The sequence below is a fragment of the Bicyclus anynana genome, chromosome 8, assembly GCF_947172395.1.
Source record: "Bicyclus anynana chromosome 8, ilBicAnyn1.1, whole genome shotgun sequence".
Lineage (NCBI taxonomy): Eukaryota > Metazoa > Arthropoda > Insecta > Lepidoptera > Nymphalidae > Bicyclus > Bicyclus anynana.
The window spans coordinates 4,603,626-4,727,006 of NC_069090.1; the positions used below are offsets into that span (position 1 = coordinate 4,603,626).

Sequence of the window (123,381 nt, forward strand, 5' to 3'; positions counted from 1 at the left end):
GGAGCCGTAGTCTAAGAGCAGGTTCTAAGCTTTATGTGTCAAAGATGGCAGATACACAAAGTAACACTATCAATCATCACCGAATCGATCACTTAACTTACAACTACAGTTCTACCCTTTAATTACACTTGATCAAGTATAGCGCTGATACTATCAGATGTAAACCAAGATTAAACTAGTGTACGGCAGTAAGGCAGCCAAGAGTGAAATCGCGGGCTGGTAACCGCTAGTAGCAAGGTTAAAGGATCCTTTTACAGTATACTAATACTCCCTTTCTCCACTCGTGTTGCCTTCCAGCTAAGTAACTAACTTACTTCTATTAACTCACCCACTAAAGTTCCGAAACACTATCACTATTTTAACACTGCACCATTAATATTAAACAAATGGAAGACGAGTATCCATTCCGAGATCGCGATTACAACTGACTTACTCAACTAGCAGGCTATAGTGGAGGAGGGCGCCCCACTCTTAAGCGTACCGGTCACCCGCCATATTGGACGCAATGCTATTGGACAAGAGTCACGTGATCATTTCCTATTGGTCGAACGCCGCACGTCCGGCATAGTGGATACCTTTTACAGTCTTATTTATTTAAACAGTAAATAATTAAAACCCAATTACATGAAAATCTGATTCTAATATTATCACAATAATTAACGTAGATTTTGCTAACCGATCAAATAACTCACTCGCCGGCACGGCCATTCTGACGATCGCACGTCCTCGGGCGATTTATCTGACTATTATCATTAACATTAAACCACAGTTAAAACCCTTCTACTACTGCTCGTCCATTCTGACATTGAGAGACTTTATTGATTTTACTGAATTATTTAACGTCATGTCTAATCATTGCATCAAGTCAGGTAAACTCCAGTTCTATCATAACACTAGCCTCAAATTTCCCCACGACCAGCCACCATCTCACTATGGTCAACATGGCCCAGAGACAAGCCAATCCTTGGCAGGATATGACCCGGACGACACGATTCGTCTACGTTACAGCGAGACAAGCCAATCCTTGTAGGATATGACCCGGACGACACGATTCGTCTTCGCTACAGCTAGACAAGCCAATCCTCAACAGGATATGACTCGGACGACACAGTTCGTCTCTCTTACAGCTAGCAACTGTCCAGGACAAGTCGGCCCATCCGAATGGACCCAACTTGGACGACAAGCTTTCGTCAGACAGATGCTAAATACATCACAGTGACAAGCGGACCCACTGCATGGGTGTGGCTCGGACGACATATTTCGTCTTTGTTACAGTGAGACAAGTCAATCCTCGGCAGGATGTGACTCGGACGACAGATTTCGTCTACCCTCTGGGACCAAGACGTGTGCCCACCACATAATCACTCTTGATTAGTTAGGACGACACTCTTCTCCCAGGATCAACCATTTAGCAACAAACTGATCATTTAAATCATTCACCACATAGTCGGACGCTCATTATTCCAAGGTTTAAAGATTGGAAGCGACACGTCCGGTGTCTGTAGCTACACCTTGCCAATGTTGGTATGTTCAGGCACTAATATCCTCACAGACATCCACATCACTGTCATTATCTAGTCCTACAATTAACAAGTCAATAATTTCCTCCTCTAGTCTTTAATATAATGTATGAACCCTACAGAATGGGTTTATCTTATTTTGTTCTGGAATTCTTATGTCCTATGTCGAACCCTGTAATTAGTAGTGCATCACACACGTAGAGAATCAAGAAAATTCTCAGGTATGCAGGTTTTCTCACGATTATTTCCTTCACCGTTTGAGACGCGTGATATTTATATTTCCGAATCAAAGGCAGAGGTTATATCCACTGGTCTAATCATTATAGACTAGCTGACGCCGCACGGTTTCACCCGCGTGGTTCCCGTTCCCGTAATAATACGGGGATAATATATAGCCTATAGCCTTCCTCGATAAATGGGCTATCTAACACTGAAAGAATTATGAATGTTATTTAAATGGGTACATACCACGATAAAAAGACGAGATTTTTAATGTCGATATTTCGACCCAGTTGCATGGATCGTGGTCACGACGTGAAAATCACGTCGTTTTATCGTGGTATGTACCCATTTAAATAACATTCATAATGAACCACCACTAAATAAGTTTAAAATCATTACTGAAAGAATTTTTCAAATCGGACCAGTAGTTCCTGAGATTAGCGCGTTCAATCAAACAAACAAACTCTTCAGCTTTATAATATTAGTATAGATACGGAACCCTTCGTGCGTGAGTCTGACTCACACTTGTCCAGTTTTTTAAGCATTGCATTAATTAATATTTTCGCGTCGATATCGCACTTCGGTTGGAACGACCTAAACTCATCCACACCGCGTTCCACATTTAACTTCTAGTTTACCTACGCACCGGTGGTTGACTTGGCTAATAAACTATTTAATTTCACTAACAGTTTTAGTTTTAAATTGTTCGATTATTGGTAAGTTTAGCTTGTATATTATATTGACTTTTCCTTGCACATTTTATAAAACTTACATCTCTCTTAGATAAGAGCGATGAAAGTTTAAAAATAGCGTTAAATTTTCAAATTTCTCTTCCTAATTCTAGTAATACTCATATGTGTATGAGTATTAAAAACCAATTTAAATAAATAAATTGGTCTAACAAAATCTCAAACCGATTAGGTACTGTGAGTACCTAATCGGTTTGAGATTTTTTTACTAGCGTAAGTTAAATATTTAGTTAAAATTAATAAAATCAATCAATAATTCATTTGTGTCACGATGTTTTTCCTTTACCTTTGACGATTGAGTGACGATGCAGTCTAAGATGGAAGTAGGCTAGCTCGGAAGAGGTACAAGTTTATTCTATCCATACCTCTCGATATAGTCAGTGATAGCCCAGTGGATATGACCTCTGCCTTCGCTTCCGGAGGGCGTAGGTTCGAAACTGGTCCGGGGCATGCACCTCACACTTTTCAGTTATGTGCATTTTAAGAAATTAAATATCATTTGTCTCAAACGATGAAGGACATCGTGAGGAAACCTGCATACCTGAGAATTTTCTTGATTCTCTGTGTGTGTGAAGTATGCTAGTCCGCATTGGGCTAGCGTGGCTAATGTCTCTCATTGTGAATGGAGACTCGAGCTCAGCAGTGAACCGAATATTGGTTGATAATGATGATGATGATTAAGAGAATCAAAACTCATAGCGTACCAGTTCCCGTAGTATAAGAACTAGTTTCAAATTCGAGGAAACCTCGGCAAAAAATGTTCAATCCCATTTCTGAACTGTTTATAATGATTCAGCGTACGGAACCGTCTGTAAGCGAGTTAGACTCGTACTTGTCCAGTTTTAAGTTTATATTTAAAATAGTAATTTATGTACAAAAATACTTAAAATAATATAATAAAAGAACTTTCAAAATTCTGCCCCTAGAGGATTAGAAAGGGGTTGAAGTTTCTTTTTATCCCGGAAAAATTCAGTTCCCGCGTAATAATTATAAGATATTAATTAACAATAACAATTAGGGGTATAAAAAATAGATGTTGGCCTATTCTCATAGATACCGGATAAGCACAAAAAAATTCATCAAAATCGGTCAAGCCGTTTCGGAGGAGTATGGCAACGAAAACTGTGACACGAGAATTTTATATATTAGATGATTGCCTTTATCAGGTGAGCAAATGTTGTATGATGACGTCACGTACATCGCGTACGTATCGCGACCGTTAGCGGGAGTCGATATTTATGCGAAAGGAGATGGTCCATTTCAGGTCCACTCTTGTGCCTTGTATCATTGCTAAAGATGATTGAAAATAAATGTAGAAAATCCTAGTGCCGTACTAAAATGGTGGTGCCGGAAGTCAGAACAAACTTTATAGGGATGATGACAGTTTTTTTAAATTGTATATAAATTAAGAGTACGCTAATAGTAAAGCAATTTTGTAAAAGGAACAGGGTATCTGCGATCATTGCTTTCGGAGCTACAGGGATTTAAAGGGTCAGATTTGCGGCGCTGCCGCGGATCCCTGAAAAACGCCTCATACAAAATGGCACGAACTAATGACGTCGTAGGTAATGTGATCGTTAATTTGTATGGGCGTTTAAACAAAATTACTAATATCTTTGTTATTTCTGAGTTCATGTTTATAGTTCATTTATTAAAAAATGTCACATTTAATGTAAGGAAGCTAAAACTGTATGAATTTTCATCTAATTACGATAAAAGATTTTTAATAGATTTTGAAATTTTATAATCTTATTTATTTTGCAAATATCCAATCAATCTTTGGTTTTTATGTATAAATTAGTTAACATTGACCTTATTTACCCGAATTTATTATAAAAATCAATATATTCAAACCTAGTCATCATCCCCATTGCAGAAGCGAAATAGGTCATTGATTACAGTACGGCATTTGTGCAATTACCCAAAAACGCCGTACATTTTTCCAGCGCAGGAGTCGAAATAAGATCGCAAGCCTTACTCTTTACTCGCGTACTCACCTGTACTGCTCAGAAATGACGGCATAGTGCTCAGAGTTACTTTCTGATATAGTAGTTATTCACGTGTAATTTTTGTTCAAGGCATCGCATCGCATCGTGTGTCCGCGCTCTAACGGTGAAATCTTTGCTATGCGACATTGCAACGCACCGTGTGCCCTCGCTCTTACTTTGACGGCCTCCGTGGCGCAGTGGTAAGCGCGGTGGATTTACAAGATGGAGGTCCTGGGTTCGATCCCCGGCTGGGCCGATTGAGGTTTTCTTAATTGGTCCAGGTCTGGCTGGTGGGAGGCTTCGGCCGTGGCTAGTTACCACCCTACCGACAAAGACGTACCGCCAAGCGATTTAGCGTTCCAGTACGATTTCGTGTAGAAACCGAAAGGGGTGTGGATTTTCATCCTCCCATGTTAGCCCGCTTCCATCTTAGACTGCATCATCACTTACCATCAGGTGAGATTGCAGTCAACGGTTAACTTGTAAAGAATAAAAAAAAAACTCGGGTTGTATACTAAACTAGTTCGAAACTCAAATACGAGCTCAGCCCGTGATTCGCTTATTAGAGAAAAATACGATCATGAGCTCAGCTCATGATCTGCTGCCAAAGTGTTAATTTTATCTGCATTTAACCAAATACTACGCAAAAATTTATGATAATAAAAGTGACTACAGTTGTATGGAGGAAAATTTTAAGACCTCCAGATGTGGCTGGACTACCAAACCAAAGATAAAAATTTGTCTCTTTTATATCTTTGGTTTGATAGCCTTAGATAGAAGACCATGCCAATTTAAAATCGAGGAGGCCATGCCCATCGCTAAATATTGTTTACCAACTTTTGTTAATTATGTATTTATCGGGGCATCGACTATATTCTACTTCTGATATCGACGGAGCCGTAGTCTAAGAGCAGGTTCTAAGCTTTATGTGTCAAAGATGGCAGATACACAAAGTAACACTATCAATCATCACCGAATCGATCACTTAACTTACAACTACAGTTCTACCCTTTAATTACACTTGATCAAGTATAGCGCTGATACTATCAGATGTAAACCAAGATTAAACTAGTGTACGGCAGTAAGGCAGCCAAGAGTGAAATCGCGGGCTGGTAACCGCTAGTAGCAAGGTTAAAGGATCCTTTTACAGTATACTAATACTCCCTTTCTCCACTCGTGTTGCCTTCCAGCTAAGTAACTAACTTACTTCTATTAACTCACCCACTAAAGTTCCGAAACACTATCACTATTTTAACACTGCACCATTAATATTAAACAAATGGAAGACGAGTATCCATTCCGAGATCGCGATTACAACTGACTTACTCAACTAGCAGGCTATAGTGGAGGAGGGCGCCCCACTCTTAAGCGTACCGGTCACCCGCCATATTGGACGCAATGCTATTGGACAAGAGTCACGTGATCATTTCCTATTGGTCGAACGCCGCACGTCCGGCATAGTGGATACCTTTTACAGTCTTATTTATTTAAACAGTAAATAATTAAAACCCAATTACATGAAAATCTGATTCTAATATTATCACAATAATTAACGTAGATTTTGCTAACCGATCAAATAACTCACTCGCCGGCACGGCCATTCTGACGATCGCACGTCCTCGGGCGATTTATCTGACTATTATCATTAACATTAAACCACAGTTAAAACCCTTCTACTACTGCTCGTCCATTCTGACATTGAGAGACTTTATTGATTTTACTGAATTATTTAACGTCATGTCTAATCATTGCATCAAGTCAGGTAAACTCCAGTTCTATCATAACACTAGCCTCAAATTTCCCCACGACCAGCCACCATCTCACTATGGTCAACATGGCCCAGAGACAAGCCAATCCTTGGCAGGATATGACCCGGACGACACGATTCGTCTACGTTACAGCGAGACAAGCCAATCCTTGTAGGATATGACCCGGACGACACGATTCGTCTTCGCTACAGCTAGACAAGCCAATCCTCAACAGGATATGACTCGGACGACACAGTTCGTCTCTCTTACAGCTAGCAACTGTCCAGGACAAGTCGGCCCATCCGAATGGACCCAACTTGGACGACAAGCTTTCGTCAGACAGATGCTAAATACATCACAGTGACAAGCGGACCCACTGCATGGGTGTGGCTCGGACGACATATTTCGTCTTTGTTACAGTGAGACAAGTCAATCCTCGGCAGGATGTGACTCGGACGACAGATTTCGTCTACCCTCTGGGACCAAGACGTGTGCCCACCACATAATCACTCTTGATTAGTTAGGACGACACTCTTCTCCCAGGATCAACCATTTAGCAACAAACTGATCATTTAAATCATTCACCACATAGTCGGACGCTCATTATTCCAAGGTTTAAAGATTGGAAGCGACACGTCCGGTGTCTGTAGCTACACCTTGCCAATGTTGGTATGTTCAGGCACTAATATCCTCACAGACATCCACATCACTGTCATTATCTAGTCCTACAATTAACAAGTCAATAATTTCCTCCTCTAGTCTTTAATATAATGTATGAACCCTACAGAATGGGTTTATCTTATTTTGTTCTGGAATTCTTATGTCCTATGTCGAACCCTGTAATTAGTAGTGCATCACACACGTAGAGAATCAAGAAAATTCTCAGGTATGCAGGTTTTCTCACGATTATTTCCTTCACCGTTTGAGACGCGTGATATTTATATTTCCGAATCAAAGGCAGAGGTTATATCCACTGGTCTAATCATTATAGACTAGCTGACGCCGCACGGTTTCACCCGCGTGGTTCCCGTTCCCGTAATAATACGGGGATAATATATAGCCTATAGCCTTCCTCGATAAATGGGCTATCTAACACTGAAAGAATTATGAATGTTATTTAAATGGGTACATACCACGATAAAAAGACGAGATTTTTAATGTCGATATTTCGACCCAGTTGCATGGATCGTGGTCACGACGTGAAAATCACGTCGTTTTATCGTGGTATGTACCCATTTAAATAACATTCATAATGAACCACCACTAAATAAGTTTAAAATCATTACTGAAAGAATTTTTCAAATCGGACCAGTAGTTCCTGAGATTAGCGCGTTCAATCAAACAAACAAACTCTTCAGCTTTATAATATTAGTATAGATACGGAACCCTTCGTGCGTGAGTCTGACTCACACTTGTCCAGTTTTTTAAGCATTGCATTAATTAATATTTTCGCGTCGATATCGCACTTCGGTTGGAACGACCTAAACTCATCCACACCGCGTTCCACATTTAACTTCTAGTTTACCTACGCACCGGTGGTTGACTTGGCTAATAAACTATTTAATTTCACTAACAGTTTTAGTTTTAAATTGTTCGATTATTGGTAAGTTTAGCTTGTATATTATATTGACTTTTCCTTGCACATTTTATAAAACTTACATCTCTCTTAGATAAGAGCGATGAAAGTTTAAAAATAGCGTTAAATTTTCAAATTTCTCTTCCTAATTCTAGTAATACTCATATGTGTATGAGTATTAAAAACCAATTTAAATAAATAAATTGGTCTAACAAAATCTGAGTTGAGAATCAATCTAAAAAAAATGAGATTTTTTTACTAGCGTAAGTTAAATATTTAGTTAAAATTAATAAAATCAATCAATAATTCATTTGTGTCACGATGTTTTTCCTTTACCTTTGACGATTGAGTGACGATGCAGTCTAAGATGGAAGTAGGCTAGCTCGGAAGAGGTACAAGTTTATTCTATCCATACCTCTCGATATAGTCAGTGATAGCCCAGTGGATATGACCTCTGCCTTCGCTTCCGGAGGGCGTAGGTTCGAAACTGGTCCGGGGCATGCACCTCACACTTTTCAGTTATGTGCATTTTAAGAAATTAAATATCATTTGTCTCAAACGATGAAGGACATCGTGAGGAAACCTGCATACCTGAGAATTTTCTTGATTCTCTGTGTGTGTGAAGTATGCTAGTCCGCATTGGGCTAGCGTGGCTAATGTCTCTCATTGTGAATGGAGACTCGAGCTCAGCAGTGAACCGAATATTGGTTGATAATGATGATGATGATTAAGAGAATCAAAACTCATAGCGTACCAGTTCCCGTAGTATAAGAACTAGTTTCAAATTCGAGGAAACCTCGGCAAAAAATGTTCAATCCCATTTCTGAACTGTTTATAATGATTCAGCGTACGGAACCGTCTGTAAGCGAGTTAGACTCGTACTTGTCCAGTTTTAAGTTTATATTTAAAATAGTAATTTATGTACAAAAATACTTAAAATAATATAATAAAAGAACTTTCAAAATTCTGCCCCTAGAGGATTAGAAAGGGGTTGAAGTTTCTTTTTATCCCGGAAAAATTCAGTTCCCGCGGGATTTGTAAAACAGAACTCGTGGGCGTTCTCTAAAGAGACAACGATATTTCAGATTTCGTAGCTATTTTTGACAATCGCTCTCTCGCCACGAGATGTTGTATACATATGAGGCATAAAAGGGATTGAACCCAGGACTTAGTAAGCTGTAACCACAGTAGTTGACCGCTGGATCAACGAAAATTAATTATTTTTTGACAATTTACTTACTCTAATCAAGGCTCAATGGTCAGGGACGTAATTAATTATTTTGTCAATGCATCTAGTTACAATATTTACGTTTGTACATAGGATGAGTACATAAGACAATACATGTTAACTGTTAACCTATTTCGTAATAGGTATGTATTCGTATAGACTGAAACAGGTCAAATTCGGTTCATTGAAGATAATTTGAAAGTTTTTGTTGGAGGCACAGAATAAAAATAATCCAGAATGAGTCTTTACAAAGCGTGGTGAAGCCGGTAAAACACATAAAAACCTGTCATGCGTCACCTTGACATCCGCATAACCAAACATTTTTCATAATTTGTAATTAAAAATTTAACAAATTACGTGAATTAATGTAATAATCAATAATTAACAATAAAAAATACTCCATCTTATTTCTTTAGATTTTGTTTTAAAAATATTTAAAAACAATATTGAACATTCTTGAATAATATTGAACATTCTGATGCGGCGCTTCATGTCATACTGACTCGAGAATGTATTCGTTTTTGAATTTTGTATCTGGAACGGCTACGACACCGTCGTGTTCCGTGCACTCTATCTGCCTATTATTCTTTAATCTGTGGTTGGAGGGCATTATATTATAATTAGTACAGAAGCAAAAAATATATTTTAGATTTTTTGTCTGTCTGTACGTTGAATGCGAAATTCGAAACTACGAGAATTCATGTTTTAACTAAGTATATTAATTTGATTCTCGTATATTTACGAGTAAACACTATTTTTGAGTTTTTAACAATCTGATACTAATTTTATAAAGCTGAAGAGTTTGTTTGTTTGTTTGAACGGCCTAATCTCAGGAACTACTGGTTCGAATTGAAAAAATATACATGTTTTTTTTCAAGCACGTTAAGCTGCTGGTTCCGCTCATTATTTACATATTCTGACAGTGGTCGTTAATTGAACATTATGACGAATCCGCATTGTAGCAGCGTGGTGGGTCTAAGCTCTATATCCCCTCTCCTATAAAGAGGGAGGCGTGGCCTTGTAGTGGGCTGTTAAAATAGGCTGATTATGATGATGTTCGCGAAACATAAAATAAGTAAATAAATATTAACGAATTTATTACGTCGGTAATGTAAAACAAAAATTTAAAAGAAATAAAATCTCAATATCTCATAGTCCGACCCAGGACTCGAACCCACGACCTTGTGATCTGAAAACACATAGGCTAACCAATAGACCAACGACCGCCAACATAGGCTATATTTTCTCTTTAAAATAATACACATGATAGGTATAATTATTAATGTAAATCACATTGTCATTGGGGGTTACAAAGTCAATATAATTTCATTGTTATAAGTCAGTGAACGCGAAGTAGCAATGACCATACAAATCTTTCACATTTTGCATAAAACCGACAACCGAATTAACGAAAGAACGCCTGTCATCCTACTAATCCTACTAATAATATAAACGCGAAAATTTGTATGGATGTTTGGATGTTTATTACTTTTTAACGCCGCTATACTGAAGCGATTTGGCTGAAATTTAGAATAGAAATAGATTTTACTCTGGATTAACACATATGCTTCTATTTATCTCGAAAAGATCCATGGTTTCCCGAGATTTGCAAAAACTGATGATTTTGATGATATGAATGCTCAGACCAATTATTGTATAGGACCTGGCTCGCTAGATGTTACTTTTCTGTCAAAGTATATGATCTAATGCGATTATAAAAAACTGTCTCTATATAATCGGTGTTAAATAGTTGTAATCATGTTCATCGGATAAAGAGCTCCGTAAAATACCTTTTTGTGTAATTGAAAGGTGTAAAAATTAGACAAAAACTTCTAGTTTAGTACAAGATATATACCAAATGTAAGCTCGATTTCCTTGGAAAATGACAGACAATTTTGTTCGTGACTATGAGTGCGATACAGGTCCTTCTATAATTGGTCTGAGTATGAATGTTTGTTACTCTTTCACGCCTCAACTACTGAACCGAATTAGCTGAAATTTAGTATTGAAATACATTATAGCATGGATTAACACATAGGCTACTTTTTATCCCGCAAAATACTTGGTTCCCGAGGGATTTGTGAAAAGCTAAATTCCACGCAGACGAAGTCGCGGGCGTCTGCTAGTAATCACATATTGTGACTTTCCTCGTGCAAGGCGACGAAAAAATGGCAGCGTGTCGATTATATTCAATGTTCTATCAGCTTTTCAACTGACGAAAAACAAAGAGAAGGTTAACAATTCGACGTGTATTTATTTTTTTATGTATGAACACTTGTAACTTTTATTGAGGAGTCCGATTGTGATTTTTTTTTTTAATTATTTTAATTAGAAGGAGTATATCTCGAATTAGGTCCCATATAAATTAGGAAAAAAAAACCAACTCTAAGGGTAGGAAAACAGGGGATGATGGATTAATTATTGTAAAGTATAACCACGCATAATTTTTTATAGTGTTGTCAGTAGTAGATTTTGATAATTCTTTTTTATTAGACACTTCAAAATATGTCCCATATTGGTTTGAAAAACAGTATCTACACTAAGGGTGGGAAAATAGGGGTGTATATTAATCACTAGCCGGCGCTTTGCAGTTTCACGCGTGTAGTTCCCGTTTCCGTAAGAATACGAGGATGAAATATCACTAGCAAATAACGGAGCTTTCTAGTAGTAAAAGATTTTTCATAATCGGTTAAGTAGATCCAGAGATTACAAAACCAAAATCTTCACCTCTTTATAAGAGTTTACTAGACGCCCCGCGGTTTTACTTGTGTAGTGCCCGTTTCCTTGAGAATGGAGATGATGACTAGGTTTGAATATATTAATAATTATTATGATACGTTTGGGTAAATAAATGTGAACTAATTTTTACATAAAAAGCAAAGATTGTCTGGATATTTGTAAAATAAATAAAATAATAAAATTTCAAAATCTATTAATTTTTTTTTATCGTAATTAACTGAATATTCATAGAGTTTTAGCTTCCTTACATTAAATGTGACATTTTTCAATACTTGAACTATAAACATAAACGCATAAATAACAAATATATTAGTAATTTTGTTTGAACGCCCATACAAATCTTACTATCATTAAGACCTACGACGTCATTAAATCGTACTATTTTGTATAGGGCGAAAACTGTCATCATCCCTATAAGGAGATATCCTTATATAGCTGAAAAAACCACATGAAAGATAACAAGCGTGTCTGAAAACAAAAATCTTTATGATAGGTAAGCCTTGAATTAATATATTGAATTAATAGGCTTGGCGCCTCCTTCAAAGTGATCAATAGGTGGAAAATACTATAATGTTATTTCTTCCCTTTTTAGGTTCGTTCATCGTACGTTATTGTTTCGAAGTCGGAAATTTTAACTTATTAAACTAGTCGCGGTTACACGCGAAGTTAGCTAATTCTGTCTGTTTTTGTACAAAGCGGACTTTGACCAACACCGGCACTCCGTTTGCCTGAAACGAGTGCCGCCGGTAGACATTACAGCCAATCATGTCGAAACTTACGCAACCACACACAATGGACCCGCATATTAATATATTACACCAACAATAGATATCTATCTATCTATCTATTCATCATCGTCAGCATTAACAACTCAATCACTCAATATCACTGGACGGTGGGGTCCCAAGGTGTTAGAATGGCGACCCTGCACCGGAAAGCGCGGTGTTAGTCGACCCCCCACTAGGTGGACCAAAGACATCTAGCGGTTTGCAGGGAGCCGCTGGATGCTGGCGGCTCGGCTTTGTTTGGAAGTCCATGCAAGAGGCCTATATCCATCGGCTGTTAATGATCATGATGAAGAGGCTCACTGTTGAGCAAGAGTTTCTTATCAGAATGAGTGGGGTTAGGCTAATAGTCCACCACGCTGACCTAACATGGATTACGCAAGCACGCACAATGGACCTGCATATTAATGATACACCGACAATTTACTTCATCGTCGTCATTTTTAACAACCCATAGGCTCACTGTTGTGTCGCTGGTGCGACGAGATGGACATTAGGGTCCCGAGTTGCTGAAAAGCGCAGTGTTAGTCGATCCCCCACTAGGTGGACCGAGGACATCAAGCGGGTTGCACTGTTTCGTTTGAAAATCCATGCTAGAGGCCTATTTCCAGCTGTGGACGTCCATCAGCTGTTAAAACTGTGACAATTGTGATTAAATAATGATTTATTTATTTTGCTATCTTCCGCGAAAAGTCGACGAACCCATGCGACAACGTCACCCAGGTCCGACAAAATACTCTCTACGTACGTGTCATCCTGAAACCAGAGCATCCTCAGGAGATGTTGACTCTACAACGTGCAATTAATTGCACGTTGTAGAGTCAACATCTCTGAATTGAAACGTACGTAGAGAGTACGCAAAGTAACGCCTGTTTCTATCCAATATTTAATTGTGATTAACATTAATAAGATAATATAGTTATGTCCATAATGGCTCACTGATGAGCACGGGTCTCTTCTTAGAATAAGAAGAATAGAATAAGAGGGATTATAATAAGCTAAGAGTCAACATCGCTGGCTCAATGCGGATTGGCAGACTTCAGACGCGTAGAGAAATAAGAAAATTCTAAGGTATGCAAGTTTTTTCATAATGTTTTTTCTTTTCCGTTCGAGACACGTGATATATAATATCTCAAATTGCACAAATCTGAGAAGTTAGAGGTGCCCCGGACCGGATAGAACCTACGATATAACCTATATACCTCCAAATCATATACACTGGGGTATAATGAATGGCATTGATTTGGAAGATTTTCATACTGTACCACCGCGGTCGTATTGTTTACATCAATCGCATAGATTAAAGAATAATAAGCAGATAGACCGCATGGAACACGACGGTGTCGTAGCCGTTACTACAAAATTAAAAATCGAATACGCTCTCGAGTCAGTACAACACGAAGCCTCGCATCGGTAATTTTCATTATTATTCAAGAAAAATGGCATCCTAAGTTTTTAAATATTTTAAAAACTGTTCACAAAAACTAAATGAAGTCGGTTAATAAATAAGATGGAGTATTTTTTTTATTGGCATTTATTGATTATTACATTAAATTACGTAATTGTTGATAGTGTTAAATTTTAAGTTAGTATATATGCGGATGTCAAAGAGACGCGTGACGTCTGTTTTTTTTGGATATCGCCGATTTTACCAAGCTGCTTGTAAAGACTCATTCTGGATCATCTTTATTCTGTGATCCATCGTAAACGGTAGATGCAATGATGTACGTACGAGTACTATAAATAATTCAACGCGCATATAACCACAGTTGCATCACCGTTCATTATTACTCAAACAGCTGATTAGTTGTAATGTTACTGCGAAACGCAAGCGGCACTCCATATTAGCGTAATACCTTCAACCCTACGCACTGCCACGCATTATTATTTACTCAATACATATAAATAAAGCTGAAGAGTTTGTTTATTTGTTTGTTTGATTAACACCATTTAGACTTTTGTAATGGAAATAATTTCTGACTTAAAATTTTCCGCAGTTAATTAGGTACGTATTTTGTTTTTATTTCAGAGAATAATCACTGAACAAAATGGCGCCCACAGTCGCCGAGTTCTACGAAGGAAAACATGTGTTCATAACAGGAGCCACCGGGTTTGTAGGAAAGGTAACGATTTTATAGTCACCTAATCATCGATATAAATCGTTAGATGGACCCCTCCATACTAAAGAACGCACAATTTTATGCCGAAGACGTGCTCGCACATCTTTTCTTAATACGTAACAAGCGTATGCTGTGAGTAAACGTGGACTTAAAAAATATTTACCTACTGTTTTTTTTTTTATTTTAATCCCTAAATTATGCCTTCGTGTTCATTTTGAAAATGTAAAAACATAAGCAACAATAAGTGATGACGGACTCAATGTGCGAAACAAATGACAATTCCGCGACGCTTTGAGGCCCTTCTAACGATCTACGATTGATGCACCTAATGAATTATTTGATTTTTATCATAGCTCACAAGCGAGTGCTGATCTTTAATAAATATAATACCTCAATACTCGAGATTAATATTGTAGGGAGCCTCAAGGATTATTAAGTTAAATAAATCGTCCATTGAAGTTGAGTTAATTAGATATCAATCCAATAAAAAAAAAACTCAATTAAATTTCGTAGATTCAATTCGCCCCTTGTACGTTGTCTGTACATAATTCATCCTTACTTACCATCCAGATTGTTGTCATGGAAAAATTATACGTAGTATATTTATGCAATTTTCTACAATAGAAATTTCTTTCTATATATCGATATATTTCGGACCCTTATTCCATGTACCAGTAGCGTAGCGTGCCTTTGATAAGTTTGAAATTTAAAGAATGTTTCCAACTTTAGGGCACACGCTTAACTGGGGAAGAAAAATAGTTTTTTTTTTTACTTTTTACTTTACTAAGTGAGAACTCTGTCACATGTTTGTCTGTCTGATTTTTTGTTAAATTTTTCCGGAAAGCATCAGATTGAGCGAGATTGTGAAGTACATTTTGCTTATTTTTGCTTTCACACATAAGGGGCCCTTGTAGTCCGGGGGCCCCGTATCATTAATACAGCGATAGCTACGCCTCTGCCATGTACATGCTACACGAAATTAATATTGTTTATATTAATATATTGTTTAATTTGATATGAGTCAACAACCCTATTTCAGGCTTTAGTAGAAAAACTGCTAAGATCATGTCCCGGTATTCAAACTATTTATCTCCTGATGAGACCGAAGAAAGGAATGTCTGGTGAAGACAGGTTGAAAGAACTTTGCAACAATTTGGTAGGTACAATATTCAGAATTCAGACATTACGCTTTACAAGCAAACATTTTGTATTAGAGATACGCACGAAAGTGTTTTTCAGATAGCTTGGGTTCGGTGACAGTTGCTTTATGACGTTCAAAATACCGGCAAACTTTCAAGAGTGAAACCAACTGTCACCGCACCCATGCTATTTAAAAATTGTTTAGCGCGTCAAAACTGAGGCGGACAAAAGCGGCTAATTGTCTTAATTTCATTGAGTCGATAACAACGAAAGTTATCTATACAAATAATACCTAAATATTGTTGGTATACAATGTCGAGTTGTGTGTTCAGTAACTGTAAATGTAAAAACTGCAGTTTCTAAAAAAATATTTGAAATTCGATATTCCTGATGACAATACGTAGATATTGAACTGCGTTTGTAAACAACCTATGAAGGCATATCTATTTGCCGAATAATCTGTGGATCTTACGACCCTAATAATAAGGTCTACCCTAACGCTTCATATATATCTAAGATGGTGACCATTACGATAATAAAACTCGGAACTACGATTAATAAAAATGTGAAAGTCACTAATTTTAAATTTCAGTTGTTGCTTAAAGTTATTTTGAAATTACAATACAATTAATCTCCATTTTTAGATATTTGACTACTTGAGAGACAAACAACCGGAATGTTTTATGAAAGTCAAACTGATCGCCGGCGATGTGTTGGAGGAAGAGCTGGGCATATCTAACGACGATCGACAAGAGTTGCAGAAGAATTGTAATATTGTCATTCATAGCGCTGCGTGTGTGAGGTATTTATGTCTAGAACGAGTCTTTACAAGCAGCGTAGTGAAGCTGGTGAAACCCATAAAAAATCGTCACGCGTCTCCTTGGCGCAAATGGAGCGCACGTAACACGACTGTGTCGTATCCTAGCCTAATACAAAATTCAAAAACGAATACATTCTCGAGTCAGTACGATACGAAGCGTCGCATCAGTAAGTTTCAATATTATTCAATGGCGTCTTATGTTTTTAAATATTTTAAAAACTGTTCACAAAAACTAAAGATATGAGATAGAGTATTTTTTTATTGGTTAGATTACCTATTGATTATTGTTTTAATTGTTTTTAGTGTTAAATTTTGAAATACTAATTGTGGAAAAAGTTTGTACCTATATGAGGATGTCAAGGCGACGTTTTTTTGAGTGAGTTGTTTCAGCGGCTTCACCACGCTGCTTGTAAAAAGTCACTCTGTATAATATTGTATTGTTGAGAATCCGAAAGCAGGTAATTTATCTATATATTTTTAAAAAATCTTGGTCAAAAAGGCCCTTTCCAAATATTCATAGCAAATTTAGAATTTCAAGATTTTGCTATTGTATTTTCTAATAACTAATTTAGTTTGCTAGTGTGTGCATTATTAAATCCTTCTTACAAAAATGTAATTTGGTTTTCTAAATAAGCTTATGGGATTTAATATGTAAACCAAATTTGATATTTTCATGTTAAATGGATTTTGAGTTATTAAGTAGATAAAAGTGGCCTCAAATGGCCTTGTCGCTTGATCAGCTGTTCTCTATATTTGACTGACGCACTGCCGTGCGTCTTGATCCCATAAAAACATACTCGTAGATATGAAAATGGAAGCAAAATTCAAACGATATACATTTTTGATGTTTATTGTTATCTCATGCTCTAAAATAGCATGCTAAAGACGTGCTATTAAGCATACTTATCATCAGTTTACTTGCTAGCAATAAGCATGCTATTTTGAAGTATGCTCCTAAATAAGCATGCTCAAAGCAAACATTCTAATTACACATGCTAATTTGTATCTATCGCTCTCTGTCTATAGTATCGTGTTAAACACGTAGAGATGAAGGTGAAGAGAATACAGAATAGCAATGCTGATAAACTAGCAGACTCAATAAGCAAACCTGTTCAGACGCACTAAAAGCACGCCCCCTTCCACCCTCGCAGCAAGTAGCATGCTCATAAATTGCACGACTGTTGATTCTTGAGCAAGCTCGAAATAAGCATGCTCATTATTAGCAATGTTGCGATACACATGCTAATAAGTAGCAACTGCTCAATAGTAGTATGCTTTCGTGCTTGAAATGAGCATGTGTAACAGTAGCTTTAATTATAGTGTTAAATATCAAAACAAACGAAGGCTGGCGTTCGCTCTAATTTAGCTGATACGCTGTCACGATCTCGATGTACGTGTGGATAATAATTTTATAAATGGAAACTCTTTTCTTTCAGATTTGACAAAAACTTGAAAGATGCAGTGCATATGAACACTAGAGGAACTCTTCGCGTTTTAAAATTAGCCGAGACAATGGAAAAGATTGAGGTGGGTTACATCAATGTCAAATTAATAGTGTTGTTACTAAGGTTGGACGCTTACATTTTTTCCGAATCCGTTTTCCTTGTTCGGAAAACCAAATGCATGAAATCAATATAAATAATCTCTGACGCACACGTACCTACGTGTTATTCCGAACGGAACAAATGAATGCGAGTCCTGCGAGCCTTAATATTCTTTCCGAATGGAAAAAACGTAAAGCCTGCGGTAGTGTCTCGGAATTCCAAATCGAAATAATCGATTCCAAATCGATTAGGAAAACGAATACGGAAAACAAGTTATATTATGTTATATTATATTATATTATACAATGTTATATTATTTTCCGCAGGCGTTCGTTCATCTATCAACAGCGTACTGTCGATGTCAGCTAGATGAGCTGGAGGAGAAGCTGTATCCAGCCGCTCACGACCCTGAGAAGCTCATGGACCTCTTAGAGTGGCTGGACGATGATACGCTGGCATACTTGGAACCAAAGTTTGTACCCCTGCACATTTTGTAATTTAAGCTCAAAACTCATCTATCACCACGTACAAGAACCGGCTACGTATCACCTCGCCGTTCTACTTTATGAAATTAATCTACGTAGTCTCATTATCATCATCATTAACAGCCGATGGGCATAGGTATCTTGCATATACTTCCAAACACTACGGGGTCGAACTATTTACCACCATTCAGAGGCTCCCAGCAAGCTGCTAAATACCCAATAAATGGCGGTATAACGATTTTAATTCGGCTAGACTTCATGAGTGTCACAAGTGCGAGAAGTCTAGGCCTGCTATAACCAAACCGCATGCCCAGCGTAATTATTTATGAACAAATAGCCGACGCCGCGCGGTTTCACCCGCGTAGTTCCCGTTTCCATAAGACTACGGAGATAATATATAGCATGTAGCCTTCCTCGATAAATGGGCTATCTAACACTGACAGCATTTTTCATATCGTACCAGTAGTTCCTGAGATTAGCGCGTTCAACCAAACAAACTCTTCAGCTTTTTAATGTTAGTATAGATAACCTTGCAAAGTATGCTAACTAGTCTAGTCGTGCCTAAATTATGAAATTAATAATTACTTTCAGGTTAATATCATCTGAACCTAATACTTATTCTTATACAAAAGCCATAACTGAAGACTTAGTGGCCAAATATAACGCCAAGTTTCCAATCGCAATTGGACGGCCTTCTATTGGTAAGTAGTAAATATAATTATATAAATAAACTTGAATTCGGTATTGTATTTTTTTAGATGAAAGTATAATTTAATTGTGTAAACATTATATTTGTAGTAACCGCTGCATGGAAAGAACCAATGCCTGGGTGGGTTGATAACTTGAATGGCCCGACTGGTCTTATAATAGGAAGTGGAAAAGGTAAATATTAAAATTAGTATAATCTTCAAACAATATAAAACATGTATAAAGTTACGTCACAACGGTTATTTTTAATATCCTCCTATCCTATCCAAAATCATTCCAATAGCCAAACAACAGGCATTGCCGATATAACAAACATTTATGGATTGGAAAAATGAAATTGAGCAGAATATGAAGCAAAAACGCACTAAAGGGCAAAAGTATAATTTGCAAGCCAAGTTTTAATAGACATTCATCATCATCATCATCATATCAGCCGATGGACGTCCACTGCAGGACATAGGCCTTTTGTAGGGACTTCCAAACATCACGACCCTGATTTGCCTGCATCCAGCGAATCCCTGCAACTCGCTTGATGTCGTCTGTCCTGCTTCACTCCTTATTTTAGCGTTAGATGTTCCTTAATAAATAAATAAATTTCTGATACTATCACGCAGAGTTATTCCAAGCATAGCTCGTTTCATCGCCCGCTGTGTGACTCTGAGCCTTCTTATGAGGCCCGTAGTTAGCGACCAAGTCTCGGAACCATAGGTCATCACCGTAAGTGTTGTTTAATGGTTTAAATTATTTGTATTCTCAGGTGTCATTAGAACGATGCACTGTGAACCATCTTATATGGCGGATGCCATACCCGTCGATATGGTCGTCAACGGATGCATACTGATAGCTTATGTCACGGCCCTTGACAAGTAAGTGGAGTTGGATGAATTGGTTCAAAGATTATAATAGTGATAATGATCTTAGTTAAAGCTTTAGCTTATCAAAGCTAACTTTCAATTACGTATTTCATCATCATCATCATCATTATCAACCCATATACGGCTCACTGCTGAACTCGAGTATCCTCTCAGAATGAGAGGGGTTAAGCCAATAATCCACCACGCTGGTGCAATGCGGATTGGCAGACTTCACACACGCAGGGAATTAAGAAAATTCTCTGGTATGCAGGTTTCCTTACGATTTTTTCCTTCACCGTTAGAGACACGTGATATTTAATTTCATAAAATGCATTCAACTGCAAAGTTGGAGGTGCATGCCCCGCACCGGATTCGAACCCACACACCCTCTGTAATCGGAGGCAGAGGTCATATTCACTGGGCTATCACAGCTCACATTACATATTTACTTCAATAGATCTTCCATTTACTTAAGATAATTTTCTTTATTATCTTCTATATTTCTAAAGTTATTGAAATCTTCTTTACTTGCAAATAACTAAGTAAGATCACCTCAAAATATTATTTTTCTCTATTAGTATTACTATGAAAATTGTTACTTTTTGTTGAATAATTATATAGTGTGTGTGTAGTGAAGTATATCGGGGCATCGACCATATTCCACTTCTGATATCGGAGCCGTACTAAATACTAATTCTGATAACGGAGAAGCCGTAGCCTCAGGGCAGGTTCAAAGCTTTATGTGTCAAGGATGGCAAGATACACAAAGTAACATTATCGGTCATTATTGGAACGACCATTTAACTTACAACTACAGTCCTACCCTCTATATTGATAGGGTTACTAGGGTTATCTATCATATGGCTAGGAGTCAGCCACCAGCTGATGTCAGACTTGAAACTTTAAATTTTTATTTTTGTAGGCCAAAAGATATGCGTATATTCAACATCACTCTTTCTGGTGTGCAAAAGATAAAGTGGAAAGAAGTGATTGAGTTGGGTGAAAAATGGGTGAACATATACCCATACACCGTAGCTTTATGGTATCCTGGTGGAACCATTAAATCTTATTGGTTTACGCATCAGCTTATGGTGATACTGACGCATATCATACCAGCATATTTCGTGGATTTGTTGCTATTTTTATTGGGAAAGAAGACATTGTAAGTAACTTTTCACTTGATGTACCTATATTTGTTGTAATAGGCTAGTTGACCCTTTTTTTAATAGTCTTAAATTTGTTAATGGTCTTAAAATTGTTCATTTTCGTTCTACTAGATTGAAAAAAAGTCATCATGTTTTTTTGAGAGGTGTTTATTTGAAAATTTCAATTTTTAAATTTTTTTTGACAATACGAGCTAAAACACTGTTGGCCATATTTCAACTGTTTCATGACGTCACATTGACAAATCCTTTACAAACGGAGCGTTTGACAAAAATTGTTAATTTTGTGTCGTCACAAAATTGACGACAGCGTTAATGACGTTTGGAAAATTTGAGAATGATTTTTAAATTTTTAATTATTGATTAATTTTTTTTATCTCGATGTATTTCGGACCCTTATTCTATGTACCACGCAAAATTTATATTTTTATATTAAAGATATGAATCAACTACCATATTACTAAGATGCATTGATAATAATTAATAAGAATTAACATACCTATTTATGGAATCACAAAGACTAAAGTCATTGCATGCAATGCGTACTAACCATTGATCCATGAAACGATATCTGCATAGACAATTATTATAGCAAAATATAACTCACTATAGCTTGGCAACTTCGTTCGTAACACTCCCGATGGTTGCGCGGACCGGGGGGCGTGTAGCGTTGAATGAAAAACCCATGATTAATGCATCTCAATTCCCCGCACGCACGTTTTCACAGTATTTCCCCCCTTTGCCCGCATATCATAGGAGTGTCACCAACGAACTTGCCAGACTTATATTACTTATTTCATCATTAACATTTGGAATCTTGTTTTCCAGCATGGTGAAAGTACAAAAACGTATAAGCCACGGTCTCAGCATTCTCCAGTACTACACAACAAAAGAGTGGCATTTTAGGAACACGAACTTCTTGTCCCTCCAAAAACGTATAAGTGAGAAAGAGAACGAAATATTCTTTACCGATGTATCCAAAATAGATAGAGATACATATTTGAGGGACTATGTGATCGGTACAAGAACATATGTTTTGAAGGAAGACGCTTCCAGTTTACCTAGAGCAAGAAAGTTGCACAGAATGTGAGTATATTGTTGGAAATAGTAGTCTGAGACGTATATGACGTCGATCTCGTGTTGGCTTGTGCCGAAGCTAGGTGGTGCGACTTGTTTCGTAAAGAGTAGGGATTTAGAGAGAGGTAGCGATCAGTTGGCAGGAACGACTTGTGATATAAGGCGCTCGTCGTCCGGTCGGCTTCAGTGTGTCCATATTACTTGTTGTGTAAATCTTTATAGGTCACTTGGGATAGGCAGGGAGAGTGACTTGAGTGTAAACGGGGAGTGTTAGTTAACTATTAAAGATGTCTTTAACCCTACACACAACGTTCACAAGTGCGTGACTCCACTCAAGGTCATTCTCCGCCATTCTAGGGTCTTATTTTGGTTACAGTTTGATTTGTGAATTAAATTGTCTTTATTTATCTTTGTTCGACATTGGTTTTCTTATTTTTGTAATCCACTTCTGAGTCTGCTGAAATATTGTCCTTTGATTAGTTATTCACTGTAGCAGAAGTATATTTATTATCGATCGACATGGTTTTGTTAACACTTTGCTCAGATTATCCTACTTATCCTATACTATATACAAATACCTTTTATATACCTACTTATAAAACGCGCATGCTTAAAAGATTAACTTGCCTATTCACTCTCTTCTTAAATATGTCGAGATTGTAGAAATTCGGAAACACTGACCGGTAGGTAAGTTAGGAAGTAGGTAGGTACCCGGGGCGATGGTTCCTAACAACCCGATTCCTATCGGGTTACCTTTTAAAAATCCATGAGTCTTACGGACGTAAATAATTTAATGTACTCAAGACATTGAGACTAAAAAAACACATGAACGGATTACCTATGAAATAATTTCAGTCTTCGCTACTGGTAGCCTCTACTTTCCTACCTACTTCCTAACTTACTAAAAGTAGTACCTACTACTGAAAAGAATCATACTAATTAGCATTCCAGATAGCCTTTAGGATGATGAATGTATCATGTATTCTGCTATTTCTGTGTTTGCGTTAAATAATTTGGATACAGGTTGTTTTTAGTTGAAAGCTGAAGTTTTGTATCAGATTATAACAAAATTTATGTTTTTTTTAAATATTAATGTATTTTTAATTTTGTTTGCAGACGTTATATCGTCGATATAATCACGAAGATAATCCTCTATTCTTTGTTCGCCTGGTTTTTGTATTCAAAATGCGGTATTTTCGAAATAATTAGTTCCGTAGATGATTCAATTAGAAGCTGGATGAACATAGAAAACGTTGATACTAAAGTCACAGAAGTAGTATGAAAATTTTTCATTTAATTCGAAATGTATAAATAATTTAGTTAAATTAATTAAGATTTATGGTGACATGATTTAAATAAAGTTACGCTAAGTTTAACGTTTATATAGTTTTCAATGATTAAGTGCATCTTAAAATAATATAGTGTATATTTTTAATATATATGATGTTCTAAAATGCTGCTACAGATTTAATGTTAATAATTAAGAACAGAAAAATATGTTTTACCTACTACCTATTATTACGTATTTATAAATGGAATTAGATATGTATTTTATAAGTCACTAGCGGACTCGGTCAAGCTTCGCTTTGACTTACCCCTACCCTACTCCTACCCTACCCCTACATTAACCTACTCCTACCCTACCCTACCACTTATTCTTTGCTATAAACCTCACGGAGCCCGAGACCTTTCCAACGAATGCAAAACCATGGAAATCGGTTGGTCCGTTCTGGAGTTATAGCGCCAGGAAGGAAAACCCGAGTTATTTTTATATAGTAGAAGATAATAATAAATGTCATGTGTAAGTTATGAGAACGAATTAAAGCCAAAGTTAATATTCCAAAAATTTTTTTATTGTTCTAAGTACGATTATTGAATACAAAAATTGAGTTTTGTTTTGTTTACTTTACAACTTGGATATTGGATATGGACACTAATAAAACTGGTAAAAAAAAAACTAATCATTAATAGGTGGCAAATAATGCAGCGCTACAAAATGTATACAATTTTCATGTAATTACTTAAAATTATATCTACAAGAGATTGAAAGTATAAAGTATTTAATACAAGAAATTGGTCAACTATTCACTTTAACATAAGTAACTAAGTAAATTTTATTATTTACTACCGATTAATACTCTTAAGCAAAAACACTTAATTATTCCATGTAAATACCTATATTATAATTACTCTACAATGGCTTTAGGAGTTATTTCTGTCGGCGAAGACAGAAAACTAAAGAACGAAGACAACCAGCCGCTCATCCAGTACAAAATCAGGGCCCAGAATATAAATCTCGTAATAATATCCACGAACCACATTCTGAAAATAATAATAATTTACTTTAGCACTTAAACAAACAAAAATATTTGAAAATAATATCTCAGCATTCCATGGATTCACTGTGCAAATGCCGGGTCCATCGTGTGGTAGAGAGAATATCCCGAGCAGAGTCCGGGACTTGTGACCAACGGGACTAAACTTAGGGCACCCTTTTTTCATTTAATTAATTTATATTTAATCAAATAACAGATTAAGATGCAGTGATTAAATTTAAATCAATGTGAACATGTAGAAAACAATAACAACTTTATGGAAATGAACCAATAAAGTAATGGAATGCAAACAAAAAGAAAAATTAAAATATATAAACACACAAGAAAGAAGTAGAAAGATGGCTTGGTATTAGTCAACATTCCAAATACAGAATAGCAGAGTACTAAGAATACATACATTTTCATGTGACGTCTGGCAGCAGGCAGAGTATCGTCATACTCTTTCAAAATGAATACTCGAGCAGCTCTAATGCAATCTTCAAAATATTTTGAAATGTCTAAACCTGCAAATAGATTGATAAAGCTGATCAACGAAATGTCTTAAATTAATCTCCGTGCATGTTATTCTTGTACAACACACACAATTTTCAAGTAATATGATTGATAAGATGATTGGAAACCCATTTCATCCAAATTTTGGATACAAGTAAAAAGAAATTGGATCAAAGGAATTGGTTTTCATTGTTGCGATGCTCTTCCCAAAAGTTTCTGACATTTCTAGATCTTTTGTTTTCAACCTATTCTTCTATAATATCTTTTTCTCTTAATTAATACTTAATTAATACAAAAAGGATCTTCTGTTTTGTATTGTACAAAACCAATGTTGTATACTACTTCTAATTTATCAACATAACCTGTCTTTTGAAAAGTTGTAGGTATTGTAAGCTAAGCCTAATTGTATGACTTTTGAATTCCAAATGAGTATTCAATTTAAATTTCCTTGTTGGTACAGTTTTTTTTTTATTCTTTACAAGTTAGCCCTTGACTACAATCACACCTGATGGTAAGTGATGATGGAGTCCAAGATGGAAGCGGGCTAACTTGTTAGGAGGAGGATGAAAATCCACACCCCTTTCGGTTTCTACACGACATCGTACCGGAACGCTAAATCGCTTGGCGGTAGGTCTTTGTCGGTAGGGTGGTAGCCACGGTCGAAGCCTCCCACCAGCCAGACCTGGACCAATTAAGAAAACCTCAATCGGCCCAGCCGGGGATCGAACCCAGGACCTCCGTCTTGTAAATCCACCGCGCATACCACTGCGCCAAGGAGGCCATAAAAAAAACAGTTTGAATAAAAAAAAAAACAGAATTGGCTAACCAAGTCACATAGGCCTAACCACAGCCTGGAGTTGGGAAGCTGGTGGCATCACACCCGGTTCCTCGGAGGTGACATCATATCATTAACATCCGATAGTGGCCGTTAATTTGAAACTATCGTCTTGATTCCGCCAACCCGCTTTAGAGCAACGTGGTAGCTCCATATCCCTTTAACTAAAATGAATGAAGATTGTTTTCTAAAGTCACACAAATTCTTACCAATAGCGTCAACTTTGTAATCCCGCCGTTCTCTAGGGTTCAGGTAATTGCGATACGTTTGAGCGATATCAGATTTGAAGTCCCACTGGTTATTTGTATAGTATTCAAATACTTCGAAACCTTTGCTAATACGACGGTGAACACGCATCAAACTGCAAAAGAGGAAAAGTACATTACATTTTTGCAAAAATTGGGAGTTTTTTTTTATTATTTTAGCATTCTATTCAGACTTCTTTTTGTATTAAGATTCCATAGCTTTAGAATTGTCTAATTAGACATTGTAAAATATCTACAATCAGATAAAAACATAATTGGTGGCACTTACACAGGTTTATATCCGAGACAGAACAGTAGTGTATCGACGAAGATAGCAGGAAGCCAATGGAAGAACAGCGCGCAGATGTTGTGGTATAGCCGAGAGTGTTTCATAGAACCACCTGGATACCTGGATTGACAAGTTGTTTTAAAAACTTGATAATATTAAAATAGTTTAAGTAACGATTTCTTAAAGATATTCCAGTGACGAAGCATTTAGGCAGTCTTGTCAGATTGGTGACGACTTACAATAAAATGCGGCGCATTTCGGTACAATTTTTAAAGTTATCTTGAAAACTAGTAACTCATGAATTTACAATACTGAGTTTTAACTCTTCTTGTTTATTAACTCACCACGCAACACCGTTCAATGGTACTCTATTCATAATTATCTCCCTTCCAGCCTCAATCATCTCCGACCAAGTCACCTTGATTTCTGCAGACGATGTGAAATTTACCACATTATGTTGTGTGTCTCTGAAAATAAAAAAAAAGTTCATATTCAAACAATGTTCTAATGATAAATATATGGTTTTCTAAATCGGAATATCTGTTCCGGTACGATGTGGTGTAGAAACCGAAAGGGGTAGTAAAGGATTTTCATTCTCTTCCTAACAAGTTAGTTAGTTATGGTGAGAATTGAGATTTATTACCCCAACAACCTCACAATAGTAGATTGCGCATTTTCGTAATAAATAATGTGATAATAGGAGAGTGAGGTTTGATAAAAAACTGGTGCACATCTAAAGCTTGACAGCTCTGTGTGGCGTGTTTTATTCTGTGTCTGCCCAAACCACCATATAGTTACCCATTTTTAAGGTAATGCCAAGCAACAATCATGATGCCGTTGATGAAAACATCCACAGGCAAGTAGTCAGCATAACTGTTTCCTTTGCAGTACATCGTTCTTATAACCCCTTTGCCAGCACCTGAAATTTAGACGCAGTAGTCAAAGACTAAACGAATAATGTACGTAGACATACCTATTACAATTCACACAAAACACAACTACACCCCAGATCCCAAAAGTCCCAAATTTTCGTTACGATCCTGACGACGATATAAAAACAACCGACAATGCTTCCTTGGCTAAGCTAACACAGGTACAGGGCGTTTTCGCCGACGAAGCGAGGTCTCCGATGTCTAACGTAGCTTTTTGAACGATACGGGGTCGCCCGGATTGATACACTCAGACCAAAACAACCTTCCAAAACGTATCTCTAAGCCGTGGCCTGAGTCTCAGACGACCTGACTGGAGACGTCCTTAGAGAGTCGTTCCGTCCACCTCTTCTGCTTCTTCCTTCGGGTCTCATCAGGCGATGCTTCTACGTTCGTCCAAACCCCCGGGTGATGCCGCTGAAGTCCCATTAAGGAGCCTACGGTACTTATGCAATCATTATTTTGAACCCACATTTGGCTCACTGTCACTGCTGAGCGGATCAACGCGGATTGGCAGACTTCAGAATTAAGAAAATTCTCAGGTAGATTCTTGAAATACACATGATTGAAAAGAGGTGGAAAACGCCCTCCTGAATCTTAAGCAGAGGTTATATCACGGTTTACACAATCAGAATAAAAAAACGAAACACAAATTCATACTTTAAAAACATGCTTACCAATAAGAAGACCAGTGGGACCGTTTATATTATCTGTCCATCCAGGTACTGGTTCTTGCCAAATGGGAATTACTGTAACAAAATGGGTACACGTTATTTGTTATTGGGTTCTTATGTGTGTCTTCTACCTTTTACCATTACCATACCATAAATAGTAACTTACCAATAGAAGGACGTAGAATTACTGCTGGTATATGCTCCATAGCTTCAACGGCTAACGCTTCCCCTAAGGCTTTTGTGAATGCATAAGAGTTAGGCAATTTGCTCAGTAATCTGAAAAAATCAATTGAAAAATGGATGATAGTTAATTATCACTTTTGCTTAATTTTAAATTTAGAATATTAATTTCGTATTAGCAACATCATGTAATTTGTAATTTATCGTTTAACTCACTTTGGGGTTATAGTGGCAATTGTATCATCATCCATCCATTCCATAGCATCTATGATCTTATGTGGATCAGCTGGTGGGGGATAAGGCCTTTCTTCCAGAAGTTTCTCGTGTAAGTGACAGTACGCTGTTGAAATGTGGATGAAAAGCTGAAAGAAATACCTATATTTGAAAGAGTCACATTACATACATTTTTGGTTCAAATTTGACAATCAATCATTCATATATATATCCCATAATCGGTTCAGTGTTGAGCAAGAGTCTCCTCTTAGAATGAGAGGGGTTAGGCTAACCACTACGCTAACCAATGCAGGTAGGCCGATTTCACACACGTAGAGAATTAAGAAAATTCTCAGGTATGCAGGTTTCCTTACGATGTTTTTCTTTTACCGTTTGAGACACGTGATATTTAATTATTTTTAATGCATGTAACTTAAAGATCACTATTAAATAATGACCGGGACGGCTTAACGTGCTCTCTAAGGCAAGGGGGGTGAAAGCAAAAAAATCTCAGTTCGGAGTTGGGATGTTTGTGGCGTACAAACTTGAAAGCTCAGAACTTTAACTGAAATTTTCTTAAAAGAAAGAAAAGCCGAGCCACGATTCGAACCCAAGGCCTCGTGAATGTGACGCCACGTAGGCTAACCACTGGACCAACGAGGCAATTATTTTTAGCTTTTAAGTATTTTAGATACCTAGCTACTTCTATAAGTTAAATAAATGAATTGAGACTGACCTTGAGATTTTTACATTTTTTTGCTATTTCCAGAATAAGTTTTGTACCCCGAACATTTAGTAAGACCGCTTTTTTTAATTCTTCGTCAAATCTGAAACAATATTATTTTATGAAAACCAAAAATACTTTATTTTTATTCAATAACAACTCCTTAACTGTGCTCTCATCATTATAAATATAAAAAATCTCAGGTATTTTCTGCCTTTCCTTTTCCTTTGTCTTTGATGATGAGACAAAACGTTAGTTTGCTTTTTAGAGTAGGTAAAGCATCTTTGAAGTCAGTAATTTTTTTTTCTTAAATGTTTTTTTTTTTTTTAGTATGTCCTAGCTTAGTGACCGTAAACGCCACAGTATGGGCAATTTCGTTCACTTATTTCAGTTATTTTGATTTTAACAAATAACTACTAAACCAATTTTCGTAAAAATTAAATGGGACTAATTTGGAAGTATACTCACTCAAACAAACAAAAAAATTTCAAAATTGGTTTATAAATGTCGAAGTTATGAGGTAACAAACATTAAAAAACACGCGTCGAATTGAGAACCTCCTCTTTTTTTTTGAAATTGGCTAAAAATTAATTTTGATTTTGAAACTTTTAGCAGATTCAGAGGTGATTACAAAAATAAGAAAACTAATGTCGATCAAAGGTTATTACAACATTTGTCAGGACAACTTAATTAACAAATCAAACTGTAACCAAAATAAGACCCTAGAATGGCAGAGAATGACCTTGAATGAAGTCACGCACTTGTGAACGTTGTGTGTAAGGTTAAAGGTACTTTTGACTGTTAACAAATACTCCCCTTTTCCACTCAAGTCACTCTCCCCGCCTATCCCAAGTAACCCATAAAGAATTACACAACAAGAGGTGTGGACGGCTCGAACGCCACGAGCATACTGTCCGTACCTCAAGTCGTTGCAACGCGGCGATAACAATACTGACCTGACTGTAGCTGCAGCGTGTATAATCATGTCCACTTCATCGTAGATCATCTGTCTGTTAGCTTCGCTGATGGCCAAGTCTGGGGCACTCATGTCTCCATCTATGATCTGCATCTTTTCCAATAAAGGCGCGATACTACCTCGGAGTGTACGGAGTTTCTCGAATAACTGGAATTAAAATCGACCGCTTAAAGTATGAACAATGAGAAGTATCACTTCTAACCCATATTCGGCTCACTGCTGAGCTCCAGTCTCCTCTCAGAAACCTGCATACCAGAGAATTAAGAAAATTCTCTGGTATGCAGGTTTCCTCTAAGACACGTGATACAGATTTAATTTCTTAAAATGCACATAACTAAAAAGTTGGAGATACATGCAATGAAGAGGACTGGATTCAAACCCACACCCTCCGAATCGAAGGCAGCGGTCAAATCCACTGGGCTGTCACGGCTTTTTATTGCTTTAGGCATGACTAATCCAGACGGTGTCAACGCCCTTTCAAAACATGTTTGCAAAATTTTAATAATTATGTTATGTGTTTGTTGTATGTTATTTAACATTTCTACATACATTAAATGCAAAAAATTAAAAGTCTTGGGAAGTTAAACAAATTGCAGAGATTAATCTTTCGAAACTAACAAAGTGGCTGAGAAAATTCGAAATTAATTTGCCTCAATAAAACGAAAGTCTCTCAAGTCTTAATAGGCACGACATACATGATTTCAACAGTTTTATAACATACAATTTTTTTTTATGTTTTGAAAATTAAAATGTACCTTTCTACCGAGTAAATCTGAATTTTAATTTATTTTGGAAAGGAATGCGGACATATACGACCGTTTAATAATCTGATGTTAAGAAACTAATCCTTACTAAATGTTGATTCATCATTAGCAACTCTTGAGAGAATAGAATAAGATAAATAATTGTTAAGTATTTCTTTTTATTTAGGTAGTTACAAAAACAAAATAACGTACCTACCTGCCAAATTACCCAGTACATATAACATATGTATGTATATATTATGTAGGTATACCAAACTATACATACCTATTAATTATATTCTAAATATCACGCTAATCTAAAAATCGCTATTCTAAAAATTGCTCGTTGTAGGTACACAGCCTTACACATTGCTGGGCTGCACAGGCATGATGCAACTCTTCGTTTGACTTAACCATATCTACTGTGACTTAACTCATGACGACATTTTACTTGTACCTATCGCTTGTGTTCACGTGAATCAGTGATATTTATCTAGAATGTACCTAAATGTTGAAAGCGTTTGGTTTTTAAATCTTGACTTGCGACTAAGGTTGCCAGGCCAGAAAATGCAAAGGCCGGACTTCGCACTATATAAGGCCGGACATTTTGCCCTAAAAGCCGGACATGCTTTTTTATTGCCAAACTTATTGTTTTTACAGCTGGGCTGTTGAAAAAAGTATTTATAAGTGATGTAAAGTGACGATGAGATCGAAGATGGAGTGTGCCAGATATATGCACATTCGATATTTATTAAAAGATGGACATAATATTATTATAATAAAAAAACTATATTTATAATAAAAAAACTCGTTTACGAATTTGAAATGTTTATTAAGTTAGCGAGAATCGCCACTCTGACAAAAAACTTGACAAAAGCCGGACAGGCCGAACATGTACATATTTGGCCGGACGCGACCGCAAAAAGCCGGACACCTGGCAAGCCTACTTGCGACCTGTGCTGGTATTTGAACGGGTGCGGGGTATAATGTGTTTTTTAACCCCAGCTAAGGGTGGTTTCAAAGTCAAAGTCAAATATCATTTAATTACCAATTAAATACCGATGTGATAAATAAGACTTTCTAAATTTGCAATCTTTGTCAACCGTTCGGGTCACTGAGCTCGAGTCTCCTCTCAGAATGAGAGGGATTAGACCAAATAGTCCACCACCCAAAGCCAATTTACCGTTTGAGACACATGCTATTTACGAGTAATTACATACACAGCTCACCATTGAGCACGAGTCTCCTCTCAGTATGCGGATTGTAATGCGGATTGGCAAACTAAATGTTGCTTAATTCGACTTTAATAACTAAACTTTACTAAACAAAGGGTTTATCTCTTTCCTAGTTGTATCGCTTGAGCAATATCAGAAAGGCAGTCAGGCAGGTAAAAGGCATTGGCTGACACCTACCTAGCAACAAATAATTGACCCAATTCATCAGTAGGTACAATACTCCAAACAATACATTCTCCAAATATTTATTTTACCAAAGAATTTAAAAGGAGGTTGGTGAAAGTAGGCGTTATCACAAGTAACATTTTTACAATTTAGCCTGTAATTGATATCTTGTTAACAGTGGCGTGCATAAGGTTGTCGATCAGGGTATGCACTAGTAATAAAATCAAGCAAACTGGAAAAAAGTATGTAATAAGCACTAAGAAGACAACTCTTAGGGTATGCAGTACTTTAATGCATGTATGAAGTGCACGCCATTGCATGTTAACGTCATCAACTTCTTCATTCAACGTAAACGTTTGAATCCCGGGGCATGCACTTTCAACTTTTCAGTTATGTGCATGGTAAAGGTATATATGTGCATGGTAAGGATATACATCGTGAGGAAACCTACATTCATGAGAATTTTCTGAATTCTCTGTGTATGTAATTACTCGTAAATAGCATGTGTCTCAAACGGTAAATTGGCTTTGGGTGGTGGACTATTTGGTCTAATCCCTCTCATTCTGAGAGGAGACTCGAGCTCAGTGACCCGAACGGTTGACAAAGATTGCAAATTTAGAAAGTCTTATTTATCACATCGGTATTTAATTGGTAATTAAATGATATTTGACTTTGACTTTGAAACCACCCTTAGCTGGGGTTAAAAAACACATTATACCCCGCACCCGTTCAAATACCAGCACAGGTCGCAAGTAGGCTTGCCAGGTGTCCGGCTTTTTGCGGTCGCGTCCGGCCAAATATGTACATGTTCGGCCTGTCCGGCTTTTGTCAAGTTTTTTGTCAGAGTGGCGATTCTCGCTAACTTAATAAACATTTCAAATTCGTAAACGAGTTTTTTTATTATAAATATAGTTTTTTTATTATAATAATATTATGTCCATCTTTTAATAAATATCGAATGTGCATATATCTGGCACACTCCATCTTCGATCTCATCGTCACTTTACATCACTTATAAATACTTTTTTCAACAGCCCAGCTGTAAAAACAATAAGTTTGGCAATAAAAAAGCATGTCCGGCTTTTAGGGCAAAATGTCCGGCCTTATATAGTGCGAAGTCCGGCCTTTGCATTTTCTGGCCTGGCAACCTTAGTCGCAAGTCAAGATTTAAAAACCAAACGCTTTCAACATTTAGGTACATTCTAGATAAATATCACTGATTCACGTGAACACAAGCGATAGGTACAAGTAAAATGTCGTCATGAGTTAAGTCACAGTAGATATGGTTAAGTCAAACGAAGAGTTGCATCATGCCTGTGCAGCCCAGCAATGTGTAAGGCTGTGTACCTACAACGAGCAATTTTTAGAATAGCGATTTTTAGATTAGCGTGATATTTAGAATATAATTAATAGGTATGTATAGTTTGGTATACCTACATAATATATACATACATATGTTATATGTACTGGGTAATTTGGCAGGTAGGTACGTTATTTTGTTTTTGTAACTACCTAAATAAAAAGAAATGATGATGAAATGACTACAATTTAACCTTTAATGAAGTATAAAACACATTTTATTTTCGTTGTCGAGTTTTAAACCGTTTAAAATGGTTTAAAACTGCAGAATTTTATTTGAAATCGGTTTATTTACATCTATAGTTGCGTCCCTACAAAATCACCGCAAAAAGTGATCCGAATAGCCTAGGCTACAAAACTGAGCACACACATGCACAATTTTGTTTTTAATTCCATTATTTATTTATGTATATATAGTTTTTACACTTCCTGAACACACAACTTGACATTGTAGACAATATTTAGGTATTAGGTATTTGTTATTATTTATAAAGTTTGTTAACCACAACTAACATTGAGATGTGGAAATTTCCTCTTTTGAACGCCTTATTTTTCATAACCTAGTAAAACACATTTAACAGTATTAAACATCATTGACTGCATATAATAATTGCTTGATTATTATTTACCTATTTCTAGCAGATGCCTCGAGGTTTCACCCGCGTAGTTCCCGTTCCCGGAATATGGAGATAAAATAGAGCCTAACGAGTATGTGACTGATAATGTAGCGGTGTAAGAGTTTGAAAGCTTCAATACAAACAAAAAAACAAACAAATTTATCGTCTTTTTAATATTACCCATTAAGTATAAAATATACATTAGCAATAAACTGCATGTTTTATGAGTACAGATGCAACATGTTTGCCCGCAGGTTCGAGAAGGGTGTAGTAAAGAAGTAAAAATAACTCTATATAAAATATATTGCCAAAACTTCTACACCGCGAGCCTGTGGGTTAACTACACACCGAAGTGTATGGACACCCTAAGGATGCAATACAACAATGGGTTCAGGATGCTGTTGGGCTTGCCCCGGTTGTTTTTATTTTTGTACCTATCTATTTATTTTTGCAGTTTATTTTTAACTTTATTTTTGAAGTTTATTTCATAACAAGATAGATTACTTTAAATACCTATTTTATGGGAAACAATCAATTTGCAAATTTAAAATCCTTTGTGTTAACGTTGTTTAGTTTTTAATAAAAACCTTATTTAAGAATTTGTTAAGCAATATTTTATTATTATATTTTGCAATGGTAAATTATAAAAACTTTGTACAATTTACTACATACATACATGTAGAGAATTATATATTACAGCCAACCTGTTTAAATATTAAAAATAGAAAAATATTTTTACTTTTAACTTTAACCACTATATCACAGAATACATAATTATGTAGTACCTAGGTACCTACATAGTGCGCTGAAAATTGTCTCGATTATTAATATGTGATTTCGAAAAGTCGGTAGAAATTTTAATTTCTTTCTTTTTATTATTATTAGGTATTTGCCGAGTTGTATTTTAGGAGTACGATTACAGCCGTGCAGGCTGTTATAGTGAAATGTGTAATTGTGTGAACTAAGCCTTACCAATATACTATTATATACCTATTGGTGCGTTGCGAGTTTCCCCTCAGAATAAGCAGGGTTTGGCCTTAGTCCACCACGCTGTCTAAATGCGGATTGGCAGACTTCACACACATAGAATTAAGAAAATTCTCATGGTTTCCTGACTATGTTTTTTTTACCTTCACCATGCACATAACTGAAAAGTTGGAGGTGCATGACCCGAACCGGATTTGAACCTACACCCACTGAATTATGAAATTACAGTAATATATAATGTATTGTTGTCTTTGATGATGATATTTTAAAAACAACTGAAAGAAATAGGTAGGTACCTACTTTGAAAAAAACTCTCAGTCAGTCCAATTCAATCAAAAAACAAAGATTAGGGAATCTGAACGTTACCAATATTTTATGCCCCCTTTTTAAGATGACCAAAAAGATGGTTTCCGGCTTTGGCAGTTTTGGTTTGTGGGCTCGCAGGTCGGAAACCAATAAAGTTTGGGCACCTCTGCTTAGGCTATCACGTGAACGGGCGTTCAGCGGTAACAAGGACGGATAGTAGAAGATTGCATCGGAACGAAATGCGTGTATTGAAATGAATGTGTGGAATGAATAAACTAGAATGAATAAACTAGAATGGATAAACTAAGCAACGAGTTTACTATAAGCGCAAGTCTGAAAGTGGCACCAGTGACAAATAGTTAAGGAGTGAAGTGGTAAACGGAAATAATGTGTAATGCTCATGTATCGCTCCACCCAGTTATAGTTGAGAACGCTGCATTCGAAATACACGAATACATATACCTAGGACATATGATCCAGTTAGGTAGGTCAAATTTCGAGAAAGAGGTGAACCGCCGAAACTAACTCGGCTGGACCGCATTCTGAAAACTTTGCGAAATCTTTTCGTCCGATATACCTCAGTGCTTGAAGACAAAAGTCTTCGAACAGTGCGTGTTGCCAGTGATGATCTATGGTTCCGAGACTTGGTCGCTAACTATGGGCCTCAGAGTCACACAGCGGGCGATGGAACAAAATATGTTAGGATTATCTCTGCGTGATCTAATCAGAAAGGAGGAGTTCCGCTTAAGCTCAACGAGATGCGAAGCTAAAGTGACAATGGGTGGGGCACATAGTTCGAAAAGCCGATGGACGTTGGGGTCCCAAAGTGCTAGAAACTAGCCGCACTAGTAAGCGCAGTGTTGTCGAACCCCCACCAGGTGAACTGACGACATCAAGCGAGTCGCAGGGATTCACTGGATGCAGGTGGCACAGTATCGTGATATTTGGAAGTCCCTACAAAAGGCCTATGACCTGCAGGGGACGTCCATCGGCTGATATGATGATGATGATGAAAGTGGTATCATATGGAAATGTAACGCAGAGGGGTAAAAGTTATATTACCAGAAGAATGTTGAAATTGCAAGTAGAAGACACAAGAGGAGAAAAAGGGCAAAAATGAGATGGTTGAAGTATGTGAAAGAGGATAATGTGTGTAAAAGGAGTAGACTATATGACTAATGATAGGAGCGAATGTAGAGTTTGACATATTTGGCCGACCCCACAAAATGATGATTGTAATGATGATGATCTTACCGCATCATTTAACATTTCTTCAAGACGCTGTTTCGGGGTCTTTCCTTTTTTCGGACGAACCAGTATCATGATTTTACCGATATCGGGAACTTTTCTGTAAAAAAGAGAAAAAGGTATATTTCCGATTTATGAAACACACTGGATATTATGATACAGGATATTGTATACGGTGTCATTGACCAGCATTTTCTCCAGTAATATGTCATTTCAAAAAAGTTTCATTTTATTTTCTATCCAGTAAGTAACATTAAAAATATACTATAAACAACAAAGTTGATGAAAAATCGCAACTTTTTGCTAAAAAAAGTGAATATTAAGTTATTTTTCCTATTAAAAGTTTAACATAATTAAGTAGTAAGTAATTAAGTTATCAACCCTAAAAAACTGTATAACTTTAACTTCGAACTTATACTTTTCTTTTTAAGAGAAAGAAACTGATGAACTTTCACATTTTCACAGAAAATTAATCTCATTCAGTCAAATAGACTCCAACATTGTATCATCCTCTTAACTACAATGTAACCTCTTCATACCTGAGCAGTTTCTCCACCAGCACCTTTCCCATGAAGCCTGTGCCGCCAGTGATGAGCAGATTCATTCCGGAGAAGGTCTCCGCTATCCGGTCCGGCATGGACTCCAGCTCCGAAGATGTGTAACCTTCGGAGGACATGGTGGAACTGGAAAAGATAGAAAATTGGTTTTCTGTAAAGTCGTTTTGCAGACGATAGCTTTACGTGACAACGTCATAAGAAAACATTGATGAAAAGGAGATGGCCCATCCCTATACATTGTTTGCCCGAGAAAAAAGTGTATGCGTCACGATGAATCTTTTCTTTTGGGGTTGATTTTCCTGTCTAAATCCACACAAATATTACAAACCAGCGGACGCCCGCGACTTCGTCGCGATGTAAACTTACAACCCCTACCCCCTGATAGTTATTTTGGAAATACATTTCATTTACAGAATTTACCTCTCTACAGATTTATTATATGTACCTATAGATGTGATAGTTTGTGTGTCTGTCTATTTGTTTGTCCGTCTTTCATGGCAAAACGGACCGACATTGTTTATCTTTTTATGTAATTTTAATTCCAGACTAAATTCTTTAACCTCCTAGCCACATTAACATTTTGTGGTATAAGAAATACCTACCTACTTCGCAAGGCATGCAAGGAAATCCGGAATATCAACCTAGAACGCCCTGTCCTTCAACCAGGGACATAGGTTTTAAGCCAATTACATCAGCAACCATACCCTTAATTGTTTTTTTTTATAATTACTTAATAAATTAGCAAAACCCCGCATACTTTCCATTCCGTGGGAATACAGGTATAGAGTATAGCCTATGTTACTCTCTGATAATATAGCTTTCTATTGACGAAATAATTACACAAATCGGTGAAGTAGTCTTTGAGTTCATTCGTTACATAAAAAAATACAAATCTTTCCTTTTTATAATATTAATGTAGGTGTAGACAGGTAAATATAAATAATTATTAAGTTATTTATTATTATCGTTCATTACCATTATCATTATATTATTATTATCATTCATCATAGTGCTGCAACTAGACATCAACATGCGTTCCATTAAGCATAATTGCAGTCATGAGCAATCTAGCAAAAAACATCAAAAATAGCTACTTCGTACTTTTTACATTAGGTTCATTTTTAATTTATAACATTGCTTACAAATAATTATTCGGCCTAGAATAGCATGCAGACTAAATGTAGACTTTATATAATAACGGAATAAAATAATCTATACTAAAATATAAAGCTGAAGAGCTTGTTTGTTTGATTGAACGCGCTAATCTCAGGAACTACTGGTTCGATTTGAAAAATTCTTTCAGTGTTAGATAGCCCATCGAGGAAGGCTATAGGCTGTATATTATCCGAACGGGAACCACGCGAGTGAAATCGCGCGGCGTCAGCTAGTTATTTATAAGGTAAGATATTCTAAATTGAATAAGATATTCTAATGAAAACGGAATAGTCGACGCATGTGAAAGTATAGGATGGGTACAGCAGTATATTTTTGCATTTTCGAAAATTGGAACTTACATGATTAAGTATCACACACACAAGCAAATATATTTTTTAAATGACAAGTTGGACTTTTCTGCGCTCGCACTAGTTATGTGACTATGCAAGACGGCAGCGGGCTTGCTACATGGCATCGTACCGGAACGCTATCGCTTGGCGGTACGTTTGCCGGTGGGGTGGTAACTAGCCACGGCCGAGTCCTACCAGACCAGACCTAAGCCAATTTGGAAAATATGGTTAACTGACCCGAGCTGGGTATCGAGCCCACGGCCTCACTGTCGAGAACCACAACACTCAGAGGCGTGCATAAGGTTGTCTGTCAGGGTATGCACTGGTACGAAAAATTAACTATACTGGATATGCATAAAGAAAAACATCTCTTATGGTATGCAGTGAGTACTTTAATGCATATATCAAGTGCACTAACAACACTAACAAAATACAATACAAAACACGATTAAAAATTAAAAAAAAAATTAAACCTACGGTATATTTTTAAGTGGTGTGGACCAAGCTTTCTTAATCAGGGTTCCAGAGTGAGGAACTCTGAAGGAAAGGAATCACTGCTCTGAATCTTCTGTATCCAACCTAGGGATATTCGATATATATCGAAAGTAATCGATGTACAGTTTCGATATATCGAATCGAAAAAAACATCGATGTTTTTTCAAAGTGGACACCCCTAATCCGACCCTTGATCCAGCAATTAAGCGAAACGTTGGACGAAGCTTTTCGCTACAAGGTCATTAATGAAACGACTATCGGAACAATAATGGTTGATTAGTCATTTAGTATTAATGATTATTTATTTCAAATGTATTAGTCTACTATATATGGAAGAGCGGGGCCGCCCGTCACAAGTTACAGTAGTAATACTGCAAACTTAATGGGATGGTTCCAATCACTATACTACTTGCTATGTTTTTTTTATTCTTTACAAGTTAGCCCTTGACTACAATCTCACCTGATGGTAAGTGATGATGCAGTCTAAGATGGAAGCGGGCTAACTTGTTAGGAGAAGGATAAAAATCCACACCCCTTTCGGTTTCTACACGGCATCGTACCGGAACGCTAAATCGCTTGGCGGTACGTCTTTGCCGGTAGGGTGGTAACTAGCCACGGCCAAAGCCTCCCACCAGCCAGACCTGGACAAATTAAGAAAATCTCAATCTGCCCAGCCGGGGATCGAACCCAGGACCTCCGTTTTTTAAATCCGCCGCGCATACCACTGCGCCACGGAGGCCGTCAAAATATGTTACATCTTCGGAATCCTATTAAATAAAATTATTAAATAAATAATTAAACTTTATAAGAATTGCGTTTTTCCGGCCCTATCCATGTTTACCAAGAGTGACGAGATTTGGGTATGGCACAAAGATTGCATGACATTACTTAGTCGCTACTGAGTGTAACTGCTTATGCAATGGTAAATTATGTGTAAGGTGTTTGCGTACACTTAACCTTGGACATTATCTTTTGAAAGATCGGGGTTAGTAGCTGTTAGAGCAAATTGACGGGACTTTTTTGTCTTTTTGCGAATTCGCCTTTACGAGTGTGTTTCCTAATGGGTAATGTAACTCTGTAATGCCTCATTGATTTGCAAGGTTTCTCAAAGTGGCTACGCAAACCCCTAGGGGTTCGCCATTCGACGGTAGGAGGTTCGCTATAACTGATTTTTCCTAACATTATCATTACCTACAAAATTACTGGGGGGGGGGGTTTCCCCACTAGTAAGGGGTTTGCTGTCACTTGGAAATTTTAACAATGGTTCATGGAGCCGAAAGTTTGAGAAACCCTTATTTAGTGGATAGCTTGTTTAACTACGGATAATGTAGACAAGGCTTCAGTATCAGACTGGTTATTATGTGAAATCATACCGGATCGCTGTGATAAATTGGTAGGAAATAAATCTCAAGGGAAAGGTGACGGCTAGTTAAAAAAAACTCAATTTTTACAAAGGCATCCTGGGCCTTGTACTTGGTACATTTCCCTTCCATGACCGAAATTTTGTTAAATTATTAAAAGTTAAAAAAAAAATCATAATTGTTTATTTTGGTGAACTAGCTAGTAAACCTAGCTACTTTGACTAACGAAACTTTTCGCTCTTTTCTAAGTTGTAAGTGATAGTTTTTCAGTTGTATCTGTTTGCTCCGTCAACTTTTCTTATCTTATGTAATATTAGAAAAAAATAATAGGTAAATGTTAGTAGCTTGTAGTTTTTAAAAGATGAATACTTTGTAAACACGTCTGTGCCTATTAGGTTATTAGTATTCCAAGAAACGCCTTCTAAAACAATGGTATTTTTCTAACCTTCAGTTAATGGCGATTTGAGACTTATTAAAGTAAAAAATGTACCTACAATAGGATGTATTGACGTAGGTACAAGAGGTTAATTTCGCTGTTTATATGACGTTCATAGTTCAAACTTTGAACGTTTAGGTACCTTTTTAAGGTTCCTTGTTGACTTCGGAACCCTAAAAAAATAAAACATACTTGGCATCTAAGAGGAAATAATGTGGAGCACTGGGACTTCTAAACCAAGGTCAGACCTGGTTACGTAAACAAAATTAATGGAATATTACTGACGTATTAAATACTAAAGTATTTAAATCACAAACACGTTTTATCAAAATACGTAAATAAATTTCAAGTGTCTTTAGATAAGTATCTTTAAAAGTAATAATACAGATTGTTTTTACAACAATAATATAACCATCCCGCCGGAAAAACTAAGAACAATATTGTATCCTAACCTCTGTGCAAGTCGTACAAAAAACTTACCTTATTTACATTAACTTGAATACAAAATTAACATTAACATAATAATTAAGTTTTATTTAACAGATTATAATACCAATTTCATAGTATAACCCGGTATGATATCAAATTAATCTATACTAATATTATAAAGCTGAAGAGTTTGTTTGATTGAACGCGCTAATCTCAGGAACTACTGGTACGATTAGAAAAATCGTTTTAGTGTTAGATAGCCCATTTATCGAGGAAGATTATATATTATCCCCGTATGCCTACGGGAACGGGAACCACGCGGGTGAAACCGCGCGGCGTCAGCTAGTCTTTTTATAATCAAAGCTTTTATAATTATGTAAGCGTTAACTTTTAGCATTTTCTGTTCTGTGTACTTAACTATATCCAAAATAATTGAATCTATGAAACTTATCTACATAAAATCTTCTATACATACCCAATATAGACAAAGCTAACGCGTCTGCCTGTTCACGATAAACTCGAAAACTATGCCGATTTTTATACAAGATTGAGAGATTTATGAGGAAGGTTCAAGGAAGTATATAGTGTCAACATTTGTCAAAGTTTTAAATATGACTATACTTTTTATAGACTTATATTTGTTATATGTGTCTGAAAACTCAACCCGCCTTGAAATTTTCATCTAAAAGTTCTGCCGAAGCCTAATACCTTTAATATACATAAAACACAACAATTTCACAACACCATATGAGTACTTCAACGTATAAGTACTCAACGACATGCAAGGTATGCTCATAGACGTATATAGAGGGGGGGGGGGGGGGCTTAAATTATTATAAATTTACGAATATTTTAATACATATTCTGATGCCTACCAAAATATACAAAGAAAAAACAGTCGAGCCGTTTCAGAGGCCTAATTATTTCTATGAATCCGTAATCATAATTAGTGTGGAAATGTTACAACTCGGCTTTGAATTTCCAAAGCAGAGTTGTAACATTGTAGAAATCACTTAACATTTAGTAAAAATTCTTTCACAATATGAATGAATGTACCTACTCGTACTATAGATGTCACATTCGTGTCAACTTACTAACACAACCTTGGTCAAGATGGAGTATATTGCGTAAAGCAGCATAGAGTGTGGTGACATGAGTTATTACACATCATCCGCCATCCGGTAGTTTGGATAACTGATGTCTGTGAAGGATATAACCGAAACATGTATGCTCGCCATTGACGATCAATTATTCTCATTACGATCGTGTATTGGTCGCTGCGTGCATGACGAAACGTTCTCGCTGCGGTTTGAGCTGCAGAAACGTGAGAATCATTGACCGTCAATTTATAATACCTACTAGCGAACGACTGCGACTTTGTATGCGAATAATTAATGTAAGCTTTCATCCCTCTTTTATTCCCAATACTATTTACATTCTAACGATAGATAGTCTTGAGAGCCGTGATAGCCCAGTGGATATGACCTCTGCCTACGATTCAGAGGGTTCGAATACGGTCAGGGGCATGCACCTCAAGCATTTCAGTTACCTATGTGTATTTTAAGAAATTTAATATCTTGTGTCTCAAACGGTGAAGGAAAAACATCGTGAGAAAAACTGCATACCTGAGAGTTTCTTAATTATCCGCGTGTGTGTAGTCCGCCAATCCGCATTGGGTCAGCGTGGTGGACTATTTGGCCTAACCACTGTCATTCTGAGAGGAGACTCGAGCTCAGCAGTGAACCGAATATGGGTTGATAATGATGATAATTAATAAAAAGTTACCTAATGATTATTGAAAGTGATTAATTTAAAAAGTCTATTTGCTGACTTTCCTGTCACCTTTTTTCAGTAGTTCCGTGATCTATTGAGAGTCAAAAAATCAAAACTTAAAATTGACAAACAGAAAAACTGTTCAAAAGTTCATAAAAAATTCGCTACTAAAAATAAGCGTATTAGATTTAAATAATTCCGCAAATTGGCTGGTGGGGGGCGAGTCACCACCCTACTGATAAAGACGTACAGCCAAAAGATTTAGCGTTCCGGTACGATGTCGTGTAGAAACCGTAAGGGGTGTGGATTTTCATCCTCCTAACAAGTTAGCCCGCTTTCATCTTAAATTGCATCATCACTTATCAGGTGAGATTGTAGTCAGGGGCCAACTTGTAAAGAATAAAAAAAATTAAACATTGAAAGTTATTTTAAGTGCAAAAGTACCAAAATCGGCAATACCGACTTTGAGCTAGATACCTATTGAAGCAGATCTCGATTACTAACATTGCAGCATACCGCACGCACGGCATTTCACAAGAAATGTACACTTTACACACAACTTGATGTAGGTAAGCGTAAGTAACGGCGTATATCTAACCCAATGCGGTCACTAGCTAATCAGTCCTAGGGCCAACTCTTCCTGCTAATAACACTACTTTAATATTGTGACAGATTAGTACTCGGATTTTGTCATCGATCTGTGCAACAGTGATATTACTTAAGAACGGTATGACTAGGGTTGCCAACATTTTTTAAGGAAGATACAGTATTTTTCATATTTAGCCGTAAAAATATATAGTACGCTTAAAGAAATATTATGGTATTTTACGAAATAAGCAAAAAAAACACGTTAGTTTTTATAAAAAACTATATTTATTTACTTATTGCATTTTTCAAGAATTTTTGTCTTTGGTAAATATACTTTTGCACGTTTTTCATGTTAAATATTTCGAAAACTAAAAGCTCATTTTATATTGTTAACTTTAAGATCGGAATTCGATAAGATAGACAAGTTCGATTCGATTCGCAAGTTGTTTAAAATATAGTATTTTTGCGTACTATATATTTCTTCAATAGTATATAGTATGCAGACCCGAAATTTAGTATAATACTATAAATATAAAAAAGAGGCAATTTAAATAAATTTTTACGAATATTTTAAGACATATTCTGATGCCTACCAAAATATACAAATAAAAAACAGTCAGCTGTTTCAGAGGCCTAATTATTTTTATGAATCCGTAACCTTAAATGATAAGGTAAAGTACGTAATATATTTATAGTATTAGTATAATACTATAAATATGTTACGGTTGGCAACCCTAGGTACGAGTAAGATTATCTAGTAAGGAATAGCTACCTTTGTCTACTAGAGAATCTTCCTCATTGGTCCAACGGTTAATCTGTTCAGTTACATGATAAGTTCCTAGATTCGAGTCTAGATTCTGGATACAAAAGTATTGGATATTTTTTCTCCCAAGAAAGCCTCAGTAGCAGCTCAGAGCCATTGGTATTTCACATTTCCGAATTTCGAGCTTAAACACGGTATGAGGTAAGCCAGTAAGCCGGTAATCGGTATTAACTATTAAAACAAACATACAGCCGAACATAGAACCTCCTCCTTTTTGGAAGTCGGTTAAAAAGTAATAGTAGGAGCAGCGTGCTGATTTAAAGCTGCATTTTCCCCTGTAAACCTGAAATCTATATTGGGCCATAAAAATGCTTGAAAAGTAATAATAATAATAACTAAACCGGTTGCTTGGGCACTCCCGAAGCGGGAGGGTTAATTTTCTTTTTATGAATTTTTAATTAGTGTTTTGTATTATTGTTAAAAATTAATAAAAAACAAACAAAAATAAATGAGAGCAAATAGATAATAAATAATAATAATAACAATGAAAAGTAAAAATCTTGAGATGTCAAAAATATTTTTTTTAACCAATAGGTATTCTCCTTTTCATCCAATCTGTCGTAAGACTAGTATGAAATTGGAATTCCCTGAGTTGGAAACGATGTTTCAAAAAAATTCCACATCCGGTACCGTTAATAACACGTTAGTCATGTATATCACGTGGTAAAAATCTATATCTTGCACATAATAAACCAAACGCAGAAAGCGCAGTGTTGATCGACCCCCCACCAGGTGGACTGATGACATCAAGCGAGTCGCAGTGATTCGCTTGATGCAGGTGGCTTATTATCGTGATGTTTGGAAGTCCCTACAAAAGGCCTATGTCCTGCAGAGGACGTCTATCGGCTGATAAGATAGTAATGATTTTAGAATTTAAACTATCGTCAGTGTTATTCATATTAATTTACTATAAAACACGACTAAAACTCACGTAATGCAACGTCGGAGTATGCCCTTAGTCATGAGCTGGTTGCAAGAGGTTAAGTTTGGATCGTGCCGCGTTGCAAGAACCAGACATGACTAAGGGCCCCGTATGGGTTCGAGACTAGTCGGGCATACTCTGACGTTGCATTACGTGAGTTTTAGCCGTGTTTTATAGTAAATTAATGTGATAATGATGATGAAAAAATCAAAACTAACAGCAGGTACATTGAGTAAACCTTTCGGATGTAGTCAATCTTAGCACTGCACTATTACGACGTCTATTGTTATGTACTATTACGTGGACGGATAATAAATTCCCAACACGTACTCTAGCAAGGTCAAGAACGTCTCGTGCCTGATTACCTATCATTAATACAGTCGGTCAAGACGAAAGTGGTTATCCCAAAAACATTCATTTCTAGATAAATAACCGTGCAAACAGCGTGTGAATTTGCTTGCGATTCCTTTAATTGCACGCTGTAATATATGAGTGTAAATCAACATATAAGTTGTATACATTGTATTAAACTATATAATCTGCATATTGTATAATATTCTTATTCAGAATTACTTAATTAAATTTATTTTTGACAATAAACACCGCGTTTTTATGCTAATCAAAGTATACGGTGGTATATAAATACGGTGCCTTATGAACTCTGTAGGTGCCCGGTATGATATACCTTAGCCTGTAGCAATGTGGCACGTCGATTCTCTTTCATTAATCGTAAACGCTTCGAATATTAAAAAATGTATATAAATGACATTTGTAATCGACAGGTCATAAATTATTATTTCAATTCATTCCTATACATACATTCATTCAAAGCGTTAGCGTTTGTAGAAAGAGAATCGACATGCCACAAGGCTACATGCCCTGATCATGATTATACACATTTCCTTAGAATAGAAGTTAAACAGTATAGTATAATAGTGAAGTCAAAGTTAACGGAATTACTATTCTCGGATATTACGCGTAAAGTGCTAATCAGTTCGATACCTGCATGCTACTGTTTACTTATAAAGTTTATGATATTAATTAACGTAAATTAAGTTAAGGCTAAATTAATTAACATTTTACATAAAAATACATCTACTTGAATATGAAAAATATTGAGTTACACCATTTTTGTACTTGATGTTCTGATTATGTTCGTGTATATACATGTGTATTGAATTTAAACAAGTAGCCTTCGTGTATTTCATGTTTCTTATACGGATAAAAATCAACTTTTGAGATAATTCTCATTTTAACTGCTGAAAGGGAGGGAATCTCCCTATCCTATCATCCCATCCTCCAAAATATAATGGTGGGAAGGTTAGGATTTCACTCTTCCCACAAACTCCATTATTTCTACAGGGAAGCAAGTAGGTATGTCATGTTGGTCTCCAACCGACTAAAACCCCGCGCAGTGTTCGGGTACTCTACGATTGTTTAATCATCATCATCATTAGTATCAGCCAATAGACGTCCACTGCTGGACATGGGCTTCTTGCATGGACTTCCAAGCACAATGGCCTCGAGCAGCCACCGCAGGATGTTGAATACCCATTGGGAATACGGAGAGTGTCGACCAACTCGAGAATTTCTCCCATCTGGCATCTAGGCGACATATTCCCCGTATCCCGCCCGGAAACCCCATCGGTCCTAGCGTCTCTTTAAGGCAAGGTCCGAGTCCCTCAGGTGCCAGGAGTCACCCTTGGAAAGACTCTTCAAGGCCTCTGTTCTGGTTCTTTTCAAAGTTCTTCTAGCCCTCGGGCTCAGGCAGAGCTTTCGTATTCGCTTCGTTTTTTGTGATTCTTTTGAATGGGATACTTACACGTATAAATTAGATTAACTTATAGAAGAGTAAAAATACATAGTGATAACGTGAATGATAACTACCCACCTACCTTTATTAATTTTATAAAGATGTAGTTAGAGACTTTGTGATGTGGTAAGGGGTAATCTCTGGATGTAAGTACAAAACCGTCCGTCTTCTGGGCTAACAGGAACTGAAAGGTGCTGAAAGTACGCGGACTTTGGGTGGGGCATTCCTAGTATGAAATTGAATGATTTTTTTATCATTGTTTTAATTTTTCTTCTATTATGGTGGAAAGTAAATTGTATTTTTAGCCGCATTTCAAAAAAGAGTAAGTACCTACATAAGTTTTCACTGTATATTTCTTTCTTATCTCGGTTTAAAAATCTCATACATTAGATACAATGATCAGAAATCATTCGGTTATAATCGGCCTTGTACTCTAAGTTAGTCATTATCACGGCTTACTATTTTAATTGTTCTTACTATCACGCAACATGGATAGTTCAATTATAAATATATATGAAACTGGGTCAGAACACCAACAAATCACAGACACAAAACGAATTCATTTATTCATAAATCTTACAAAGTTATTTCGAAAATTCTAATCGGTGTTGTGGAATCTACCACTGGTTTGGACGACAACCTACAAGCGACTTTTACTATCGATTTACTCATAAACGGTAAAGGAGATGGTCCAAAATTGTATGGAGCCCAGAAGTCATTGTACCCTGGCGGAAATGAAAGAAAGTATTTTTTTTAAACTATTTTTGATTATACAAATCTAAGAATTAACTTTAATTCTTTCGAAATAATATTAATTCTCTCCCAAACGCAACACTAACATGGGTAATAATGGCGGATTGATGACGTTTTCAATGCAGTAGTCGATTTGACGTTTGCTGTCAATAGTGATGTCAGTTGCTTTAAGAGCGCCATTTTGTTACAACTCAAAAACTTGGGTTTTAATTTTATTCATTTCTTTTTATTTAGTTACATTTAGTCATTAATTTAGATTTTTAAAAAATCCTCGTATTTTTTAAATTTTAATCATATAGTGTACCTGAAATGGACCATCTCCTTTCAGGAAATAATAAATACCTAGTAAGTAAGAGCCGTTATAGCCCAGCTGACATGTCCACCTGTGCGATATATATATGTAGGTTCCGGAACGGGACATGCACCTCTCTCTAACTTTTCAGTTATGTGCATTTTAATAAATTAAATATTACGCGTCTCAAACGTTAAAGGAAAAACATCGCGGAGAAACCTGCATACCTGAGGATTTTCTTAATTCTCTTCGTATGTGAAGTCTGCATTGGGCCAGCGTGGTGGACTATTAGCCTAATCACTCTCATTCTGATAGGAGACTCATTCTCAGAGGGAAGAGGAGGAGGCTCAACAATGAGCCGAATATGGGTTGTTAATGGTGAAAAGATAGGGTGATAATTATAATTTTATGTCTTATCAGTTAGTTTCGTAAAACTCTTCTTTAAAATTTTGAAATCCCATTTTCGCGAAATTTGAATTTTTTTACACTGTGATCAATCTTACCAAAAGTCAAGAACACTTTCATATTTTGAATATAACGTTCACTTAGGTACATGTTCAGCTTTTTGCAAAATTATGCGCATTTCCATATTTATTTTGACCGCGGTAATAAACTAATTTAAATAACTAATTTAGAATTTAAAATTTATTTTAATTGTTATTTCCAATGGCAAGATTTGCAACCGCAATTTTATACATTTAATTTCATGTTCTCTGTGTACCTAATAACTTTTGTTTTAATAACATTTTTTTGGCCTTTTGTGTTTTTTTTTTGATTTATTACATATCTTAACTGTGATCTTATCATACCTACTCAAAATAAAATAAGTTACCTAAGTTTTTCCTACGATTAGCACGTTTTTTCTGGATGGAAACTTTTTTTCTCTCCCTACACGATAATAATTCACGGAAATGTATAAGTCAAAAAGCGTAAACAAATTAACCAACATCTAAAATTACTAAACTACAACCCCTACTGGAGCAGCGTAATGGATCTAGGCTAGTGGGAGGCTTCGGCCGTGGCTAGTTACCACCCCAATTTTAGCTCCAAGCGATTTAGCATTCCAATACGATGTCGTGTAGAAACCGAAAGGAGCGTAGATTTTCATCCTCCTCTTAGCAAGTTAGCCCGCTTCCATCTTAGACTGCATCATCACTTACCATCGGGTGAGATTGTAGTCAAGGGATACCTTATAACTTCTTGTCCGACCACATAAACTTTGTTATATCCAATCAACATGATTTATGACGTATTTGTGGTATGTAATTTCACTGTTAGGTAACAAAAGGTAGGTACCTACTAGTAAAAAGTTTACCTAAATCTTGTCACATCTCAAAACATTCCCAACCAAGGTCGTCTTGCAAACGGAACGCAGATGTCTCTGAAAAGTCGGTCAAGTTACGTAAATCGTAACATACCGACTTATTCTCTAATTTAGTTTCGTTATACCAATTTTTAATGTAAAATTATTAAGTAACCACAACTAATTGCTTCAGAAGGGCTGGCAGATTTTAATGCGAAAAAATACGCGTGACTTTGCAGTACGGAATAGTACCTAACCTAAATAGTTGGTTCCATTAGGTACTCTTAGGTAAGACTTGTAAAGGTTTTTTTTAAAATTAGAACAAGTATGCCCCTGACTGGGATACCACCTGATGTAACGATGCAGCCTAAAATGGTAGAGAGCTAACTTGACCGGAATGATAAATCACTTGGTATGTTTTCCGGTAGGTAGCCGTCCTTAACTTGTTAAGTACTTTAGTTAATACTAGCGGACGCCTGTGACTTCGTCCGCGTGTATTTCAGCTTTTTACAAATCCCGCGGGAACCACGGATGTTATTGTAGGTACATACCTATAAACCTTCCTCTATAATCATTCTATCTCTTAAAAAAACCGCATAAAAATCCGTTGCATAGTTGTAAAGATTTAAGCATACTTAGGGACAGAGAAAACGACTTTGTTTAATACTATCTAGTGATACACCAATTAACGATTAATAATAGGTAATTCTTAAGCCAGTGATTTCGTATTCACTATTTATTTAACGCTAACTGATCAAAATTGAATTTATAGGTAAATAATTAAAAAACAAAAAAAAAGAACCTGACTGCCTAAACTGCTCGAACCTAGTCATTCGGCTCGCGTATTCTTATTATATATTATATCGCGTATTCTTATTATATATTCTTATTATATATATAGATATTTGCAAAATAAATAAGATTATAAAATTTCAAAATCTATTAAAAATCTTTTATCGTAATTAGTTGTAAGTTCATAAGTTTTAGCTTTCTTACATTAAATTTGACATTTTTTAATATGTGCATGTATAAATGTGTGTATAAACAAAAACGCAAATAACAGAGATATTAGTAATTTTGTTTCAACGCCCATACAAATCTAACGATCATTATGTACCTACGACGTCATTAGTTTGTGCCATTTTGTATGGGGCGTTTTTCAGGGATCCGTGGCAGTGCCGCAAATCTGACCCATTAAATCCCTGTAGCTCCGAAAGTAATGATCGCAGATACCCTGTTACTTTTACTTTACTATTAGCATACTCTTAATTTATATATGTACAATTTAAAAATCTGTCATCATCCCTTTCTTCCAAAGCCACCAAGGTCCAAACAAATAGGTAACCGGCTACAATGAGTATAATAACCATACAATCTCAAAAATCTTGGATATTTACGAGACTTTAATTAATGATAGAGTTGAGGGTTTTACCTACTAGCATCCCGCAGACGCCACGCGGTGGTTCGCCCTTTCACGAGTGAATGTGGGAATAAAATATAACCTGTGACATTCACAAATAACGTGGCTTTCGGAGAAAAACGTCGTTAAAAGTCATAAAAAGATTTAATGAATTGAAAACTGAAATTATTACCTAAACATATTTTCATGAAACCATCTCGAAAATTTCAAATAGAAATTCATGCAGTACTAATTACATTATTACTAAATGTAATAAATATTATATACTTAAATATAAAATTTCATTTTTTTAATTTTCAATGAAAATTCAGATTTCAGCTATTCTATATGGTACATAGAGAACCTCATCAACGATTTCTTTAAATATTTTTGTTCGAATATTTAACTTTAAAATCATACAAAAAAAAAAATAATCACTTACCGTTGTAATTGCACGGGAAAATCAAATACGCGTTGAGTCCTAACGTTAGGAAAATGCGCACTGAAGTACTACAGCGTACGGAACGACAAGTTTTGCAACGGCTCGGTCTACTGCTAACGTAATTGAGATTGCAATAGAATTTAAATTCACTATTACTTACTTAGCCGGTAAAGTGACTGACTATTAAAAGGGGGGTTTGACCTATTCAAATGCGTTTACACTCAAAATGTTTGAGTAAAGATTTTTTTTATTCTATGTCAAGTTACTCTCACGTAAAGTGACGAAGTCTAAGATGGTAGCTAGCTTACTCAAAATTCATATATTTTGGCTGGTGGGAGGCTTCGGCCGTGGCTAGTTACCACCCTACCGGCAAAGACGTACCGCCAATTTAGCGATGCCGTGTAGAAACCGAAAGGGGTGTGGATTTTCATCCTCCTCCTAACAAGTTAGCCCGCTTCTATCTTAGACTGCATCATCACTGAGATGAGATTGTAGTCAAGGGCTAACTTGTAAAAAAAATAACATAAAAAAAAATCAAGTAGGCTCAGTATACAAGCACTATTGAAAGCTTGACAGAACCTGCCTTCAGAACCGGTGGTAGAATCTTTCCACAGGTTCTGAAGGTAGGTTCTGGTTATGACAGTTTTTTAAGTTGTATATAAATTAAGAGTATGCTAATAGTAAAGCAATTTTGTAAAGGGAACAGGGTATCTGCGATCATTATTTTCGGAGCTACAGGGATTTAAAGGGTCAAATTTGCGGCACAGTCACGGATCCCTGAAAAACGCCCCATACAAAATGGTACGATTTAATGACGTCGTAGGTCCATAACGATCGTTAGATTTGTATGTGCGTTCAAACAAAATTACTAATATCTTTGTTATTTGTGCGTTTATGTTTATATAGTTAATTTATTAAAAAATGTCACATTTAATGTAAGGAAGCTAAAACTGTATGAATTTTCATCTAATTACGATAAAAGATTTTTAATAGATTTTGATTAATCTTATTTATTTTGCAAATATCCAGACAATCTTTGCTTTTTATGTATAAATTAGTTAACATTGACCTTATTTACCCGAATGTATCTTAAAAATCAATATATTCAGACCTATAGTCAGATCGGGTAGGTATTTTAAACAATGTAAATAAACAAAAACAGCTGACTCAGGGGTGCTCAACATTTTACTACAGCATTATTTACGAATATTGTCATGAAATAAAACTTCCTTTGATAACCAATATTTTTTTATTCTATATTCCTATATCCTGTTATTTATCTAACAGATAATGTTTCACTTATATTCAGGGTTCCGTAGTCAATAAAGAACCCTTATAGTTTTGTTTTTTATTATGTATAAGCAAGCATAAGGTATCCTCGACATATTTAAACACATTAATCAAAACGGTTTTCTCGGAGGACGATAAGGGTGATAGCTTCGTACGTTTCTTTTTTGGTGACGGAAACGATAGCAATGCGGAATAACTGCTCCGGCTAGTACCAGGCTCCGCTTCACTCATTTTCGTACTAAACTAAATAAAATTAATAAATTAATTAATTAAACAAATAAAAAACCCGACTGCCTATATGATACAAAAACTGAAAAGAAAAAAAACAAGCTCAGTCCAGAAGTGTAGAAAAAAATTAGAAAACAGTCGGGACCTATTATGTTGAATATAATGATTTACGTCTACATTTTTTAATAGGTCCCCACTTTAGTTTAATCAGTTTTTGTATCATTTATGCAGTCGGGTTATTCGTTTATTTAATTATTTTATTTCATAATTTTTAGTTAGATAGATGGTGAATTTCGGATTTATTTGTTACGTTTGTTACAAAGTACGATAGTGTATACCTACGTCCAACCGAGGATAAGTAAATATTCAAAAAAATCTACGGAACCCTCGGTGGGCGAATCCGACTCGCACATGTCGAGTTTTATAATCAATATATTTAATTTAGTCTATTTAAGGTATTTTATAACTACACTTCATAAACCTTATAGTCGTCCGCCTCGCGTATTATGTATATACAATTAATAAATAACGTTTTTCTAATTGTAGTTTTTTGTTGGTCATTATATACCATTTTGAAATTCTCACAAAAAGCCCTTGAATTTGATTCCCTTGTTGCAATATTTAAAAAAAAATCACCTCGATTCTATAGCATCTCACAGTCGTCTTGTTGGTTTTTTTTTAATTTCACGTATCTAAGAACACTTGGATTATTAAAACAAATCTAAGGATATCTGAATTACGTAAATCCGTTCAGCGGTTTCGAAGATATGAGGTAATAAATAATACATACAAGATACGCGCGAAAAACAAACAACAAATAAACAATAATTAACAACAACAACGAAACGAGAACAAAACGAAATAATAAAAATTACAAAGGAAGAAAATACGCACAACAGTCTGGATTTAGTTAACGAATACTGTGAGGTAGGAGTATTAGTCACAGACAACAAATAAAGTAGTGTTTTGTGCTGTGAAGTGTGTGTGTGTGAAATGTCAAATCTTCTTTCACTTAATAACACAAAATCAAAAAATTAATCATAGTATAGGGTATTTCTGCAATAAATGAAAGGTAAAATTCACATTAAAATAAAAGAAAACATCTTCTTTTGATATGAAAATACGACATTTATAAAAATTATTAAAGTTATTATTTAATTTTATAAATGCACATTTAATACCCATAAAACTCAATATCTTTATTTTTCATAATGGTTTGTGACTCATGTCTGCTTGGGTTCTTTTTATGTCGTTTGTATTGTTTTTGTGCAAACTCTATATATTTAACATAGAGGAATTAGAAATGGAAATGCATCGCACCCAAATGCAGCAACAAAATTGTCTGTCGTTTTTTGAAAGGGACGAGGTAAACTCAGTCATCGAAAATATTTAACAAGAATAAATAATAAAATATTTAACAAGAATAATATAATCTGTACACAGAACGTTAAATTAATGGATCGATGTTCTGTTCGTTCGTTCGTTAGAAGAATAGAATCGATTTTTCTTTTAGATATTGTTTTTATTACAAATTTATTATAAATTATAATTATGTTTTTGACGACCTCCGTGGCGCACTGGTACGCGCGGTGGATTTACAAGACGGAGGACCTAGGTTCGATCCCCGGCTGGGCCGATTGAGAATTTCTTAATTGTGCCAGGTCTGGCTGGTTACCACCCTACCTACAAAACGTACCGCTAAGCGATTTAGCGTTCCGGTATGATGTCGTGTAGAAATCATACCGTCCATCTTATATTGCATCATGACTTACCATCAGGTGAGACTGAAATCAAGGGCTAACATGTAAAGAATAACAAAAATAAAATAGAAATATTTTCAAATTGAACGTCACGTCATCTTTTACTGAATTAGAAGTTGTTGGCCGTTTTTCATGCCATTGAACTACTTACTACACAAACCGGAATATTTAGGGAGTTTTTTAGACGACGAAAACGATTACAACAATGAAACATCGATACAATCGAACAATCTAACGCGTTTGTTAGTTTTTTTACACGCGATAGCCGCTCAACTATCCCAGTCGATTTTACAAACACTTCTAAATGCCCCGCTCTATATAGATAGATCGTTGATTCTTTGACAGAGAGGTAACGTCTTGCGAGGTAGGTCCTTCTATTATTGGTCCGAGATAATTAATTTATTGTTTGTGAATTCGGGCTCAAAAGGGCTAGAACCCAGAGCCGTAAAGCTTATTATTAAAAATACAATGTATGTGAATCGAAACGAAAAGTGTCGCCCTAAAAGAACCTTTTTGAGAAGTGATATTGTTGTGTAAAAAGCCTAAAGTTGTGGACTATAGTCATCATCCCCATTGTAATACTTCTCCAATACAGGTCCATAATAACTCCCCCAAGAGCCGTGATAGCCCAGTGAACATGACCTCTGCCTCCGATGCCAGAGGGTGTGGGTTCGAATCCTGTCCGGGGCATGCACCTCCAATTTTTCAGTCGTGTGCATTTTAAGAAATTAAATATTACGTGTCTCAATCGGTGAAGGATAACATCGTGAGAAAACCTGCATACCAGAGAATTATCTTAATTCTCTGCGTGTGTGAAGTCTGCCAATCCGCATTAGGCCAGCGTGGTGGACTATTAGCCTTACCCCTCTCATTCTGAGAGGAGACTCGAGCTCAACAGTGAGCCGAATATGGGTTGATGACGACGAATAACTACCCCGGGGTAGGCAGCGCATTTGTGCATTTATGAAGTGCTCTCCACTGGGTGCATATAGTTAGTTCGAAGAGTCCCTGCAGTGGAAAGCGGAGAGGCTTTTCACTGTTCTTCTACTAGTACCTACTAGGTATAGGTAGGTACTTACTTGAGTACTTCGGGATAAGTAGGTAATGTGTGTATTGTTTAAGTAGGTAGGTACCTACCTATATTAATTTATTCGTGCAGTTTTCACAGAAAGATTGATTTAACTTAAGCAACGTAAGTTGAAACTGTGTTTTATTTAGATGACTGACCATAGATGATACATTATATATGACTGACGAAGACAAGAACAAAAAATATTATATAAGTATAGGAAACTACAAGTCCATATCTAACCATATTTATTTTGCTCTCCATACATACATTTGATATTAACATAGATAAGTAAAATTAACACTTAACAAAAACTAAAAATATGGTAATTTTGTGGATTATGTACCTACCTACCAACAAACAACACATCATTTCCTATTGTACAAGAGTTAATTTCCTAATATATTTGTCTACGTAGGTACGTCATATCACGTAGAATAGTTACTATTATTCTGTGGTAGGTATAGTATAGTGAGACGTGATAGCCCAGTGGATATGACCTCTGCCTCTGATTCCGGAGGGCGTAGGTTCGAATCCGGTCCGGGGCATGCACCTCCAACTTTTCAGTTATGTGCATTTGAAGAAATTAAATATCACGTGTCTCAAACGGTGAAGGAAAACATCGTGAGGAAACCTGCACATCAGATAATTTTCTTAATTCTCTGCGTGTGTGAAGTCTGCCAATCCGCATTGGGCCAGCGTGGTGGACTATTGGCCTAACCCCTCTCATTCTGAGAGGAGACTCGAGCTCAGCAGTGAGCCGAATATGGGTTGATAATGATGATAGTAAGTAGGTACACGAAGATAGACGATAGATTTATATCCGTACACGGCGTTATTAGGTTGAAAACTTGACTTGTATCAAATCTTTGATTTTATCAAGACTAGCCTTTGAATAGCCCCTCAGAATACAATTTGTAATCTGAGAATAGCCCATTTTATATGGTGAATAAAAGACTAAGTCGACTAGCTCGCTTAATTTCTATACAGTAGCTACTTGTTAGTTTTTGACTCTCATCTCTATAAAAAAATACAACCGACTAAAAACATACCCACTGAACTAAAAAGTAAACAATTACATTATATTATTATTATGTTCTACCTGGTGATCAGTATTAAGGCGGTGCTAAGTCGGTGATGTACCTATTAATTCAGTTGCAGTAGAAAAAATTTAACTTTATATAATTGAAACAACTATTCAAAAATAATTACCAAGTATAAAATGAACGCTTAAACGTATTTTTTTTTCTTTTTTATTTATACTTATATCCAACTAGCGGACGCGCGTTCGAGTGGTGATTGATGTAAACCCCTATTTTACCCCTTGTTTTATACATAACGAAACTTTAACCTTTTACGCAGAGCATGCAGAGAAACCTCTCAATAGGAAAAAAACCCTCGATTTTGAAATTGAACCATTCTTTCCGCTCCTATTGGTTTGAGTGTGATAATATTTGTATAAATAAGATAAATGGGCTATCTAACACTGAAAGCATCGGACCAGTAGATCCTAATATTATCACATTCAAGCAAGCAAACAAACAAACTCTTCAGCTTAATAATCTATACTTCTATATCTATACTCTATACTAATATTATAAAGAGGTAAAGTTTGTAAGTTTGTAAGTTTGTCACATTTTTTAAATGGGGTAATCTTCGGAACTACTGGTCCGATTTCTTTCACCAGTAGAATGCTACATTATCGGGGAGTGCTATAGGCTATATTTTATATTGGTATCATATATATATTAGCCGAGTTATCACAGTTTTTGTCATACAGGTCGGACTGAAAAACCTCTTAACAGACTTATTCGCATGCGCTGCCTTACCTATTGTGTAAAATTGAAATTAAGGTATGGAGACTTTATGTATCTTTAAAAGTTCTACAAAAAAGTCCGCGACACCATATATCTATCTTCTATATATTAGCAGATATAGTACCTTTTGTGTTTTAAAAATTATCAATTTTATATACTTAGGTTTACGTCATTATTTATACAACTAAACTTTAATCCTTATTAAAATAAATTATTTAATAATCACAAGGATATTATGGAGATAAGATTTGCCCTTTACAGTATGTTAATTACTTAAATAGTTTCGGAGATAATAGGGCTGAGGTAGTGGTAGGGTAGGGGTAGGGGTAGTAGTAAAGTTGACATCGAAATTTACGCGGACGAAGTCGCGGGCGTCCGCTAGTATTAGTATAAATTAGTTAATTACGTACCTATATTATACATACCTACCTACCTAAGTCAACGTAATTATCTGCAGTGGCGTAGATAACTATACCATCTGGCCTAACTAATGTTACTTGAACGTTACAGGCAGCTTACCAATTTACATACCTAAAATAAAAACTTATTTTGGTGAATAAAGTATGAGTAGGTAGACAATCCTTATTGAATTGCAAAATTATGGTAAATTTTCTTCGCTTAGGTGTTCCTAGTGGTAGAATTTAATACCTAACATTATACCTATTTAGTTTTTAACGTTACGGGGTAATTTGAATGCAGATTTAATAATCTTTTTGTTAGTAATACAACAAACAAGGAAAGTTATTGTAATTATGTACAAGTTACAACTATTGAACTAAAGGGAAGGCTAGTAAATGCTTCCAGTGGTTTATCGACGATTTGCGATCTGACTGCGGTGCCACGTGGTATCGCATATTTACCTACCTATAACGCAACAGCGTTGTAGTGACAGCGATTATTACATAATTTTGTGGTAGAGAAAACATCTCGAGCAGGTGTCAGAACTTGTGACCTTGTGTTTTTAAGGTATAGTCGTACCTTTTAGAATGTATTAACACTCACCTCTACTATACATGTTCAGTGTTCTCCATGCCTACATTAAACAACGTAGGTATGATCAATTGCATCACAAAACATTATCAATTACATTGGCGTATCTTATTTCCTAGGGTGGGCCCAGGCCCACCTTAAGGGGTCAGCCCCGAACATACCGCTGACATTCATTATAGCAATGTCGTTTACAATGTTGGTGGACGCTGACCTCTGAAACGGGTCGACTGATTTTATTGATTTTTCTTTGCATATTTTGTATTTTGGCGTCCATCATAGAATTTTAAATCGGTAGCCCAGAATTCTAGAGTGGGCACTGGACAATTCTGGGCCCGACCCACCCGCTATATACGCCTATGCACAAAATAACAAACGCGACAAGCAGCGTGAGTCGTGACGGCCTGCACGCTGCTCAACATAGAATTGGATCTCAAGTCGCCATCATCAATCATCCTCTCATTCATACCTACTGTCACTGTCATAACAAAACGCACCAAAGTCTGGAGAATGGACAGGTAGGAAAATGTCTCACCACCGTGGTTCGCCTAGTTTAAGTACCGATAGTTAAATAATATCAATCACTATTTTGGCAGAGCAGTAGGTACTTATGGTCATGAATAAATATTGAATTTGTAACGTGAAATTGGTTGTATTGGTGGTAAAATGAAACATTTTAGTTTTTACAATATTTTAATAAGCTAACGAGGGTGAGATTTTACGATTAGCGGATTATTTGACTAATTAATGCGTGCATTATATCATAATGATGACGTTGGTACATATTATGAGCAGCATTTGAGCAGACTTAATTCAATTAAGATGATACTGTTAACACTAATGTTGGTCAAACAAGCAAATCTAAATAACAAAAAGTTCTCATAGACGTTGCTTTGATAGGTACACTTAATTTTGCTTGGTGCATACAACTGACAATATTAAGGCTTTATGAAACATTCCAAAGGCTAAACCGTCATTGGACACTTTGCGATTTATGAGTAATCTGCGGGCTTTTGGAACTTCACCATAACCAGTCGGTAGTTCTAAAGATTCAACAAATCCCTCCATGTGCCAGTCAGTAGGTAATCCTCTAAATAGATCCATGCCAAGTTAGTTGTAGGTTGGTATTATAGCCTACTATTTTGCTAACAATTAATCGGACTACAACGAAATAAGTTTGCCGATTATTATCTGGTAGCAAATTCCAAGGCTTATTTGTAACGCCCAATGTTTTTGACTCCGTCGCAGTCTACAATGTCAATTATTCTTATACAAAAATATACCGAATTTAAGGAAATCAAAGACCCGCTGATCGGTCTGAGATTTCCCTGGAGACTTGGATTATAAAAGAACCTTTGTCGGTTCTAAAATACTCTTTGGTGACATAAGAAAAAAAAGGGCGAATAAAAACGATTTGTATGGAAGACCGGCGAACTCAAATCAGACTATCAATGTAATACACAATATTTGATTAAACATTAATATTCGTTTGAAAATTTTTATCTATTACGAGCTAAATGAGCGATTGATACAATTATTCTATGAACCTTTCTGTTCGTCCCATACAAAAGGTTCTAAACGTTTGTTCTCTGGTAACAGTTGGTTCAACTCTTCTATATCTTGAAGGGTCTGAAACAAAAATGTTGCAAGTTATAAGAATGCCTATCACCCATCAAGCGTACCTTGTGGTGATAATAAGCCATATTGTCGACCAATAGTGGCAAAGTACAAAGGCGTACCGCGTAAATAAAAAAAATTAAAAGTATGAAGATAAACAAAAACGCATTATTTTAGAGTCGACCATTGGTCGACATTTGTCTTTCTTTCGTCTCAAGATATGATGTCTCTTATTGATCTCTTAGGTCACTGATATTAGGTGATTACGACAAATTAATTCAAATTTAAGAAAAAAAAAAGTTAAGTTAATCGATATTACAGTTTCGAGTCCAATATCTGTTTTATTTTGTTATTAAATATGTTTCGCGACAAATGAAAATGATCATACCTGATTTAATAAGGAATTACATCTGGACAACTGGTGAGCCACCTCTCTGACTCGAGAAAGTCTCTCCGCGTGACGAGCGTTGTTTCTCTGTTTCTCCACTGCTATTGAATAGAGACGGGAGACTTCAGTGTCTGCCTGTAAAAAGACCGAAAAACTAAACCTATTTGCGTGTAATTTTTAGAAAATCACAATACTCCAAGCAACAGCCTTTATGTTGGTCTGCCTGAGGCAAATTAAAACTGCATCAGTAATCAATATATATATCGAAACACTTTATAAGTAGCACAATTAAGGAGGGCGATAGTTCCTTTATGACACTCAGTTATTTTAGTAGTTAAATGTACTTGTACCTATGCTAGTGAAATATACAACATTATAAACCCAATTTATCGGCCTACTACAGCGTCATGCCTCCTTCTCCTTTTAGGAGAGATATTATGGAGCTTATACCCATTACGCTGCAGTCTGGGTAAGGAATACATGGATTATGTCTTGCGCCTCGCACAAAGAGTCATTTTACGTAACTTTGCCGACCACCCACATACATTGGTCAACGCCATACCTGCTCAGACCCTCAGATCATAGTGATAATGTTTAGTTAAGGACCACGAGATATTAATGATAATCGCCGGGACAGCTTAACGTGTTTTCTGAGGCAAACATCAACTTCCCAACCTCAGGCTGAGAATTTAACAGGAAAGTAAAATAAAGAAACCCAGTCTCCATACAAACTAGGGCCCGAATAATACAAATGATACAGAGCTGAAAATTGGCCACAAATTAGGACCATCAAGGAGAAGTCATGAAGTAAATTTTCAAAGAAATTTATATTTGCCACATCAGTTAAATTACATGTTACATGTGGGCAATAATTGACACACAATTTATAGCATTATCTGTGCCTAACTCGACAGTCGACAGTTTTAATAAGGATTTGACACTAATTTGACACATCTCATCTCATATTATTAAGGACAGTCTGTGTTTGCAAAGACAACGGACTATCAATGAAATATGCATCAAAGAGGATATATTATTATCAATCACTACGACATGCAATTGCAAAGCTAAATTGGTGTGAAAATATTGAAATTAGTTTATTTTCCCTATTAGTTATTTCGGCTAATAGGAGTAACCTATTAAAATATACAAGATTTTTAGTAAGTACATTTTTCATTTCTGTGTCATTCTGAAAAGTGGGCCCATTTTCGTACATCTCCTGTCTTATAAGAAAGAAAATTTCGGTATTTTATAGCCCAACCTAAGACTCAAAACCAGGAGCTTGTGATACGAAGCCACATAGGCTAACTAGAGCTATGAGTCAGTTACTAGTTACTTAGTTACTTGTAGTTACCTCTTTAATTTTATTAGCGAGGCTACTCTCTTCAGCGGCGAGGGGGTGAGCGCAGGCGGCTAAGTGTGCTTGCACCCTTGTCGCCATACGCACCCACGGTCTGTAGTCTAGACCTAGATAAATGCAATTTCATTTAATAATTTAAAAAATACATGTACACAACCTTCACTTTTAAATTTATATATGGTCAATGGGTCGTTTAGCATTTCAACTGTCTATTATCATATCATGATCCCAAAAATATAAAAGATGTAGTAACCAAAATTGAGAAAGGTTCGCTTAGATGGTTTGAGCATGTAGAGAGGATGAAGTAGAATGGATAGGATAGAGAAAAAGTGCACATAAGTCAAAGGTAAGCTTAACCGGATCGGCTAGTTAAATAAATTTATAAGTACCTACTCATTATTTAATCAATTTATTTAATTTTAAATGTGTAATTTACAAGTGAATTTTTACAAACCTTCTAAAACCTCAGGATCCCGTGCGCCAGGTAAACCAAGTGTACCTCTCATTATTGGCAAAAATGTAGGTATTTCCTGATGAAGAAAAATTCAAACATTACAATTAAATACTATTTGATTTTAAAAGAAAAAATTATATGATTTTTTAGTTGAATGTCTAGTAGGTGATTCAATAAGCAAATAAATATAATGATTTGATTTGATTCATCATCATCATTGTCAGCCGATGGACGTCCACTAACCTTCATATGTAGACCTCTTGTATAGACTTCCAAACACCAGTCTCGAGCAGCCAGCTAGATTTGATTATATTGTGTAACTAGCAAACGTCAGCGACTTTGTCCGCGTGAAAGTTGATGTAAACTTTCAACCTTTATTTAACCCCCTTCTATTTATATTTTCGCATGCTTCATAAATACTTAATAAATAATTCCACTTATCATTGTACAAAAAAATAACTCAAAATATGAACAAGTTATTATTAAAAAAAACTTCATCCCCTTTTTAACTCATTAGGGGTAGAATTTTGAAAAATCTTGAATTACAGTTTTTTCAGTATTTTTCTGGTAGTACACATACCAATTTTTACAAAATGAACTTAAAAAATTAAAGACTTTCCATACAAATTTTCAACCCCTATTTCATCCTTTTCTGATTTTTATTTTCGCGACGAAAAGTTAAAGTACCTTCTTCGTATTATTGCCTCAAATTGTGCCAAGTTTCGATTGAATACATTGTAGTTGTAGTAGTAAACAAAAAGACGGTCAGACAGACAGATTAAAATTAAAAAAGAATATTTTTTGCCTTTTAGTATATAATGCCTTCCAACTATAATTATCAAAATATCTTCAATGTACAGAAATTGACCTGTTACAGTTTTATTAAACTTATAAGTATAAATATGGTGCTTAATCAAATTCAAACATTACCACAACCTGCCAACCTTGACTGAAGCAGCATGATTTGTCTCAGATCTCATAACTTAATTGTTTCTAGTGGTAATTTGTTTTAAACATCCTGTTTGTAACACTGTTGATTTATAAAGTAAGCAAAATAAAATATCCACCTGTAACCTCCTGATGTCCTCATCTAGCTGGGTATCTGTAGCAGGTTTAACAACCACTATATCTCGAGCCCTCTTGTTCTTCCTGGCCTGAAGACTGAGCTGTCTCCGCTGCAGTAGAGATTTCTTATTGTCTGCAGATCTCTGATTTTTACCAGAGGCTTTTGGTGAATCTGTAATTTTCTTTATATGACAACTATAATATACTAGCGCACGCCCACGACTTCATCCGCGTGAAAATTAATGTAGGCTTTCAACCCCTATTACCACTTTAGGGGATGAATTTAAAAAATTCTTAAATCACATTAAATTTCATATTTTTTCATGATTTGTGAACAAATTTTAAAAACTATAACTATAAAAATTAAGGACTTTCCATACAAACTTTCAACCCCTATTTCACCCCCTTCTATTTTTATTTTAGGGTCAAAAAGTATGCTATGTTTTGCCCCAAGGTCCCATTTACCATTATACCATAATTCATCTTGATTGGTTCAGCCTTTTAGCTATAAAAAGGTGACAGACAGACTTACTTTCGCATTTATAATATTAGTATAGATTAAAATATAAGTGCACCTTACCCACCCTAGTTTCAGTTAACAGTGTAACTCTAGAGGTAGGGCTGGCAAAATGCAGCAAGCAGCTCAGATGGTCCCCCACATTATGGGCTCAGAAATACTCAAGCATTTAACCGCTCAGCCATTGACTTTGGTGAAATAACATATTTGAGCCCATCACTGGGCAATAAGGGCTTACCAAGTTAAATAAAATTAAACATGACTGTTTTTAGAGGTTCCATATAATAGTTTCACCATAGACATAATTGTGGTATAGTTATGCCATTGCTTGGCATAACTACTCTACTTATCTAGGGTTTAACTTTGTTTCTACTACAAAAAGTACCTAATCATAAAGTAGAAGACAAATATAGGTTATATAGTCTGGAAAACTAAGACAAAGACATTAAATTTTTTATCCCTCATTTTTTGTTTCACTTTGCAGGCTCCTCATATTCACTTATTTTTACTGAATACTTTCGAGCTAACCAAACTTTTCTCTGACTATCCAGAATGTGAAACCTAGCCACCAACTACAAACTATAAAGCCTAACTTAATATGTGAAGTGTGAGTGAAACAAACTATCACCCACACCATCCTAGATGAAATAAACTGTAAACTTAATATCTTTTGATATTAACTTATATCTAATTGTTATAATTTTTTATTTGCATGTTGATAAACATTCCACATCGAGTTTGGCTTTAGTATAATTCGGTAATATAATATATAGTAAGGCGGAGGATTGTGTGTGAAGGCGCGCTCTCGGAAAGGCCTATGTCCAGCAGTGGACGGATACAGGATGTTGATGATGATGATAATTGGGTACCTTTTGGTGAAAAGAGAAAGGTTTGGTTAGCTTATAGTAAATTTAAATAAGTACCTCCTATAGGTCTGTCCACTGTATAGGATATGTAAGGCAGCTCAGAGTCTGAACACATGCTTGCGCCTGGAGAGTTATTACCGCTGGTGGTAGCTTCATTTCTCCTTGCTTCTAAAACATAATCATCTTATAAGTAAATTGTATGGAATTACATTAGGAAAGGGAATAACTGACCAGTCACCTGAAAAATTAGAAGTTGCTATCGTATGCCCTCTACGTACTGGCGGAGCACGTTGGGGCTGTTTTTTCGGAGGCATGGACTGCTCTGAACCCATGATATTGTTTTTAACTTTTAAATATTTCTATGTTTTGTAAAATTAGCTAAATTCTTTTATTGATTTGCAGAACACACAGAACAGAACTCTAACTCTAAAAAATTGACTGTCACTGTCAACTTGTCAAGTGTCAGTGTCAGATTAGACGTCAAAGTAAAATGTCATTTTATTTTGACATTGTTACGTGACATTCAAACCTCCGAGGTCCAAAATGTTTTAAAAACTTTTAGAACGTAAACTGTAAACGTCATCATAACTTTCACAAAACAAAAGTCAAAAGCAAAACGTCACGTCACGTCATCAAAATTAAATCAAATTGTGAAGTTGGTTTTACTTGGTAAATAAAAATAATAATAAGTTAAAGTTTCATAGGAATATATGAAGCAAATATATAAAAATGGTAGATGAGGGAACAAAGAAAACTCTAAGCAGCATACCGCTACTAAAAACGAAAGCAGGACCTCGGGACAAAGAGTTATGGACGACAAGATTAAAAGAGGAATATCAGGCGTTAATTAAGGTATTTGCCCTTATTGCTTAGTTTATTCGAGAAACTACCTGGTTAAATGATCTCTAGAGTTGCATAATTTGGTGTTTCATGCCATTTTTGCACCAGTTTTTGGTTGTAGAACGTATGTCTGTGTATTTAGGTTATTGGTGTGACACTACTTTTGATTACGTGTTTCAGTATGTACAAAATAATAAAGAGGCAGACAATGACTGGTTCAGGCTGGAGTCTGATAAAACTGGCACAAGATGGTTCGGAAAGTGTTGGTTTGTCCACAACCTGCTGAAGTATGAGTTTGATTTGGAATTTGATGTGAGTTTACACTATTTTTGTTGAGTTTTTCTGTTCGTAAGTAAATATTAATTAAATTATACTCATAACTAGTGAATCTCTTCAAATTTTCGTGTGTAAAGACTGAATATCTAAATATAATTCCAGCCCAAATGTTACAGTACAGAATGTAATGAATTTTTCTTTAGTAGATTTAGTGTCTTTTCACACAAAATCTTTTATCTTTTCAAAAGAATAGACTATAAATGAATTGGCTGCTAATATTCATAGGTAATAAGATGTTTGAAATATGTTTAATAGTCAATGTTTGTATTTGTTTATTTATTTTATTTATTCTTTATTGTACCAAACAGACATAACATATTTACTGTAATAGTAACAAATGACTACCATAAGTCATTTAAAAAAAAATATTTTTTTATAGATACCTGTAACTTATCCAACCACAGCACCAGAATTAGCCTTACCAGGGTTAGATGGTAAAACCGCAAAGATGTACAGAGGTGGAAAAATATGTCTCACAGACCACTTCAAACCACTATGGGCTAGGAATGTGCCTAGATTTGGCATTGCTCATGCTATGGCTTTAGGTGTAAGTATACTATCCATATCAAGTAATATTATAAACAGTAAAGTAAGTCTGTCTACCTTACCTTCTTGCAGCTAAACCAATTTAGAAAAATTTTGGTACAAAATTCAGTGAAACTTAGGTTTTAAGATATCCCAGATTAGTGAAAAACGGAAATTTAAATCAATAGAGTTGTAGGCTTCTTTTTGCTTCATTTCATTGGTACAATATGAGAATAAATGAATTGTCAATTTAAATAATATGACATTATTTTTAATTCATTGAATGTTGCAGATTTAATTATACTAATGTCTGTCAATACATTTTACAGAAATAGGTCTCATATAAATTGATTTTTCTCTTTTGTTTTCTAGCTTGGCCCGTGGCTTGCGGTTGAAGTTCCAGAGCTAATTGAAAGAGGTGTTGTGAAATATCAAGAGAAAAGTGAAGAAGCTAAATAAAGGGACTTTGTGAATGACACAATTCCATGTACATTACCACTTTGCCACTAAGTTTCAATCAATTCAATGTTCAGTTAACTCTCAAATTTCACCTCTGAGAGAAACTATGTATAATTTTGATCTGCTAGTATACATAATGAATTGTTTGCTTATAATACAGTCTTGTAAATATTATATATTTATATAACTATTATGAATAGTCTATTTTTTACTTGTATATAAATTTATAGGCTCAAAAAAACTGCTGTGAAACATTGCAATGCATTACTACAACTGTTTGAATGCCACTAATGGCTGTTATTACAAAATAACTTTTAGTTATAAAAAAATTGCATTATTAAGAACATTTACATTTACATTTACAGTACATTTTTAACATTCACAATTACAATGGAAGTTTTCATAATATACCTACCTAGGAAAGAGTTGCTTTTGTAAAAAATTACCAAATTTGACCTATATTCATAGTTAAAATAAATTTCCACTTATGTTTTTAATTTTTTTTGTTTTATTTTACATCATAGAGTTGTAGAGTTGTTGTTATTGTGGTGTCTAATTATTGTTATTGTTAAATTATGTGTGAAATACCCTTCGCATGAAATATCTATGATGCTAACCATCCATGGCTGAATCTTGTTATCATTTTTTTTTTATTATTTACAAATTAGCCCTTGACTACAATCTCACTCATGGTAAGTGATGATGCAGTCTAAGATGGAAGCGGGCTATGTTATGTTAGGAGAAGGATGAAAATCCACACCCCTTTTTGGTTTCTACACGACATCGTACCGGAACGCTAAATCGCTTGGCGGTACGTCTTTGTCAGTAGGATGGTAACTAACCCCAGCCGAAGCCTCCCACCAGCCAGACCTGGACCAATTAAGAAAATCTCAATCGGACCAGCCGGGATCAAACCCAGGACCTCCTTTTTGTAAATCCACTGCGCATACCACTGCGCCACGGAGGCCGTCGAATCCTGTTATCATCCTACTCTGATAATTTTAAATAAATCTAAATATGACCCAAGAACCAAGATAGATATAAAAACCCAGTACCACTCAATTTACAACACAAGTTAGTTCCAACGATGCAGAGGTACACTGTTAGCAGTTGCATGCACTATATGTACCTACATAAAGTAGTGACAAAGGAAATTTATATTATGTAGGTAGGTACACAAAATGCCTACCCTAGGTAAAAACCTTGTGCATGCCCCTGTTAGGTAGTATTGCTTACACAACAACATTACAGCAATAAATGACTTGTTGGAATTATTTTTTGTTTTTATTTTATTTGTGCAATAAAACGAAAACGGTATTGCCTATCGTAAAACGAAAGCAAATTTTTAGTGGTTGCACGACTTGAACAGGATTTTTTAACTTAGTTTTAAAATCATATAGACCTACCTATTTTCTGTAATTTCCTCCTGGAATTTTATCTAAATGCTTAGGTAAGATTTTTATAACTGATCTAGCAGATGCCCCACTGTTTCACCCTCGCAGTTCCCAGAGCAGTCCAATATTCCTAAATTAATCCGAGCTGGGAATCGTACCCTTGCCCTCTGTTGAGAACCACAGCACTACCAACTGAGCCAGAGATGTCGAATAATGCTAGCTACTCACGATCGAATCAGAAATGAGATCCGCAGACGAACCAAAGTCACTGACATACCTCAGCGAGACGTGAAGCTGGAAGTGGCAATGGGCAGGCCACATAGTTCGAATATCCGACGCACTTCGTAGTCCCAAGGTGCTGGAATGGCGATCAGTTTTATCGGATTCCCTTCCGTTTGCACTGCAAGAGCATGAGCTTATTGGATCTTGATTATAAGTTTATCTATTTTTTTTCTATTGCAGGATGTTTCGTAGAAATTGTATTATATTAGTTATCGTCTCATCATTATTTACAATGGCTGATTTGTTGCCATCCGTAAGTGCAGACATTAACATCTATGTAGAAAGTATAGGTACAAAATATGCAGTTAAATTATTAAATTCAATTTTTTACTGACATCTTTGTTTTTTTAGAGCTAATTTTGTTCTGTAACCAGTAAACTAAAAGTACCTATTATAGCATTTAATATTTATTTACAGCCGGAAGAAGTAAGCCTATTTATATATTATCTACCTAGCTATTTCCTTTTTTTAGAACAAAATAGTTACCTAATGTTTGTAGTTAATTAATTCATTAGTAGTAAAAGTACCTACCTAATTTTCTTTAATTTTTCAGGCTGCTGAAAAACCTGCAGACGCTCCAGTTAGTTAACTTCACATTTTGCAAGCAACGCACCCACTACCAAATAATACTAGTAGTTTATTAGAAGTAGGTAGGTACCTACCTAACTAATTAAACGACTTTGATTTTCCAGGCTGCTGAAAAACCTGCAGACGCTCCAGTAAGTTAACTTAACATTTTGCTAGCAACGCACCCAATACCCTACTAGGAGATTATTAGAAGTAGCTATCTAACTAATTACACGACTATGATTTTCCAGGCTGCTGAAAAACCTGCAGACACTCCAGTAAGTTAACTTAACATTTTGCTAGCAACGCACTCAATACTTTACTAGTAGATTATTAGAAGTAGCTACCTAACTAATTACACGACTATAATTTTCCAGGCTGCTGAAATACCTGCAGACGCTCCAGTAAGTTAACTTAACATTTTGCTAGCAACGCACCCAATACCCTACTAGTAGATTAGTAGAAGTAGCTACCTAACTAATTACACGACTATGATTTTCCAGGCTGCTGAAAAACTTGCAGACGCTCCAGTAAGTTAACTTAACATTTGCTAGCAACGCACCCAATACCCTACTAGTAGATTATTAGAAGTAGCTACCTAACTAATTACACGACTATGATTTTCCAGGCTGCTGAAAAACCTGCAGACGCTCCAGTAAATTAACTTAACATTTGCTAGCAACGCACCCAATACCCTACTAGTAGATTATTAGAAGTAGCTACCTAACTAATTACACGACTATGATTTTCCAGGCTGCTGAAAAACCTGCAGACGCTCCAGTAAGTTAACTTAACATTTTGCTAGCAACGCACCCAATACCCTACTAGTAGATTAGTAGAAGTAGCTACCTAACTAATTACACGACTATGATTTTCCAGGCTGCTGAAAAACTTGCAGACGCTCCAGTAAGTTAACTTAACATTTTGCTAGCAACGCACCCAATATCCTACTAGTAGATTAGTAGAAGTAGCTACCTAACTAATTACACGACTATGATTTTCCAGGCTGCTGAAAAACTTGCAGACGCTCCAGTAAGTTAACTTAACATTTTGCTAGCAACGCACTTAATACCCTACTAGTAGATTAGTAGAAGTAGGTATCTGACTAATTACACCACTTTGATTTTCCAGGCTGCTGAAAAACCTGCAGACGCTTAATTAAGTTAACTTAACATTTTGCTAGCAACGCACTTAATACCCTACTAGTAGATTAGTAGAAGTAGGTACCTAAATAATTACACGACTTTGATTTTCCAGGCTGCTGAAAAACCCGCAGACGCTGCAGTAAGTTAACTTAACATTTTGCTTACATACATCTGCTAGTAGGATAGTACACCTACTACCCTACTATTAGAATTATGTAACTAATTTCAGTAAGTTAACTTAACATTTTACCAACAACGCACTAGCCTATGAAGATTCAGATCACGAGGTCTTTTTAGCTGCTACCGTAATAGTAGTACCTAACTAATAGTTTGATTTTCTAGGCTGTTGAAAAACCTGCAGAAGCTCCAGTAAGTGAGCTTAAAATTTTGCGAGCAACGCGTCTACAACAGTACTAGTAGAAGTAGCTAATTAATTAACTTCGATTTTCCAGGCTGCTGAAAAACCTGCAGAAGCTCCAGTAAGTAAACTTGATATTTTGCTAGCAACACACTTACTACCTACCCTATTAATAAAAGTGCCTAACAAATTACACGATTTTGACTTTCCAGGCTGGTGATAAAGCTGAAGAAGCGCCAGTAAGTCAACTTAACATTTTGCTAGCAATGCACTTACTACGATATTAATAGAAATACCTAACTAGTTACACGATGCTGACTTTCCAGGCTGGTGATAAAGCTGCAGAAGCGCCAGTAAGTTAACTTAACATTTTACCAACAACGCACTAGCCTATGAAGATTCAGATTACGGTACTACTATTACGGTAGCAGCTAAATAGACCTCGCCTATTTAGCTGCTACCGTAATAGTAGTACATAACTAATAGATCTAATTAAGTAACTTTGATTTTCCAGGCTGCAGAAAAACCCGCAGATGCTCCAGTAAGTCAACTTAACATTTAACCATCAACGCATTTACTACCCTATTAGTAGAAATACCTAACTAGTTACACGATTTTGACTTTCCAGACTGGTGATAAAGCTGCAGAAGCGCCAGTAAGTTAACTTAACATTTAACCTTCAACGCACTTCCTACGTTATAAGTAGAAATACCTAAGTAATTACATGACTTTGACTTTCCAGGCTGGTGACAAAGCTGCAGAAGGGCCAGTAAGTTAACTTAACATTTTGCCATCAAACCATCATAGATACCCTATTAGTAGAAGTGCCTGACTAATTACGCGACTTTGACTTTCCAGGCTGGTGAAAAACCTGCAGAAACTTGGGTAAGTTTACTTAATATTTTGTTAGCAACGAACTTACTACCCTACTAGTAGAACTAAATTACTTTGAATTTCCAGGCAGAAAAAGCTACAGAAACTTCAGTAAGTTAACTTAGTAGCATACCTACCGAGAGCCAGGGCCTGCACTAGGTTTTTAACTAAGGTAGGTAAACGTGAATCAATTGTACAAAACGGAAAATTCCTTCTGCAATACAGATTCGCAATGAGTTATCAGGGTGTTTGTTTCTCATGAAATGCACTTCATTGCCGAAAGCTTGCTATAACCAGACACACCTCATTCAAAAGTTTGTCAGCCTTTTAGGATCATACTACTGACATTGAAACATGCTACCTTGCAAAGTCATTCACGGTTCAAACTATTTATTATGCTACCATACATATGACACAGAAAACATATGTACAAGTGATCCAGTTATCTACGAGTAGAAAGTTTATCGTGGATTATCGTTTATTAACACACTAGCTGACGCCGCGCGGTTTCACTCGCGTGGTTCTCGTTCTCGTAAGAATACGGAAATGAGAACCACGCGACCAAATCGGACTCGTAGTTTTTGACTCCTGAGATGGCGTTTAACCAAACAAAAACTCTTCAGCTTTATATAATATTAGTATTAATTAGTACCTATAGATAGGCAACTTTTCAACCCGGAAAAATCCATGGTTCCCGCAGGATTTGTGAAAAACTGAATCCGCGAAACTATTTAGCGGCCCGCGGCTTACGTCTCCGGCCCTAAAAATACCTCGTATATAATGGGTCTTTTTAGCCCCTTGTATAACAATCTACTATTTTTTATTATTGAAATAGCCTAAAGTTTTTTCTTATTATCATGTAGGTACATAAAAATATAGCTTGAATCTTTGATTATAAGTATATACGTATATACAATCAAAGGCCATTCATTTACACCGGTACTGGTATTTTTAAGAATCTTTAATGAACAGTAAAAGAAGAAAGCTGAAGAAAATAATATAAGCTGGTAATATTTTAAAAAATATGATTATTGATCTTTTTAACTTTTAATTTTTATTAATATGATTTTTAATATTTGTACAGGCAGGAAGTACAGTTACGGTAATTATTAAATCATTGATGATCACTAATTAATGTCTTCATTTGTAATATTTAAAAAAAAACAATATATGTATTTTTATTTGCAGATTGTAAGTATCAATTTTGACTATTTACATAAAAATCAAAACTTGAACGTTGAAATAATGTAATTTTTTAAAAATTATTTTTATTTGTGTTTATTACAGCCTGGTGTACGTATTTAATTAAATTCATACATACTATTAATTTTAATCAATTGTTTCGTTGGTTAGCTTAGCATATGCGTTTTCATATCATAAGGTGTTGGGTTTAAATCCTGGGTCGGGCAATGAAATTTTGAGTTTTTCGACCAAATACTTCACAGCAGCCTGGAATTGGGATGTTGGTCGTATTACATCCCCGTGCCTCAACAACACGACGACGGTCAATGACGGTCCAGTACGCCTAAAATGCGACTAACGATATACCTCATGAAGAGAAATGGACAAATGGGAATGGAATGCCCACTGGCATACATCGTCGCCGGCATACCCGAGAGCCCAGGTTAACCCGTATAAAAGTATATGAAGATGATTTTGATGATATACATTTGTATGATGTATAAATAAGGAATACGGTTAAATAATTGGTTTAATAAAAGTATGTTAAAAATAAAAAAAAACATGGCCAACCACGGCTCTACCGTGACCATTTTTGGTGCATTTCTCTATTTTAATCTATACTTATAATAAATCTGTAGAGAGGTCAATTCTGTACATGAAATATATTTCCAAAATAACTATCAGGGGGTGATTAGTGATCGATACTGATGCCAAAAATGCAATCAGTAAAATTTTTGTCTGTCTGTCTGTCTGTCTGTCTGTCTGTCTGTCTGTCTGTCTGTCTGTCTGTCTGTCTGTCTGTCTGTCTGTATGTTCTTTATAGAAACAAAAACTACTGGACGGATTTTAACGAAACTTGGTACAATTATTCTACATACTCCTGGTCAGGTTATAGTATACTTTTCATTACGCTACGATCAATAGGAGCAGAGCAGTGAAGAGAAATGTTGAGAAAACGGGAGAAGTTACTCAATTTTTTAAGCTTCCGTCGCGTGTACAGCCTTAATGGTTAAAGCTACATAGAAATCACGTATGACGGAAATGTTCTCCTTAAAATTATCTATAAAAACACAACAGCATATATATGTCTATCTTTTATGGTTGACTCACAATAACACGTGTAACTCCCGATAGCTTAGCAGTTCGGAGCTTTCTAATTATATTTGTCTACTCTTATGTTTATAACACTCATCACTTATCCCTAACTAAAAAAGTTAACATTATTACCTATTCAATAAAAAAAGAATCATAAAAATCGGTAAAGAAACACCAAAGTTATACAAGAAATACGCTAAGCCATCGCGCGTGAATACTAATTCATGCTATATGGATTATTTTTGTGTAACGGTTACCGCGCTCGATGCGACTCGCGGGGAGGAGATAAATAAAGAAGTGCAGCCTTAATGAGTAGGGTAGGGGTAGGGGTAGGGTAGGGGTAGAGTAGGGGTAGTGGTAGGGTAGGGGTAGGGTTGGGACAGGGTAGGGTAGGGATAGGGGTACGGTAGGGGTAAGGTAGGGATAGGGTTAGGGTAGGCGTAGTAGTAGGGTTTCACGCAGACGAAGTCGCGGGCGTCCGCTAGTCTAAAATAATTTCTTGTTTCGTTCTTTTCAAACCCCTTTTTACATAGTCGGGTTATAGTTTTTAAGCTTCATTTTTTATTTAATACTTTCCGTTTCCCGATTGAGCCTAGCAGATCTACTAGTACCTACCTACGAGTACATCGTCGCGTTCTAATATGAAACGACTGGACCGCGCGAACTTTACGATCGCATTTTAAAGATACATTTTGACTCAAACAATATGAAACATACCTATTTGTAATGTGCTCGCCAAGACATTTCGTTTGAAACCAAACACATAGTGATTATCTCGGTTTATTTTTTTTCGAAATGTGATGTATAAATATAAATTCCGCCATATATTTTTTTATAAAATTTATATAGCCTATGACTCAATTTGAATTATTAAATGAGGTGTCATTTCACCTCATTTATTAAAATCGATTCAGTAGTTTAGGCGCTACGGTGGAACAAACATACACACATACATAGACTGCCAAAATCATTACCCTTCCTTTTGGCTTCGCCGTAGTCGGGTAAAAAGGTTCCAAGGTTAACGTTGCTGAAATAAATCCACGGTATTCTAGTTAAAGGCTAGGTCAAGAATACCTTCAACCGACGACTTTGTATGAAAGAATTGATAAGAATGGAAGAAACTATGGAGATAGGCAAGGCAAGGCTTAGCAAGATGTGAACTCTGCCCTACGGGCGTAATGATATTGAATGTGTTTGTATGTATTATATAAAATTGATATATTTTTTAGTGCTTATGTGTCACGAGAGGACCGCTGCCGAAATTCAAATTAATAGGAAATATTCATTTTCCAAAGATCAAGGTGTGTATGTATTCGAAATAATAAATAACTAGCCAACGTCCGCCATTAGACCTCCTTAATCCGGCCCTGTCGCAAAATACGTTCTTAAAGGACTTCTACTAACTATAAACTACCTCCCTCATAAGTTTTATTTTTGTATATCTTATTCAAGACTGTGAAAGAGAAATTCGCATATTGAACCGACGATATTCACTTTACAAAAATCGTACTTTTTCACGTCGACTGTGTGAATCAATCGGGATCGGAATCGGGACAAAAAAAGTAGTATTTGTGTTATTCCAGGGTATAATCCATCTCCATTCTAAAATTTAGCCAAATCGATTCAGTGGTTATGGCGTAACAAACATCGATCCATACCAGTTTCTGCGTTTATATTATTTTTTTAATATTATTTACATGTTAGCCCTTGACTACAATCTCACCTGACGGTAAGTGATGATGCAATCTAAGATGGAAGCGAGTTATTAATGAGGAGGATGAAAATCCACACCCCTTTCAGTTGCTACACGACATCGTACCGGAACGCTAAATCGCTTCGGCGGAACGCCTTTGCCGGTAGGGTAGTAACGTGGTGGGAAAAGCCTCATCCAAAACCTCCCGCCAGCTAGGTCTTGACCAATTAAGAAAACCTCAATCGGCCCAGCCGGGGATTGAACCCAGTATCTCCGTCTTGTAAATCCACCGCGCATACCACTTCGCCACGGAGGTCGTCAAACTTTACCATATTTGTGGAATTAGTTCAAATGTTCGACTTTACTTTAACAGGTGGTGCCATTTAAATACGTCACAATGCCAACGGAGCCTCCTTCAACGCTATGTCCACCGTGTATCTGTGCAAAATGTCCTGATGCTCTTAGGAATGATATAGATTTCGATTTAAATAACCTAGTATAAGCATCGCGTCGTAGCAATTACCTTCTATAAGCTAGAGTCAAGAATTTTCGTAAATATAAAAGTTGTTTGTCTCATCGAGATGAAGCTACTCACGAAAAATTAACAAGTCAATTACAAAGTCTTTTTTGTCATCCTAAAGAAGAGTTGCGGATTTAAATAATAACGTAAAGGTTAATAGATAATATAAATGAAAATAAAAATGTAAATTAGAGTATTTTTATTACGCCTAATAAATACAATCTACAAAACCTTAAAAATTAGTAAGAAGTTCTCGAATCTTTTCGTTTAAAATTTTTCACACAGTCCGAACCATTGGTGGAAGAATAAACAGATGCTCTGGACATGTGAAGCAGCTCGAGATCAATATCTTTCTTCTGACCTGGGTCTGACGAAGGCCCTTGCTTGGATCGTTTGTTCAACAATGATAGGACATTTTTGACGAAATTTTTGGAAGTCTTGCTTGTTGCCGAAGACGTTAACGACGGTCTTAATTCATTAGAACCGCTGGAAAATGTATATTTCGTCATATTTTCACCCGCCAAATAAATTACGCCTCTTTCTGATAGAAAATCATCTATAGAATCGTTTGAAAAGTACGCTTGCGCACCCTTTTCAGATGAATTGGAAGTACCTTTTCTAGATTTATCGTCTTTCAAAATACCTGTGTTCGTGGCTAAGCCAGCCCTGTACTCAGCAATATCTGTATGGAAACGATTGTAACTGTGACATTGTATTTCTTTTTCCGATGATATATTTTCTTCACTCCCTTGATCGTTTCTATCGTTATCTGTGTGATTATCTTCTTTTACATACGTAGTTTGTTTTTTAAACATAACATTGTTATCTTTTTCATTTTCTAAAATTACTTTGGTCTCATTAATTATTTTACCGACATGTTTGGGTACATTATGAACTTGGTTACTTTCAGGAAAATGTTTTATTGTCTCTTCAACATTATCAAGTTCAGTTTTAGCCTGTGATTTATTCTTTTTCCAGTCTCGTCCATTCAAAAGTTTAGATAGTATATCATCAGACATACTTTTCTTTGCGTTAGTTTTTTCTAACTGACACGCTTTGTAACATTTGACTTTCTGGTCAGCGTTATTAGAAGACTCGGACAAATGTTGAAATTCTGTCGTTTCAGTATCTATATTGCTAGTATGAATCAATGGTGTCGTAACAGATGCATCTTGCCGATAGTTGAAAAACTTTCGAACATTTTTCTTTTGTTTACAACAGTTGCAAGTTTGTTGCAAATAATAAATCATTGTGCAAATCAATAAACATTGTGCTACAATGACTAGAACAAGAGTTATTGAAGTCCAATAACTATCGACAAAATATTTATTTAGGAACGATTTTATTCTATCAGTATCTTTATAAGAATTTATTATTGATTTATGTTGAGCCTTCAGATTTAAGGCTTGTAGTTTGTTAATAGTCGTTTTTTTTAGTTTCTTGATTGTAGTTGTTTCTATATCATCTATCAATATGTCATTGGGCAAAAACGATGTTTTATTTGGATTGAATTTGTTTATTATTAATACGTCTTTATGTTTTCTTTTGTTACCACAGTCTTTATTGAATGTTTTGACATGTTCTAAATCACCATCTACTATTGATTCTTCAATGCACTGATTTGTTTGCGGATTGTAAATAACACTGGGATAATCATACTCGTAGTCATATTCCTTCACGCACGGTGGTACAGCAACACATCTCTTTGCTTTCCTGCTAAAATGTGGTTTAACACCATTATATCTTGTGTCACAATTAACTGGCTTACAATCATTAAATGGATCGTCATCTTCGTGTTTACAATCCTTATAGTTATAGAATTTATTATTATAAGATCTAGTATCAAAGTTGATGTTTATTGCATCTCTTTTATTTTTTCCAATACCTGATTTAGAATCAACATATACAGCACAGTTCCCTTTTCTATTATATTGGCTTAAAGTGGGCGCGACAACTTTTATTAACTTTGTTTTACCTTTAAAATCATAAAATTTTAGTTAATTCCTACTATAATATAAAAATAAATAGCTAAATGTATTGCTAAGCGCAAATCTCGAGAACGGCTGAACCGATTTTGCAATTTTTTTTAGAATACTCCTTGAAGTAGGTACGAGGATGGATGGTTCTTACAGAGAGTTTTTTTTAGGGTAGGGATAGAGAAGAAGTGCACATAAGTCATACGGAAGCTTGACCGGGTCCGCTAGTATAACAATAAGTTGGTAATTTTATGGAAACGGTCTTAAACCCGTGCATGTTAAAATAATCATTTAATTGTATAATCACACCTCACTACGTTTCCACCCACGTAGTTCCCGTGTCCGTGGAAATAAACAGATAAAATATATCTTATGCTCACTGATGATGTAGCTTGGTTGGTACTTTGATTTTTTAAATCGGTTCAATGGTTAGGAGTGTAAGCGGTACAAAATACATATGTGCATTTATAATGTTAAGTTATTAAGTTACGCATCTAAATCTATAATTTAAACACCATAAAGCTCGACAGTTAAGGCAACATATTTATTTCCGATTCTCGGATAGGTCTGAAGTTCCCCATCTGCTAAACACTTAATTCAATAATATTGATCATGTTTAATTTTACCTCTAGATACATGATCTTTACATCCTCCAATAATTTGCAAGGAGTCACAATCAACCTTATCTCCTATTTCAAGGCAGCATTCATCCGGTGTTACTTCGATATCGTAATTGGTTTTGTTTGAAGTGTTGTTAATTATCACGAAGAATACTAATCCAATTGATGATGGAGACGGCCTTATGAGCCCACATTCTGGGTAAACCAATTCTGTATTCCTATCAGTGGCTGAGTTTTTTAAAACAGTAAAAATTAATGCGAAAAAGCAATAGTAAAAATGCATCTGTCAACATATTCTAAAAATCATTGTCAAATTAATTTGACGTCTGGTAGTTAAATCAGGAAGTTTGTCGTAGAAAGAAATAAAGGACATGGAACCTATAAAACAATGAACACAGACAGAGAAAGAAATAGACGAATAAATATCATCCGTTGAAATTCACTAAAAAAGAGAATAGATAATTAATGTGTGGACTCTACAATGAAACGAAACAAGAATATTCGATAATAATTGGATGCACGCAGTTTTTTCAAGCACAACTAACAAGCTCAAACACAATTAGAAAATAAAATAAAATGAACAAAGTGTAAGTACAAAATTATAGCCTCAAAAATGTCATTTTTAGTAACTTAGTTCAATCTAATGTGTGTGTATGTGATGTAAAAATCACGTCAAAATCCTTTGACTGACAATGGCACGCCTTATAGTTGTCTATTTCTTTCTCTGTCGTTGAGGTTACTCCAAGGATTTTATTTATACCTCCTGTTCAAAGATATCAATAATTTCTGGTGTAAGAACGTTGTATCCTTAGTAAAATACTTGGTCCTGTCTTTTCCGTCCTTGGATTAGTCAATTTTATACATCTGTCTCTACTTAATTAGGAATTGATTAGTATTTAGACTATAAATATTTGCTTAGACCTTGCAAAAATTAGTCTGTTTCTTAAAGTTTACAAATAGAATGCTGTATCGACATATTCTTAGCTTCCGAATTTCGGAAATTCCGAAAAAAGAACACAGTTCACACGACACACAGATTTTATTAGGTACTTATTTAACTTCCAAAATAATTCCCATGAAGGAAGGAATGAAGGTAATTCAAAATTATATAATTTAAATACACTGTGATAATAAAAAACATCTCTTTTTGATTATTTTGACTGTGGAAATAAAGGACATTTTATTTTATTCATGTGCTTCATTGTCCTCAATTCTCTTCATTGTTCTTGGACCGTCATCAAACGGTGGCAAGCCGAACAGTTCTGGCCTGAAGTCAAGAAGTGACCGGATGACCAGAGTCGCGTGACGAGTGTGTTCACGATCCATGCGCGCGTCAGGAATCATTACTACCTGAAATGCTTAAATTTCGATTATTTTGTACTAGCTGTGCGATTTCTCCCATGTATATACCCCGGCAAGTAAGTTGAACCAAAATGAAAGTTGTCTGCGCAGATAAAGTAACAAAGACCCATGCCTCGTGGATGTCCAGTACATTAAATACAGTGTGCTAGTTTCACCGTCTGTAAGCCGCCCTGACGTTTATTAGTCCAATACAAGAAACCCCCTAACAATATTAAAAATGACTTTAAGCTAATTCACACGCTAGCGAAAAAAAGAATTATTTATGAAAAAATTTAAACATCCTGTTGCAAGTCATTGAACTTTGACCGAGTTTAGGCTAAAGTGAATGACCTCAAAGGGGCCGACGAGCCGAATAGCGCAGCGGGGGAATAGGTAGATGTTTGAAAATACAGGATGTTTTAAAATAATTGATTTTTGAATGTTTGTTGCAATCGTAACTCCTTAAATTGTATATATTTTTTATAATAACACTAATGGATAATAAACATTGGGTGCATCATGTGGGATTTCGGTTTAAAACGAAGGAAACTTTACGGTGTGTATGTCAAATAATAATTGAAAATTTCTCACGCCATTATAATGGCGTCAGTGTGTTGCTATGTTTAGGTACTCGTGCCAGCTTTCATTTTTGAATTTCACGTGAACGAAGTCGCGGTCGTCCGCAAGATTTAAAAGCAAGTTTACCTGCATGCCGGCTTCTTTAGCTGATTGCACTCCTACCGCTGAGTCTTCGAAAACGAGACACTATAAATACAAACAGGAGCTTATTAGGATATTCTGAATTTATTTCGAATTTTGCGTAGCTGTCCTAAATCTGATTAGTAATGTAGTAAATTGTTAGTCGTGTTCTCAAAAACTGGATTACTGGGTAAACCTGAGGTTTGAAACAAAAAGCTAAGGCCTCGATTGAGGGTGTCTTGACATTCAAACGAAATAGTCTTTATATTACTCTACACATCAGCGGATCATGAGTTCATGCATGGCGATTCCCGACGGGTTACCTCATCCATGCTCACGCTATGTATGTATGTATCACGGTATATGAATATCCTTTTCTTTGGGACGGCTTATCTAAATTTTATCCGTCGCCAGGTCTGTCACTATGAGAGAACACGTCAAACATTAACCCTTATGCCTGTCGATTCGCTTTGTTGCGTGGTGGGCCTAAGCTCCAAATTCCCTCTTCAATATAGAGGAAGTCTTAGCCCTGCAGTGAAGCGTATAAATATGTTGATAATGCTGAAATGTCACCTGTCTTGGAGAAGGTTTATCTGGAAATCTTGAAGCAGCCACCAGGAAGATGTCAGGGTTTGGTTTGCCACGAAACACTTCTGGGTCAGTGACGCTTACCTATGGCCAGAAACATAAATTTTACACCACACATAAACGATCAAGTTTAACTTCAAGTCAGCATGACATTTAGAGCCCAGGATCCATGTCCATCCAGTCCGTAAGTAGCTTCATCTAGATGAGACGCTCAACTTTTTTATTTACGCAAATTGTTGATTCTGGTAACTAACTGGGTTACCAGGTAATAAAAATATCTAAGCGTCGAAACGAGATAATGTTGGTGCCACGCAATTTGTAGGACATTGTAACTGTTAAGTTGTATAACTATTAATTAAACAATAGTAAAAAATAAACAGCTGGGCTAATAGTTTATATACCTACAATTTATAAAACTGTCATTTCCTTAATACAAAGAAACGATTGTAGGGAAATTTATACTTTGTGATGAAATAAGCCAAACAGTTTCGGTCTCGCAGTAGCGTGGAGTCTGACAGCTTGTTCCATAGAGTTAGTCGCTAACGCCATTGGTATTTTGTAGTCATGCAGATGAGTGAGTAGACGTTCAGCTCCTGAAAGAAAACAGTCGACCTCTCAACCCTCTCTTTCCGCCTAATAATTTAATTTATTGTTTGACACCGAAATAGCATAACGAGTCGCGACGCTGAACTCTGAAGTGGCAATGGGTGGGGCACATAATTCGAAGCGCCGATGGGTCCCAAGGTCCTAGAATGGCGACCCCGCACTAGAAAGCGCAGTGTTGATCAACCCCCAACCAGGTAGACTGACGAAATCAAGCGAGTCGCAGAAATTCACTGGATGAAAAATGTATGGGAATGACAGATTTTGGTCACGTGACCTGTCGATAGCAAATATCATTCCCATACATTTTTCTAGTTGTCGAAGCGTTTGCGATCGTGGAAAGAGAATCGACGTGCTACAGTGGTAGGGTGTTCTGTAAATAGTATGGAAGCTGACATCAAAACCTACTGAAAGAACGCAATATATGTTAGCTGTAATGTTACGGTTTTTAATTTATATTGATTTTTCTACATAATCACTATCTTCAGGGCAATTTAGTCCTAGTATGTGATGAAATCGTTACTTAAGCATTGATTTTATACTTGATTATTATTATAACTCTGTAAAGTATGTCGTAATATTTACGGTACACCCTGTATGTTGCACAATAACCTCCTTTATCTTCCAGTGAAAGTCTTATTAAAATCCGTTTAGCCGTGACAAACAAACAGACAGAGAGACTAAAATTAAAAAAAATCCTTGAAATCGCAGACAGACACTACAATTATATTTAAATGTTTACATAAAATTGTAATTACGGCCTTTATTATATTTGAATTTTATATATTTTTTTTTTATATTTGAAGCAATTCCAAGTGCACCTTTATTAACCGACTTCAAAAAGGAGGAGGTTCTCAATTCGGTCGGTTTTTTTTTTTTTTTTTTTTATTCTAGTTAGTTATTCAATTCGTATATGGACATAAAAAGGTAAACAAGATCTATATTTTACCAATGCGGAATCACTGACTATTTTGGGCCATTTTTGAGCATCGGAGTTTATAAACAGGTAAACAAGGCTTATGCAATTAAATCGGACAACCTTCGTAAACTACCGAATTTGTAAGCCCGCTATCTGATATACTTTGCCAAGGTTACTTCCTGTTGTGAATTTGAACACATTCTTGCAAGGGTTCCACATTTTTATAATTTATTATTTTTTAATTAAAATTTCTTATTAGATTTTTTATTGAGAAATTCATGAACATAATATCTATGTAAGTATGAAAAACAACACTCTTTTTGTCATTATTGAAGCACGTTAAAACGGCCTTACTACAGGCCCTATATAGAGCTTGGCCCACCACGCTGCTCCAGCGTTGTCAATCGGCTCACTGTTGAACATGAGTCTCTTCTCAGTATAGCAATGATCCACCACGTTAAGTCAGCCATTGACTGTCAATTATTCTCACGTTTCTGCAGCGCAAACGGCAGCGGAGACGTTTCATAAGTCGAGCCGCCATGCACGCAGCGACCAATACACGATCAATTATAGTCGTGGGTGTTGAAGAAACGTGTGAATAATTGATCGTCAATGGCGTGCATTAGCCCAATAGCGGATTCACAGACACACATGTAAAAAATAAAAAAAATATCAGTTATGCAGGTTTCCTCGTAACGTTTTTCCTTCACTGTTTGAGACACGTGATATTTAGTTAAAAAAACGGGCTATAATACCTATTGAATAATAATATAGTATAGTTTGATATAAATAACAGGACAGGTGGCAACCCTATTGTAGCTTACCTTTTTGTAACGGTGCACTTGGCAACATTTTTTGGGCCAAATCATTTAACTGCCTCTCGAATTCATCAACCGATATTGGCATCTTTACTTCGTTTACGACCAACACACTCAGTTCTCTGTCAGTTAATCCATACACCTTAAAAAATTAACGTGAAATCTTACTAATTAAACTACCAAACGCCCCGCGGGAATCATCATCATTAGCAACCCATATTCAGCTCACTGCTGAGCTCGAGTTTCCTCTCAGAATGAGAGGGGTTAGGCCAATAATCCACCACGCTGGCCCAATGCGGATTGGCAGACTTCACACACACTTTGTAGGTTTCCTTACGATGTTTTTCCTTCACGGTTTGAGACACTTCATATTTATTTTCTTAAAATGCACATAACTGAAAAGTTGGAGGTGCATGCCCCGGATCGGATTCGAACCCACATTCTCCGGAATCGGAAGCAGAGGTCATATCCACTGGGCTATTACGCACCTCCATTTGATGTGATAGTAGATCAATGAGGATTTCCCCAAAATGAAAAAATCTCTCTTCTACGTGCCTTTCCCTCTGGACCAATTTAGAGATATATGCGAAGAATAATATATCTACCTATTAATGAAGATCTTACTTTAAGTTGTAATTCCTTTGGATACTTTTTGTTGTGTTTTTCACATATTTGTTTAATCATTTTATGATATGTAATTTCTGTATCTGAAATGTTACACGTAATTTTCTATAGTAACTCGTTAAATCTACACTTATGACCTACACTTATGACCATACTCGCAGTCGCCCGCGATTTTTTCCGCGCACACCCGCTTACAATGAAACAAACGAACTCTACAGCTTCAAGGACATCATTCGCGTTCCATACATTTTTGGGCTCTTTTTGAAAGTGCCGGCCAACAAAAAAAAAATGGCACGAAACGATAGAATTAGCCATTTGGAGCAATAGCTAATATGGCATAAAAGTTGTCAGGTTGTTTTTCGTTGGCCGGCACTTTCAAAAAGGGCCCAAAATGACTGATTTTTTTTTACCGTAGCACCTGTATCTTCTTTAAATGGCAAAATGGAAATTGCTTATTCCAATGTTTTTACTGTTCACTGGACCAAACGAGACAGTTGGTCGTAAAAAACACGCTTTCAAGGATCCATACGCTCAACTATCTATGTTTAATAGACGGTTCCAGATCCAGTTAAGGATCCAGACCCACAAAACCTGCTAATTTTATTTAAAGGTCCACTGCACAGCTTTTTCTATGTTCTGTGATCTATTGCATAGTGTTAGATATAGACAGATACATGCAAATTCTTTCACTCACAGTATCGAGTTATGAAAACATGTTAATAATAATAATAATAATAATAAAAACATTTATTCAGCCAAAAACAACATAACATAAATAAGAAAAAAAAACATGAGAATTAATACTAACTTAATACTAACTTAATACTAAGGCTTCGGCTGAATGGGGCGCTGCCTCAGCTCTATGCTACAGCTAAGTAACTGTAGCGCTGATTTTCAGGCATGACCCCAGGGTGAGCTCACGGACTGATCGGGAGAGCGTTGCGTCGTTAAAATAGATAAAATAATATACTATTATGTATCCACATATCTATAGTAAGTAAAAAACATACATACAGTCGAACGTAGAACCTCCTCCTTTATGGAAGTCGGTTAAAAATTAGATTGGAGCGAAGGATAAACATTAATATTATATGCAAAAAATAAATAAAAAATAAAATAAGATTACTAAACAACTACAATAAGGACAAAAAAATACATAAAAAAGAAAAGTAACTGTCCTGCAAAATATTTGGTTATTGTTTCTGTAGAACTAAGAGATGTTCTTTAATTAATTTTTTGTAAACAGTGAGAGATTTAGCTAGTCTAATTGGTGGCGGTAGGTCGTTCCAAATTTTGCAGGCTGAGTACTTAAAAGTCCCCTTAAACGAGGTGTTATATATAGAGTAAGATCCCAGAGTGATCTGAATCAGACACATCTTATTTTCACATAGATGAAACCTTAAATCATCCTTACTTATGGTAAGGGCATAAGCTGACAAACTTCAGCCTTTAAAAAATGAGGTGTTTACATCTATATTTACCTATACAGGCTCTTAGTACAAAGCTAAGCCTACTTGAAATAAACGAAATTTATTTGACTTAACAACGAATTCGCGTTAGACTGCAATTCATCTTAATATATAAATGCGAAAGGTCACTCGTAGAAACATGAAATTTGGCAGTGAAGTAGTTTATACTTGGTAGGTGTCCGCTGATTTTGCGAAAGGGCTGGATGAAAGAAGTCTAAGGGTGACAATAGGCAGGCCACATAGTTCGAAGAGCCGATGGACGTTGGGGTCCCAAGGTGCTGGAATGTCGACCACCCACCAGGAGGACCGAGGATATTAAGCGGGTTGCAGGGAGCCGTTGGATGCTGGCGGCTTTAGACCGTTGTGTTTGGAAGTCCATGCAAGAGGCCCATGTCCAGCAGTGAACGTCTATCGGCTGATAATGATGAACAATGATGAAGGGACGAAGTCGCGGGCGGACGAAGTCTCTAATTAGTATATAAACTTGAAATTTACCCAAAACTGTCCCGTCCATGTCAAAGAGGCAATGTGTAACTTTGTGAAAGCGTTTCACACAACCCAATCTCTCTCCATCTTTAAACGGAAATCCTTCTTGGGTGTTGAATAAATTGAATAGTTTCTGAACAGAATTCTCCTGAACATGGTACGGACGATGAGGGCAGAGGTATGAATATATTTTTGAAAATATTTAATCTATTTAAAATTGCTGTAAACATAGTCACTTATTCTGACATTTTTGAATTTGATTATCAAATTATCGTAGATGCTATGTAATGTGTGATTTTGATATCATCATTTTGTTCTTGTCATTTTATAAATAGACTGTACTCTATCACTGTAGACAGAGACACTAGGTTGGTTTCTGAGTCTGACCTCTATTTGTCTGTATGTGATTTGTTGTATACCTACTAAGAATTTTTTATCATAAAATTTTGTAGATTACATTTGTAGAAACCACCTTCAGGAGGCAAAGAACATTAGACAATTTAAAAGAACTTCTTTTTAGAATTTGGAAATGCATCATAAGCATACATATTAAACACGTCTATAAAGGCCATTGAAATCTCACTAGACCGGTTAGTTCTTTTAATTAAAACTTTGTAAATCAAACCACCCTATAGGTTTGATCGTTCGTAAATCTATCTACTTATATATATTATGTATATAAAATAAACTTGTGTTAGTTACACTATTTATAACCCAAGAACGTCTGGACCGATTTGGCTAAAAATTGGTGGAGAGGTAGCTTAGAACCAGGAGACGGACATAGGATACTTAGGGTAGGGGTAGCATAGGGATAGGGTGTCACGCGGACGAAGTCGCGGGCGTCCGCTAGTCGTTTATAAATTAAGACACAGAGCTATTTTTAGAAACGACTAGAACACTCCTTGCAAACCATAATGCAAATAGAGAGAGATAAATGAAATATAATTGAATATGTGTAATAATAAAATAGATTTATTTACTAAATTAATAACAATATTCATATTAACTATACTTAATTCATTAATTTTTCCACTAACAATGTTTAAATATTTTTGGCAGTTAGTAGGTAGGTGTATGTATATACCATAAATTAATAACTATAACACACCAAAATTGGACTTTAAATAAACCTTACCTCAAAAGATTTACTACTGTTAGATATGTTACGTGCCTAGAAAATAACCGCAAAACGTGATCCGAATTTAGCTAGTCCACCGAGCGCACATATGTACCTGTTGTGTTTACTTATAAGTATCATATATTTATGTATATACAGGTTATCCCATAAGTAGTACTCATTTCATTCAAATCTTTGGAATCCCCATTAAATCGAGCTGTATATCTAAGTTAAAAACATGTTTTTAACTTAGATATACAGCTTGGCCTAGTACAATTTATTTTATTATGTGACCGTTAAAATTACACACACAAAAAACGTTAAACATAAAAAAAATAATTAGACCAATTTTTTGGAAAAAAACTTACTTTGCAGTAGAAAAACTCAAAAAACTATCCAATCTACTTTCTATCCAAACAACTATCCAAATTACTTGAAACAACTATCCAAAAATAATTACCAAGAATACAATCTACGCTTAAGTAATTTTTGAAGACTTTAGTCATACTATGTGCTGAAAATGCACTGAAGGTAGGGATTTTTGAATTTTGTACAATAATCGATATAACATCAAAACCGTAAAATTTTGGCTTACATATATTGCGTTATAGGCCTTAATGTCAGCTATCACCTTGAAATGTATGTCGTAATATTTACGGGACACCCTGTATAGCGTTTACACTTCTTGAACACACAACTCGCTATTGTAGACAATACATAATGTATTGTATAAATAACTTTCGTAGTTTACAATGCGACGAAATAAAATTAAGACAATAAGCCACTTTTGTCCGTCTTAATTTCAACGCGCTAGTGACATATCTAATAGTATGAAATCGTTGCCTTCCCTCTTAGTATACAATGATGCCATTGCAAAAAAAACTTAAACAACTAAAGAAACTTCCCTATAAGCCCAAACAAAAAATAAATGCACAGTGCATAGAAAGCATACTTCGTAAATACGTGGAGGTAGTACAATCTGCAACAGAAAGAAAAATGCAATACTTTTATTTATACTAATTTTAAGATAATTAAAAAAAATAGAAATCCCGACTGCCTAACATGCTCGCACCTAAATCTACAGCGATTAATAAATAACGTTTTTCTAATTGTACGTTTTATTAATATAGTCATGATATACCATTTTGACATCCTCTTGATGAGCCCTTGAATTTAAATCCTTAACGCAATATTCGAAAAAAAAAAGATTTACCTCGAGTTCGTCGGTTAATAAAACAAATCTATCGAATCTTAATTGCGTAAATCCGTTCAGTGCATTAAATGAGGTAATAAAGAATATTACATAACAAACATACATACATTTAAATTTTTATAATATGACCAATATTCCCATTCCCCTCCAACTAGTCGGAAAAAACTGAGCTAGGAGTGGGTACGACAATAGACCAACGGGACGGGGATCGAACCACCACCCTTCGGTGATGAGTCCGACCGCGCGAAAAAAAACATAACCCTTCTTGCAGTCGGGTAAAAAGAAGTAAAGTTCGTGAGTTTGTGAGGTTGTAGGAGATAGCCACTAGATCTACTAAGCCGATTTTAAAAATTCTTTTACCAATAGAAAGCCACTTGCTAACTCACTAGCGGGCTTTGTCTGCGTGAAAGTCGATGTCAACTTTCAACTACCCCTACCATACTCCTACCCTACCCTGCCCTACCCCTACCTTATCCCTGTCCAACCCTACCCCTTCCCTACCTTACCCTTCTCTACCCTACCCTACCCCTACCCTACCCTACCCTACCCTACCCCTACCCTACCCCTACCCTACCCCTACTAACACAAAATCGGTAGAATAGCTTTCTGCCACTGAACGTACGAATAAAAAACGACAAGAACGAACCCGCTCTAGACTGAAGAGAATATCGAATGTCTACTCTATGTGTATAATTCATATACATTATCATCATTATCAACCCATATTTGGCTCACTGCTGAGCTCGAGTCTCCTCTCAGAATGGAAGGGGTCAGGCCAATAGTCAACCGCGCTAGCCCAATGAGGAAAGGCAGACTTCACACACGCAGAGAATTGAGAAAATTCTCTGTTAAACAGGTTTCCTCGCGATGTTTTTCATTCACCGTTTGAGATACGTGATATTTATTTTCTTAAAAGGCACACAACTGAAATGTTGGACCTGCATGCCCTGGACCGGATTCGAATCCACACCCTCCAAATCAGAGGTCATATCCACTGGGCTATCACGGCCACATATATACAGTATATGTATATAAATTCTGGCAATAAATGAATTTGAATTTGAGGAAAATATCGAAGTTTGAGTCTGACATTCTATGATACCAACCGTCTGTGTAATTTCCTCGCCTCAGGTAATGTAGAGGGGTCTTCCTTGCAATAAAACTCCCGCATACCTTTTATGTAATTCTCCATAAATTCCTCTACGACCACTTTCTAAAATAAATTTGATTTAATTAGTATTTAAGCATTAGTCATCATTAATAATCCACATTCGACAAGAATTTTGTTGAAATCCGTCGAGTAGTTTTTGTTTCTATATCGAACATACAGACAGACAGACAGACAATAATTTTACTTGTTAGCAGGAGGTTGAAAATCCACACCCCTTTCGGTTTCTACGCGACATCGTACCGGAACGCTAAATCGCTTGCCGGTACGTTTTAGCCGGTAAGGTGGTAACTAGCCACGGCCGAAGCCCAACCCTGGACCAACTAAGAAAACCTGAATCGGCTTAGCTGGGGATCGAATCGAGGACCTCTGTCTTGTAAGTTCAGGAGGCTGTCAAATAGCTTCTTTGCTCGCTGATTTACTGAGCATTTTTATGAGGCGCGTAGTTTGCGACAGGATTCAGATGTGTTCTAAATTCAAAAGTTTCTTACCGAAAAATCTGTATAGAAAATTTCATTTTCTTCTTCAGAGACTCTATGTTCCAGTGACTTGAAGTAATCATTCTTGAAAATCCAGGTCCTTGTGTTATAATATTCCAACACTTCTAATCCGTGGGACATTTTATGGTATACATGGACCATGCTGCAACACGTGAACAAGAAATTACTTAGATTAATTACAGTAACAAAAGTTAAAGTTAAATTTAATCTAGTATACTAAACTTTGCCTCTGAAGAACGAAGAAAGAAAAAGAACCGTCATTCACGAGGTGATCTTTGGAACTACTGAACCGATTTTGAACATTCTTTTACCACTACAAAGCCACTTTTTGTGAGTGTGTGACTATGTTTTATCCCCACCGTTTTCCTACAGGAATGGGAACTACGCGAGTGAAACCGCAAGGTGTTGGCTAGTTTTTAATACAAGTTTTAATTGGCAAGTATTTCAAATTAGTTATTTTTTATTATTGTGTTAAAAGCAGGCCTTTATAGGCAAAACATTGTAGGTGATCATGATTAACCTTTGCCATCATTTTCACATGACTGTTTAAAGCAAATACAACGTTAATAAAACTGATTATCAGATACTAGTAGGTACATAATATGTTTTCTGTAACACTTTTAGCAAATTCAGCGCATGAATCAGTTTTTTACAAATCCACGAACTTACATGGCAAGACACGAAATTGTACGAGAATTTAAATAGAACAAATATAAAGATTTATACGAATTCATCTTATCTTTTATTTATTTTATTTTTATTTATAACAACTTTATTGCACAAAACAGAAAATTACAATAGAACACATACATTTTTAGGCAAAAGGCGACCTTATCACTAATAGTGATCTCTTCCAGGCAACCTAAACATAAATAATCTAAACATCCTGTCAGATGGGAAATGGCAATACAATAAATTAAATTCGCTTTTAATTCGACGAGTACTTATTTAAATAAGTTATACGATGAAACCAACTTGTATTTTGATCAAAAATAATAATATAATATTTGTAATATTACAAAAAACACTTCTTTCCTTGACTGACCTTGCTCGTCATTTATTGAAGGAAAAAATAAATTACATCTCATGCTCTAGGTTTTTTGTCATGCTTAAAGTATGACGTAAATACATAACTAATTAAATAATTAACTTTTGAAGAATTATCTCGCATGCTTTTAAATGTTCGATTTTCAGAATACATAATCTTGACAAATCGGTAGGTACCTATAGAGTTTCAGGTCCTGGGTCTGGCTTTGGCCGTGGTTCCGTGGTTAATAACCACTCTATCCTGAACGTTCCATTACACCAAATACTAGGGTATATTGCTGTATTGGTTGCATATTAGCATATATTTTCCAAATTAGTTACCATCAAACTTTGTCCACTTGACTTCATTGTGTAAGGTCGTAGTCAATCACCTAATACATTGGCGTGCACAGGGTTTTTAACTAGGTACAAAACAAAAAATTCCTATCGCAATACAGGTTTGTAAGGAGTTCTCAGAGTAGGCAGGGCATTTTGCATCTATGGTGTGCACGCCACGCCTAATACATATAAAAAAAACCTAATAAAACTTACAATGTTTTCTTTCCCAATAAATATAATAGTAAATCTATGAAATAAGCTGGCAGCATATGGAAAAAGAATACATGTATTTGATGTTCCAACTTATAGTTTTTCGCCGTCGCCTCTGGATACCAAAGTGAATATGACAATGGATACTTTGCTAAAAACTTCGGCCCTGGAAATTAATTGAACTATTAAGAAAGAATATTGAAATAAAGTCACATTTAAAGTAAAAGTTCATTTACTTCAATTAGGCTTAGTGTACAAGTACTTTTGAAAGGTCAAGTTATGTCATTAGTAAATGGTGAAAATTAAAGTCGAAAACTTAATTTAAGATACGAGAGTTCCAAACGCGACTTTGTCTGAAAAGACTCACTCAGGGTTTATTTTTTTGTTTGTCAACATTTTACAATGGTATATTTATGTTATATTAGAACTAAATACCTAGTCATATAGTGCATTTTAATTTCAAAATTTTTTTTATAGTTTTTATGTAGAATAATAATTAACACTATGATAATAGTCTTAAGCTTGAGTTAATTAAAAACCTTGAACTTATTAGAAGACATGCCCGTGGTTTCTTATCGTGGCAGTTTATTATAAAAAACGTATGCAAATGACGTTTGATTTTGTTAAATTACCTACTAGAAAATCAAGGCAAGGAAACTTATAAATAGCAAGAAGAATTAGATTGCATATATCTTGGTAGAAAGAAGGAAGGAAAAAATAGACCTTGGCTGAGTTTGTTGTATATATATTAATTTTAAGTTTTCGACTATAATTATCACCATTGAATTAAATTATGACGTAACTTGACGATTCAAAAGTGCTTGTATGATATAAATGAATTTTGAAAATATTGAAGTTTCTGGATTTCTTGTTATACTCACAGTACTCTGCAGCTTTGACCCACGATATTTCGTTGACACCAGATTGAGTTATATTGCAGACGCGAACATCTTTAGGTCTAAAAATAATTATTAAAGGTTTAAAACCTAGAGAGCGGGGCACACGATGCGTTGCGGCGCCGCATCACAAAGTTTTCACCGTATCAGCGGGCGCACGAGCGGTGCGGCGCCGCAACGGTATTATGTCGCAGCGGCGCCGTAGCAGCGTTGGACAGTCTGTTAATAAAGTAATGTTGTGACGCATAAACAACTGAGCGGTGCCGCTCCGACGTCGCAACTCATTCACCCCTCCCCGCTTCGTCTCGGTGGTTGCAAGTCCAGTGCAACGCCGGAGCGCATCGTGTGACATGCCACAGATATTTCTGTAAGTAAGACGACGCAGTGACACCGCTCCTGCTCCCGTGTGCCCCCGCTCTAAGAGCGAGGGCACACGATGCATTGCGGCGTCGGTGCGGCGCCGTAGCTGTTTCGCTGCGTCGTCTTACATAGAAATATCTGTGACATGCTTAGACCATTAAAAAGAAAGGACCTGCCTCGTAAACCGTTACCCCTCTGTCAAAGATCAAGAATCAATGATCTAACGCGTTTATAAAAACTGTTGCTATAGAATCGATGTTTCGATGGCATGTCACACGATGCGTTTCAGCATCGCACCGGACATACAACCACCGAGACGAGGCGGGGAGGCGTGAATGCGTTGCGACGTTGGAGCGGCACCGCTCAGTTGTTTATGCGTCACAACATTACTTTATTAACGGACTGTCCAACGCTGGTACGGCGCCGCTGCGACATAGCACCGTTGCGGCACCGCAACGCTCGTGTGCCCTCTGATACGGCAAAATATTTGTGATGCGGCGCCGCAACGCATCGTTGTGCCCCCGCTCTTAAGCATATGAATGAAATGAAAGGAAAAATTTAAATAATATCTTACTTTTCACACGCAGTGACGCAAGCCAGCAGTATAAGGGCATTTATGACGAAGTCCACAGGAACTGTGTCTACTTTTGTAGAGTCTTTGCAGTACATAGAACGTAGAACACCTAAGGCATATTTAGTAATTTTACTTTTGTTCTGTTATTCCATTACTTCATAATTATCAACCCATATGCGGCTTCCTGCTAAGCATGAGTCTTCTCTCAGAATGAGAGGATGACTCTAAGTATTTTGTCGGACCGGACATTATTATCTATTCATGATGAACTTCCGCAAAGTAACGCCTGCTTCTATCCAATATATACGCGACTTTTTATCCCGGAAAAAGTCATGATTCATTCCTTCCCTTTGAACATACGGCAATCAAAGTCACTGAACATTTTTAAAAATGCCGTAAAGACTCACTATCTGGTACAGTAAGGACGATCTGCATCTATTATTTCTCTTCAATATGACTTTATAATGTATTTATTAGTATATTTTGATATGTATTTTATTCATTATGTATTAGGATGTAAATTATATGTATGTATGTGTATTACTAATACTATGGTTATTTTTGTTTTACGCCACCTGCTGATGTCCAAAAGTTTTCCTAAACCGAAGGTTGCCTGGAAGAAATCGCTACTTAGCGATAAATCGCCTTTTGTATGCTGATCTCTTCTTAATATGTTCTTATTTTACTTGTATTTGTCTTTGTGGTGTGCAAATAAAGAATATCTATCTATCTATGGTTCCCGTCGGAATTGTGAACAGAATTTCACGCGAACAGAGTCGCTCGCATCCACCAGTAAATTAAAATGAGCTTTTTTTTTATTCTTTACAAGTTAGCCCTTGACTACAATCTCACCTGATGGTAAGTGATGATGCAGTCTAAGATGGAAGCGGGCTAACTTGTTAGGAGAAGGATGAAAATCCACACCCCTTTCGGTTTCTACACGGCATCGTGCCGGAACGCTAAATCGCTTGGCGGTACGTCTTTGCCGGTAGGGTGGTAACTAGCCACGGCCGAAGCCTCCCACCAGCCAAACCTCTTACCTCTGGAAGCTGCGTAAATAACTCCTGATGGTCCATTAATGTTGTCAGTCCAACCTGCGAGAGGCTCTTTGTACGCAGGTATCACTGCAAGCAATTAGAAAGTTTTCATAAAAACAAAATATCATGAAAAGCTGTTACTGAGGAGTATGGAAAGTTATCTCAGCCACTGAGACATACTTTTGTGAGATTACTTTATCATCAGTGGCTGAGATAACTTTCCATACTCTTCAGTAACGGCTTGACGGATTTTCACGGTATTTTGTATTCATATTTGCCTATTGTCTGAGAATTTATCTATTGTTCCCTGTTGTTTTGGCAAGGGTGGTCCACCTTAAAGAAAATGTATAATGGTAGCCACTCACTATTGGATTATAAAACTGATCGTGTGTTGGACGTGACGTGCATGACATCATATCGATCACGACCAACACAAGATCAGTTTTATCGGCTGTTAGCGCTGCAGGCATGTGAGCTTATTGGATCGTCAGTGGCTGACTTGGTAAAATAAAGTATGCTGGGTTAGATAATACTCGCACCTAATCAAGATGTTAAAAAAAATCTATCTAGATACTTATTACATAAAATTACTTAATAGTAGAACTGATGTACCTACCTAGTATAAGTCGAATTTCAAGAATGATACGAAATTATGTAAAGCTACAATTTTAAAATTTTTTGTTTGGGAAGATTATTAAAAGTTTATCTGTTTTTATTGTTGATATTAATCTAAAGTCAGTCAAATAAAACAAAAAACAGATTGTTTGTTTTTTGCTTTTGACGTATAAAGGTTATTTAAAAAAATATTAAGAGATCAAGTTGTGTCTGTTGTAGGTAAAGTAACATAATTGTAATATTTGATATAAAAAAAATTCAATACGTACAAGGAATATATTCACTATTTTATTATAATTTTTAACCGACTTTCAAAACGGAGGAGGTTCTATGTTGGGCTGTATGTATGTTTTTACACACCAACAAAAGATCTTTACACTAAAACAAATCTATTAAATATCACACGCATACAATACCTGTCTCATAATTAAAAAAATCATGATTAACACCAGAGGCGTGCACTTCATAGATGCATAAATGCAATGCATACCCTGACAAGTCATTACGTACCTATATTGCAGGAGAAATTTTCCATTTTCTACAATTTGTATCTATAGTGCATACTCTAGTTAAAACCTTATGCACGCCACTGATTAACACACTGCATTCTACGATAGCATTTAAGCATAGGACTAACAATCTCAGAAATAAATATAAAATTAATATTTGGGGAACACAGACTAAAACCTATGGAATAAAAACATATTGTTATGTGAGGGTGCTCAGTTATATTACAATCTGCCAAACTCCATTAAGAAGTTAAACAACATAAAAGCATTTAAGAAATCGATTAAATCCTACATCCTCACAAACTTGGACAAAATATTGAAAAAATCAAGTACCTAATTAAAATTTTGTTACAATAATGCATGATGTCTGCAAAAATTACAATATTTTAAGTCTAAGTTAAATGAACAGTACCTATGTTCTTTTTGGAGAAATAAATCTTTAAACCAATATATGTATGAAATACTGAAGTACATATATGTGATTATTCATCTACCTAACTTGAATTTTTGACGATTGAGCTATCTGCTTGAAAAACATATTATTATTATTATTATTTTTATTCTTTACAAGTCAGCCCTTGACTACAATCTCACCTAATAATGGTAAGTGATGATGTAATCTAAGATGGAAGCGGGCTAACTTGTTAAGAGAAGGATGAAAATCCACACCCCTTTCGGTTTTTACACTACATCGTACCGGAACGTTAAATCGCTTGGCGGTACGTCTTTGTCGGTAGGGTGGTAACTAGCCACGACCAATGCCTCCCACCAGCCATAAAAAATATTTATTTTCAAAAAATTGTATGACTTTACCAATAGACGGTCTCGCAAGAGCGATAGGAAATTTCCCACTGTACTGAGATACTAGGTCTTCCGATAGACTTTTCGTGTAGCCGTATGTGTTTGGGTAGGGCTTTATCAATCTGAAATTAAAACAAAATAACAGAATAAAAAAACAAATAACAGAATCCATTAAAAAAAATTCAAGATCTCAAAAGGAACATTTTTCCCGTTTTACTTAATTTTTCATTGGCGCTTCGCTACTAATATAGCTATAGATTTTTTGAGAGGAGAACCAGTAGTCCATGAGATTAGCGCGTTCAGCCAAACAAATAAATAAACTTCGAAACCGGAGCATCCTCAGGAGTCAACATCCATCCACATAGTCCACCACGCTGGCCCAATGCGGATTGGCAGACTTCACACACGCAGAGAATTATGAAAATTCTCTGTTATGCTTGTCAGGTTTCTTCACGATGTTTTTCCTTCACCATTTGAGACTCGTGATATTTAATTTCTTAAAATGCACACAACTGAAAAGTTGTGCATGCCCCGTACCGGATTCGAACCTACACCCTCCGGAATCGGAGGCAGAAGTCGTATCCACTGGGCTATCACGGCTCCATGAGCCCAATAACCCTGGCGTCATGCCTGAAAATCAGTACTACAGTTATTTAGCTGTAGCATAAGGCAGCGCCCATTCAGCCGAACCCTTAGCATGAAGTTAGTATTAAGTCTCATGTTTTCTCCTAAATATTTTATGTTTATTGTCTGAATAAATGGTTTTTATTATTATCTCTCATTTATTTATTACTTCTTTTTTTAAAATTTTTAACAATATAAGTATAAAATACAAAACATTATTAAAAATTAAAAAAAAAATCCACCCTCCCGCTGCGGGACATTTGAGTGCCCAAGCAACCGGTGGTCAGGGCTCCAGAGTGAGGAACCTCCTCACAATACGCGCCGTCTCAAGAATCACTGCCCTTTGTATTATTATTATTTATTATTATTATTATTATAATATGGGTTGTTAAATGCTGATGATTATTCTATTTTAGCGAAAACTAAGAACTTACTCAGGTTGCAGTGCAGCGAGAGTATCGTCGTCCATCCACTTCAACATGTTTATTATATCCAGGGGGTTGTGCTTCGCTTTGTATATTTTCTCCTCCAGAACATCTATGTAGTCGTGACAAAAGGAAGTTGATACGTGTAGAAATACCTAAAAAATTATAATTATTTACTAGCAGGTCCCATTCCCTGGAAATCACATCACACTAATCACACTAAAAGGCGAAAGTTTCTGTGTAAATGTGTAACTGTGAAAGTGTGTAAGTGTGTAAGTATTTTTGTTCCTCTTTTACGCTGCGGCTACTGAAGCGATTTGGCTGAAATTAGGAATGGAAATAGATTTTACTCTGGATTAACACATAGGCACCTTTCATTCCGGAAAAATCCATGGTTCCCGTGGGATTTGTGAAAAACTGAATTCCACTCGGACGAAGTCGCGGGCGTCCGCTAGTAAGATATATTTTTACTCTTTAAAGGCAAGTTCGTTGATAACACTCCTATCATATGCGGGCGACAGGGGGAAAGACTGCGCGGGTGTGAAATCGTGCGTGTGGGGAAGTGATTTTATTCATCGCTACATGCCCCCTTGCCCGCGCGGAACATCGGGAGTGTTACGAACGAAGTTGCCAAGCTATACTTTACTACCTGATTGTATAGTTTTCAATTGATGAAAGAATTTTTCAAATCACTCCAGTAGTTTTTGAGTTATTGAGTTTTTTAAATATAATTTAGTATATACACAAAATACAAATCTTTCCTCATAACGACAAGCGTCCACAGATCCGCATCGTATGAGTCGGACGCTTCGCATCAAATGGAGTTTAGTATCCTTTGTATAGAAAGACATTAAAGTGTGTCCACTAATTGGTATCGCACAGATCCCATCGAACGAATTTTATCTGCCGTAAAATTAAAATCCGTTTAATGCGATACGTACGATGCAGATCAGTAGACGCCTATCATTATAATACAATTTAGCAGCTATTATTAAATCCAGACTACTATAAATTATGAGCAGAACATCTTGGTACTTCGCTTGCGGAATCATTATGGGTTGACGTAACTAAGTATACCTATCATGTCTATCAAAAAACAACACATCTACTTCACAGAATACATAATTCTGCATCAAATTAGCTAAACTGTTGCCCAGACTCATAGACAGATAATAATCAGTAGGTAGGTATGATTTTTGTTCTCAGACCAATTATAAAAGGACCTGTATCGCACTCAAGAGTCACGAACAAAATTATCTGTAATTTTCTGAGGAAAACGAGCTTAGATTTGGTATATAGCTTATACTTAACTAGAAGTTTTTGCCCGTTTTTTACAAAATTCAATTACACAAAAAGGTAATTTGACGGAGCTCTTTAACCGACGAACACGATTGCAACTATTTAACATCGATTCTGTAGAGACAGTTTTTATAATCGCATTAGATCGTTGATCATATACTTTGACAGAAAAGTAACGTCTAGCGAGGCAGGTCCTATACAATAATTGGTCTGAGCTTTTGTTGCAGTTAGGTACAGTAAAACCTGAAGGTCTGTAGCCTGGGTTCAATGGCGTAGCTCTCCAGGTGGAAGGCGGTGGAGTGCCCCTGGACTTTCGAACCCTTACCAGAAAATCGCGATCAAACTGAACTTATTGACGGCCTCCGTGGCGTAGTGGTAAGCGCGGTGGATTTACAAAACGGAGGTCCTGGGTTCGATCCCCGGTTGGGCCCATTGAGGTTTTCTTATTTGGTCCAGGTCTAGCTGGTGGGAGGCTTCGGCCGTGGCTAGTTACCACCCTACCGACAAAGACGTACCGCCAAGCGTACGTTTAGCGTTCCGATACGATGTAGAAACCGTTGTGGACTTTCATCCTTTAGATTGCATCGTCACTTACCATCAGGTGTGATTGCAGTCAAGGGATAACTTGTAAGGAAAAAAAAACTTGTTGAACTTGAGTTGAGTTTAGCATTTTTATGTATTTGTATATATTTTCTTGATAAAATCTAATCAGTTTAATATTAGTGGTGCCCCATTTTTTTATTTGCACCAGGGCCCTTGGTTATCTATCTACGCCACTGCCGCATTTTGCATTAATTAAAGGCTTAAAATATAACTTACCTCTAGCTTTTTCATTTTTTCCGCTAACTGCAAAACTTTCTGAGTGCCCATAGTGTTCATTTGAACTGCTTTTCGTACAGGTAAATTGAAACTGAAATTACTTTGAGGTTAGATCAATGATTATTTTATACTATAGATATGTTATGTGCTTGCAAAATCACCAAGAAGTGATCCGAATTTAGCGACTCCACTGAGTGCACATTGCACAATTTTGTGATTACTAATTATATATTTGTGTATATAGTAAAAGCTCCTTATTCGCGGGGGTTACGTTCTGTAAATATGCCGCGATTATAAAAACCGCGAGCGAGATTAGTTTTCTTGGAACGTACATTTTTAGAAGACGTAATTACGTACTTATAAAAAACTTTATGAAGTGTTTATTTTTATCGCATATTCATTATTTAGTTTTATGTTATATAATTTATACGACGCTCGTTAAGTAATTATTTAGGAATTCCTACAAGGAAACCGTATACCACGTACAAATGTAAAAAAGCGATCAAGAGAATTAGTTATTTACATTTTCATCAATGCAAATTATTTAATTGTAGGACATCGCCATGGACCTTTGTTAAAGCCCTTGGTCATCATTATCAACATATATTCGGCTCACAGCTGAGCTCGAGTCTCCTCTCAGAATTAGAGGGATTAGACCAACAGTCCACCACGCTGGCCCAATGCAGATTGGCAGACTTCACACACGTAGAGAATTAAGAAAACTTTCAGGTATGCAAGTTTCCTCACTATGTTTTTCTTTCACTGTTTGAGACACGTGATATTTAATTTCTTAAAATGCATATAACAGAAAAGTTAGACGTGCATGACCTGGACAGGGTTCGAACCCACACCCTTCGGAATCGTAGGATATCGTAGGATAGGATAGGACGTATAATCGTAGAATAGGATCAATTATAGTCGTGCGTGCTACAGAAACGTGAGAATAATTGACCGTTTGTTTTGACATTAGAGTGAAATGTTACCGAATTCCTAATGCCTTTTAATTAGTTTCCATTACCGCCAATCAAGCTTGCACTTTTAAACTACTCCTTCGTTTATTTCAAATTAATTTATTTACTAGTCTATTTTTTTTTAATTTTTAACAATGTTGATATAAAAATAAAACACAAAACACAAAAATTTATAAAAAAAGCAACTCTCCCGCTGCGGGACATTCTCTCTGACCTCTTCACAATACGCGCCGTCTCAAGAATCACTGCCTTCTGTATCCGACTCGTGATCCTACAGTTAAGTGAAAGCTTCTTAAGGTGTTGGTCTAAGCTTTTCGCTATATGACCATTATTATTGAGGAAAATTAAAAAAAATTAAAATGTAAAAGCGGTTATACTCTCGTAGGTAGTTTACATTTTGTACAATAAAATACCAACTTTACTTTACTTTTAACTTTCTTTTAAATAATAATCGACATTTAAAAATTTGTACTTGTCCTTTTTACTTAACCTTGATTGTAAGAACAAGAACAAATAGCAAACCGTCGAACACAATAACAAATGGCACACCATCGAAAACAAAGGAAACCGACCATTCTTCATACATTGCTGGGAATTTTAATGAATGTACCGATACAATCCACAAGTCCACATCACAGTTCGTGCCGACTACATCTACCCTAAAAAAACTTTCCCTAAGATTCATCCCCGTACTTCAAGGAGTACGAACCTATTCAAAAAATAATAATTAGTGAAATCGATTCAGCCGTTCTCGAGATTTGCGCTTAGCAACACATTGGGCCAGCGTGGTGGACTATTGGCCTAACCCCTCTCATTCTTAGAGGAGCTCAGCGGTGAGCCGAATATGGGTTGATGACGACGATACGATACGATAATGTTGTATCATCAAACCTTAGACTTTAGTACTTGTACTTTCGCTAATGCGCGATTGAAATATGACGTTATAACTGTGAATAAATCAAGAGGGACGACAGAACGAACATCGAAATCCCTGATTCCTCTCTGCTCTGGGAAATGGGCCTTTATGTGTGTTGACAGATGATGGTGTGTTATAAATATATCACTAGAGATTTAGATTATGGATCAGCATTTAGTTCTTAATCGTCGATATGTTATTTTCTTTATTTATTTAAAAATTCTGAGCTCACGCGCCCCTTGTAACTTCATGCCTCTAGACTGGTGCCTAGTCTGCCTTACAAATAATCCGTCCGTAGGCATACTAGGCACTGGTGTTAAGCCTCATGATCCACTCACCTCACACAAGCAGCGTTGTTGACAACAATCTGACACTCCTTTTGAAGCTCCTGCTCAATGATATCCGGTATCCCGAGGTTGTCTTCAAGGATATCCCCCGGTACTAAGCGCACTTTCCTGAAAGCTTTCGCATCTTGTTCTAGCAACTTCTCAAAAGCCTGGAACAATGTAGAAGATAAGTTAGTTGAAGTGTATTTTAAAAGGAAGTTAAAAGGAAGTTTGGCTATTTGGTCCAGTGGTTCTGGTTATAGCTGGGATCCGTGGAACAAAACAATTGATTACTGTCTAGTATATTTTCCGTGAGTAGCTTCATCTTGATGATACGCCCAACTTTTTTATTTACGAAAATTCTTGATTCTGGTAGCTAACTGGGTGACTAGGTAATAAAAATTTTTGAACGTCGGACCTTGACAATGTAGCACGCAATTTAGGGTTGTTAAGTTGTCTGTGATCAAGATTTGCCATTCCCATATTATTTTCTAGTTTTCGAAGCGTTAGCGATCGTAGAACGAGAATCGATGTGCCACTTGGCTAGGGGGGACGGACATGTAGCTCTCGGGCACGTGACTGTTTATATACAATCGCTAACGCTTCGAAAATTAAAAAATGTAAAGGAATTACTTTGCTAAGCTATAGCGTTTGTAGAAAGATAATTGACCTGTCACATAGCCACAGGCTTTTTTTTTAATTCTTTACAAGTTAGCCCTTGACTACAATCTCACCTGATGACGCAGTCTAAGATGGAAACGGGCTAACTTGTTAGGAGGAGGATGAAAATCCACACTCGGTTTCTACACTACATCGTACCGGAACGCTAAATCGCTTTGCGGTACGTCTTTGTCGGTAGGGTGGTAACTAGCCACGGCCTAAGCCTCCCATCAGCCAGACCTGGACCAATTAAGAAGACCTCAATCGGCCCAGCCGGGAATCGAACCCAGGACCTCCGCCTTGTAACTCCACCGCGCATACCACTGCGCCACAGAGGTCGTTTGGTTATATTAGGCTGATAATTATTCTAGTAGTAATAAAGTTTGAAGTCGGTCCATTTTTTCTTAACAATACAACTTATTCCATATGATCACGGATCAAGAAATCACTATGATGCAACGTGCATGGAATTTCCCAAAATGGTTTTGTAATTATTAAATCATTCGGGTATAAAAATGTCCATAATTTACATAATGTATTCAACATATTATTATACAAGTATGCATCATTAACGAGCCATATTTGGCTCACTGTAGAGCACGAGTCTCCTCTGAGAATGAGAGGGATAATAGTCCACCACGCTGGCCCAATGCGGTTTGGCAGACACGCAGAGAATGTAGAAAATTATCAGGTATGCAGGTTTTCTCACTAATTCCTCACCACACAGAAATAAGGAGATCCGCAGACGAACCAAAGTCACTGACATAGCTCAACGAGCCGATGGACGTTGGGGTCCCAAGGTGCTAGAATGACGACCCCGCACCGGAAAACGCAGTGTTGCTCGACCCCCTACTAAGTAGAGCGAGGACATCAAGCGGGTAGCAGGAAGTCGCTGGATACTAGCGGTTCGAGACCGTTGGGTATAATGATGATGATGATGATGAATGATGATTGGACATGAAATTTTCCATTTTGTACAATTTGTACATGCATTGCCTACCCTTGTTAAAAACCTTGTGAACGTCACTGAACCCGGATGAAATCGCAAATATATAAAGTGAATAATAAAATAAACAGAAATAATGGAAGTTGAGTACTAAACAAATATACAAAATATATAAAGGTATCTACGTATGTAAATCTGTGAATCATCGTCTAACAGAATTCAAATTTGATCAAGGCTCAATTATCAAATTGTTTTATATGAAAACCATATTTTTTTCAATATTTTATTAAAAGCCAACTAACTGGTTAACATTTTTGAGTAAATATTTGAGTCAACCTAAAAACTTGATTTTTAATTATTTCTAAATCTAAAGTAGGTACATATTTTATACGGTAAATAAAGTATTTTAATTTGTCAAATTTTAATACAAACATGTTGAATTATTTGTTTGTTACAAATAGGCTCTTAAATAATCTTGAGTTTATTGAAACTAACTTGCCAATCCCCTCCCCCCCCCTAGATGAAAGCGGGCTAACTTGAAAGGAGTAGTAATGTCCACACCCCGATGTACGACATTCTACACGACATCGTAACTAGCCATGGCCAAAGCCAGACCTGAACCAATTAAGAAAACCACAATCGGCCCAACCGGGGATCGATCCCAGGACCTCCATCTAGTAAATCCACCGCGCAAACTACTGCGCCACGGAGTCCGTCGAAGATACTTTGTATAGATTTGTAATTTTACTTACCCTGCATTTGGCGAACGCCTCCAACCTTGCTTCTGGACTCTGGCCTTTCTTCCTCCGTACAAGTATGTATATAGTCTCCACATCAGGGCAAGATCTCAGAAGCTTCTCCACCAACACCTTCCCCATAAAGCCAGTAGCTCCGGTGATGAAGATCTTCTTCCCTGCATAGAACTCTCTAACACCCATTGAAGTCATTTTAGTCACTGTTGTCTGCTGGCAAAATAAATTAGGTTTAGAAAGGAAGATTTTCTTTATTTAGATAAGTACCAGCGGCGAGGAGTTTATCCATGCATTGTTGTACTGTATCTAGATATAAGAGAAGTGTTTGTATCACGCTGTATGAATTTGGTTTTCTTTGGGACGACTTACCTTCATCTATATACCATCCTTCGCACTGGTAAGTGAAAAGGAATAGGCAAATCCACCACGGATACGGACAGTGGCGTAGCGTGCCTTAAAGGTGCCCTGTATCAAAAGTTGCCAATAGATAAGCGAGATCAAATCCGGAAAAATCTATTTATTTTTTGATATACTCTAACTCTTTCACCATAAAGTATTGCTCTTTTTACTTTTGTAATTCCTGATTTTTTTTATTTTTTTATATCCGGGAAGCCGGAATTAAATTAAGATTAAGTAATATATTTTTTTATTCTTGGCAAGGTAGTCCTTGACCATAATTTCACCTGATGGTAAGTGATGATGCAATCTAAAATGAAAGCGGACTAACTTGTTAGGAGGATGAAAATTCACACCCCTTTCGGTTTCTACTCGACATCGTACCGGAACGCTAAATCGCTTGGCGGTAAGTCTTTGTCGGTAACTAGCCACGAACGAAGCCTCCAACCAGCCAGACCTGGACCAATTAAGAAAACCTCAATCGGTCTAGCCGGTGATCGAACCCAGTACTTCCGTCTTGTAAATCCACCGCGCATACCACTGCGCCACGGAGGCCGTCAAAATAAAATATCAGGAATACTTTTACATTCTTCCAGCTCGATGACCTTTTCGTCGGACCTCAAAGTGCGTGCGTTGTATGTTGCCAGGTCTAGTCGTCGGGGTTGGCAGCGGAATCTCTGCCGGAGATTCTTAACACCCCTTGCCCCGCCGTTACCGTAACCGCTGCCAGAGCCAGGAATAGCGGGGCTGCCGGGGACTAGGGGCTGTGTTATATTTGTTCGGTCCATACAAAGTTTTGCCCGATACTGACCACGCTGGGCATGCGGGTTGGTCAGCGCAGTGCTAGATTATTCGCGCCGATGTCGCTGCTGCCCGACACCGGCCTGAGGCATTTCATAATCTAGCCTTTGGGAATGGATATACCGCCATTCGTAGTGCGTGTTGCCAGTGATGACCTATGGTTCCGAGACTTGGTCGCTAACTATGGGCCTCATAAGAAGGCTCAGAGTCACACAGCGGGCGATGGAACGAGCTATGTTAGGAGTATCTCTGCGTGATCGAATCAGAAATGAGGAGATCCGCAGAAGAACCAAAGTCACCGACATAGCTCAACGAGATGCGAAGCTGAAGTGGCAATGGGCGGGGCACATAGTGCGAAGAGCCGATGGACGTTGGGGTTCCAAAGTGCTGGAATGGCGACCCCGCACTAGTAAGCGCAGTGTTGGCCGACCCCCCACCAGGTGGACTGACGACATCAAGCGAGTCGCAGGGATTCGCTGGATGCAGGTGGCTCAGTATCGTGATGTTTGGAAGTCCCTACAAAAGGCCTATGTCCTGCAGTGGACGTCCATCGGCTGATATGTTGTTTTGCACCTTTTGTATTTTTTTTTTTTTTGTATTATTTCATTTTATAATATTAAATTCCTAGGTTACCTTAGTTTTAATTATCTTATTAAAATTAGATTTAGCAATTACTTTTAAAAAATAACTAGAATAATGAGCGTCAACTCGCCAACAAACTGCCTGTACAGTTTGGCGAGAGTATCGATATGTAAAATAATTGTTATATCTTATCAATAAAAAAAATAAAAAAAAAAAAAAAAAAAATATGATGATGACTTTTACATTTTTTTGCTTTCACACGTAAGGGGTCCCTATACCCCAGGCGTTCCGTATCATTGATACGGCTGATACGGCGGTAGCTACGCCCCTGGATACGTATATAATCGCAAATAGGTATGTTATGATTTTTGTCTGTGAGTTTGTAAGGATTTTCCTTGGATATACTGAACCGATTATGAAAATTCCTTTCCAAATAGAAAATCCCGTTGATTGTAGGTGTCATAAGCTATAATATTTTATTCCTGTATTTCGACGGGAACGGAAACTACGCAGGTAAAACCGTAGCTAACTGCTAGTCATTTAAGTAAAGGTGATCAGTAGTTAATTGTATACATCGCTGTTAAATATTTTTAATAAACAAAATTCCAACTGGCAGGAGACCTTGTGTGCATGACTTGAAAATACATTTTTAAGTTTGTAAATATAGGTTCATTGACATATTCACGTATAATACACACTAATTTAATTATTAACAAGTAACAACGTAAAATAAGTTGATTAAAGCAAATATTTTTATTTATTTAGATAGACCTTATTCAGCACCCCAAAAATCCTTGACATTAACATTTTGATTTTACAAATAGTAAAGAATTTAAGAATAATATTAAAAGGTCAAAGATTAAAAAATACAATCAGAAATCTCAAAAACACATACTCGTAATACTGGAAATATTGTATTTCACCCTTATTATGTTTAAAAAACATAAGGTCACATGTTTGGTAATAAAATCTACCTATTTTTTTTAATTAAACGTTAATTATAAAATTATACCACATAACAAAAACACCTGCGAAAAAACTTCATGACTCTTGGAGGTGAGAAAAAAAAGCAATAAAGCGCTAAGAACTCGAGAATTAAACTTGTTCCGTGTTTTATGTTCCGTTTGAAATGTTTTATTTATTCTTACTAGCAGACGCCACCGCGTAGAGACCTATGGCCTATGATACTCACAAACAACGTGACTTTCTATTGGTAAAAGTAAATAAAATGGTTCAGTAGATCCAGAGATTACCCTGTACAAACTCACTTTGACCTCTTTATTATATTAATACTAGGTGACCCGGTAAACGTTGTTTTGCCCTAAAAAATTAAAAAAATATCAGGGTGGACCACCCTTATCACTCAAGGGTATGAAAATAGATGTTGGCCGATTTTTAGACTTACTCAAAATGCACACAAAATTTCATGTTTGCAGTTTGGTTGCAAATAGCGTGACACGAGAATCGTACTAATACTCGTATTATAAGTTTGTATGAATGTATGTCTGTTTGGATGTTTGTTACTCTTTAACACTGCTACTACTTAAGCGATTTGGCTGGTATTTGGAATGGAAATAGATTTTAATCTGGATTAACACAGGCTACTTTTTATCCCGAAAAAATCCATGGATTCTCAAGATTTGCAAAAACTTGATGATTTTGATTGCATGAATGTTTGTTACTTTTTTACGCCTCCGCTACTAAACCGAGTAATTTGATTATAGTCTGGATTAACACATATAGGCTACTTTTTATCCTGGAAAAATCCATGCGTCCGCTAGTTTTATATATTAGATGTACCCCGTTTCACTTGCAGTTTCAAACAAAATCTGGGCCTTTTGCTGGCTACTTATTTGAATCTTAGCAGCGAGTTTGAACGATGTTAGCTCTGTTAAAATGCAGCTCTACAGCCCCCCTAGCCCAGTTGCACATCGATTCTCTTTCTACGATCGCTAACGCTTCGAAAGCTTGAAAGATGTATGGGAATGACATTTGCTATCGACAGGTCACGTGATCAAGATCTGTCATTCCCATACATTTTTTTAGTTTTCGAAGCGTTAGCGATCGTAGAAAGTGAATCGACGAGCCATCATTTCATGTACCTAGGCGATTCACGATACAGGCGACTGTCACCGTACCCATGCTATTTGAAAAACACTTTATTCCGAATTGGCAACGCATCGCGTATGTGGCGCACAAATGGAGGAGCCAATGACACCATGTAGGTACTTTCTCGATCGTAGAGGGGACCTATTAGATTTCGTAGATTAGCTGAGGGAAGAATTATACAGTTTTCGCTTTCAGCTCTGGGGAAAAAAGATGTACCTACTAAAGCAAAAACTAACAACCTACCTAATTTATGTCCTCCTCACTGATCGGTTTGAAAGGGGTGCCCAAAATAAAAGAAAGAAGCCCATTTGACTTAGCATCAGTGAGGAGGATATAAATTAGGAACGATGTTATTTTTATTTTTTTTAGTGCGTACGTACGCATTTGAAGTTGGTTGATTTTTTTTTGAAAATTGATTTATTTTTTAACTTTTTAGTAAAGTGAGTTTTTTGTTCCCTCTTTGTGTTTTATGATGTCGGTAATTAAAAAAACATTTTGTTATAAAAAAAATATTTTTATTCTTTATTATAATTGGAATTCTTCTTCCTACTAATATTATAAACGCGGAAGTATGTTTGGATGTTAATTACTCTTTAACGCCGCAACTACTGAACCGATTTGATTTGAAATTTGGAATAGAAACAGATTTTAATCTGAATTAACACATAGGCTACTTTTCATCACGGAAAAATCCATGGTTCTCGAGGAATTTGTGAAAAACTAAATGTATAATGTAATGTCCGCTAGTGTTTAATAAATTAGATCCTCACATATGAAGTTCTTTATGAGGGAGGAAAATATGGTCGATTTTTATTTTTTTAATTTATTATTTTTATTTTATTTTTTTAATTTATTATATTTATTTTGACGGCCTCCGTAGCGCAGTGGTATGCGCGGTGGATTTACAAGACGGAGGTCCTGGGTTCGATCCCCGGCTGGGCAGATTGAGATTTTCTTAATTTGTCCAGGTCTGGCTGGTGGGAGGCTTCGGCCGTGGCTAGTTACCACCCTACCGGCAAAGACGTACCGCCAAGCGATTTAGCGTTCCGGTACGATGCCGTGTAGAAACCGAAACAAGTTAGCCCGCTTCCATCTTAGACTGCATCATCACTTACCATCAGGTGAGATTGTAGTCAAGGGCTAACTTGTAAAGAATAAAAAAAAATATATTAATATTTAATTTGAAATTGGAATTCCTAACCAACGAAAAGATATTTCAAATCAACGTGGCCAGTATGACAAAACATGAATTTTATATTTAAGGACATAACATTTAAATTATTTTAGGCACTTACTTGCGGACGCCCGCGACTTCGTTTGCGAATAATCAGTGTAAGCTTTCATCAACCCCTTTCGACCCCTTAGGGGTTGAATTTTAAAATTCTTGAATCACATAACATTTCACATTTCTTTCATGATTTATGCACAAATTATAACTGTAGCTCCCAAAATAACGGACTTTCGATACAAACTTTCAACCCCTATTACTACCTCTTCCCTTTTTATTTTAGGAACAGAAAGTAGCCTATGTTCTGCTCCATGATCCCATTTATTATAATACCAAAATTTATTTTGATCGGTTCAGCCGTTCAGCTGTGAAATGGAAAAACAGACAGACAGACAGACTTACTTTCGCATTTATAATATTAGTAAAGTATGGATATTTACTAAGGTACTTGTACTTATTACTGTAACTTTGGGTTAACCTAGGTTACTTTCACAACATAGCTGCCTTTGCACACTTGTGAATTTTCCATTTCTTTATTTAATAAAATTAGCGGACCGCGTGCAGAAGGCAACGGGAAACCACTGCACTATTTTCCCTAGTCGTCAGTATGGAAAAGTCTCAGAGAGTGGACCGGGATCGCGAGCGCCGCACAATTATGTCGCCTCGCGAAGGATTGAGACGAGTTCAAGAACTGACTGCCAACCTTCGCTAGTCGGAGAGGCACCTTAAGAAGAAGAAGAAGCGGACCGCGTGGAATTTAGTTTTTCACAAATCCCTCGGGAACCATGAATTTTTCGGGAATAAAAAATAAGCTATGTGTTAATCCATGCTATAATATATCTCAATACCTAATTTCAGCTAATTCGGTTAAAAAAAGTAGCCTATGTGTTAATCCAGAGTAAAATCTATTTCCATTCCAAATTTCAGCCAAATCGCTTTTGTAGTAGCGGCGTTAAAGAGTAACAAAAATCCAAACACCCATACAAACTTTCAAGATTATAATGTTAGTAGGATTCATTCTGTATTTTCCTTTATGCGTTATAGAAAAAATATATTAACGAATCTAAGGCAGATTTAATTTATAAATTAACTGTTTTTTGGATAACATTTTCTACAAACGATCTCGGTGAAAATCTTTAAAATGCATCAAACCTGTGAAAAATCTGTAAACAAGCAAGTTCTTTTTGCAAGATTTTATTAAAATACATTTTTATCTAGTTTTAATTTTGTTATCTCATTAGTCATTAATTTATTTAATTATAGAAAATATTTTATGACACTGGATACAGACATAAGCGCAAATAGGTATGTTATGATTTTTGTCTGTGAGTTTGTAATGATTATGAAAATTCCTTTCCAAATAGAAAATCCCGTTGATTGTAGGTGTCATAAGCTATAATATTTTATCCCTGTATTTCGACGGGAACGGAAACTACGCAGGTAAAACCGTAGGGTAACGGCTAGTCATTTAAGTAAAGTTGATCAATAGTTAATTGTATACATCGTTGTTAAATATTTTTAATAAACAAAATTCCAACTGGCAGGAGACCTTGTGTGCATGACTTGAAAATTACATTTTATTTTATTAAAATACATTTTTATCTAATTTTCATTTTGTTATCTCATTAGTCATTAATTTATTTAATTATAGAAAATATTTTATGACACTAAATTAATGACTCCACAAAAGATACCGATAGATTTTATTGAACAATCAAATTATCAAATTTTCAAGACGATCAAATAAAAATTAAAAAAACTAATAAAAAAATTATTTTGCGCAAAATAATACCAAAATAAAACTTACATAGAATGTAAAGTCACCCTTTCGTTAACACAGACACAAATGTAATAACTGAGCACAAGTAATTTACTGAATTGGTCGTGATTATATTGGAATGTTAATTATAATATTTTTTGCGTGACTGACTAAAAACAATTTTTTCGGAACACAAAACGACCTAACTCAGGTAAATCTCTTCACTTATTGACTTAATTTATAGTTAAAATGTAAAATGAAAATTCGCGCGCACGAAGGCTGTTCGACGAATCGAATCGGTGATGACGTAGAGCTAAACACCTTTGCGCTTGAACTTGAGTACAGCCCCCCTAGCCAAGTGGTACGTCGATTCTCTTTCTACGATCGCTAACGCTTCGAAAACTAGAAAGATGTATGGGAAAGACATTTGCTATCGACAGGTCACGTAACCAAGATCTGTCATTCCCATACATTTTTCTACTTTTCGAAGCGTTAGCGATCGTAGATAGAGAATCAGCGTGCTACTTGGCTAGGGGGGCTGTTCTCAAGTTTGGCAGGAGTGCTATTCTGTAATAATGTAACTCGCAAGTGCGAGTTTAACGACCCGATATGATCCGATATCACATAGGCTAACCACTAGACAAACAGTGGTTATCGCTGACTCTTACACTATGACAAGAAAATTTCGCTATCTTTTTCATATCATCATCATCATATCAGCCGACCGACGTCCACTGCAGGACATAGGCCTTTTGTAGGGACTTCCAAACATCACGATACTGAGCCGCCGGCATCCAGCGAATCTTTCCGACTCGCTTGATGTCGTCAGTCCACCTGGTGGGGGTCTACCAACATTGCGCTTTGTAGTGCGGGGTCACCATTCCAGCACCTTGGGACCCGAACGTCCATCGGCTCTTCGAGCTATACAGGGTGCAGGGGAGTATTTCCCACAACTCTGGGAAATAGAATATAACATTCTTTACTGAAAATTAATTAAAAATGTTCAAAGAACATATTGTACTCTAAAATTAATATTTTCGGAATAAATAATATTTCTTTTGTAAATAGATTTCTTTTTATTCTTAACAAGTTAGCCCTTGACTACAATCTCACCTGATGGGAAGTGATGATGCAATCTAAGATGGAAGCGGACTAACTTGTTAGGAGGAGGATTAAAATCTACACAACTTTCGGTTTCTGCACGATATCGTACCGGAACGCTTAATCGCTTGGCGATACGTCTTTGTCGGTAGGGTAACTAACTAGCCACGGCCAAACAGTCACCAGCCTGAACTAGACCAATTAAGAAAACCTCAATCAGCCCAGTGAGGGATCGCACCCAGGACCTCCGTCATAATTATAAATCCACCGCGCATACCACTGCGCCACGGAGGCCGTCTATTATACGCATCCTTATAATTATGACGTAGCCAAACTTTAAAATGCAATAGATGAAGGCGCGTGTGTTACATGGATAGTCGAAATTCTTTGAATTACTTTGTATGAATAGCACAGATTAAAGATTTATTGACAGATAGAGCGCATGGAACACGGTGTAATAGCCGTTTCAAATACAAAATTCAAAAACGAATACATTCTCGAGTCAGACACGAAGCATCGCATCAGTAATTTACAATATTATTCAAGAAAAATGGCGTCTTATGTTCTTAAATATTTTTAAATTGTTCACAAAAAGTAAAGAAATAAGGTGTAGTATTTTTAATAGGTAAATATTGATTATTATAATTAATTTACGTCATTGTTGTCAGTGTTAAATTTTGAAATACAAATTATGAAAAAAGTTTGTATATGCGGATGTCTAGGAGACGCGTGACGTGTGTGTTTTTTTAAATAGTTTTTGGGTGATACTGTGGTCAAAAACTTGTAAAAAATAACAAAAATACATACAGTATATCATAGTCGAAACAAACAAAATTATAATTAGGTTTTTTGCAACAAAAAATCGCTTCTGGAAACTTGGAACGTCGCGCCTTGGTGAACACATTAGACCGTTGCCTGATCGCGGTCATCTATACTAATTACTAATACATACTATAATATATTATAAATGTGAATGTGTCTGTTTGTTTGTCCGTGTTTCATGGTAAAACCCTGTAAAACCGAACGACGAATTGACGTGATTTGTTAAGTGGAGATAGTTGAAAGGATGGAGACGGAGAGTGACAGAGGCTACTTTTTGTCTCTGTCTAACCCCCCACTTCCCTAAAAAATGGGGGGCCGATGTTTGTATGGAGCATTTGTAGGGAAGAGTAGGAGTAGGGTAGGGGTAGCTATGGCGTAGGGAAGGGGTAGGGTAGGGTAGGAGTATGGTAGGTAGGGAAGAAGCGCACATAAGCCAAAGCGAAGCTTGACTGGGTCCGCTAGTATTATAATTATACAGGTAAGTTTCGTATTTTTACCCGACTGCGTCAGAAGAAGAAATACTTAGTACCTAATTTAAATTGTTATCTATTAATTAAGAAAAAATAAAAGGCATTTTTATTTTTTTATTTATTTAACACTTTAAACCTTAATATTGCACAAACGAACCACTGAAAATTTTTAATAAAAAAAATACAATCGACTTCAAAACCTAAAAACGTACCCACTAAACTAAAAAGGGAAAAATAACATCATAATATGTTCTACCTGCTGATCAGTATGAAGGCGGTGTTAAGCCGGTGACGTATTAATTCAAGCCATGTGAGAATATCTAATAGATTTAGATTTTGCAGACAGTGTTGTTTCATGTGGTCCTGTCAGAAATGGCTTAAATTAAGACAACACCGGCTAAGCACCGCCTTCATACTGATCAGCAGGTAGAACATATTATGATGTTATTTTTCACTTTTTAGTTTAGTGGGTACGTTTTTAGGTTTTGAAGTCGGTTGTATTTTTTTTTATTAAAATTTTTATTATTTTTCCATTTTTAGTGTAAAATTTCATCTCAAACGAATACATCAGACCCCTAATGACAGTCACAACCCATCTTGGTACAAAATTCTCAGCAATACAAATTAATCAAGCCCAAGCACAAGGTAGCTACCGTAAACCGTTAAGGGGTTCCCTTAATTGACCTTGGTCTGGTCTTCATCATCAGTCCCCTAATAACAGACACAACTCATCTAGCTAGAAAGTTGTCAGCAATACGAATTAATCAAGGCCAAACACAAGGTAGATACTGTAAACTGTTAAGGAGTTCCCTTAATTGTCCTTGGTCTTCATCACCAAACCCCTAAATGACAGTCACAACCTATCTATGTGGAAAGTTCTCATTAATACAAATTAATCCAGCCCAAACACAAGGTAACTGCTGTAAATCGCCAAGGAGTTCCCTCGTGTGTTTTATGGCTCCATCATCAGATCGATTTTAAACCTTCATGAAATTGTAGTGCTTAAAAGTACTAAATGGAAAAGTATATGAACACACTAGACACCCATATAATTTTCGAAAGTTCCCCTCAATTTCTCCAGGATTCCATCATCAGATCTTCACATGATGGCAATGGGACCAAATGGGGACTATACCGTTTCAAACAAAAAAAGAATTTTAGAAATCGGTCCAGGCGTCCTTTTTGAAGTCGGTTAAAAATACTAAATAGTAATTAACAAACGCATCATATTTTTAAAGGTTTATCCAACAACATGAGACAAACAAGTAAAAAAAATCATCCCCACTTGTAAAGTGCAAAACATGTAAAGGACAGAGTTTACTGTCTGCCCAAACTTTTGGCGTTTTTAGGGATTAGTTAGTACCTAATTTTACGTCGTATCTCATCCTAGAGACAAGTAAAACCGTAAAAAGCTGTTACTACAGTAAAATACTTAAACAATGTATGGAATTTACCGGTTTTTGTGTAGGTGATTAAAGTAAATTCGTGATTTTAATGTTAATAATTAAAAGTATCGTACAAAAATATAACGAATGTTTGAAAAAAAACACCAAGGCAGTATTTAACAGCGAGTTTATTTATAATACTATAATAAAGAGGAAAGATTTGATAGTTTATTTGTTTGTTTGCATTGAACAGGCTCTGAAACTACTGGAAGCTACACTATCCCCAAACTATAGGCTATATTTTATTCCCTTATTCCTACGGGAACGAATACTACACGGGTGACGCGAGATTTTGCTAGTTTGTCTATGTTTAGGAGCGAGACTTAGCAAAGGTATTGTCACCACTATCATCCTACCTACGTATTAAGATAGGTAGATTTATTTTAAAGTACCGATTTTTCAGAGCTTATTGAAAAAAAACCAGCCAAGTGCGAGTCGAGCCACGCACAGTGACTCAGGGTTCCGTAGATTGATTTAGCACTTTAATCCCTTCTGTAATGCACAAAAATATCGATAATGATACCCACACTATTTCCTTATCCTTACTTTGCGTGTAAGAACCCCAAAATTATTGGTCTTTAAAGTTGGTCGGCTATAACTTTTTAGATAGCAATTGCTACTTAGATGTTATTGTTTTCCTTGTACTTTCACTAAGTATCCTACTTTTGTGAATTTTTTCAAGTATTCGTAAACAACCGTTTAGCCGGTAGAGGGTGGGGACACTTGACTCTTAACAAAATTAGCTCTTAAAACTTAATATTTACAAACGGATCCCCAAATCGAAATATGATGGTAAAAAGCCCCTCATAACATCCAAGTCCTAACCAACGATACCCTACACTATAAAATAAACAGGTAAAAAAAATCATCCCCATTTTACATGTACTTTGTTCACATTTTTAGTCTCTGCGCTAAATCGCGGACGGACGACGGACAGACAGTCGTGGCGAAACTACAAGGGTTCCTTGTGTACTACGGAACCCTAACAAGGAATTTCGAAATGATGACAGTTATATATACAACTACCAATAAGATGCTAAGTAATCATTTTCAATAATAATTAATTATGTAATCATTTTATTGTTTGTTCATGCAGTGTTAAAGATCCTGACCTAGAATAACCCTACGTCTTGAAGTTTTTTAATGAAATTAATATTTATTGCTGTTAAGAATTGTTTGGGAACGGATTCTAGTTGGCGATACTTTGATTAATGTACATATTAATATGTCTTAGAATATAGTTAATGTTAAGTTGGAATTACATTACTTAGTTAGGTTTAAGTTTATATCCAAATGTATCCGTAATTCATTAAGTATATTAAGTATAATATGTATGTGATTATATTGCCTCATAGAATAAGAATTGTCTCGATTTAGATAATTAGGTATAAGAGCAATTATTGTATATAATAAATCTAATTGTAATATTGTCTCAGTCTAATGTGTTTACTGTACTATTCTAACAATATTGCTCTCTCACTCTATATTGTAATGCTTTCTCCTTTGTACATGTAATTCTGTCTCCTTTGTACTGATCATTATAACTACAATAAAGATAAGAGAATGCGAGAGCTTCTAATCCCATATAATTCCGAACCCCAATAATAATTCACAGAACCGGCACTAGTCGAGCAGGAGCTGCGTGAGCTCGGGTATGTCCCGGAGCACGTGCGAACGATTCCCCCCCGCGCGGGCAGACCGGGGTGCCTCATGTTCGCACAGCTTCAACGAACTCCTGGACTTATCCCTGGCATCTACGAGGTGCGCGAGTTACTCTGCATGCCGGGGATCATCGTAGAATCATGGCGTGGTCGCAAAGGCCCAGCGCAATGTCACCGCTGCCAGCAGTTCAGACATTCTTCACATAACTGCCACAGGCCTATCGCCTGCGTACGCTGCGGAGAGAACCACCCAGCTCGCGAATGCCAACGCCCACTAGAAGACCCCCCGACGTGTGCCAACTGTGGTGGCGCACACACGGCGAACAACGCTGCATGCCCTGTTTTTAAACGGGAAAGCCGCAACCGCCGTGCGGGTACTGTAGCACGCACTTCCACAACGATGCGTGCTACTACATTTACTACCCATACAGCCGCAACAGAGGCTGACGCACCCGGCTCGCTTATGGCTGCTGCCAACCAGCCAGGGCAACAACCGGGTGGGAAACGCCGCCGCAAGCGGGGCAAGCGTGCCGGGGCACGCAAAGACGAGCCATCCCAGGCACCCTCCACCGCACCTTATGAAACTGCTGGCAGATGCTCTACAGCGCCGCCCGGACAGTCCAAACCCACCGTGGTCGCCGCCCCTGAGAGGGGGACGAAGGCGAAGCGAGTGGCACCGCAGTCGGCACCTCAACCGGAAAGCGGCCACTTGGACCCTAGATTTGCCGCAGTCATCAGCACCCTAAATCAGGTGCTGGTGGCACTACAGGAAAAGCGTGATCCCATCCCGCTACTCCTGCAATGCATCACGGAGATCTGTCAAAATAATGGCTGATCTCCGCATTATTTATTGGAACGCCGACGGGCTGTCTTCTGTAAAAACCCGTCTTCTCAAGTCCTTGCTCTCACAGCGTCGCGTGGACATCGGCCTGATCAACGAAACCCACCTCAAACCAGTAGACAAATTGAAGGTTCCTGGATACCATGTCTACCGGGAGGACCACATTTCGCCGAACGGGATTGCCTACCGGGGATTAGCAGTCCTGGTTCGTCGAAATGTCATTCACCAAGTGCTGCCAGTACCACAACTTCAGACATCGTACGCTCTGGGCGTGGAAGTCTGCATCGACGGCCAGCCCACCCGCCTGTTCGCCTTTTACAAACCCCCGCAGCATCGGATTGCAGTGGTTGACGTCCACGCACTGCTGGACTCGCCACTGCCGACGATAGTCGCCGGGGACTTCAACGCGAAACATACGGCGTGGAATTCTAATACCGTATGTCCGGATGGCAGACGCCTTCTAGACGACGCAGACCGCCACAGCTACAAAGTGTTAGGACCAGAGGTCCCGACACACTATCCGTATTGTGCAGCCCACACTCCAGACGTCATCGACTTAGCTGTCGTCCGCGGCCTGACTGCCGCACCGTCGCTTGATGTTATGGATGACCACCTTGTTTCCAATCACCAGGCCGTCCTCTTAACGCTAGAGAGCATACCTACGACGATGATACCACCTTCTCCGAAGCATCGCCAGGACTGGCGAGTCTTTGCCGCTCATATGGCAGAACATTCGCCGTCCTACAGAGTAGAGACTTCAACAGACGTCGACCGGCTCGCATCGGACTTCAGCACATCCTTGTCCACTGCGCTCCGAGAATCGAGACTCGACGCTGAGCCCTCCCATAGACCACCCCAACTCCGGCCCTATCTTCAGGCGATGATAGAGGAGAAAAGGAAACTGCGCAGGAAATGGCAAACCCGACGATGCCCGATCATGAGGTCACAGCTTAACGCTCTGGCGGCTAAGATCTCGGAAGCGCTCGAAACCGACGCTACCGAGTCTTGGTACGTGACCATTGAGCAAGCTAGCGACGACTGGTCCGGCATACACCGCCTCTGTCGCCGCCTCTCAGGGAAACGCGCTCCGATTAGGCCCCTCTTGGCACCTGATGGAACCCCCCGTTATCGAGCCGAGGACCGAGCGGAGATCTTCGCAAACCATCTAGAGACGCAATTCCAACCGAATCTTACCACCGATATGCAGCACGAAGAAACCATTGAGCTACACTTGAAGACATACTTCGAGGCACCGATAGCACCGACAGAGGACCCCGTCGTTTTCTCCCCAGGACAAGTCCAAAGGATGATTCGACGAACTAAACTGCGCAAAGCACCTGGCCCCGATCGAGTCACCAACGAAGCCCTGCGACACCTTCCCCCGCGAGCAATCGCGACGCTGACGCGGCTCTTCAACGGAATCCTCCGCACTGGGTACTTCCCCTCAGCGTGGAAGCTCGGCCGAGTCATCCTTCTCCCCAAGCAGGGGAAGAATATACTGCTGCCGGAGAGCTATCGTCCTATCACGTTGCTATCAACCACCTCGAAGATCTTCGAGAAGTTGCTTCTGCTGCACATCATGCCCCATCTACAGCCACGCGACGAACAGTTTGGTTTCCGCGCCGAACACTCCACTACGCTTCAAGCGACGAGGGTACTGCACCACCTCGCTGCCGCCCACAACAAGCGAGAACACTCCATTGCAGTATTCCTTGACATGGAGAAAGCGTTTGATCGCGTCTGGCACACCGGACTGGTATACAAACTGTCCACGTCTACTACTCCTCGCCGAGTAGTTAAGACTGTGAACAGCTTTCTACAAGACAGACGTTTTCAAGTGGCGGTTGAAGACGCCCTGTCCACGGAACGACCCATCCGTGCCGGTGTGCCCCAGGGAAGCTGCTTGTCACCCGTCTGCTACAGCAGATACACGGACGACATCCCAGTTGCGAACGGCGCCATGCTCGCGCTGTACGCTGACGACGCTGCAATTATCACCACATCGCTGTCGGGCCCACACGCGGCGGTTAAAATGCAGCGCGCACTGGACGCACTTCCCCATTGGCTGGAGACCTGGAGACTCAAGGTCAACGTGGCGAAGACTCAGGCGATCTACATTGGGCGGTCTAGAAACCCACCGCCCCCGGTGTCGCTAAAAGGAGAGACTGTCACGTGGTCCCCGACGGCTAAATACCTCGGGGTAACCATAGACAGGAGACTCTCCATGAGACCTCACGTGAAGAACGTGGTCGCGCAGACTCGCGCCGCACGGTCCCTTCTATATCCTGTGCTGGCGTCTCACCTGCCGCTCCGTGCGAAACTGGGCGTCTACAAGGCGTACATCCGCACGCGCCTCACTTACGCAGCCCCGGCGTGGTACGCTTTGGTTAGCGAGTCAGGCCGCAAAACGCTGCAGGCACAACAATCGCTGACTCTCCGCACAATTATCTCTGCCCCACGTTTCGTACGGAACGAGGTGATCTCCAGGGACCTACAAATGGAAAGCCTAGATGACCATGTTCGCCGCCTGAGTATCTCAATGTTCGCTCGCGCTGACGGAGCGCGATCCCAGCACCTACGAGGCATCGCGCCATACCATCGGCGACCGCCGGACTCACGAGGATTGCCACGAGACCTGATCTCCTGAACACACCGGACACGACCACTTCCTCACTGCTGGCTGATGGGCGCTAGTCGGAGTTTCTCCGACGAGCTCGACCTCGCTGAGCAGTGGGCGAAGAATCATCAGGATTTACTCCCCCCCGCCGCTGTTCCGCGGATCGCCCGCGACATCCGCGGGCTCGATCGCAACACGGCGTGGTATCACCGGATCTGACGAACCCGGATTAGACACCACGGACCTAAATAGGCCCCACCCAGCGCCCCGCCTGTCGTTGCAGGCGGCGTTGAACTCCACAGAGAGGGGCCAACGCCCCGATCACTGTTACCCCGTGACCCGTGAGGGTTACCGAGGAAGACCCGGTCGTCGTAATTCACACACTTCACTTCCGAAGCCTGAAGCGATCACATCTCTACATAAAAGTATATACGTGTTTTATTTACGCGTGTACTCCCTGTGGCTTGGACTTCATAAATCCTCTACAATTGCAGTATATCAATGCTAATTAATATAATTGACGAGTCTGTCTGTGGTTTCAAAAAGACAGTCAGGGGGAAAGGCTGCGCGGGTGTGACATCGTGCGTGCGTGTGACGTGCATCAGCCGTGGGTTTTCAGTGACTGTGACCGGATACTGTTTACAGTTTTGAACTCAAGAAAGCATGCAGATTACGATTCTGCATTCTGAAGGCCCTATCATAAGCTCCCGGCCGAAGGCCGGTCTATAATAAAGTGCGCGGCCAAAGGCCGCGCGTTTTTTGTTCTTGGGTAAATTGACCAGGATAAAAGGAGGACTTTTCATACAAACTTTTAACCCCTATTTCACCACCTTCAGATTTTATTTTCGTTATAAAAAGTATACTTTATCCTGCTCCATATTATATTCTCATACCGTGCTAAGTAAGTTTCATTTGAATTCATTCAGCAGTTTCAGCGTGATGCCCGGTCAACAAAAAATACGGACAGACAGACAGACAAGAAATCGAAATAAATATTTTGTATCGATTGTATAATGCCCTCTAATAAAATTTTTTTAAATATCTTCTATGTACAGAATTTGACAAAAGTATAGATTAGCTATTGCGCCAAATTCGTGCTATTTTTGTTTGTTGGCCGGCACTTTCATAAAGGCCCAAAATGAATGATTTCCTTTTAGGTCAATCTAATAAGTAGTTATTGCTTTGAAACAGTAATAAAACTTGCATACCATTATACGATAAAAAGCAGACAATGTGACTATTTAAATACAAAAAGAATTATTCAGTTTGAACCTGAACTTTTAAGTAGTTCCTGAGATTAGCTTTGCGCGTTCAACCAAATAAACAAACAAATTGGTCAGTTGAGTATAGAATATGTGCCTTAATGTCGATATTACACAGTTTTAGTGGATTAGTGGAAAACTCGTTTCTCCAAATAACGCCTGCGAATCAATTTGAGCAATCCGGTTTTTTCAAGATAACTTTTTTTCTATCTGTCCGATCTTAATGAAACAAAGCCTATATTTTGCCCTGAACTTTGCTTAATCTATTTGTGAAAACTGCATCAGAATCCGTTCAGTAGAACCAGAGAATAGCGCGAACATACAGACAGAAGGACAGACAGACAGACAGACAGACAAGAAAATTAAAAAAAATATTTTTGTATTCTATTGCTCATTTCTAATCGCCCTAACTTGATTTTAGTTAAATTTGGTCAAAGTACAGACACTCGATTTCTACTCTTTTAGTTCCGTTTTTTGTGCATCGGTAAAATGCCCAGCCGTAGCCACGATCAGATGCCATATCACAAACCCCCGGCCGAAGGCCGGTGTACAATAAAGTGCGTGGCCAAAGGCCGCGCGTTCCCTTTTTTGTTCATCGGTAAAATGCCCAGCCGTAGCCACGATCAGTGCCATATCACAAACCCCCGGCCGTAGGCCGGTGTAAAATAAAGTGCGCGGCCGAAGGTCGCGCGTTCCGTTTTTTGTGATTGGGTAATATACCCAGCCGTAACCACGGTCGGAGGCCCTATCATAAGCTCCCGGCCGAAGGCCGGTCTATAATAAAGTGCGCGGCCAAAGGCCGCGCGTTTTTTGTTCTTGGGTAAATTGACCAGGATAAAAGGAGGACTTTTCATACAAACTTTTAACCCCTATTTCACCACCTTCAGATTTTATTTTCGTTATAAAAAGTATACTTTATCCTGCTCCATATTATATTCTCATACCGTGCTAAGTAAGTTTCATTTGAATTCATTCAGCAGTTACAGCGTGATGCCCGGTCAACAAAAAATACGGACAGACAGACAGACAAGAAATCGAAATAAATATTTTGTATCGATTGTATAATGCCCTCTAATAAAATTTTTTAAAATATCTTCTATGTACAGAATTTGACAAAAGTATAGATTAGCTATTGCGCCAAATTCGTGCTATTTTTGTTTGTTGGCCGGCACTTTCATAAAGGCCCAAAATGAATGATTTCCTTTTAGGTCAATCTAATAAGTAGTTATTGCTTGAAACAGTAATAAAACTTGCATACCATTATACGATAAAAAGCAGACAATGTGACTATTTAAACACAAAAAGAATTATTCAGTTTGAACCTGAACTTTTAAGTAGTTCCTGAGATTAGCTTTGCGCGTTCAACCAAATAAACAAACAAATTGGTCAGTTGAGTATAGAATATGTGCCTTAATGTCGATATTACACAGTTTTAGTGGATTAG

At 37.0% G+C, this 123,381-nt stretch overlaps 7 protein-coding genes across 9 annotated transcripts; 2 read left to right on the forward strand and 5 right to left on the reverse strand.

Moving 5' to 3' along the window:
* Window positions 1–7,685: 7,685 nt before the first annotated feature.
* Window positions 7,686–24,312, forward strand: LOC112058631 (putative fatty acyl-CoA reductase CG5065). The gene is made up of 12 exons (XM_052882949.1): window positions 7,686–7,830; window positions 14,585–14,678; window positions 15,715–15,831; window positions 16,460–16,617; window positions 18,072–18,162; window positions 18,506–18,651; window positions 19,256–19,365; window positions 19,463–19,546; window positions 20,130–20,238; window positions 21,149–21,388; window positions 22,218–22,475; window positions 23,583–24,312. The coding sequence occupies exons 2-12, from the start codon at window positions 14,604–14,606 to the stop codon at window positions 23,746–23,748; spliced, it is 1,554 nt and encodes a 517-aa protein (XP_052738909.1). The 5' UTR covers window positions 7,686–7,830; window positions 14,585–14,603; the 3' UTR covers window positions 23,749–24,312.
* LOC112058630 (fatty acyl-CoA reductase 1) lies at window positions 24,298–52,055 on the reverse strand. The gene is made up of 14 exons (XM_024099547.2): window positions 51,911–52,055; window positions 37,559–37,702; window positions 37,026–37,119; window positions 30,340–30,506; window positions 29,396–29,486; window positions 28,663–28,808; window positions 28,433–28,542; window positions 28,270–28,341; window positions 27,462–27,582; window positions 27,008–27,130; window positions 26,664–26,783; window positions 26,339–26,490; window positions 25,200–25,305; window positions 24,298–24,788 (listed from the first exon to the last, which is right to left on the reverse strand). Exons 2-14 carry the CDS (start codon window positions 37,693–37,695, stop codon window positions 24,653–24,655), a joined length of 1,575 nt encoding a protein of 524 aa, XP_023955315.2. The 5' UTR covers window positions 37,696–37,702; window positions 51,911–52,055; the 3' UTR covers window positions 24,298–24,652.
* Window positions 52,056–59,735: 7,680 nt separating this feature from the next.
* Window positions 59,736–65,779, reverse strand: LOC112042792 (BLOC-1-related complex subunit 5). 2 transcript variants are annotated; one of them, XM_024077953.2, is made up of 7 exons: window positions 65,567–65,779; window positions 65,386–65,493; window positions 63,948–64,117; window positions 62,881–62,956; window positions 62,421–62,533; window positions 61,067–61,201; window positions 59,736–60,690 (listed from the first exon to the last, which is right to left on the reverse strand). In XM_024077953.2, exons 1-7 carry the CDS (start codon window positions 65,658–65,660, stop codon window positions 60,601–60,603), a joined length of 786 nt encoding a protein of 261 aa, XP_023933721.1. In that variant the 5' UTR covers window positions 65,661–65,779; the 3' UTR covers window positions 59,736–60,600. The 2 variants fall into 2 exon arrangements, with proteins under 2 accessions (XP_023933721.1, XP_023933720.1); XM_024077952.2 differs by having other exon boundaries at window positions 65,386–65,496.
* Window positions 65,780–65,920: 141 nt separating this feature from the next.
* LOC112042794 (ubiquitin-fold modifier-conjugating enzyme 1) lies at window positions 65,921–67,681 on the forward strand. The gene is made up of 4 exons (XM_024077956.2): window positions 65,921–66,180; window positions 66,349–66,480; window positions 66,884–67,051; window positions 67,402–67,681. Exons 1-4 carry the CDS (start codon window positions 66,058–66,060, stop codon window positions 67,486–67,488), a joined length of 510 nt encoding a protein of 169 aa, XP_023933724.1. The 5' UTR covers window positions 65,921–66,057; the 3' UTR covers window positions 67,489–67,681.
* A 9,134-nt stretch (window positions 67,682–76,815) lies between these two features.
* Window positions 76,816–79,476, reverse strand: LOC112042825 (uncharacterized). The gene is made up of 2 exons (XM_024077999.2): window positions 79,200–79,476; window positions 76,816–78,572 (listed from the first exon to the last, which is right to left on the reverse strand). The coding sequence occupies exons 1-2, from the start codon at window positions 79,474–79,476 to the stop codon at window positions 76,837–76,839; spliced, it is 2,013 nt and encodes a 670-aa protein (XP_023933767.2). The 3' UTR covers window positions 76,816–76,836.
* Window positions 79,477–80,215: 739 nt separating this feature from the next.
* Window positions 80,216–84,922, reverse strand: LOC112042793 (probable pseudouridine-5'-phosphatase). The gene is made up of 6 exons (XM_024077955.2): window positions 84,786–84,922; window positions 84,168–84,303; window positions 82,284–82,414; window positions 81,807–81,905; window positions 81,240–81,299; window positions 80,216–80,543 (listed from the first exon to the last, which is right to left on the reverse strand). Exons 1-6 carry the CDS (start codon window positions 84,843–84,845, stop codon window positions 80,379–80,381), a joined length of 651 nt encoding a protein of 216 aa, XP_023933723.2. The 5' UTR covers window positions 84,846–84,922; the 3' UTR covers window positions 80,216–80,378.
* A 3,562-nt stretch (window positions 84,923–88,484) lies between these two features.
* LOC112042789 (putative fatty acyl-CoA reductase CG5065) lies at window positions 88,485–111,957 on the reverse strand. Of its 2 annotated transcripts, none has more exons than XM_052882952.1 (13): window positions 111,767–111,957; window positions 104,844–105,053; window positions 102,498–102,655; window positions 100,273–100,363; window positions 98,164–98,309; window positions 97,118–97,227; window positions 95,184–95,267; window positions 94,144–94,252; window positions 93,195–93,271; window positions 92,317–92,479; window positions 90,730–90,880; window positions 90,177–90,283; window positions 88,485–88,836 (listed from the first exon to the last, which is right to left on the reverse strand). In XM_052882952.1, the coding sequence occupies exons 2-13, from the start codon at window positions 105,036–105,038 to the stop codon at window positions 88,749–88,751; spliced, it is 1,479 nt and encodes a 492-aa protein (XP_052738912.1). In that variant the 5' UTR covers window positions 105,039–105,053; window positions 111,767–111,957; the 3' UTR covers window positions 88,485–88,748. The 2 variants fall into 2 exon arrangements, with proteins under 2 accessions (XP_052738912.1, XP_052738911.1); XM_052882951.1 differs by having other exon boundaries at window positions 104,844–105,056.
* Between the last annotated feature and the right edge of the window lie 11,424 nt (window positions 111,958–123,381).

Bases quoted from the DNA above. Each gene is read 5' to 3' on its own strand.
- LOC112042789 (XM_052882952.1), bottom strand. From the start codon at position 105,038: ATGACTTCAATGGGTGTTAGAGAGTTCTATGCAGGGAAGAAGATCTTC. The intron at 100,364-102,497 runs GTGAGTGGATCA...AAGTAATTTCAG, and splicing joins AACAACGCTGCTTGTGTGAG to TTTCAATTTACCTGTACGAA. The intron at 92,480-93,194 runs GTGAGTATAACA...ATTAATTTCCAG, and splicing joins GGTCAAAGCTGCAGAGTACT to GGCCGAAGTTTTTAGCAAAG.
- LOC112042793 (XM_024077955.2), bottom strand. From the start codon at position 84,845: ATGATTAAACAAATATGTGAAAAACACAACAAAAAGTATCCAAAGGAA. The intron at 84,304-84,785 runs GTAAGATCTTCA...TAATTTTTTAAG, and splicing joins CAAAGGAATTACAACTTAAA to GTGTATGGATTAACTGACAG. The intron at 81,906-82,283 runs GTATAAATTTCC...TTCTGGCCATAG, and splicing joins TTGGCTTATTTCATCACAAA to GTAAGCGTCACTGACCCAGA.
- LOC112042825 (XM_024077999.2), bottom strand. From the start codon at position 79,476: ATGCATTTTTACTATTGCTTTTTCGCATTAATTTTTACTGTTTTAAAA. The intron at 78,573-79,199 runs GTAAAATTAAAC...ATGATTTTAAAG, and splicing joins TAAAGATCATGTATCTAGAG to GTAAAACAAAGTTAATAAAA.
- LOC112042794 (XM_024077956.2), top strand. From the start codon at position 66,058: ATGGTAGATGAGGGAACAAAGAAAACTCTAAGCAGCATACCGCTACTA. The intron at 66,181-66,348 runs GTATTTGCCCTT...TACGTGTTTCAG, and splicing joins AATATCAGGCGTTAATTAAG to TATGTACAAAATAATAAAGA. The intron at 67,052-67,401 runs GTAAGTATACTA...TTTGTTTTCTAG, and splicing joins CTCATGCTATGGCTTTAGGT to CTTGGCCCGTGGCTTGCGGT.
- LOC112058631 (XM_052882949.1), top strand. From the start codon at position 14,604: ATGGCGCCCACAGTCGCCGAGTTCTACGAAGGAAAACATGTGTTCATA. The intron at 21,389-22,217 runs GTAAGTAACTTT...CTTGTTTTCCAG, and splicing joins TTATTGGGAAAGAAGACATT to CATGGTGAAAGTACAAAAAC. The intron at 22,476-23,582 runs GTGAGTATATTG...TTTTGTTTGCAG, and splicing joins GCAAGAAAGTTGCACAGAAT to ACGTTATATCGTCGATATAA.
- LOC112058630 (XM_024099547.2), bottom strand. From the start codon at position 37,695: ATGTCCTCCGAAGGTTACACATCTTCGGAGCTGGAGTCCATGCCGGAC. The intron at 30,507-37,025 runs GTAAGATCATCA...TTTTAATTCCAG, and splicing joins AAGAAATGTTAAATGATGCG to TTATTCGAGAAACTCCGTAC. The intron at 25,306-26,338 runs GTAAGAATTTGT...ATCTATTTGCAG, and splicing joins TTACAAAGTTGACGCTATTG to GTTTAGACATTTCAAAATAT.
- LOC112042792 (XM_024077952.2), bottom strand. From the start codon at position 65,660: ATGGGTTCAGAGCAGTCCATGCCTCCGAAAAAACAGCCCCAACGTGCT. The intron at 65,497-65,566 runs GTGACTGGTCAG...ATTATGTTTTAG, and splicing joins AGCAACTTCTAATTTTTCAG to AAGCAAGGAGAAATGAAGCT. The intron at 62,957-63,947 runs GTGGATATTTTA...TTTCTTCATCAG, and splicing joins AGGACATCAGGAGGTTACAG to GAAATACCTACATTTTTGCC.